The following is a 121,896-nucleotide window of genomic DNA, read 5'->3' as shown; positions in this document are numbered from 1 at the left end:
CAATATAGATTAACCGACCAATCTATCGGTTAGCCGAGTGTCGGCCGTGTCATAGGAGAATCAATTATATATTAAATGACGTCTTTGTATAAATTTTGATATAAATGCAAACTCCCCAATATACACATAATCACAACCGGACATTTTGTCAGTTGTATATAACTATTATATGCATATACAATGTCCCTTGATGTGGTGTAAATTACAAGTGAAAATAGTTTGTGTTTGTTTTACAATGCATGTGAAATTACTTAAAAGTTCTAGTTTATTAAACAAGCCCTCTTTTATCTCGTTTAACTGTTGTTCGGTTACTTTCGCTGATACTTCAACAACCCCACCGAAACCCACAAAGTATAAAAAACTGTAAATGCTGCCGATATAACGCAATGTCAGTAACAATTTAAACAAGGAAAATATCAGGTACATCATTATTTATGTCCAAACATTAACCGAAAAACAATTGTGATAGATAACAACTGAAGAAACACAACACAACCACATCTTATTTTTATACAACATAATCAAAGTTCTTGTGATCACTCTAACGGCATTCATTTTGATGTGGGAACTAAGTGTATTGATCATTGTTACAGTAGTAAATCAATACTATATATGGGTTGGTTCATCTACAATTAAGGACAAAGGAAGATAACTCCATTTTCAAATATTGCAATGACTTTTATTTTAAAACTGATTGCAGATTCCTAAATCATGGCCAATTTATATAATTTTTAAACAGATACGTGCATTACACTTCATTTCGTAACTTGAATATATGACTATATATTATATTGTTAACTTGTGAAATGTACATTGGTAGGATGCATATAGAATGTCGTACTCAAAACACTGATTTGTTTATACTGTCTGGAAAATTGATAAATATCAAGCCATTCACATAATGGTTCTGATTGCACAAAACATATTACCCTGTTAAGTTGGAAACGGCTTGACTCGTCAGGTAAGAAGGAAGCACAGAAACAACTACTGTAAAAACAAACGACTTCTATTCCGATATTTAAGAATACTCGCCACTAGTTAACAGAATTGGTGAGCCTAAGAAAGAATTTACTAAACAACGATTGAAAGATACACATACCGTCAAAAGGTATAAAAAGTACTTCTGCTTTAAAATAAAATTTCAAAAAAACAAAACCCGGAAAATGAACAAAAAGGAAATTGAATATCAACCTTTTGGTTCCAAATTTTTGTTTCAGATTTCAGTGTGAACTTTCAAAATATCCAAATGTCTGTTTTTTAACAGATCTGCGAGATACCTCAATATTCAAGTTTTATGACCCATTTAAGCACCAGTTTGATACAAATGCAGACGTACTGCTAGTTCTCGATTAAAAATCTAATAATAAATCAAAAATGTACAAATCAATGTATAAAGCTAAAAACTGAGAGATATAAATGAACTCAAAAACGCGCGAGACTATATGCTTCGACAGTGTGAGTATCCCTTGTTATGTTTGAATTACTTGAGAATCCAAACATTTTTTAAATTTTAGTTTCTTGTGTACAATTTGGAAATTAGTATGGCGTTCATTATCACTGAACTAGTATATATTTGTTTAGGGGCCAGCTGAAGGACGCCTCCGGGTGCGGGAATTTCTCGCAACATTGAAGACCTGTTGGTGACCTTCTGCTGTTGTTTTTTCTATGGTCGGGTTGTTGTCTCTTTGACACATTCCCCATTTTCATTCTCAATTTTATTATGACAGAATGTCGCGATCTAGAATAAAACACAACTGGTAAATTTTTCAGATGATATTTCTGAAATTCATAGATGTTCTACAGTGCAACAAACCGCTAGTCAGTTAATAGAATAACATAGTTTATCGATTGACAACTGATAATGGTACCTCAATACGAAGACAGTGTCATTTTCAGTCGTTTTCACAAATGTCTGTATTGGCAGTTTTTGTGACACGAATACGTGGAGAATGCATAGTTTCTCATGTATGAGCACAACTTGATATTATGGCCCCGCAACAAAGTTATCGTGGCCATTTTCACCCTAGTCCCTCATTTCGTCATTCCACAGCAAAACGCCTCCAGATATTGGGCCGTTTATCCGACGCAGTCGGTATAGTTTCGGTTTGTGCCCTTTGAACTTAAGGACGCTTAACTATGGCAACAGAATACGCATGCTCGAAAATCCTTTCTGTGATTGGACAAAATGCTGTCATGGTGGGTGATTTGGTTGTGTTTGGAACAACGTCTCGTTAATCATATCGTGATGGAAAGCAAGTGAAAAACTATAAATATTTGAACTAGATCTTACAAAGATTTATATTTTTATTAAAATAATTGTTTCTCCAATAGTTCTTTGCATCCTTGACAGCTGTTTATTCGGAACAATTATATAATTTTCAATGTAAACTTTGTTGTACGAACGTACATGACTTTTAGAACGCACCTACGCATGTGAGATTTCCGCGGGGTTTTGGTTAATGTAAACAGAAAGATAAGAGGACCGAAAATACTGAACACAAATAGAGAAAACGTTATTTAAATGGTAAATCGAAATGATAGTTTTAAACATATACTGAAATTTAAATACGTCGGATATCTTTTTTAAAGATAGTTCTTGTTTTTTTTGTATGTAAGTTAACCATGATGAGTTACAAATCAAGTGAAATTACGTGCTTTGAAATGTGATAAATATTATATACGCGTTCAGATATTGGTCTGCTTTATAGTATGTGAGTTAACCATGAAGCTTACAGATATAGTTCTAAAGTTTCGTTCTGCTCTCCTGCTTTTTAGCGAATGTCGGGCAAAATTTGTTAAGGCATTCAAATGGATAAAACCAGAGGATTCCGAAAATCTGACAAAAATTCCAAAAACATGACAAGCCAGCTTCCGAAAAAAATATGGAAAACTGATAATTTGCCTGAAGTTGCTAAGTCCAAGGATCATAACTCTGCAACATAAATTTTATTAGAACCGAACAAAATTAATCATAACTAAGCATAGTAAAACTATATTCCAACAATATCTGAAATGCGTTTTGACTGTCCCTCTGGTATCTTTCGTCCCTCCTTTTAAAGCATTTACAAAAATGTGCGGAAAACTTGATGTGTGAATTTTTACAAGACTGAGGACCAAACAAAGCTCGAACATAATCTGTAAATTTGTCGTTGTGAGGCTATATACCAAATATAGAAACAATATCTTCCAGCACTTAGAAAAAAAAGTGTCGCAAACTGATTTGTTGGACTGACAGACGGACAGGCAGACGGACAGAGTGCAAACGTAAAATCCCCTTTGACTTAAATAACTGGGAATTAAAAACAAAATGATATCTCCTGATGGATGTTTCAATCTCATTGCACTATATCCATTTATCGTGGGTAAAACCATCATATTTGAAACAACAACATATACATGACACTTTTATTCACATAACAATATTTGCTGAATGAATTCAATTTTAAAAATAGTATAAAATAGAACGTCTCAATACTTGTCCACTATTTCACCATGGCCATGTTATTATATGAGCTGCGTCGGATAGAAATCGACTTTATGCAGGTGCACGTATATATATATATATATATATATATATATATATATATATATATATATATATATATATATATATATATATATATATATATACACGTATAAGCTTAGATTGATTTTTGAACATTCAAATACGAAATAAAAGATGCATGGTGCTCTGTTTTGTATAAAGGTTTTTAAAACAACTCAATTTTCAAATAATTGCAGACTTTCAGTAGAGATTCTTTCAACCTACAATCGGTTAACAGAGCGACGTAATGATAAGATCGATTTCTATATATGAAAACATTAGAGTGTTTTTTTTGCAGCATCACGTAGTGTTTCTGTCACAAATAGAAACTGGGTGTATCTGTGACTGGGAAATGTGTTGGCCTGGAACCACACACACACAATAAACAGTACGACAAGTCTGCACGGACTATAACTCTGGGACTAGCTCTTGTAACAAAAGACGACTCTGGTTATAGCGCGATGTATAATCTAATAAGTTCAGCATGGAATACAATTGTACAGAGTTGGAACTGCTCAGTGTAATACTAAATCCAATCTGCTACATTAAAATAATAACATAGTTTGTATAACAAACCAAAAACTACTTGAATGGACTTGACAAATATTTCTCTAAATGAGTGAGAAAAGTCAATTAAGGGATTACAGAAAAATTAGCACATAGATAATGACTAACAATAGAACATACAGACTTATTTATGGAATTAAAGTCTTGACCTGTCATATACGAATAATAGATCATTTGAAGTAAAATGTCGCTAATTGAAAAACAAATTAAAACATGAAATTCGATTAGCTTAATCTTCTAAACTTGACTTAAATCTTGCACAATAAAAATAACAAAATCCCTTAGTGAAATATTGCAATTATAACAAAACAGTGATTTTACCAAATCTTTTACAAAATGTCCGAAAAGTCTCAAATTAATTTTAGCCCATTTTTCCACTGTGACATTTGTATCAAAACATGCTAACTTTTGTGTTAGGATTGATCATCTGCAAATCTGATTCTATCTCCTGTATTTGATTTACATTCAATTTACGTATGTAATTCACGGTACAACTTAAACAAATTATGAAGATGATGATTTTCTTCTCCTGCGTGGTGGAACGTATGTTGGTTGTTCAATATCAACTTCAAGAGCTATTTCTGAAAACAGAATAAAACATCAGTACACTGAGATATTATATAATGACTTTAAATATCTCATGTATGCATTAATTATTTAGATAATGGATCAAACGGTACTTGAATAATCTGATAGGGGATTTTTTCTTAAGCGCTCAGCACTTAAATACTTGATTAACAAGAGAAAAAAATGATAGTTACATTTAATTTGTAAACCACTTGGCAACCGACAGTAATATTTCCTATTGGAACCGAGATGGGATCCGACGGTCCCGTCTTCTTGTGGACTTGTTTCTTGATAATTGATATGCAAGCAAGACATTTGTTTCTCAAGAATTCTAATTCGTATGGGGTTCGTGTTGTTTATTCTTTAGTTTTCTATGTTGTGTCATGTGTACTATTGTTTTTCTGTTTGTCTTTTTCATTTTTAGCCATGGCGTTGTCAGTTTGTTTTAGATTTATGAGTTTGACTGTCCCTTTGGTATCTTTCGTCCCTCTTTTAACATTATCAGTATTTTAGCTATAGCTGGTTGTTAAATAACAGGGTCATTGACAAAAAATATCCTATGCTGGATTCCTTTTTGACCATTTTTTTTTAATATAACAACATACTGCAATATTTTCGAAAGACAGAATAACGCAACGCATTGCTCAATCTTAAATTCTTGCAATTTGGACAAGAAGCTAAAGCTGCAATAAAAATAATAATAAGTTTGAAGCATTTACCTAATCTTGCATCAGTTTCACTTTCAACTAATTTAACATCCTCCATTGAAACAGTTTTAGCCAAAATGTCATTTAGCTGATCTGTATACAGTCTCGAAGTTTTATTATGTTTATCAAATCTTTTCAAAAGATCAACTATAACATTAATTAACTCATTAAAACGTGTATCAAGGAGATTAACTGTTTTAGAGTGCTGTAGTTCATTTCTCGTAAGTCTAATGCGTTCGATATCATCTCCAATAGATATGTCTGTATTCTGAATATCTTGCCATTCACCACCCCATCTATTACTTGGGATATTTTTATTAAGGGCCCTGATATTACGGTACAAGTACGTTATATTACATTCACTCCTAATAGGCAGGTGTGGTTTATCTGGCCTCAACAGATCATATAAAACACCAGCAAGAATATTCAACACAATCATTCCCATCTTTGTGAATTTTTTCTCTTCTTCAGTCAACTGAAAAAAGACATAAAAATAAAAGTATAACTAGAATATTTCTATTAGCTATCATATGCAATTTGTATTTTATTTTTTGGGGGGATGGTTAAATATTAATCTCATAAAAAAAAAATGATAAAAAAATCAATGTTTTGTTTGAATACACGCAAATGATATTTAAAAAAAAATACTAGTGTCGATGTCAATTGTTTTAACGGCACTGATGAGTCTTATGGTGTGGTTCGTGTTGCTTAGTCTTTAGATTACTATGTTGTGTCTTGCGTACTATCATTTGTCTGTTTGTCTTTTCATTTTTAGCCATGGCTTGTCAGTTTATTCTCAATCTATGAGTTTGATTATCCCTCTGGTATCTTTCGTCCTTCTTTTCTAACAATCTGGCATATTGGAAAAACGGAAGAGGCTGTAATGATACATACCCCTCTCAAACCTTCAGTAATTGAGGACTGAGATACATTTGATAACGATCTTAAATCACTTTTGACACGTAAACGCACCTGCAAAAGGCAAAAAAAAATCTATTATAATGCATGTAAAATAATTTGTCAACGTAAACGAGATTGTTAGTTTAGTTAAAAAAGCTTCAGACATCAGAGATAATTGAATAATACATGTCCAGTCCTATCATTGGCCTTAATAAAATCCCTGCAACAACTTATGAATTTGCAGTCAATTAACATAATAAAAGTATAGGACCTAATATTTTTCAATACCAATTTAACGAAAAAAAAACAATGTTTTTTTAATCAAAACTGCAGTTGTAAGGTAGAATATAATTCTGTGTCAAAGACTTTATTTAGTATCATTTATTATGCTTCAAACTATATACAAGTTTGATTTGGGATACTTTTACAAAATCAATATTTTTTCTAAATGTTAAATCAAAATCAAAATACAGTGATTATACATCTTGTAAAAGAGATTATGCTATTGGTTTTATTACTGGCATGTTTCTTTTTATTCCTAGATAAAGACAACAGTAGTACTCCGCTATTTGAAAGTCGTAAATCGATTGAGAGAAAACAAATCTGGATTACAAACTAAAACCGAAGGAACTACATCAACTATATGAAGAAAACAACGAACCAACAAAACACTGAAGTGAACCAAAAAACAAACAACAATACAACACTCATAGAATCGAACTATTAGGTAACAACTGCCATATACCTGACTTGATACAGGAATTTTAAGAAAACAAAATGGTGGGTTAAATCTGGTATTGTTGCTAACCAAACCTCCGTACTTAATGGATTTATTAGATTATCCTTTTGTGTCTTTTTCCTTTTGAACATGTTGGAAGTTAAACAATTTGTGTGTATTAAAAATAGATATTAGTATATATCCGAGTTATTTCTTGTTATGTAGTTATCATCACTGCAACAAGTGTGTTACGATATTTCTCCACTCGAGATAGTCAAATTTTAATATTAAAGCGCGAGACTTTTTTAAATAATCAATACGCGCGAGTTTTAGTTGTGGAATCTGTTTCTCTAGGGTTTTTTATCCTTCCTTTTTAAAGATTTGTGTTCTTTATATGTGACGTCATCAGACATGGTTGCCTCTTTCAGGATATTACAATGGGAAGAAATCAAGAAAATTTAACGACATCATTTGTTGAGAACAGATATAACACTTGCAATGATAATATTTTTTCACACTGCTCAAGAAATGTGAAAATAACACTTAAAGTAGAGAAACCCATAACACCGGCAATGATTATCATTATCAAAATTTAGAATGAATCTGTTTTATTGTAATTTCCAAGACATTACCCAAGAATCTAAAACAAAACAAACCCAGATTTTTATAAGGGGGGGGGGGGCAAGGGTTTAGCTGTTTTGCTGTTATGGGACATTTTAATTCTTTGTTATCTGTTATTCTGAAAATCTATTTGCTGTTAGCTGTTATTGTCTTATTCTTTGTTAGCTGTTATTGGGCTTTTAGTTTTTTTGTTATCTGTTATTGTGATAATGTATTTGATGTTAACTGTTATTGAAAATTGGAATGTTAGCATTTTTTGACAGCCAAAATTCAGTAGAAATTGAAGATCATTGGACATTGGGGTCTACCACTACTAATATGTTGGTCCTGTATTCAGAGAAGGATTCCATTAACATATACCCATCACAGAAGTGAGGTCCAGGACAATTCCAGTATATCTTATGATTATCCTTTGTAATACATTCCCTTTTTTTGGGAACATTTATTTAGAATTATCTTATTTTTTTGTATGAGGATAATGTTCCTTGTTTCCGTACAAACATATTAAATTATACTATGATAATTCTTAATATGACAAAAAGGAAAACATATGGCCAGGAATATCTGACAAGGATCTCAATTAAGGACTAGGTCCTTACAACCAGTTAACCTTTTATATTGTATGGTACAAAGACTCAGCTCTTTTCAAAGCAGATCCAAATACATTGTACAATGAAAATTCCCACCATGTACTGGGTTCCGAAGCTGCACATAACTCATTACAAACAAAAATTTATTTCGTCTTCAAGCCATTGTTCCCCTACTAAACTATGTATTCTACTTACTAGTAGACTTGATACAATAAAAAAAACCTGATAAAAAATTGTACAAATAAAGCCTTTAAAGAGAGTGGAATAAATTATTTTTGGAGTGTCAAAATTGGTTCGAGGTACTTGATAAATTGCATGCTTATAATTGTTACTTTTGATTTTTATTACCCTATATACAACTTTGTCCCATAGTCTTATTCAGGAAAATTCAAACACCTCATTTAATCGGCATTTAAAAAAGTCAGAATGCGAATTTATATATTCACACTCTTTTAGGTAATTTTTTAGTAGCAACAACCACAAGAACTATGTCAATTTGACCTACTTTGATACCATAACTACCCTTGAATTTTTACTAGATATCATTTTTGTCTCTTTGACATATTTCTCATTTCCATTCTCAATATTATTACACACTATTTAAATTACAAGCATGTGTGAGTTTCTGATTTCACTCCCAGTTTTAGTGGAGTACGTGTTGTTTGTTATTTCTTATTTATTACTGTTGATGTAAATGTCCTTTGGTTTTATGAGCTCATGTCAATAGATATAAACAATTCACAAAAATTCCCTGCAAACTTGTGAAAGGATTTTTGAGATATTATCAGAAAACTGAAATAAAAACATCATTTTTATTGAATAAAACCCCAATTAAAAATTTGTCATATACGAATAAGAGATCATTTGAAGTTAAATGTCTCTAATTGAAAAACAAATTAAAACATAAAATTAGATTAGCTTAACTTGACTTAAATCTTGCACAATAAAAATAACAAAATCCCTTAGTGAAATATTGCAGTTATAACAAAACAGTGATTTTACAAAATCTTTTACAAAATGTCCGAAAAGTCTCAAATCAATTTTTGTCCATTTTTCCACTGTGACAACATGCCTCTTCTCCAACTGAAGCACGACCCCGTGCTTCGAATAGATTTAACGAAAATGTCCAAATTGTGGTAGAAAAGGTCTGGGTTGGTTATGGTACATGTATACGTCCCTTTGGTTTAGCGTGGATCGCAATTGTTCTTTTTCACTTTCGGATTCTTTTAATTTAATATTCAATTCTCCTATTTGTTTGTAATACTCGTCCACTTCGAAATGTAAAATGGATTTTTCATTAAAGAACTGTCTCTTGTCGGTGGATATTTCTTCGTATTTTTGTTGGATGTCGAAAATAAAATCACTTTTTTTTGTAGGTATACTTCCAAATCATTAATGCGTTTTACGTAAATCTGACAATTGTCCTCATTAATGGATTGTCTTTGCTGGTTGTCTCGTAAACTAAGAACATCTGCACGTAACTTTTCATTTTCAACTGAAACACTTTGAAAATGAAGTAGTTAACTGTTCGCGTAACTTCAAAATTTCGGCTGTCTGACTTTCACCCTTTTTCTGTACTGTTGAAAGTTTCTCTTTTACACTTGTTAATTTACGTTTGATAATGCTAGAGGAGTCCAAACAACTTCTGAATGCTGAATCACGAAGATTAGCAAATGGCAAACTACGGGTAAATGATTTTGAATCGAAATATTCCTGTATCCGTCTGGAATCTCTATCCTTTTGTGATTTCGATTTTGTTTTTATCTGCGGCACATCTTTGCACTTTGGAATTTCCTGATGAGGACGGGAGACACACATTCGGGCGTAGTGTCCTACGTGATGACACTTAAAACATTTCTTACTTGCTGCATAACAAAATGTTTGTCTAATATGCTGATTTCCACATCTGGCGCACGCTGGAATCTGACGCATCTGGAAAAACCATGGTCTCCACTGTGGCCTGAAGTTGTATTCCATCACTGCAACTCTACTACATGTATATGTACGTCTCTGGGGGAACTGGTAACTCGCTTGCTGCTTTGAGGTATCAGGAAAGCGTGTTGAGCTGAAAAGTCAACACGACCCGGACCTGGCACCGAATGTCACAAATAGATTCTGGGTGTATCTGTGACTGGGAAATGTGTTGGCCTTGAACCACACACACACAATAAACAGTATTACAAGTTTGCACGGACTCTAACTCTGGGACTAGCTCTTGTAACAAAAGACGACTCTGGTTAGCGCGATGTATAATTCAATAAGTTTAGCATGGAATACAATTGTAGAGTTGTAACTGCTCAGTGTAATACTAAATCCAATCTGCCCCATCAAAATAATAACATAGTTTATATAACAAACCAAAAACTACTTGAATAGACTTGACAAATATTTCTCTAAATGGGTGAGAAAAGTCAATTAAGGGATTACAGAAAAATAAGCACATAGATAATGATTAACAATAGAACATACAGACTTATTTATGGAATTAAAGTCTTAGCCTATCATATACGAATAATAGATCATTTGAAGTAAAATGTCGCTAATTGAAAAACAAATTAAAACATGAAATTAGATTAGCTTAATCTTCTAAACTTGACTTAAATCTTGCACAATAAAAATAACAAAATCCCTTAGTGAAATACTGCAGTTATAACAAAGTGATTTTACAAAATCTTTTACAAAATGTCCGAAAAGTCTCAAATCAATTTTTGTCCATTTTTCCACTGTGACAAGCCGATAAATTGCCAGGAAAAAAACATCAAACGAAAGGATAACAACTGTCATATACCTGACATTTTTTGCATTGTGTATCTTACTGATTGTTCATATGCATTCAACCTCTCGATGTATAAATGTGCATTTCTGTAATAAATAAACATAAGAAATAATGTTTTTTGGACGCGACGCATGTACATGTTTGGCACTGTTTAACATTTACAGTTCGTTAGATTAATGCAAACTTTTTTTTTACAGAAATCAGTCCACAGTCACAATTTGTTGCACGTGAACCAAAGACGATTTAAAACCATATTAGACTAATTAATAAGTTTTAAACGAATAAATATATGCATCTTACAACCAAGTTTCAGAGCCCCCACGTAAGATTCACACCGGTAAAAAATATTTTTGAAAATATGTTAATTATTTCAGTTATGATGTATCAATTAGTTGTTGCTTAACGGCCAGTGACAATTATTTCATACATATTTAGAACGAGAAACCATTCCCAAATAGGGGAAATTTTGGATCATTGCAGTTCTTCCCCCGCGGAATTGCCAATACGTATACATATAGTCACTTTCCCCCATATGATAGCTTTCATTATATTTATATAGTCTGAAAATTAAATCCAACAGAGTTAGAATTAGATTTTCATGCTGACAATTATTTATTTGTCAATTTACATTTAAATTACACAATTCAGGGGCGGATCCAGCCATTCTAAAGGGGGGGGGTGGGTGTTCCCAACCCAGAGTAAAGGGGGGTTTCAACTATATGCTTCCTTTCAAATGCATTGATCGGCCAAAAAAAGGGGGTTCCAACCCCTGGAACCCTCTCCCCCTTGATCCGCCAATGCAATTCTTCGTCAGTCTGTCTATGTGTCCACTAGTCTGTCTTTATTTTCACCAGTCTTTCTAATAGTCCCCTAGTTTGTCTACATTCTCCACAGTCTGGCTACGTGTCCACAAGTATGTCTACATGGTTACCAGTCTGTCAATGTCCACTAGTCCGTATACATCTTCAACGGTCTGTCTATATATATATTAGTCTTTCTTCATGTTTAATAGTCTACTATATATTCTGTTCACATGTCCACCAGTTCTTCTCCGTGTTCAATAGTCTATCTACATGTTTACCAGTCAGTGTACATTTCCAACAGTCTGACAACATATTTCTACCATACTGTGCCTACATGTCCATCAGTCCGTCTAAATTTGTACCCGTCAGTAATTGCTTTTAGTATAATTGATTTAGGGAAAAATTTGGCCTGGTCCTGGTTCCCCACCCCTCAACATGCTGAGGGGGAAAAGTTGGATCAAGCCAATTTTTCCTGGGGAAAAAATTGAATCAATCCAGTCCCCCCCCCCCCGGAAAAATTGGCATAGGGGAAGAATGGCTATAGGACACCGGAACGGGAGAAGTCCAGGTGACCATATTTCCATGCCCCAGTCAATATTGTCAACCTTTGAGATGTTCATAGTTATGACTCAGCATTATTTGCCGAAAATTGTAAGAATGCATGTTTTTCATCGGTTACCGCAGAATCCCCCCCTCTTTTTGAAATTAATAGCTATGGGACTTGCTAGAATCAGAGACATGTCTTTGCTAAAATATATTATATATAATCTCCTTTTCTTTTATGAATGAAATATTGTAATATCATCTGGTGCATGCATGTTTAATAATTTAAAATCACTTAACGGCATTTTTAAGTGGTTTAAATAAATATATATTTGTATATTGTATTGCATTGAATGGTATTGTATCACTATGACATTCTAGATACCCGTATGTAAAAATGACTTTGCGACAGTCGATTATGTCTATGTGTTTACATATGAAACGAAAGTGGAAATTTATTTTAACCAAGTGGACAATCGTTTTTTAAAGGTAATTTTAATTATTTCTGATAATATATGTATTGATTATTTAGACAATAATTTAAGTATCTTGTAATCTATATTTGTGTGTTACATGATTTAATCTTTTTACAAGAATATCATAGGCTCTGATTGTACTGATTAATTAAACTGGGCTTTTTACTGTCGGGTCCCCTGTTTTTTTTTAATGTGCCCCTCTGGCCCCCTCCATTTTTGAAAGTCCTGGATCCGCCACTTGTAAAAAGTATCATATGTTACACATATAGGCCTACCCTTTGGGACCTCATTCGGAAATTATAAAAAAATATTGTATTGGTATATGGCACTTGAAACAAGTTAGCGTACTCTTATGGTCAACTTTCTTTTAGTAATTAAACATTGCTACATGTATCTGGTCGTAAGAGCCATACTTCCTTGCAATGCTCAGCGGATCCAGGGAGAGTTCCGGGGGTTGTAACCCCCTTTTTTGGACGGTCAATGCATTTGAATGGGGACATATAGGTTTGAACCCCTCCCCCCTTTGTCCTGGGTTGGGACCCCCCTTTTAAAATGGCTGGATCCGCCCCTGTATCTGGTCGTGAGGGAGTACTTCCTTGTACTGGCCCCATATCTGTTTCCTTGGTATACAAAAATAAATATGTAATAGTATCAAAGACTATTGCCAAGATTAATTTGCCATTAGGACAACGTTTCAAGTAATTAGTTTATTAACTCAATTCGTAGTAAACCAAATAAAAAGATGGACTTCTTAATACAAACTTTTGGTGTAAGATGCTTCAATCGTCTTTGGTTACCGTCCCGTAAAATGATTTGTAATAGCTTTAAATATTCTTTCAATAGGAAGCTAATAAAGCTATTTAAAGGTCCCTCTAACAAAGAAGTAAACATAACTTCCTTATTTATTGGACACGCACAGGTATCATTGACTATAACATTTAAAACTGATCCAGTCAGGTGAACCAGACACAGATTATTGAATTCTAGTCAAATTGAAACTTAGTACATATGTTCCCTATGGTATAATCTTTCTACTGTTAATGCCAAATTAGATTATTACCCAATTTCACAGTCCATGGAACATGGAAAAGGATAGTACTGCGAGTGGGGCATCCGTGTACTTTGGACACATTCTTGTTATAAAATAAAGAACATTTGTTTTTTTATTGTTTAAAATAAAATAGTGACATTCTAGAAACGTAAACAGGTTTTCTTTTGTGAATTATTTAGACAAAATTAATAATAAATATTGTCATGATGATCAAAAAGTGGCGGATCCAGAAATTTTCATAAAGGGGGGTGCCCACTGACTGACTAAGAGGGGCCCGCTCCAGTCATGCTTCAGTGATTCCCTAAATAATCAACCAAATTTTTCCCACAAAAAGCCCTGAAAAACCCTGTAAATCAGCCTCTGTCAAAAACTAAGTCATTCGTCTATTAGACTTGTTAAAGTAGGGCAGAAGAATCCAAATGGCTATCAAACTCGTCACAAACTGCTATAAATAGTTATCTTTCATTTTATTTATTAAAAGTCTTCATTGTTTTACTTATACCAAGCTAACTACTTGTATTTTACTTTACACCAATCACATAACAATAATACCAAGTTATCTTTGTTAATATCAATTTAAAACAGTATCATAATTAATATATCAGTCAGGGATACTACATGTACTTGTACAAGTTATTCTTATTTACTGGAAGAAGTTAAAAAAATATATACACATTTAAGTTAATTATAATGTTTAAATAATCTCCCCTTAATTTTCAGAAAAATTCACTTGTATAAGAAAATGTTTCTTACAATCCCACAAAAATTCTCAAGTTTTGCGATGTAAAATCATGCCTTTAATGATTTTCCCAGGTTAGCTCATATTTTTCAATGTTTCATATGAGTTCAATGTTTCATCTCATTAATTCAACAAAGAAACTGATTGCCCAAAAATCTTAAGTATTTGCTCAAGGCCTTCAAAAATATCCCCCTGGGGACTTGTAAATGAGCAGTGTTCTAAAGATAACCGACAAATGGGATTTTCATTGTCCATGCAATTACACTTTAATGATAAGTTAAGACATCTGCAAAGGGCAGACAATTTAAAATTCTATTTCATTAACACTATAAACAGAATAGCTTTTGAATTGAATTTAATTGCCTGTTTAATATAAAAAGAAAATTTAGTGCTAGATTTTTAGCTAGTACTTTCTTACAAGAGGAAAAATATAATTGTCTAACTATAAATAATGGAACATTGTAGTGCCACGAGCGATCAAACACTTTCTTTTCAAGTCTCACCGCTTCTTTCATTTTCAATTTCAGTTTTAAAAATAGAAGTCACTTCTCCCTATGATTCTAAAGTAGTATGAGTCCTGCAACTACAAAGTGTGTGGTTTTTCTCCAGATTGATCAACCAATATGGCCTCCTAGTCTAAAATAGAAGTCACTTCTCCCTATGATTCTAAAGTAGTGTGCGCCCTGCAACTGCAAAATTTGTGGTTTTTCTCCAGATTGATCAACCAATATGACCTCCTTGTCTAAAATAGAAGTCACTTCTCCCTATGATTCTAAAGTAGTATGAGTCCTGCAACTACAAAGTGTGTGGTTTTTCTCCAGATTGATCAACCAATATGGCCTCCTAGTCTAAAATAGAAGTCACTTCTCCCTATGATTCTAAAGTAGTATGAGCCCTGCAACTACAAAGTGTGTGGTTTTTCTCCAGATTGATCAACCAATATGGCCTCCTTGTCTAAAATAGAACATAGAGCATGTAAAGGTCAAACTAATATTTCTAAAATGATAACATGCCGCACCGGTAGCAAATGAGGGGGATGCAAAGTTCCCCTTTTGTGGAGACCAAAAATATAATTAAAAGACTTATAAAGGTGAGATTCAGATTTAAAAGGTTGACTATTAACATTATAGTGACACAAAAATAACTCCAATTAGACAGCCTGTCTAATAATAGAGTGATGTGACACAAAAATAACTCTCATTAGACAGCCTGGCTTATAATACAGTGACATGACACACAAATAACTTCCTTTAAAACAGCCTGGCTTATAATACAGTGAACGTGACACAAAAATAATTCCCATTAGACAGTCTGGCTTATAATACAGTGACATGACACAACAATAACTCTCATTTAACAGCCTGGCTTATAATACAGTGACATGACACAAAAATAACTCCCATTAGACAGCCTGGCTAATAATACAGTGACGTAACACAAAAAAAACTCCCATTAGACAGCCTGGCTAATAACACAGTGATGTGACACAAAATACCTCCCATTAGACACCTTGCTAATAATACAGTGACATGACATTAAAATAACTCCCATTAGACAGCCTGTCTAATAATACAGTGACATGACACAAAAATAACTCCCATTAGACAGCCTGGCTAATAATACAGTGACGTGACACAAAAATAACTCCCATTAGACAGCCTGTCTAATAATACAGTGACTTGACACAACAATAACTCCCATTAGACAGCCTGTCGAATAATGCAGTGACGTGACACAAAAATAACTCCCATTAGACAGTCTGGCTAATAATACAATGACGTGACACAAAAACAACTCCCATTAGACAGCCTGGCTAATAATACAGTGACGTGACACAAAAAAAAACTCCCATTAGACAGCCTGTCTAATAATACAGTGACATGACACTCAAAAACTCCCATTAGACAGCCTGTCTAATAAAACAGTGACATGACACTAAAATAGCCCCCAGTAGACAGCCTGTCTAATAATACAGTGACGTGACACAAAAATAACTCCCATTAGACAGCCTGTCTAATAATACAGTGACATGACATAAAAATTACTCCCATTAGACAGCCTGTCTAATAATACAGTGACGTGACACAAAAATAACTCCCATTAGACAGCCTGTCGAATAATACAGTTAGCTCATAATTTTTTTATTAGAGTTCAATATTTCATCTCATTAATTCAACAAAGAAACTGATTGCCCAAAAATCTGAAGTATTTGCTCAAGGCCTTCAAAAATAGCCCCCTGGGGACTTGTAAATGAGCAGTGTTCTAAAGAGAACAGACAAATGGGATTTTTATTGTCCATGCAATTACACTTTAATGATAAGTTAAGAAATCTGCAAAGGGCAGACAATTTGAAATTCTATTTCATTAACACTATAAACAGAATAGTTTTTGAATTGAATTTAATTTCCTGTTTAATATAAAAAGAAAATTTAGTGCTAGATTTTTAGCTAGTACTTTCTTACAAGAGGAAAAATACAATTGTCTAACTATAAATAATGGAACATTGTAGTGCCACGAGCGATCAAACACTTTTTTTTCAAGTCTCACCGCTTCTTTCATTTTCAATTTCAGTTTTAAAAATAGAAGTCACTTCTCCCTATGATTGTAAAGTAGTATGAGCCCTGCAACTACAAAGTGTGTGGTTTTTCTCCAGATTGATCAACCAATATGGCCTCCTAGTCTAAAATAGAAGTCACTTCTCCCTATGATTCTAAAGTAGTGTGCGCCCTGCAACTACAAAATTTGTAGTTTTTCTCCAGATTGATCAACCAATATGGCCTCCTTGTCTAAAATAGAACATAGAGCATGTAAAGGTCAAACTAATATTTCTAAAATGATAACATGCCGCACCGGTAGCAAATGAGGGGGATGCAAAGTTCCCCTTTTGTGGAGATCAAAAATATAAATAAAAGACGTATAAAGGTGAGATTCAGATTAAAAAGGTTGACTATTAACATTACAGTGACATGACACAAAAATAACTCCAATTAGACAGCCTGTCTAATAATACAGTGACATGACACAAAAATAACTTCCTTTAAAACAGCCTGGCTTATAATACAGTGACGTGACACAAAAATAATTCCCATTAGACAGCCTGGGTTATAATACAGTGACATGACACAAAAATAACTCCCATTTAACAGCCTGGCTTATAATACAGTGACGTGACACCAAAAAAACTTCCATTAGACAGCCTGGCCAATAATACAGTGACGTAACACAAAAATAACTCCCATTAGACAGCCTGGCTAATAACACATTGATGTGACACAAAAATACCTCCCATTAGACACCTTGCTAATAGTACAGTGACATGACACTAAAATAACTCCCATTAGACAGCCTGTTTAATAATACAGTGACTTGACACAAAAATAACTCCCATTAGACAGCCTGGCTAAAAATACAGTGACGTGACACAAAAATAACTCCCATTAGACAGCCTGTCTAATAAAACAGTGACATGACACTAAAATAACTCCCATTAGACAGCCTGTCTAATAATACAGAGACGTGACACAAACATAACTCCCATTCGACAGCCTGTCTAATAATACAGTGACGTGACACAAAAAAAACTCCCATTAGACAGCCTGGCTAATAATACAGTGACGTGACACAAAAATTACTCCAATTAGACAGCTTGGCTAATAACACAGTGATGTGACACAAAAAAACTCCTATTAGACACCTTGCTAATTATACAGTGACATGACACTAAAATAACCCCCATTAGACAGCCTGTCTAATAATACAGTGACTTGACACAAGAATAACTCCCATTAGACAGCCTATCTAATAATACAGTGACGTGACACAAAAATAACTCCCATTAGACAGCCTGTCTAATAATACAGTGACGTGACACAAAAATTACTCCAATTAGACAGCCTGTCTTATAATACAGTGACATGACACAAATATAACTCCCATTAGACAGCCTGTCTTATAATACAGTGACATGACACAAATATAACTCCCATTAGACAGCCTGTCTAATAATACAGTGATGTGACACAAAAATAACTCTTATTAGACAGCCTTGCTATTAACAGGCCTTCATGCTATTATGAATTTGTCCTAAAACTCTTACACTGAGCTATTTATGGTACTATGGTAGGTTATACCCCTTCTTTTTAATTCATGACAAGTTACTTGTCACAATGTTTACATATTCAGAAATAGTTCAACTGATATTTATATAAATGTGGAGAACTGAAATTGAGCTATTTTTATATTTTCAGTTTAAAGATCTACTGGTCGTTTTTATTTGATTCGAGTCCAGTCAATATGTTACTTAGTAAAGGTAATTTAATATTATAGTCAAATTGTATTGGATCGTTTAGTTATTTATTTTTATCAAATGAATTTCAGAAATATATTTCAATTGTAAATGTTAAAATGAGCTAGCTGGTTCATTCTAAGTAGCATTACACCAGTGCTTTTTATTTTTAATTCTTTTTAAACAGGATTAACATTTTGCACTCATCGACTTTTGTTAATAAATTGGTAACAAAAAACACGTGACATAATTACAAATTAATTGCATTTGGGAGTCAAAACTAAACAAAACATTGCAATCATTACATTGTGAGTTGCTTAAAGAGTAAGAGTTTTAAAGGAGTCACTTGTGGTGTATGAATGAAAGATTGAATGTTAATGTCAATGAGACAGCAACCATTCAATGAAAGAGGTCAACATTGTATTCAACCAATGAAAACTTTGTACTTATTAATGAGCAACACAAGTGCCACATGTGGAGCACCTGAGATAACCTCTAACTTTTGATGGGTTTTCTGTTGCTCAGAAAATAATCTATTATCTTTATTTATTAGATCCTTGTACATGTCCAGTCAATGCGATCCTTGTACAGTCAAGCTGTTATTATAGTCAATGTGATCCTTGTCCAGCCAAGTTGTTATTATAGGTAAGTGTACATTATATGTGAACTATATAGGATCATTTACTATTGAAATTTGTTTCAAATGTAAAATGTTCAAACTCTATAAGGGGAGATAATGTAAAATGTTCAAACTCTACAAGCATGGTAAGGGGAGATAATGTAAAATGTTCAAACTCTATAGGGGAGATAATGTATAATATTCAAAGGGGAGATAATGTTAAATGTTCAAACTCTATAGGGGAGATAAGGTAAAATGTTTAAACCCTATAAGGGGAGATAATGTAAAATATTCAAACTCTATAAGGGGAGATAATCAACATATAGTTTTTACATTCAAAATACAATAACACCAATGTTTTTATAGTAAACAAGACTCGAAGAATGTGATGTATGAATGAAAGATTGGATGCTAATGTCAATGAGACAGCAACCATTCAATGAAAGAGGTCAACATTGTTTTCAACCATTGAAAACTATCTTTAAATTATTACTATCACTGAGTGTGTCCAGAGCTCCAGATAAGAATTCACAAATTGGGGTTTTTACCCACTATTTTCTTATGTAATTGGGTGATAAGTTTTTTTAATGGCATTATCAATTCCGATTCACCCCTCAAGTTAATATCAAATTGGGTTTTTCACCACCAAGCTCTTTAATATATTGGGTGTTTTCATCCACACAATATTGAATATTTAGGCAATGTCAACCCCAGATGTTTTTCCATCTTATATATGTTTCTTTCTTTGTAAATGTGCTAGCTGTTTTATTTGGTTTATTCACTGACCAGCAATTGTAGGTTTAATTTGTGTCCTGTTTCAAACGTCTGCCAGTTTTGGATTTTCTCACAACTTATATAAACTGTAAAAAAACCCGGATATGTGTATTCACAAGCATGGTGACCCCTATGGATCCGTATGGGGTTAGTAAATTTTATATGGGTTCATGACTTCCGTCTATTGTTAATGGTGACGTCATCTATTGATGTTGTTGTATTTCATTGTTTATTTTTATACAAAATGCAACAGGAAAAGTCCCATGTGCGATAAATTTGTTATATCGGATTTGATATATATGGATTTGATCCGTAGGGGTTCAATAGCGAACCATATAACTTATAATTGTAAGTTTATTTTATTGAAACAGGGAGATAACACACACACATTGATATGTTTATAAGAAACATTCATAACAAGTACGAATGAAGTATTTTTAATTGATACTTAAACTTTACATATATGTCGTGCTTAAAAAAGTATTCAGATTTATAGTTCTTATTCATATTTCGCCTTCGGTCTCAAGTAATAAATTAGCTTAACTTCTCTATGAGGAGTGAAGCTTACATGTAATATCTCTGTTTAAAGAAACAAACTATAACCACCAGACCATAGCTGGCCAGTGACCTTGACCCTAGTATATAAGCACCTGTTCCATAATAACTTGTCATTATTTTTCTAGAGGGTGTGAAGTGAACACTTCACTTGAATTCTTTTTAGTTATTTTATTTTTATCTAAGATTTAGGGGAAAGTTACTAAAGTTACATTTAACTTGTCTACGATGTACAAGTTCTAATGTTATTTTGTTAATTAGAAATAATAATTCCTCAATTGTCTACGATGTATGACAAGTGTTGATGAAAATGAATTTAAAAATTTCTTGTCTACGATGTATGACAAGTGTCGATGGAAATTGATTAAAATTTTTATTGTCTACGATGTATGACAATTTTATATTATTCATTAAGTTTTTGCCTTAGTACGATGTACAGCACATTTGTTACTTAATTCATACTCCTGTTTGTTAAACAGGTAGATATTTAAAAGTATTTCTATTCACCTGAAGGTCTAGAGTACTCTTCAGAATTTACACGTGTTTTACCTGCACAGGTACACATTATTTTATTACAATGGCTGAATTTGATTATGCAAATGTATTGCTTTTGCAAGATGTTTAGAATTATGTTTACACTTACAAGGGTGATGGTTATGATTTTCATCACCTCTGAGTTGTTTTAGAAATTAAAGATGATAAATTTAATAGGAAAACAAGAGGTATTTTGAATAAATCCTCTTCTTAAACAGTTATAAAACCTAGTAGTTTTATAAAAGATCATAATGGCATTGCAATTTGAAATAATTGACAAAGCAACAGAACGAGTCAAAAGTAAGTTTTTAAAATCTAGTGCTACTTGTATAGCTTCAAAATCTCCTTGATTTGTGATTTTTTTTCAAGACAGTGCTGTTGAGATTTAAGATAGGCATGTATACATATTGATGCATTGACTCATTATTATTAATGTAGTAAAGAACATGTATGAATCATGAGGTTTGAGACAGTTTCTCTGCCTTCAACTCAAGCAGAGTTTGTAGAGAAACCTGCTGCTTTATTCGAATTTTGCCATTAGAGGCTTACTTTAATGAAGATTTAGTTCTAATTTTGATCTGAACTACTGTAATGATACTGTTCATGTACCTCCTTTTGGAGTTTGTGCCATGGCTGATGATAGTCCAGCCAGAACTGAATTTTGATACGTCTTTTGATCCTGCATTAAGCTTTTCAGAAGCCTTTAAGGCTTCTCTTAGTGAGATTAATGGTCCATTATCTCATCCTGTTTGTTGAACAGTTAAATCATGATTTTGCTTGGAAAATCCCAAAATTGTTTAAAAGGCAGAAAACTGTGTCTAAGTTTTCTTCTGGACTTTCTGTGACTGTTAATAATACTACCATGTCAGAAAATATCAAATCAGGAAAATATCAAGTTCATAGAGGAGTAATACTATCACCCTGAGAACTGTGAGAATCCTAGTGTGTCTAGGATAAATAACAAGATTGAAATGGCACTGCCTAGAAAGGCCCACTATGTGGTTTCAAAGATGCAGGAAACCCAGAGATACTTTATTAAGGGGTTGATCATCACCCCTATTGTTGAGGATTTTATTGTAAAATTCTATTTGTTTGTTTGACCATGGGTTTCTATTTAAACGCATAGGAGATCCTCAGAAATATCTAGATGATAAAACTTATTTGTAATTCTGATGTGATAGTTGATTTATTACGTTTTTAGTTATGATTGCATGAAGCAAACCTGGTGATTATACAAAGATTCTAAAGCAAATTCTAGATTCCTTGGAAGAGGTTCCAGGTCTAGCAATTATTTTACTCCCAGTTGTTATGGAAAAGGCAATATCAGTCTTTTAACTGTGGAGGCTCTGTTGGTCAACAGGGCATATACTAGTAGGCAATTCCCTTCATTGAGAGTGAGAGGTTTCCCAAAAGGGAACAGAGAATCTCAAAGAGGTCACATTTCTCAACCAGTTGCTATATACAGTAGATAACTTAAATATTATGATTCGGAAAATGTTACTAATAATCTATTGATATTAGATTTAATAAGAAATGGTTATAAAATTATTTTTAATGATGTACCACATATTTTAATAAAATACATTTCACCTTTCATAAGGATGAAATAATTTCAGGAGTCCAAAAATTGATAGCTGTGGCTAATCAGCATTTGGAGCAGGACCATTTATCTTTTGTTTTGATGTAATTCTTAGGGATTATTATCTATATATAAATAGAGAGAGAGCTAACATCTATAAATCTCACAGATGCATATTTAAGTATCATTTATGATTATATCACAATTTGCTGATTCATGTGGAAAGGACATTGATATGATATTTATGTTCTTTGTTTTGGATTGGCTTCTGCATCAAGAGTTTTTACTAAGGTTTTAAAACCTGTCTATGTATTTTTATGAAATAATGTCACTTGAAGTATATACATGCTATAGTTTATACATTGATGATTCTTTTATTATGGATCAGAATTTAGATGGTTGTATTGTGAATACAGAAGAAGTGGTGCAAATGCTTGATAAGCTGTGCTTCGGAATAAATTTTGAGAAGTTGGTACTCATTCCTTGGAAGCACATTGTCTCACTATTGATACTGAGCTATTTAAGTTTTTTCTGACAGATGAGAAATGGTAAAATTATCTCCCTTGGGAAATTCTTCTTAAATAGAATTGTGTAACTGTATTATTGATGATTTGCATCATATATTGGTCTTGTGGCACATGCTTTTAATGCAGTACTTTTGTGTATCTGTGGGAATGTTGCAGAAACATGGCGAGAAATAATGTTGAAACACTGTATAGTTGTTACAGTGTTTATTATCATCAATTTATAGGTGAAATTTTTAACAATTTAAATCAGAAATTAAGAATTGATTTTTAGACCCATCCAAATAAGTTTTTGGATTTGACCAGATGCCTCATTAGAAGGATTTGGGATCCAAATTTGAAGAAAATTTTTCTTTTGGTAGATGGAGCTTCTTTAAGAACATGCGCTCATTTCATATAGATTTCTTAGAATTGTTGGCTATATTTTTTTTTTTGGAGAGAAATTTTTAGTCACAGAGAGTTATACAATCAGAAAATACAATTTCAGTAGCATTTATTGTGCAATAGGAGGTATAACCTCTTTGTCATTTTTAAAAACATGCTTACTACAAATATTTCATAATTTCGGCTTGGTGTTCAAGAAAGAACATTTTTATCACAGCTCTTTATATTCCTGGTAAGAAAATGTTGATGCTGTTATCATATGTCTAAAAAATTTACAGATTCAACAGGATGGCAATTGAAAGAAGATATATTTGTTTTGTTGTCATCACGTTTTCATTTTCAAATCTATAGATAATTGATTTGTTGTCTTTTGACCAACAAGCTCCTTTCAGAGATGTTTGTACTTTTCATGGTCAGATTTAAGACCTTATATTTTCCCATCTTTTTCATTGTTGTGGATAATTATAAAGAAAATTATTAGTGATAAAGTTCAGAAGGCTCTTTTGATTATTCCTTTTGGTCTGCTCAGAGTTGGTTTTCTTTGCTTAGACCAATTTTAATTTATTTGACAGTTAAAAGTTCTGCTAAACATAATAGTTCTGCTAAACATAAAAGTTAGTAACAATGTTACATACTGAAGAATGCCTTTCTGTAAGGAAGAGATTTGATTTAACTGTGTATTGTAAAAAATATAAGTGAGCCAACACCTGAAGGGTTGATTGTGCGGTAGGGTAAAAACGTGTGTATTATATTCAGAAATCACTTTAATATAAACAGGAGATTTCAGAATCATTTGTAAAATATACTCACTTCATTTTGGAGAACATGCATCTATGATCAAGCATTATCAAAATTTTTTAGAAATTTCATTATTTGGTGTGTTCAAAGAGAACCAACTTCTTATCACCATCTAAAAAGGATGTTATTGATTATTGAAATTTTTTGTAAAACACAAGCTTTTCATATTCAGCATGTTTAATGTGAATTTTACTTGTTTTATGTTGAAACAGACTTGATCCTTTAAGAAGTAGATGTTACTAAATTTGTTTGTTTACTACATGCATATGTGAAAGGTTGCTTAAGCCTGAATCTGCAATTGAAGAGTTAGATACTCTTTCACTGTGGAGATGAATTTAGTGCTATCTTTTTAAATTCTTTATATTCATTAGAGGATTTAACATTGAAGACTGTCTTTTATACTTGTGTCTTTATTTGCCTTGACTACAACTGCCAAAGTACAATCTTTATCAGCTGTAGATTTACATTCTATGTTTTTCATTCAGAGACATGGCACTTTATTTTTTCATATACATGAGTTTTTGAAAAATACTAGATCTGTTAGTTAGTCTACCTAATGCATGTAATGAGGTGATCAAGGGTTTTGATAAACCAAAACTTTGTGTTGTTAAGACAATGATTTATCATGTTTTGTGTACAAAATATGTGAGAGAATTCATCTAAGTCTTTTTTGAAAGTTTAGATAGTTAGAGAGAGTTCTAATTTTAGCCGAGGTTTTAAGGTTTACTCATTTAGAGGAACCTCTTCATAAGTGCATTTAGCTTCAGGATGTTCTATTAAAGACATTATGGCAACAGCTTAGTCTGGACATATGGTAAAACTTTTATAAGTTCTATAAAAGGGAAAGTGAATAATATCAGTACTAAAACACTTTTCTTCAGTTGTAGTTACTGGATGATCTTGTGATTTCTATACTTTATTAAATGTTGGCATTTATAAAAATTGTTTTTAGTTTGTGTCTACACTTTAAACAAGCTAATTTATTACTTGAGACCGAAGGCCGAAATATGAATAAGAATGTTCCTTCATCCAAGCATATCTTGGATGTGCAGGATGAAGGTCATTCTTAGAATATGAGCCTGAGGCTCGAAAGTAATCAATTCCCACCCTAGGGATTATCAGGTCACTGGCCAGCTATGGTCTGGTGGTTATAGTTTGTTTCTTTAAACAGAGATATTACATGTAAGGTTCACCCCTCATAGAGAAGTTAAGCTAATTTATTACTTTCGAGCCTCAGGCTCATATTCTAAGAATGACCTTCATCCTGCACATCCAAGATATGCTTGGATGAAGGAACATTATTTTTTATACGACCGCAAAAATTGAAAAATGTTTGGTCGTATATTGGTATCACGTTGGCGTCAGTTTTGTCGTCGTCGTCGTCGTCGTCGTCGTCCGAATACTTTTAGTTTTCGCACTATAACGTTAGTTTAAGTAAATAGAAATCTATGAAACTTAAATACAAGGTTTATGACCACAAAAGGAAGGTTGGGATTGAGTTTGGAAGTTTTGGTCCCAACAATTAAGGAATTAGGGGCCAAAAAGGGCCCAAATAAGCATTTTCTTGGTTTTCGCACTATAACTTTAGTTTAAGTAAATAGAAATCTATGAAATTTTGACACAAGGTTTATGACCACAAAAGGAAGGTTAGGATTGATTTTTTGAGTTTTGGCTCCAACTGTTTAGAAATTAAGGGCCACAAAAAGGGCCCAAATAAGCATTATTCTTGTTTTTCGCGCAATAACTTTAGTATAAGTTAATAGAAATCAATGAAATTTAAACACAAGGTTTATGACCACAAAAGAAAGGTTGGGATTGATTTTGAGTGTTGAGATCCCAACAGTTTAGGAAATAGGGGCCAAAAAGGGGCTCAAATAAGCATTTTTCTTGGTTTTCGCACCATAACTTTAGTATAAGTGAATAGAAATCTATGAAATTTAAACACAAGGTTTATGACCATAAAAGGAAAGTTCGGATTAATTTTGGGAGTTTTGGTCCCAACAGTTTAGGAATAAGGGGCCCCAAAGGGTCCAACATTAAACTTTGTTTGATTTCATCAAAAATTGAATAATTGGGGTTCTTTGATATGCCAAATCTAACTGTGTATGTAGATTCTTAATTTTTGGTCCCGTTTTCAAATTGGTATACATTAAGGTCCAAAGGGTTCAAAATTAAACTTAGTTTGATTTTAACAAAAATTGAATCCTTGGGGTTCTTTGATATGCTGAATCTAAAAATGTACTTAGATTTTTGATTATTGGCCCAGTTTTCAAGTTGGTCCAAATCGGGGTCCAAAATTAAACTTTGTTTTATTTCATAAAAAAATGAATAATTGGGGTTCTTTGATATGCCAAATCTAACTGTGTATGTAGATTCTTATTTTTTGGTCCCGTTTTCAAATTGGTCTACATTAAAGTTCAAAGAGTCCAAAATTAAAATAAGTTTGATTTTAACAAAATTGAATTCTTTGATATGCTGAATCTAAACATGTACTTAGTTTTTTGATAATGAGCCCAGTTTTCAAGTTGGTCCAAGTCAGGATCCAAAATTAATATATTAAGTATTGTGCAATAGCAAGAAATTTTCAATTGCACAGTATTCAGCAAAAGCAAGAAATCTTCAATTGCACAGTATTGTGCAATAGCAAGTATTTTCAATTGCACAGTATTGCACAATAGCAAGAAATATCTAATTGCACAATATTGCGCAATAGCAAGAAATTGTCAATTGGAGTTATCTTTCTTTGTCCAGAATAGTAGTTGAATCAACTTAAATCATTGTTTTATACAATGTATATCACTTTTACTACCAACTGATAAATTAAAACAATCTTTACCATTCAGTGATAACAATCACTTTTTTTACATTTTAATATTTTATGATGTATTTAAATGAGAAGTTATTATTGCAAACTCCAATAAAAATTTGAATTGAGATCAGGTTTGGAATAAGGGAAAGGTGGATGTGAAAAAAAAATTTGGGGGGGGGGGGGTTAAATTTTTCTCAATAAACAAATTTTAAGTTTATTAGACCACATCCATTCTGTGTCAGAAACCTATGCTGTGTCAACTATTTAATCACAATCCAAATTTAGAGCTGAATCCAGCTTGAATGTTGTGTCCATACTTGCCCCAACCGTTCAGGGTGCAACCTCTGCGGTCGTATAAAGCTGCGCCCTGCGTAGCATCTGGTTTACAGATGCTTTAGATGACGACACAACCTTACTTATAAATTAGGCTGACCACAGAGGTACATAAGTAATTATCTTTTATTATGTATTGTATAATATATGTTTTTTAAAAGGACAAAATAAATCAATCAATAAAGACTGCCTCTTTGATCTTCATGGTGTTGTAGTATTGTGTTCAACTTTAGTGTGAGAGGTGGTGGGTTTGAACCCTGGACAGTTCAACTAAAGACTTAAAAATTAATATTTGCTGCTTCTCCAAAATGAGTTAAATCAATACAGAGTAAGTAGTTTTCACATATGCCATACAGCCACTTCCTGTTTTCACTTCCATACAGCCACTTTCTGTTTTCACATTTGCCAGACAGCCACTTCCTGTTTTCACATCTGTCATACATCCACTTCCTGTTTTCACATCTCTCATACAGCCACTTCCTGTTTTCACATCTGTCATACAGCCACTTCCTGTTTTCACATCTGCCATACAGCCACTTCCTGTTTTCACATCTGCCATACAGCCACTTCCTGTTTTCACATCTGCCTTACATCCACTTCCTATTGGTTGACTAGTTTGAAATTATACAACACTCATTGTACAATGAAAATATCTTTTTCTTGGCTTCTATGGAAGGTTAATAGCTTGAAAATGTTGATTTGTAGAATGTTAGCAATTTTTGTTTCTGCTGTGCAACTTCTTTCTGTTAACCAGTAGTTTGAAATTATACAACATTCATTGTACAAAGGAAATGTTCATGAAAGTTCTTGTTATGATTAACAATGATACAAGTATCTCTAGACCAAAAAACAAAGATATAAACAATTACAGGTCGTCCAACAACCTTCAACAATGAGCAAAACCCATACCATATAAAAATAAGGAGATGTGGTATGATTGACAATGATACAATTATTTCTAGACCATAGGACAAAGATATAAACAATTACAGGTCCTCCAACAGTCTTTAGGTTGCACTTCTGTAAATATAGACAATGCAGTTTCACAGAGGAACTCCCTTTGCGGCTAAAGCTGTGCCACTATCACTATGAAGTTTAGTGAAAAATTATATCCTAGAATGGAAAGTTGATATGCAGTACTTTTTTATTCAAAGGTCAAAACATAGGGCCGTGTGGTATATTTTCAACATTTATATGCCCAGAACTTCTACGAGTTTAAACTTAAACTAAAACTCTGTACTACCCCTCCCTTCACTTTGAGTCTCCCTCAGAAATCAATTTCCCCAACTACTATGTGTTTTTAAATGGTAAGATTCCCAAGTTATTTCTCCATGAGATGAAACATAGAGATCATATCTGGGAACCAGTATGTAACCACAACAAAATATCTATGAATATTATATATATCTCCCCAAAAGAGGCTTGGCTTGTGAAACAGCTGTATTTACAAAGTGCATCCTATAATAACATTTATTCAAAAAAAAATTCTTGAAAAAACAATACTTATTTATCAGAATTATAGCCTTAAAGAAATCACTGCATATACTCTAAACTTTTCTTTACAGTACATTTTATAACCTCAACCCTGTTTCAATTTTTAAAGAATTTAATTATTGTCAGCTTAACCTATATGCATGTTTGCTGACATAAAATGGCTAGAACCTGTTTGAAACTATTCTCATAACAAATTGAAAGCATTTCAGAATACTATAAATGTAAAGTTTAATAGTTAATCATTCCAACATTAAAGTTTATATAAAGTATCCAATCCTGCCGCTGTCTCCAGTCCACTTCTTACTGTATGACTATTAGTCAATGAAAGTTCACAAATTCTGCCTCAAATGGTCAGTTTAGAAATCTTGTCACAACAATATCATCTCTAACCATATATCTAACATAATTTAGCTAATATATGATCGAGAAGTGTTAAACAAAGCCATATTTGCAAAAATTGTATGTATGAAGTTACCAGTCTGATGTATGAATTCACTAAAAGTTTTATAGAACTGACTGCTAACATCTGTTTTTTGCATAACTTCCTAGCACAGTTATTTTTTTATGACCCAGGGGGTAGGCATTTTTTTCTGTTTATTGCCACTGGGGCCTAAAATTAGCTAACTTTTTCTGCTGTTTCCTTGAATATGGAAAATTTAGAACATATTTATGATAGAACATACTATTGTTAGTTTTGTTAAGGTATTATTGTATTCTAACTTGTATTTTTTTGTTGCGGTCACAAAAAAAAAGCAAATTCAGGTGTTACGGCTTACTTTTGGGTTAACGACATGGCAAAAACACCCAGCGACAATATTCATAAGAATCTATGAGTTTCAATGACTGCGAAGAGTGAAAAAAAGCAACAATTTAGATTACAAATATACATATATTATGAATTAATTTTGCATTCAGGGCCTTAAGAGCATATCCAACAGTTTATTTCTGACGGTGAGAATTTTCCCCTCTAAGATATATAGGCTATTTTTTACCTGCTTAAATCAAATATGTAATAAAAATATAACTTCGTGCGCTACTTTTTGAGTAAAATGAGGTCGAAATTAGAGATATTTCCTCAAAATTCGGATTTATGGACGTATTTTTCCTCCAAACAGAAATGCATAACTTTTTTGTTTTAAAAGATAAACACAAACTGTTTTTTGTTAAATTGTTCTCCTTTATATTAGTATCTTATAAATATATGAAATATTTTGTTTAGAAATAACTTAAATTTACCAAATGTTGATGAATATAGAAAAAAACGTCATTTTTTGCTGCATATTTATCAAATTTAAAAAAAATTGCATCATTGGCTTTTTCATGAAATTTGGTACAACTAATCTTCATCCGTAATCAAACCAAATTAAAAAAGAGGGGCCCATGAACTCGTGTTAAAGTAAAATCAGTTTGAATGAGGAAAATCAGTCGAAAACTGCATCTTTTCCAAAAATGTCAAAGATTGACGTTGCGAAAATAACATTTTACGTTAGTAACGTCATTACCTCCCCTGTAACTGCAACATATGCCCTTAAGCAAACTATGAATACTGTAAACTGTCATCATAATTAAGGCCCAGGATTTTCTCAATCTTCATGAAATATTTATAAAACTAAATATATTTGAGTTGATTTCATTAAAATCTCTTGAGATAAACCTGATTTGGTGAAATTCTATATGTTCTCTTTTGTTCATCCAAGACAGGCAAATATACAAAATTAAGAAACAATATTAAATTTAATCTGACTGGTCTAGTTGATTATAGACAGTGTTTCAAGAAGCTGCAATATGATATTTAATATTGTTCTTTATGTGTGTCTGAATGCTGGTAAATAAAACTTTTGAAATTCTTAGGTTTGGGAAAATGCAATAGATGTTCTGGTTTTTGATGGAAAGAGTCACACCCTGCTTTTAGAATACCTTTGTACCTCATTTAGGTATGTAAGTGATCAGATCTTCAAGGTTTTGAGTTCAGTTCATTCACTTCAAATAGCGCAGAAAAGTTGAGATAAATAAAGGCAACAGTAGTATACCGCTGTTCAAAACTCATAAATCTATGGACAAAAAAACCCAACAAAATCGGGGAAACAAACTAAAACTGATGGAAACGACTGTTTCATGACTGTTTCAATGCTATTATTATTTGAATGAAATTAGTATCTGAAAATATAAGGTCAGTTTTTTCATCCAATAAATACATTTGGCAGTAACAAAAATACCTCAATAATAACTCAACTGTTACAGTATATATTGAATATCCTTTTTCTTATCTATTTTTAGGATATAATGGAGGATTGGAATAAGGTAAGATTTACTTAATAGTTCCCTTGTCATGTGTGGTTTTGTTCCCCTTTATTGTACAATTAGATACAAGTATGTGATAATTTGAGATAAAAACTAGTAGAATTCTAGGTGAACTACAAAACTTATTATTCCAAGAACACAGATCAAACAAACAAAAAATACAAAACTAGGACAAAGGCAGGTGCATTCAAAACATTTGAGTTCTCTTCTCATTACACGGGTGACACTTGCACACATGCAGATTTCCTAGTAACTTGATATATATCCTCTGAGGTTAGGGTGTCAGTAACTTAAATGGGAGTGCTCTGCTTATTATAATACAATACTGAGTGGCAGTTTAGTTCCACAAAAAACATTTGAATCAGTTTTTTCAGTAAGACATTTATCAAATAATTTTTATGCCCCACCTACGATAGTAGAGGGGCATAATGTTTTTTTATATGTGCGTCCGTCGTCTGTACGCTCGTCTGTCTGTCCGTTCGTTCCGGTTCAGGTTAAAGTTTTTGGTCAAGGTAGTTTTTGATGAAGCTGAAGTCCAATCAACTTGAAACTTAGTACACATGTTCCTTATGATATGATCTTTCTGATTTAAAGCCAAATTAGACTTTTGACCCCAATTCCACAGTCCATTGAGCATAGAAAATGAAAGTGCAAGTTTCAGGTAAAAGTTTTTGGTCAAGGTAGTTTTGATGAAGTTAAAGTCCAATCAACTTGAAACTTAGTACACACGTTCCCTATTGTATGATGTTTCTACTTTTAATGCCAAATTAGATTTATTACCCAATTTCATGGTCCATTGAACTTGGAAAATGATAATGCAAGTGGGGCATCCGTGTACTTTTGACACATTCTTGTTTAAGTATGAGTGTACACTCTGAAATTTTTTCATAGTAAACAGTATATTATTTTTGTAGTACCTTCAGAATCCTTGTTTACAATGTCAAATATGCAACCCTCAAGTCTATAGAAGTATTAGTAAAAATTTTGGACAATTTTTCTAAATAAGAAAAATGTAATACAGTAGTTCTTTTCCTTGGCTCTGTAAAGTACATGTAAGTTAAATAAAAACATTTCTATTTTATGGTATCAAGTGCTAACTGATACAACACACCATTTGAATCCAATCGTGTTTTTTTATGCCCCACCTACGATAGTAGAGGGCATTATGTTTTCTAGTCTGTGCTCCGTTCGTGCGTCCGTCCGTTCGTCTGTGCGTTTGTCCGTCCGTCCGTTCAGGTTAAAGTTTTTGGTCAAGATAGTTTTTGATGAAGCTGAAGTTCAATCAACTTAGTACACTTGTTGCTTATGATATGATCTTTTTAATTTTTGAAGCCAAATTAGACTTTTGACCCCAATTTCACGGCCCACTGAACGTAGAAAATGAAAGTGGGAGTTTCAGGTTAAAGTTTTTGGTCAAGGTAGTTTTTAATGAATTTGAAGTCCAATCAACTTGAAACTTAGTACATATGTTCTCTATAGTATAATCGTTCTAATTTTAATGCCAAATTAGATTATTACCCAATTTCACGGTCCATGGAACATAGAAAAGGATAGTGCGAGTGGGGCATCTGTGTACTTTGGACACATTATTGTTTCTGGTTAAGTTACAGTCTCATTACTTTATTATAACCCACATCTACATTTATTCAGTCTATAAACATTTATAGAATTTTCTCCTTTAGAAAGTTAATAGAGAGATTTTTACTATCTGATATAAGAAAGGAGGAGAAAGTACCTAGGGGCAATTAAAGGACTAAGTGAATGAAAAACAACTGTCTTCAAAAGGACAAAAGTCAAAGTTCCCAAAAGCACTACCAGAAATAAATATCAGGGATATGCCAAATCTAGTCCATTATTCTATTAAAAAATATTTTTTAAAGGTTAACAATTTTTGTTTATCTTGATAATTTGAAATGCATAAATTCCATTTAGCTTTTCTTTCTCTCTAAATGTTATATGAAGGAAGGATGCTACTTATTTATGTAGTCATTGCTATAAAGAAGAAGACATAATTATTATATAAATTAACAGCAATTATTTTATACAATTTATTAAATGTAAAATCTATGTTTTACTTACAGAAACTTATTTCAACTGTTTGGGATGGAGATATCGAAGCCTTAAAATGATGTCTCAAGTAGCGCAGACATTGATTATCAAAATTAAATGTACTATCTATGTTTTACTTATAGAAACTTACAACAGCTGCTAGGGATGGAGATATAGCAGCCTTACAATTAAGCCTACAGAATGGCGCAGACATTGATTTTCAAGATTAAATGTAATATCTATGTTTTACTTACAGAAACTTACTACAGCTGCTAGGGATGGAGATATAGAAGCCTTACAATTAAGCCTACAGAATGGCGCAGACATTGATTAACAAGATTTAATGTACTATCTATGTTTACTTACAGAAACTTACTTCAGCTGCTTGGAAGGGAGATATAGAAGCCTTAAAATTATGTCTACAGAATGATGCAGGAATTGATTAACAAGATTTAATGTACTATCTATGTTTACTTACAGAAACTTACTTCAGCTGCTTGGAAGGGAGATATAGAAGCCTTAAAACTATGTCTACATAATGGTGCAGACATTGATTAACACGATTTAATGTTCTATCTATGTTTTACTTACAGAAACTTACTACAGCTGCTAGGGATGGAGATATAGAAGCCTTAAAACTATGTCTACAGAATGGTGCAGACATTGATTAACAAAATTTAATGTTCTATCCATGTTTTACTTACAGAAACTTACTACAGCTGCTAGGGATGGAGATATAGAAGCCCTTAAATTAAGCCTGCAGAATGGTGCATACGTTAATTATCAAGGTGTAAGTGAATTGGTCACATTAAAAACTGCCTTAATTTAATACTTCATAGAAAAATCAAAATATGGCAGATTGTTCGTAAATTACTTCAAAAAGTTAAACAGGATAAAACTACGAAATGCTTTCAAATAAAGCACAGTAAAACAGTATAAAACTACAAGTGACTTCTAAATAAAGCACAGTGAAACAGTATAAAACTACAAATTACTTCAAAATAAAACACAGTGAAACAGTATAAAATTACAAGCTATTTCAAAATAAAGCACAGTAAAACAGTACAAAACTACAAGTTACTTCTAAATAAAGCACAGTGAAACAGTATATACTACAAGTTACTTCTAAATGAAGCACAGTGAAACAGTATAAAACTGCAAGTTACATTAAAATAAAACACAGTAAAACAGTCAAAAACTACAAGTTACTTCTAAATAAAGAAATAAATCACAGTCAAACAGTATAAAATTTAAACTGCAGGTTACATCAAAATAAAGCACAGTAAAATAGTATTAAACTACAAGTGACTTCAAAATAAAGCATAATGTAAAACACACAACTAAAAGTAACTTCAGAACATAACAGATTGTACATAAGCAATATAAAACACACAACTACAAGTTACTTCAGAACATAACAGATTGTACACAGGCAATATAAAACACACAACTTCAAATTACTTCAGAACATAACATTTTGTTTATAAGTAGTATAAAACACACAACCACAAGTTACTTCAGAACATAACATATTGTTTATAAGCAGTATAAAACACACAACTACAAGTTACTTCATAACATAACAGATTGTACATCAGCAGTATAAAACACACAACTGCAAGTTACTTCAGAACATAACAGATTGTACACAAGCAATATAAAACACATAATTACAAGTTACTTCAGAACATAACATATTGTTTATAAGTAGTATAAAACACAAAGTTACTTCAGAACATAACAGATTGTACATAAGCAGTATAAAACACACAACTACAAGTTACTTCATAACATAACAGATTGTTCATAAGCAGTATAAAACACACAACTACAAGTTACTTCATAACATAACATATTGTTTATAAGCAGTATAGAACACACAACTACAAGTTACTTCGTAACATAACAGATTGTACATTAGCAGTTTAAAACTTACAACTACAAGTTACTTCAGAACATAACAGATGGTTCATAAGCAGAATAAAACACACAACCACAAGTTACTTCATAACTGAACAGATTGTACACAGGCAATATAAAACACACAACTTCAAGTTACTTCATAACATAACAAATTGTACATTAGTAGTATAAAATACACAACTACAAGTTACTTCATAACATAACAGATTGTATATGACTAGTATAAAAAACATAACTACAAGTTACTTCATAACATAACAGATTGTACATTAGAAGTATAAAATACATAACTACAAGTTACTTCATAACATAACAGATTGTACATTAGCAATATCAAATACATAACTACAAGTTACTTCATAACATAACAGATTGTTTATAAGCAGTATTAAACACACAACTGCAAGTTACTTCATAACATAACAGATTGTTCATAAGCAGTATAAAACACACAACCCCAAGTTACTTCAGAACAGAATAAATTTTTCATTAGCAGTATAAAATACATAAATTTAAGTTACTTCATATCATAACAGATTGTACATTAGCAGTATAAAATACATAACTACAAGTTGCTTCATAACATAACAGATTGTACATTAGCAGTAAAAAATACATAACTACAAGTTACTTCATAACATTACAGATTGTTCATACGCAGTACAAAACACACAACCACAAGTTACTTCAGAAGATAACAGATTTTTTATTAGCAGTATAAATACATAACTACAAGTTACTTCATAACATAACAGATTGTACATTAGCAATATAAAATACACAACTACAAGTTACTTCAGAACAGAACAGATTGTTCATTAGTAGCATAAAACACACAACCACAAGTTAGTTCATAACATAACAGATGGTATATAAGTAAAACAAGTAAAAGTTACTTTAGAATATAATATAATAATATACCTGTATGGAAACTGAATTAGATATTAAATTAAAATCTGTTTTTAATTTCACAGTTTAAGTGACAGAAAAAAATGCATAAATGTATTTTTTTTAAATAATTATTTTTGTTTGTTTTGAATAAAAGTGGAGAAAGTTCTTACTTTGAATATTTACAAGAACATTTTTTACACCAAAGTTTTACAGCAGTTGTAACACAAATATCACACATGTTTGTTATTGCTTCACTTTGACCACATTCCTTCATCTATTCAAAATCATGTTGTTAATAATTAGACAGGGTTAATGGACAACAAATATTTGTAAGAATTATATAAAGTGGGGTCCCATTTTGTTTGTCTCCTCCTACAAAATCAGGAAATGTAACAATTTTTCATATTTCTTTGAAAAAGTTACCTTTTAAAATATTGATCATTATTCTGAATCCTGTTAATCAGACAGTTTTAATCATTATATCAACAAAGACATGTTAGGATTATATAAAGTGAGATGGCATTTTACTCAGAGAGTTGTAATGAATCCATTGATGTAAATATTTTATTCATATCTTCTTCTTCAAAAAAAAATTAATATAACAGTTTTGATGAAAGTGTCGACATCTCACAAAAAACCAGCTGTTTATTTGTTGTTTATGTACAATATAAATACAAGTGTGACTGGTCATTTTATTCAGTTTTGACCACTGATTCATGTGATATAGATTTTGTTTATATTTATTGCACAACATTGTCCAGTTTATCAGACAAGTTTTGATGTCAGTTGTATTATTCCAGGAGTATGGAATGACAGCATTAATGTGGGCTGCCAGGGGAGGACACCTGGAGGATACCCAATTACTCCTGGACAGCCGGTGTAACACAGATATCACAATGGTATGTTATCACTTTACTCTCTGATCACATTCCTATATCTTCACAAAATTATGTTGTTAATTAGAAAGGTTTAATGGACAACAAATATTTGTAAGAATCATATAAAGTGGGGTCTCATTTTGTTTGTCTCCTCGAACTAAATCAGGAAATGTAACTATTTTTCATATTTCTTTGAAAAAGTTACTTTTTAAAAAATTAATCATTATTCTGAATCATGTTAATCAGACAAATTTATTCATTATATCAACAAATACTTGTTAGGATTATATAAAGTGAGATGTCATTTTACTCAGAGATTTAATCATTATATCAACAATTCTTGTTAGGATTATATAAAGTGAAACGTCATTTTGCTCAGAGATTTAATCATTAAATTAACAAATACTTGTTAGGATTATACAAAGTGAGATGTCATTTTACTCAGAGAATTGTAATGAATCCATTGATGTAAATATTTTACTCATTTCTTCCAAAAATTTGTTTTTTAACATGACAGTTCTGATGGAAGAATTGACATCTCACACAAAATGTTTTGTTTATTTGTTGTTAATGTACAATATAAATACAAGTGTGTCTGGGCATGTTATTCAGTTTTGACCACTGATTCATGTGATATATATTATGTTGATATTTATTACACAACATTGTCCAGTGTATCAAACAAGTTTTGATGTCAGTTGTATTATTCCAGAGAGATGGACGGACAGCATTAATGTGGGCTGCCATGGGAGGACAATTGGAGGTTACCCGATTACTCCTGGACAGCCGGTGTAACACAGATATCACAAACGTATGTAATCACTTCACTCTGATCACATTACTTAATCTACACAAAATTATGTTGTTAATTAGACAGGTTTAATGGACAACACAATTTAATATTTGTCAGAATCATATAAAGTGGGGTCTCATTATACTCAGAGAGTTGTAATGAATTCATTGATGTTAATATTTTATTAATTTCTTCCAAATTTTTTTTAACGTGACAGTTCTGGTGGAAGTTTTGACATCTCACAAAAACATGTTGTTTATCTGTTGTTTATGTACAATATAAATACAGGTGTGACTGGTCATTTTATTCAGTTTTGACCACTGATTCATGTGATATATATTTTGTTGATATTTATTACACAACATTGTCAAGTGTATCAGACAAGTTTTGATGTCAGTTGTATTATTCCAGAGAGATGGACGGACAGCATTGATGTGGGCTGCCATGGGAGGACACCTGGAGGTTACCCGATTACTCCTGGACAGCCGGTGTAACACAGATATCACAAACGTATGTTATCACTTCACTCTGATCACATTTCTTAATCTACACAAAATTATGTTTTTCATAAGACAGGTTTAATGAACAACAAATATTTGTTAGAATTTTATAAAGTGGGTTCTCATTTTGTTTGTCTCCTTGTACTAAATCAGGAAATGCAACTTTTTTTTTATATTTCTTTGAAAAAGTTACTTTCTAAAAATTTATCATTATTCTGAATCATGTTAATCAGACAAATGTAACCACTTCATCAACAAATACTTGTTAGGATTATATAAAGTGAGATGTCATTTTACTCAGAGATTTAATCATTATATCAACAAATACTTCATTAATTGTTAGGATTATATAAAGTGAGATGTCATTTTTCTCAGAGATTTGATAATTATATTAACAAATACTTTTTAGGATTATAAAAAGTGAGATGTCATTTTACTTAAGAGATTTAATCATTATATCAACAAATACCTGTTAGGATTATATAAAGTGATATGTCATTTTACTCAGATATTTAATCCTTATATCAACAAACACTTGTTAGGATTATATAAAGTGAGAAGTCATTTTACTCAGATATTTAATCCTTATATCAACAAACACTTGTTAGGATTATATAAAGTGAGATGTCATTTTTCTCAAAGATTTAATCATTATATCATCAAATACTTGTTAGGATTATATAAAGTGAGATGTCATTTTTCTCAGAGATTTAATCATTATATCATCAAATACTTGTTAGGATTATATAAAGTGAGATGTCATTTTTCTCAGAGATTTAATCATTATATCAACAAATTATTCTTGCTAGATTATATAAAGTGAGATGTCATTTTACCCAGAGATTTAATCATTATATCAACAAATACTTGTTTGGATTATATAATGTGAGATGTTATTTTACTCAGAGATTTAATCTTTATATCAACAAATAAAGGCTGTTCTTTGACCTATAATGGATTACATTTATAAATTGTTACTTGGATGGAGAGTTGTCTCATTTGCACTCATACCACATCTTCCTATATCTAAATACTTGTTAGAATATTTTTTTTAACACGACAGCTCTGATGGAAGTTCTAACATCTAACAAAAACCATCTTGTTTATGTACAATATAAATACAAGTGTGATTTGTCATTTTATTGAGTTTTGACCACTGAATCATGTTGTATATTATTGATATTGATAACAAAGTTTTGTCCATAATATTTACATGTTATTTGTTTATATTCAAGATTGGTGGATACACAGCTTTACATATAGCTGCTGAGGAGGGACATCTACAGATCACAAGATGTCTGGTAGAACAAGGTGACAGTCCCTTGATTAAAACACGCGAGGTAATATTTTATAGCATATGCCAAGTGTTCAACTATTAAGTAATGAATAAAATGATGTATAACATATGGTTGGTCAAATGGATTCTATTAAAAGGCTATAGTTAAAAGTCATATCTATACTATTAAACGAGAAGACCTCATTTTTGGTGTCGCTTCTCCTCCTTTCACAAGAAATTAATCATCATGCCTCTGTGTCCTATAGGTAACATGTATAGTCGCATTTGTCATCCATTCTTATGATCATTAAGTTTGGGTTATTTTGGGATAAAAAACGAAAAAGAATACGTCCGGATATTTTCCCGTCATTGGACAAAACTTTAAGTCAGATTAGACTTCCGGTTTGTGTTTTTCTGTACTTCGAACATACAAAGACTATGAAATAAAGTATATGAATTTGCTTTCTGCTATCATTTTGAGTTCTAGCATGTATCATCCTTGCTGAACGTGTTTCAGTTTGGGTTATTTTTGGAAGAAAACGAAAATGAATAATATTTGCTATTTACTATCAATTAGTTTACAGTGGCGGATCCAGACCTTTTCATAAGGGAGGGGGGCGTTGACTGAGGGGGGGGGGGGTACTCTCATGCTTCCCCATATAATCAACAATCTTTTTTCAACGAAATGGGGGGCAGCCCCCCCCCCCCCCCCCCCCCCCCAGCCCCGCCTGGGATCCGCCTATGGTTTACTATTAACGGCGGTCACTGCGGATATATTTCTATACACTTACATACATTTACTATGAATTACTGTATTTGTTATAATTTACTATAAATTCCAATGGTTATCTTGGGGGGGGGGGACTCTTTACTATTCATGTCGTTCACTGATGTATATATATAAGTACCTTTGACTTTTGATACCTGAAATTCTCTGTATTGAGTAATTAAAATATATATGCATGTTCATAGAGTACAGAAAAACAGAAGGTATAAAAATCTGTATTTGGAAAATAGGAGGAGGGCAAAAAATGTGCCCAGTCCCTAAGTACCTTTGAATTTTGATACCTCTCCTGAAATTCTCCAGTCAGTATATTTTGTTTTACACTTTACATACGCTCTATTTCCCCGCGATTTCGCGGTTGTGTTCTAGTGATTATTTAAATTGAACTTAAGCTATGAAAATGTTTTATAGACTTGAATGGCTAAATGTTATAATAAACCACATGAACATAGACTATCGTACAAGTTTGCTGTAATTAAAATCTATGTAAACAAACAAACTGTCAAACAAAACTTACACCTGTCTGTTGTCATGACAATTATAACAAAGTTATGTGATAATATCAAAACAGTCTAAGCAATGCATTGACGACATTTGTTCACCAAGTGTTTATATTCAAACAGATGCGAGGTGGACAATGCCAGATAATCTTTATGATGGGTGAAACAAACTTTATATACAGGAATAAACACTACTAGACAATATTTATATGGATTCAATAAGGGGGAAATAAAAATTGCTTAAGGATTATGTACCCTTGTGTTGATTCAATGCTAAGTATATGGATATTTTATAGAAAATCCACAGCCTTTATCCTTGTACTCTCATATTTGGCAATTTGATGGCTGATAAAAAAAAAATTTAATGTAGTTATGGGTTAAAACAAATAAAAATGTTTTAAAATCAAGTACACCTTTTAAGGTGCGCTCGACTTTAGTGACTCAGCACGAGGTATTTTGGAATTTACAGGTTGGTTAGAACTTTTTGTAAAACATAAACACTAGCACATCATAGAAAAGCAAGTGAGTAATTTATGTTTCAAATCGTAGAACAAAAATCTCTGTCTTAAAGGCTTTGGATTTTCTATAAAAATCTTGGTTTATTTGCCACAAAGTACTTTTTTTCTGTTAAATGTAATGAAGCAGTAAATAATAATGCTTTGCATCAAGTTTACCCTTGGTATATGTTCAAGATGGCCTATCTCTATTATTCATTATATCTGTAGTTTTGATACAATTGAAGTTTGAAAAGTTCGTACAAAAATGGCTACAGAAGGGGTCATAAACCTTAATCATTTCATATTGTTGGCAGTATGAAAATATTTAATGCAATAATTTGAAAAAGATGATCCTATGGAAACTTCAATTTTCTACAAGCTGTCTAGTGTCAAAAGATAAATGTCATCTTGTCATAATTTTTTTATTTCCTTATAACAGTCACTAAAAACTATGAAATGCTGTAAAATAAAGATATACAGATATAGGTGTACATGGGGTATTCAGATATGGGAGGATGTGGATAGGGTATACAGATATATTGTTTGTTGGTTGCTTAACGTCCAGTGGCAAATATTTCATGCATATTCAGGACGAGAACAAGTTCACAATAAATACTAAAGGTAGGTCTTGAAATAATAGAGGCCATCTGGGATGATGGTCGGGGAAATTTGGACTGCCACTGGAAAATGAGGGTATATTGGATAGGGACAGGAATTTTGCTTTGCAACAGGTCACCTACGGACCCATCAAAGAGTTGTTGCAAGGGTTCTTAACGTGCAAAGAGCGTGGCACTCTCTTTACACGAGGCATCGGACTTAACGTCCTCAATCTGACCGGACGTGACTGCGAACTTAATACATCCCGCACAGCCAAACGGACGCCTCACTTCGGCAAGCGTTTTACTGCCGGTCGGAAGAAGACCAAGTGACCATATTTCTATTCCCCAGTCACCCTTGGGGTTATACAGATATAGGAGAGTGTGGATGGGGTATACAGATAGAGGATGATATGGATGGGGTATACAAATATAGGAGGGTGTGGATGGGGTATACAGATAAAGGAGGATGTGAATGGGATATACAGATATAGGAGGATGTGGATGGGGTATACATATATCGGAGGGTGTGGATGGGGTATACAGATATAGGAGGGTGTGGATGGGGAATACAGATATAGGAGGCTGTGAATGATGTATACAGATATAGGAGAGTGTGGATGGGGTATACAGATAAAGGAGGGTATGAATGGGATATACAGATATAGGAGGATGATGACGGGGTATACATATATAGGAGGGTGTGGATGGCGTATACAGATATATGATGACATGGATGGGGTATACAGATATAGGAGGATGTGGATGGAGTACACAGATATAGGAGAGTGTGGATGGGGTATACAGATATAGGATGATATGGATGGGGTATGCAGATATAGGAGGGTGTGGATGGGGTATACAGATAAAGGAGGGTGTAAATGGGATATACATATATAGGAGGATGTGGCTGGGGTATACATATATAGGAGGGTGTGGATGGCGTATACAGATATATGATGATGTGGATGGGGTATACATATATAGGAGGATGTGGATGGGTATACAGATATAGGGGTGTGTGGATGGGGTATACAGATATTGGAGGATGTGAATGGAATATACAGATATAGAAGGATGTGAATGGAATATACAGATATAGTAGGATGTGGATATGGTATACATATATAGAAGGGAGTGGATCGGGTATACAGATATTGGAGGGTGTGGAGGGGGTATACAGATATAGGAGGCTGTGAATGGTGTATACAATACAAATATGGGAGGATGTGGATAGGGTATACATATATATGAGGGTGTGGATGGGGTATACATATATAGGAGTGTACGGATAGGGGTATACAGATATAGGAGGGTGTGGATGGGGTATACAGATCAAGGAGGGTGTGGACGGTGTATACAAATCTAGGAGCGTGTGGATGGGGTAAAATGATCTAGGAGGGTGTGGATAGGGTATACAGATATAGGAGGGTGTGGATGGGCCATCAAGATATAGGAGGGTGTGAATGTCGCATACAATACAGATATAGGAGGTTGTGGATAGGGTATACATATAAAGGAGGGTACGGATAGGGTATACAGATATAGGAAGGTGTTGATGGGGTATACATATATAAGAGTGTCTGGATGGGATATACAGATATAGAGGGTATGGACAGGAAATACAGATATTTGAAGGTGTGGATGGGTATACAGATCTAGGAGGGTGTGGATGGGGTATACAGATCTAGAAGGGTGTGGATTTGGTATACAGATATAGGAGGATATGTATGGGGTATACATATATAGGAGGGTACGGATGGGGTATACAGAAATAGGACGGTGTGGATGGGGTTTACAGATATAGGAGGGTGTTGATTGGGTATACAGAAATAGGAAGGTGTGAATAGTGTATACAATACATATATAGGAGGCAGTGGATAGGTAATACAGATATAGGAGAGTATGGATGGGGTATACATGGTATACAGATATAAGATGGTGTGGATAAGGTGTTGATGGGGTATACAGATATAGGAAGGTGTGGATGGGGTGTACAGAAATAGGAGAGTGTAAATAATGAATACAATACAGATATAGGAGGATGTGGATAGGGTATACATATATAGGAGGGTGTGGAAGGGTAAGACAGCTATAGTAGAGAGTGGATGGGGTATACAGTTATAAGATGGTGTGGATGTGGTATACAGATATAGAAGGGTGTGGATGGGCTATACATATATAGGAGGGTGTGGATGTGGTATACAGATACAGAAGGGTGTGGATGGGGTATACAGATAAAGGAGGGTGTGAATGGGGTATACAGACAAAGGAGGATGTGGATGGGGTATACAGATATAGGAGGGTGCAGATGGGGTATATAGATATAGGAGGATGTGGATCGGGTATACAGATATAGGATGGTGAGGATTGGGCATACAGCTATAAGAGGGTGTCGATTGGTAAAACAAATATAGAAGGGTGTGGATGGGGTATACAGATATAGAAGTGTGTCGATGGGTAATACATATATAGGAGGGTGTGGATGGGGTTTACAGATATAGGAGGGTGTGGATTGGTAATAGAGATATTGGAAGGTGTGGATTGGTAATACATATAGAAGAATGTGTGGATGGGGTATACAGATATAGGAGGGTGTGGATGGGGTATACAGATATAGTGGGCGTTTATGTGGTATACAGATATAGGAGGGTGTGGATTGGGAATACAGGTATTAGAGGTTTTGGAGACAGTATATATATATATATATATATATATAGGAGAGTGTATATAGGGTACACAGATGTAGGGGCTTTGATTAGGTATGCAGGTATAGGAATGTGTATATGGGATTTACAGATATAGGAGGGTGTGGATGGGGTAAACAGATATATGAGGAATGTGGATGGGGTATACAGATATAGGAGGGTGTGGATGGGGTATACAGATATAGATGGGTGTATATGGGGTTTACAGATATAGGATGGCATACTTTAAGTTTCTTGTGTACAATTTGGAGTTTAGTATGGTGTTCATTATCACTGAACCAGTATATGTTTGTTTAGGGCCAGCTGAAGGACGCCTCCGGGTGCCAGAATTTCTCGTTGCATTGAAGACCTGTTGTAGCCTTCTGCTGTTGTCTGCTCTATGGTCGGGTTGTTGTCTCTTTGGCACATTCCCCATTTCCATTCTCAATTTTAGATATATGAGGGTGTGGATAGGGTATACAGATATAGATGGGTGTATATGTGGTATACAGATATAGGAGGTGGGTAGATGTGGTATACCGATATAGGAGGGTGTGGATTGGGTATACAGATATAGGTGGATGTGAATGGGTATACAGATATAGGAGGGTGTGGATGGGGTATACAGATATAGGAGTGTGTTTAAGGGGTATACAGATATAGGAGGATTTGGATGGGGTTTACAGATATAGGAGGGTGTGGATCGGGTATACAGATATATGAGGGTGTGGATTGAGTATACAGATATAGGTGGATGTGAATGGGTATACAGATATAGGAGGGTGTGGATGGGGTATACAGATATAGGAGGGTGTTTAAGGGGTATACAGATATAGGAGGATTTGGATGGGGTTTACAGATATAGGAGGGTGTGGATCGGGTATACAGATATATGAGGGTGTGGATTGGGCATACAGATATAGGAGGGTATAGATGGGGTATTCAGATATAGAAGGGTGTGGATGAGATATAGGAGGGTCTTTATGGGGTATACAGATATAGGAGGGTGTGGATTGGGAATACAGGTATTGGAGGGTTTAAATGAGGTATACCTATATAGGATGGTGTATATGGGGTATACAGGTATAGGAGGGTGTGGATGGGGTATTCAGGTATAGGAGTGTATATATGGGGTTTACAGATATAGGGTGTGTGGATGGGGTAACAGATATAGAAGAAATGTAGATGAGGTATACATATATAGGTTGGTGTGGATGGGTATACAGATATAAGGGGGTGCAGATTTGGTATACAGATATAGGAGGGTGTATATTGGGTAAACAGATATAGGAAGGTGTAGATGGGGTTGACAGATATAGGAAGGTGTAGATGGGGTTGACAGATATAGGCAGGTAAGGATGGGGTATACAGATATAGAAGGGCGTATATGTTGTATACAGATATAGGAGGGGGTAGATGTGATATACAGATATAGGAGGGTGTGGATTGGGTATACAGATATAGGTGGGTGTGGATGGGTATACAGATATTGGAGGGTGTGGATAGGGTATACAGATATATGAGGAATGTGGTTGGGGTATACAGATATAGGTTGGTGTGGATGGGTTAACAGATAAAAGGAGGGTGTATATGGGGTATACAGCTATAACGGAGGATGCAGATTGGGTATACCCTCCTATATCTGTATACCTCATATACACCCTCCTATCCTCACATTACGCGAAATTCATACATGTACCTATAAGCGTTAGCGCTCTCTATATGTAACGTCATGGTTGCTATGTCTTAACGTGATTGTATTCCAGCATTAAATCATCCATTTGTATAGACGTCTTTTTTCTCTATTCATAACACAACGCAAACTACAATTATACGATCACGAGATTGTTACCGAGACCGAGGTAAAAGATGGATTCGTCGAGAATCAAGTCTATTCGAGCTGAAAATAGAGCAGCTGTCACGAAATTTTTCAAGAAACTAGATGGGCTGAACACTGATTCGAAGATAGATATGGACATTGCAGGTCCAATTATTGACGTTATAGTGAAAAAATAAAGTGTAATTCTTAAACTGGATGAACAGATTTTGGAAAATACATAGAAGTTGAAATCACAGATGCAGATGAGTATAATTTAGATCTTGAAACGCATTTACGCTGTTATAAGAAATTAGCACAAACAGTTATACGTACATGTACAGAATTATCTCACGAAAGTATCCCAAACACACAACCCGTCATGAACATGCATGAAGTCAATTCCGAAACCCGTCCTGTAATGAACACAGAATTCATCTCAAGATTTTCTTAACAAACTTGTTCCAATTCTTGAGTGACAATACTTTTGGGAGTCGTTTGAAAACACCCTTCACAGCAATCATACACTTACTGATGTCCAGAAATTCACGTACCTACAGTCACTTCTTGATGCAGACACTGTTAATGTCATAAATGGTTTAAACCTGTCCAGCGCAAACTATCACAAAGCCGTGGAGTTATTAGTAAATCTCTTTGGGAAAACACACAAAATTGTGAACGCTTATATGAAAACTCTTTTAGATTTGTCAGCACCCTCATACACATTAGATAGTATCCGTAATTTTTCGGATAAGTCAGAAGTTAATATCCGCGGATTAGAATCTTTAGGACAGTGCCAAGATACGTATGGTTCCCTCTTAATTCCAGTTATGCTTGGCAAGAAACAAGTAAAACAGAAAATGGCACGCCAATCATGCATACATCTGCTAAACAGGAAAATTCTACCGTCTTCTTAAAAACGGCAATCGCGCCAATATGGTAACAGAATCCGTGCGCCGACGCTCGCGTCCTTTTCGACGAAGGAGCGCAACGATCATTTATGACGCAGGAAATAGCCGACAAGTTGAACGTCAAGCCAGACGCTCAGGAAACCCTCAACATATCCGCCTTCGGAAATTCTGACAAGAATGTTCGTCACATGAATAAAGCCACAATGTATTTAGAAACAGACTCGGGAGAGAAAATACCTTTATAGGTATTGATTGTACCTACCATAGCAGCGCCGATTCAGAATAACCGCAGGTACATTTCGCAGCAACTACATTATTTGAAAGGACTAAAACTAGCCCACCCGTTATCAGATGATAATAGCTTTAAAATTTCGTTACTCATTGGAGCAGACCACTACTGGGATGTAATCAAGGATGATATTGTTCGAGGCAACGGACCGACAGCGATGAGCTCAAAAATAGGATATTTGTTATCTGGAGCACTTACATGTACAAGAGGACAACGCAATTCACACATGATGCACATATTATTTAGTCACACAAAAGAGGACTATGATATTGAGAGGTTTTGGAAATTGGAGTCCATTGGTATACAAGAAAACGACAAACGTATAAATGTAACACGGAGAAACAGAACATCAAAGAATTTTCATCGACATCGATGACATATGAGAAAGGAAAGTACGTTGCAAAACTTCCATGGATTGAAGAATGTCATGAATTACCGACAAACGAGATGATTGCAAGAGTAAAGACCCACAGAGACGTTAACCCCTTAAACCAGGAACCAAACTTATTTAAAATATATGGCTACATAATTAAAAGCAGGAAAAACGTGGTTTTATCAAAAGGTAGAAGAGAAGGAGCACGAGCCAAAGCGCATACACTACATAACGCACCAACCCGTTAAAAAAGACTCTACAACTACTCCGATTAGAATTGTGTATGATTGCAGTTGTAAAGAGAACGCAAAAAGTCCGAGTTTGAATGACTGTCTTCACTCATATCCGCCAATTTCAAATGACATGACAGAGCTACTTACCAGATTTCGTACTCAAAAGTTTGCAGTGACAACAGATATCAAAAAGGCATTTCTGCAAGTTAGACTTCATAAATCTGACCGCGATGTAACTCGCTTCTTTTGGTTAAGTGACCCAACTGATTCAGCCAGTCAATTTACAACTTATCGTTTCAAGTCAGTCTTATTCGAAGCTACATGCTCACCATTTATAATAAATGCAACTTTATTAAAACACTTTGAAGAGAATCCTAGTCCAACAGCTTCAAGAATTACACAAGACTTGTTTATTTATTTACTCACATGAAACAAACCGGGGTGTGGTATTCAGTACGTAGGAGAAACTGGACGATATTTATCTAAACGCACTCAAGAACATCTGTATCGTTTTAAAAGACCCAATAAATTCAAAAGTATCATTTACCAACACCTTAGGAAGCACAACCATCCTTTTAAATATTTAGCAGTTCAACCTTTAGAAGTAGTTAATAAGCAGCCTGGTGAATCGCATTCATAGTTTGTACGATCACGGAAAATAATTGAATTAAATTGGATTAAAAAATTACAGACAGTTTATCCTCTCGGTCTAAATGATAATATCATGGGAATTGGTAATATATCTAGAACCAATTCCGTTAACATTTTGGATATAGTTTCTAAAACTGTTCGTAAAAAACGTTCTCACGGTCGTAGAACAAATCGCAATCAAAGAAAATTTCGGGCCAATCATACCAATATTTCGGACCTAATTTCTATTTCAAAAAACAACGGCAGACATTATCTGTTAACAAAACTCTGTTCGTTACCGGTTAATAAGTTAAAGAAAATTTTGGAGGATTGCAACACAATTTCATATAGCAGTCCTAAGTATGAAATTTTTCAAATTATTATGGCATATTGTTATTCTAAATTATTTCCCAAAATTGATCGCCCTGAAGATCATAAAAAACATTTTATTAAAATTAAAATATGTCAATAAAGGCTTTGATTTTGTAAATATTTCCGGTATATTTAACAACCATTCTGTTAAAGAACAAATTCCTGGATATTTTGACAATACTGAGCTACCTCTTATTTGTTATATTTACAAGAAATCTACCCGGAAATTTGTGTTTAATTATAGTCAATTGTGTAAAGATGTTAATATCAGTGAAAATACACCTACTTCATGTAATTGCAGCAATTCCGAATATATTTATGGACCCATTTCCCATGTTATAACAGGAGATCTTAACATCGTTCAAGACAGAGAGTTAAAATCATTCCTCAGTAAAGGACCTAAATATCGTCCCCCGTCAATTATTAATTGGAATGAGTGTCGTAATATCATCCACGACTCACTCCATACTTAGTGTATGAAATGGATAAAACGGGAAAAAGCTGACAAAAAATCTTTGGACTCTTTTTTTAATTCAGTAATGAAGATAGTTGATATACGTATTCAACATTTTAAAGAACATTTTACTATTAACAATAATCACAATAAACCTATTTCTCGTATCAAACATAAACTAAAAGAACTAGCCAAGGAATTTGTTTTTGTCCCGGCCGATAAAGCTGCTAATAATATTATTATTGTTTGACGTAAATTTTACATTGAGGTTCTGAAAAAGAAAATCACCAATTCACCAACATTCCAACTAACTCCATTTTCAGAAAACGAAATCTGTAACAAACATAAACTTTTAGCCACCGCTTTACAAGCAGAGCCAAATACAATGTAAGTCCCAACTATGTATTGGCTTCCGAAGCTACACAAAATCCCTTACAAATATAGATTTATTTCGTCTTCAAGCCATTGTTCAACTACTTAATTGTCTATTCTTCTTACCAGCACACTTGGTACAATTAAAAACCTGATAATAAATTGTTCAAATAAGGCCTTCGAAAATAGTGGAATAAATTACTTTTGGAGTGTCGTTGGAAGTACTTGATAAATTGCATGCTTATATTGGTGATTTTGAATCTGTTCAAAGTTTTGATTTTTCTACCCTGTATACCACATTGCCTCACATTCTCATTAAGAAAAAATTCACACACCTAATTCAATGGGCATTCAAAAAATCAGAATGTGAATATATATTTTCAAACTCTTTTAGGTCATTTTTTAGTAGCAATAAACAAAAAAACTATGTTAATTGCACATGCTTTGATACTATATATGCCCTCGAATTTTTACTAGATAACATTTTTGTTGGCTTTGCGGATTCCGTATATCGTCAGATTATCGGAATTCCAATGGGGACTAACTGTGCACCACTTATTGCGGACCTGTTTTTGTATTGTTATGAGTTACAATTGATGACAAAAATAAGCAAAGACCCATCGAAACAACATCTGATAAACAAATTTAATAATACTTTTAGATATTTGGATGATATTTTGGCTCTCAATAATGACGACTTCAGTATGTATATTAATGAAATTTATCCTGTTGAACTTACTTTAAATAAAGCTAATACTAACAATGACCACTGCCCGTTTCTCGATCTTGATATCTATATAACTAATGGAAAGCTGAATACTAAAATTTATGATAAAAGGGATAATTTTTCATTTCCTATCGTTAATTATCCGTTTTTAGATGGTGACGTTCCCCTGTCACCATCTTACGGTGTTTATATATCTCAACTTGTACGATTCGCTCGTGTATGTAACAATGTTTTAGATTTTAACGAGAGAAATTAAGTATTACTGAAAAATTATTACACCAGGGTTTTCGATATCACAAACTAGTCAAAACATTTACTAAATTTTATCATCGGTATAAAGACATCATTCGTAAATATAGCTCAACATGCAGACTTCTAATACGTTCAGGTATTTCACATCCAATTTTTTATGGAAATATTCTTTATAAAGCACAAAGGTGTCAGTATTCACCTCAAAAACTAACAAAACCTTTGAATAGACTTATTAAGAAGGGATATAGTTACGATACTGTTGTCAGGTCATTAAAGATTGCATATTTTGGCGTTGATAATGAGTCACTGATAAGGTCTTTGCATCGGAACTAAACACATTTATTCTAAAAACAGTTGTTGGCATGACACGGGTTATGTTCTTCTCATATATGTTATGATGGTATGATACTAAACCCCTAACGGGAAGGATTGTGCCTAATGTTCATATGATGAAATCATAATCTTTCAGACAGTTTAATTGAAGTCTGGAGCTGGCATGTCAGTTAACTGCTAGTAGTCTGTTGTTATTTATGTATTATTGTCATTTTGTTTATTTTCTTTGGTTACATCTTCTGACATCAGACTCGGACTTCTCTTGAACTGAATTTTCATGTGCGTATTGTTATGCGTTTACTTTTCTACATTGGTTAGAGGTATAGGGGGAGGGTTGAGATCTCACAAACATGTTTAACCCCGCCGCATTTTTGCGTCTGTCCCAAGTCAGGAGCCTCTGGCCTTTGTTAGTCTTGTATTATTTTAATTTTAGTTTCTTGTGTACAATTTGGAAATTAGTATGGCGTTCATTATCACTAGACTAGTATATATTTGTTTAGGGGCCAGCTGAAGGACGCCTCCGGGTGCGGGAATTTCTCGCTACATTGAAGACCTGTTGGTGACCCTCTGCTGTTGTTTTTTATTTGGTCGGGTTGTTGTCTCTTTGACACATTCCCCATTTCCATTCTCAATTTTATGTAGACAATGTTTAACTAGTTTTACTGATGAAGACGAATTAATGCAATTTTATCGTGATTCAAGGTGTTTATTACAGAAAGGAGGCTTTAACCTCAGATCATGGAACTCTAATTCTAACAGACTACGAGAACTTGCTGAAACAGAAAACGTACTAGATTCCAGTAACAAGGTCAACATACTTGGAATGCGCTGGAATGTTGCGGACGACAACCTTTTATTTGCAGAAGTAGACATAGATTCAACCATGACAGATGTAGCCAAAAGAGAAATATTACGACAGTCGTCTAAAATCTTTGATCCGCTTGGCATACTTAGTCCCGTGACAGTGAAAGCTAAGATACTAATGCAGTCACTATGGAAACGTAATTTTGGATGGGACGAACGCTTACCTGAAGATGTAACTACGCAATGGACTATTTTATCTACAGATCTTAAAGATACAAAATCAGTTGAACTTTCCAGACTACTTAACAACGATGGATTATCGCCACAAACAGCAAGAATACACATTTTTACCGATGCTAGCAAACAGGTTTATGGAGCATGCGCCTACTTTGTACAAGGAAAACAATCGCAATTAGTTCTGGCTAAAAACAGAGTTGCATCGCTTAAAGTAATTACTTTGCCGCGATTGGAGTTGATGGGCGCTGTAGTTGGAGCGAAATTAGCTAAACATGTGTCAAATATTTTAGGAATTACAGAAATTACATTTTGGTGTGATAGCCAAATCGTTCTGAATTGGTTATATTCGTCGAAATACAAAAAAAAAACATTTATAGCTAATAGAATTACAGAAATCCGACAACTTGTGGAAAATAAAACTTGGAGGTATTGTCCAACTTACTTTGGCTATACTTTATGGACCTTTTGGATTATAGCTCTTCATCTTTTATATAAGCTTTGGATTTCAAATATTTTGGCCACGAGCATCACTGAAGAGACATGTATTGTCGAAATGCGCATCTGGTGCAAGAAAATTGGTACCGTTAATTTTATTACTGTAACCCCGCCGACTATCTTATGCGCGGCATGTCTTCATCTAAGTTTTTGAATAATGATACTTGTTTCAACGAACAGAAGAAATGGCTTGCACATGAAGAACAATGGCCGCATTGGGATCGAAATTCCGTTGCTATGACAACAATTACAGACAATGAAAGTAAAGACATAGACCGGCAAATTCAACAAAATGATGACAGATTCACAGTAGTAAAGGAAGTCATCAATATAGAGAAATTCAGCAGTTTTCCGAAACTGCTTCGTATAATGTCTTACGTATCGCGCTTTATAGCGAATTGCAGAACAATGTCACAAAACAGGAAAGACCAACATTTAGAGGCAGACGAGATTTAAAATGCTTCACTCGTGCTGATACGGAATGTACAGCAAACTATTTTTATGAATGAAATCCGCAATATTGTTTCAAAGGATACTAACCGACTACCTATTGTACATCCGTTACGGTTATATATCGACGAAAAAGGACTACTACGTTCCGGCGGAAGAATTGACAATGCGCTCGTTAGCGAAACAGTGAAATACCCTTATTTACTTCCGACAAAACACCCATTGACAACATTAAGTATTTTGGACGCACACAAATTACAAAATCTCAGTGGAATAAATGGGACAATTACATTAATTCAACAGACATATTGGATACCGAAAATCCGACAGAGAGTGAAAACCGCATTACGGAATTGTATTCCCTGTAGGAAGATAATTAGTCGATCGTATGTGGTGTCTGACCCACCACCGCTTTAAAAGGATCGTCTTGGAGAAGACCCGCCATTCAGCGTCACGGGAGTTGATTTTACAGGAGCGTTACATGTACGACAAAATAGTAACAAGGAAACAAAAGCGTACATAATTCTATTTACGTGTGCTTCAACCAGAGATGTTCAGAGTTAGTTCAGGATTTAACGACACATTCATTTTTATTAGCTTTTCGCAGATTTGTTAGTCGTCGATCTTTACCGAACATTGTGATATCTGACAATGCTTCTACGTATAAATCTGCAGCGATAGAGATTTCTAAAATATTCAAATCAGAACTGTGCACAGAAAACTTATAGAATTTGGGACAGTGTGGAAGTTTATACCAAGCAGAGCTCCTTGGTACGGAGGATGGTAGGAGCCCCTTATTTGACTCACAAAAACTTCGCTCAAGAAAACATTAGGACGTGCCTGTATCGACTTAGATAAGCTACACACAGTTGTTACAGAAATCGAGTGCACACTGAATGACCGACCGTTAACGTACATCTCTACTGATGAAAAGGATCCAGAACCACTAACGCCGTCTCATCTTTTGTATGGCAGAAGATTAAAGACACTTCCGTATCCTTCAAATGACCACAGCGAATTCAAAGACACTAGAAAAACACTAACTTGCGCTCATATGCTAAAACGTAACAAACAACAACAAGTTTTACTACAACACTTTCGGACGAGATGGAAGAAGGAGTACCTAACATCACTACGGGAATTTCAAAGAGCCAGTAGAAATAATCTACAGAGGATAAAGACCGGGGATATAGTAAAGATTCATGATGACTCGTCTAGAACTGTATGGAACATTGGTATCATCGAGGACCATGTGCGTGGTGGAGATGGTTTGGTGAGATCAGCTTTAGTGCTTACAAAATTTAGACTTACGAATAGACCAATCGTCAAACTCTACCCACTAGAGATAAATTCAAATGACAATGATGAATCGCAAATACTTAGAAGGAGTGCTCGTTTACAAAACCGCAATCCGAGACTGTAATTATAATTGAGAACATACAGAGATAGTTTTACATGTGATTCATAGACTTTAAAGTTTCTAATATTTCATTTCTTTTCATTTATAGATTATTTTATTAATTTAGATAAATCGCTTATTGAGACTTTAATTGCACTACTCGCGGCCCCGAGTAAGTCGCGGATAAATAGAGACAATCACATTACACGGGATTCATACATGTACTTATACGCGTTAGCGCTCTCTATATGTAACGTCATGGTTGCTATGTTTGAACGTCATTGTATTCCAGCATTAAATCATCCATTTGTATAGACGTCTTATATATACAAATATATACAAGAAGGGTATATATGGGGTATACAGATATCGGAGGTTGTGGATTGGGTATACAAATATTACAGGGTGTTGATGGGGTATACAGATATAGGAGGGTGTGTATGGGGTATACAGATATAGGAGGGTGTAGATGGGGTATACAGATATAGGAGGGTGTGTATAGGGTATACATATATAGGATGGTGTGGATTGTATATACAGATATAGGAGGGTATGGATTGGGTTCATAGATATCGGAGGTTGTGGATGGGGTTTACAGATATAGGAGGATGTGGAGAGGGTGTACAGATATATGAGGGTGTGTTGTAGTTATACAGATATAGGAGGGTATGGATGGGTTTACAGATTAGAAAATCATGAATGGAAGAAGAAAAAAATGAAAATGGAGAGAAATCGGTAAAAAAATAATGAATAGAAAAGAATTGGGTGCAAAAATATAAAAAAAATTATAATGAAATTCGGGTGTTAAAAATATAAAGAACTGTCAATAATGTGTCCACCAAATTAGAAAAGATAGTTAAAAATGAAGACCCCAAAGGTCCTCCACACCTTCATGTAGACAATCTTCAAACTGCAAAGAAAATTATAGGACAAAAAAGAGTTAAAAGCCTATTTAAAGTCTTCACAAAATTGTGAAAAAATGATCTAAATGTCGTCTCATGAGTTATATATATATGGTTAGCATCTGTTAAGATAAAATAAATCACCACTCAGCTGCTACTTGTCTAACTAATTGTAAGATATGTATTACAGAAGCCTTTCTTGTAACAGGTGAAAGCAATATAACGATGTATCTGTATTTCAGGGTAAGACTCCTTACGATCTAGCAGCAGAACATAAATTAGGGCAGTATGAAGATGTGATGAAATACTTACAGGTACTTATTGTGATAGATATGATGGTGTTGAATTATAAATGCTTAAACTTCAATGAATCAATTAGAAAATAAGTTACAAAAGATAAAAAAAAAATATAAAACTCAGAAATCAGATATCACAAAACCAAGATACTTCAGGAGAAAAATCTTAAAACAATAGTTTGAACAAACAATTTAAAATTCTAATGCAATTTATTTGTTATCACCATTTTGATTAGACATCATATATTTGAGGCGCTAGATCCGCAATTAACAAGCTTTTAACTTGGCTTAGTTGCCATTTTTCAATTCAGGAATTTATTATTATCTGATTTCTTCAATATTCAACAAAATTAGCACATGTCTTTTATTTCATATTCTAGAGCGAACAAGACAATAGCAAGTTTTCTTGATTTTTGATATTTAATTGTTTCTGGTTATTTATTTAAGGATGTACAGCGGCTGCCAAACACTGTCAGTTCATTAACATGAAAAAGCTTTGACGAAATCTTTTCAAATTAAGATATGTTGTTTCCTGTGACAAGTTCAATTTTCACGATTTGAGCTGTTTTCGTTGTTGATTTGTTGGCCTTTCAGTAAAAAAAGTGATTTTTACCATATGGATTTGAGTTATTTCCCTTTGAACAGAAATGGTGTAATTAATACTTTATTTCTATGTCATTTGGTCTCTTGTTTATTTTGAGTTATTTCTCTTTGAACAGAAATGGTGTAATTAATGATTAATTTCTATGTCATTTGGTCTCTTGTTTATTTTGAGTTATTTCCCTTTGAACAGAAATGGTATAATTAATAATTAATTTCTATGTCATTTGGTCTCTTGTTTATTTTGAGTTATTTCCCTTTGAACAGAAATGGTATAATTAATAATTAATTTCTATGCCATTTGGTCTCTTGTTTATTTTGAGTTATTTCCCTTTGAACAGAAATGGTATAATTAATAATTAATTTCTATGTCATTTGGCCTCTTGTTTTTGTGAATTATTTCCCTTTGAACAGGAATGTTTTAATTATAAGTATCTCATCAAAAATAGATTTCTTGGGTTTCTTTAATATGCTTATTCTAACAAGGTACTTAGATTTTGGATATTGGACCATAATAGGTAAATGTCCAATTTCAAAATTTTCAGTTCTTTTACCACATTCATTTGTGTGTCATAAACCTATGCTTTGTCAAATATTCATTTTTTTTTATTTTGTATAGAATGCATAGAAATTGAGATAACTGTATTGTATTTTTATCTTGGCCAACAATTAACTTTGTCCTACCTTAGCAAATATCCTGTACGTAGCTAACAAATTTTTCACTAGCCTTTTTACATACAGGTTATGAGTTTGAGTCCCTCACATGGCAGGTCCTTTGACTTCTTAAATTCACGCAAGTAATCAGTTTCCACACTTTTTGTCGTCATGCTTACAGATGTTGATTTGTTATTTGGTATCATTTATGGTTTACTGTGACAAATTATAGAACAATTTCGAATTTTGTTCTGGTCTGAAGTTTTGTGCAGAGTTATGGTCCTTTGACTTAAACAATAAAGAAAAGTAATCAGTTTTCAGCATTTTTATACGTTCATATTTATAATGCTATGATGTCGTAGGTGTTGTCGTCAGCAGCGTCATCGTCCGAAGACACATTTGGTTTCCAGACAATAAATTTAGTTTAATTGATGTCTCTCTATGAAATTTCACCAGAAGGTTCAATACCACAAAAGGAAGGTGGGGATTGATTTTCGGGGTTATGGTACCAACAGTTTAGGGGCCAAAAGCAAGCATTTTTGTAGTTTCCGGACAATAACTTGTGTTTTAGTGTATAGATTTTTCTATCTAATTGTACTACAAAGTTCCATACCACTAAGAGAAGGCTTGGAATGAGTTTGGGGGGATTTTTTTTCAATTTTTTTTTTTTGGGGGGGGGGGGGGGGTTCATATTTTTTTTCTTAAATTTTTTTGAAAAATTTAAAGAAGAAATCTTCAATAGCACTGTATTGTAAAAAAGCTCAGTATTGCGCAATAGCAAGAAATCTTCCATTGCGCAGTAGCACAGTATTGCGCAACTGCACAGTATTGCGTAATGGCACAGTATTGGGCAATATCACAGTATTGTACAAATGCACAGTATTGTACAATAGCACAGTATTTTGGCAATAGCAAGAAATCTTTAATTGCACAGTATTGCACATGAGCAGGAAAACTTCAATTGAAAATAGAGAAAAATCTTTTAACAAATTTTAATGGGATTAATTCAAAGTCTATTTTTTGTTAAGGAGAAATCTTCAATTGCACAGTATTGCAAAAAGCACAGTATTGCACAATAGCATTGTATTGGGCAATATCACAGTATTGCACAATACCAAAAATCTTCAATTATACAGTATTGTACAATAGCACAGTATTGGGCAATAGAAAGAAATCTTTAATTGCACAGTTTTGTGCAAAAGCACAGTATTGGCAGTAGCAAGAAATCTTCAATTGCACAGTTTTGTGCAAAAGCACAGTATTGGCAGTAGCAAGAAATCTTCAATTGCACAGTATTGACAAATAGCATAGTATTGCACAATAGCACAGTATTGCACAAAAGCACAGTTTTGTGCAATAACAAGAAGTCTTTAAGTGCACAGTATTGTGCAATAGCAAGAAATCTTATACAGTATTGCACAATAGCATAATATTGCACAATAGCATAGTATTGCACAATAGCACAATATTGCACAATAACACAGTATTGCACTATAGCAGGAAATCTTCAATTGAAAATAAAGACATTCTTTTAACTAATTTCAATTGGATTAATTAAAAGTCTTTAATTTTTGGGGTTATAACCTTGTATTACTATTTTGAATATTGGGCCCCATTTTTAACTTGGTCTACATTGAGGTCAAAAGGGTCCTAAATTAAACTTAGTTTGATTCCATCAAAAACTGACTTATTGCGGCTGTATGATATGCTGAATCTTATTGTGCATTTAGATTTTGTATTTTGGGCCCTATTTTCAAATTAGTCCATATTAAGGTTAAAAGGGTCCAATATTAAACAGAGTTTGATTTCAACTAAAATTAAGATTTTGGTGTGTTTTTATATGCTGAATCTCACCATGTGGTTAGATTTTGGATATCAGACATTCAAGGAATTTAAATGTCCCATTTCAAATTTTTAAGATCTTTAACCACATTTATTTGTGTCAGAAACCTATGTTATGTCAAAAATTTGATCACAATCCAAATTCAGACAGTATCAACCTTGATTAGACTTGACCAAACTTACCCAAACTGATCAGGGTTCGAACTCCGCGGTTGTATCAGGCTGCACTCAGCCAAGCATTTTATTTTATCTTGCTTTAAGATGTTGATTTGATATTTGGTATATAGTTGTACCATGACAAGTTACAGATCAAGTTCAGAGTTTGTTCTGGTCTGTTGATTTTGTGCAGAGTTCTGGGACTTGGACTTAAGAAATTTGGGACTATTGATTTTATTTGTAACTTTATAACTTAAACAATTTTCCTATAATGTTCTTTTCATAATCTTCATGTTTGATTATTCCATTGACTTATATATGAGTGTTTTTAACAACACGGAAATCAGAATTAAGCAGTATTTATATTTAGTGTTTTTATAAATTTAGAAACACGTCAGAGGGAATTCCCCAGTTTTGATAAAAATGCGAGAGTTCTCTGAATTCCGATGAATCTATTTCTGTCATATAATAACTGAAGTGGAGTTTTTCTTATTTGTTACCGTTATAAAACTGATATTTGAGATTGTACTTCCATAAATATATAGAGAACCATCTAGGTTGTTTAATAAACATTTTTGATATACGTTCCTGTTCATGAGGGTTTGCTTTGGTAATTATGCGCATGCGTATAGTTTTCTTGACTTCAAGGGGTATTGGATTGCATGGTTGCTCTGGATTCCCCACTCAATTAATTAATTTATAACTCATGGGATCTTTTCTATGTATGTCTGCTTTTGAGAGTTATTGTTGTTGCATAATTTTAAATCATATGCATCATTTGAATTAAGGTAAATGTAGACCACATCGTCAAGTTGTAACGAGAACACCCCTTTAGGCAAAATGGAGTCTTCCATATTTTGGTTTCGAGTTGTCTCCCTTCCGGAAGTCACTTCCGTGAATTCTGAATCAAAACACGTTGAGTATTAGCTCGCTCTGTCAATAAACGTCGTATTATATTTAAAACGATCGCATTTTGAACCGAGGAATGTGTACGAAAAGGAGTCATGATCGCTGACCCAAACGAAATTAAATATTTTAAAGAGCTAGGAATGGGGTCTCTCCTAGAATTAACGTTATACGAAGTGAAATAACTTCTCTCATTCTGAGTCCAGAGTCTTAGTGACTGCTGTGGAAAGTAAATTTAGAATTGATAGTACAAAAATAAAACACAATAGGCCTAAGTACATTGTTCATACACTTTTATGAATTGGCTATTTTGTAACTATTCAGATTACGCAAATTACATTTTACATGTACAGTTGACTTAGTTTTAAAATAACATTATCCAGCTAGATGTATACATGTGTCAATGGAACAATGACAATCGTATCCCTGAGAGCAATCTGCTCTTTGATTGTATATTATTTTTGGGGGTAAATATTTTAGAAATTTAATAATTCTACGAGTGACATGAATGAAGATATATTAACATTGCATATTCCTCATTTTTTTCAGACTGTCATATCAGAGAAATCTTCAGGTGTGACTGCTGGACAAGGGATAGAAGGTAATTAATTGTGAAGTTTGCGACGTTTGTCACAGAAAGCTCGACATAGGTATAGTGATCCGGCGGCGGCAGCGTTAGCTAACTTCTTAAAAGCTTAATATTTTAGAAGCAAGAAGACCTGGATGCTTCATACTTTGTACATAGATGTCTTATGTGACGAATTTTTCGTCTGTCATATGTCCATTGTCCTTGACCTCATTTTCATGGTTCAGTGACTACTTGAAAAAAGAGTCAACATTTTCTTACTTATTATGAGTAATAGGATAACTATATTTAGGAGGTGCGTACCTTGCAAGGTCCTCATACCCGTCAGACAATTTTCATTTGACCCTGACCTCATTTTATGGATCAGTGAACAAGGTTAAGTTTTCGTGGTCAAGACCATATATTAGATACTATAGGCAGTAGGTCTACTATATTTGGTATATGGAATGATTGTAAGGTGAACATGTCAAACCTGTAGGTGTCATCTGATCTTGATCTCATTTTCATGGTTCAGTGGTCAAAGTTAAGTTTTTGAGTTAGGGTTAGGGTTAGGGTTAGGGTTAGGGTTAGGGTTTTTCTAATACTATATACAATAGGTCAACTATTAGTATATTTGGTGTATGGAAATATTGTATGATGTTCGTGTCAGTCTCACAGGTTTTATTTGACCTTGCCCTCATATTCACGGTTCATTTCTCAGTGTTAAGTTTTTGTGTTTTGGTCTGTTTTTCTTCAACTATAAGCAATAGATCAACTATATTTGTTGTATGGAAGGATTGTAAGGTGTATATGTCTCATTTCTACTTTGCTAGAATTATTTTCCCAAGAAAATTTTAAAAGGTAGGTATTGTATAGACAACATACTGACACTGAACTACAGGTTTCTGACTTGGGACAGGCACATAAAGAATTTGACGCAGTTAATATAAAAAAGAAGATGTGGTATGATTGCCAATGAGACAACTCTCCACAAGAGACCAAATGACACAGAAATTAACAACTATAGGTCACCGTACATCCTTCAACAATGAGCAAAGCCCATACCGCATATTCAGCTAAAAAAGGCCCCTTAATGACATTTGCTAAAAAATTAAACGAGAAAACTAACGGTCTAGTTTAGGTACAAAAAAATTAAATGGAAAGAGACTTTTTGCCATCAGCATAATTTTGTATTTAACTGGATTTTAAGGAAAACAATTTTTTAACAATATTAAAAACAAAAGATTTTATCTATATGTTTTACCAAGGACATGTTTTAGATACTTGTGTTATATCATATGCTAAAAAAAAAGGAAATACATACTAAAGTTAGATATATATCTAAAGAGCTTTTGTCTCGCCTGCAACGAAAGTCACCGAAAGCAGGACGTAGGGACTGTTTTTCCGGCAACGTTTCTGGCTCCAGCATCAACAATTAATCAGTTTTCTGCTTAAGTAAGTTTGATAGGAACTATGCTGACCGACTTTAGAAACACAACACTAGATGATTCTTTTTAATTCTAATTTGATCAATTTGATCAAATATTTATAAAGAGTTTTCAAGACGCAAAACAGACATTGGTTTTAATTACACAAATAAAAGATGTGCAACTTGGTGTACATTAATGGAACTCAGTTATTACATTACTTAAGATCTAATAGAACTATACAGCTTTTTAGGTCTCAACACCACTGTCATGCAAATTGTAATTTGATATTACTACATATTTTGTGAGGTATTTAGACTGAAAGCATTGTTTCTTGAACAGGACGTCGTATAAGAGGTTATACAAGTATCCAGTTGTTCTATTTTCAGAAAAGCAAGTTGCTGTACTGTTAATTGTTAATTAGTTTACACTTGGTCTCAGTCTTTTTAATCGATATTCTTTTCCTGACATCTTTTTGCTAGAGAATTTGATAAGAAATGGTGGATTTTAAAAGGATTATAATTTAATTCTTTAACTATCGTTACGTTTGATCTATGCTACATAAAATCATTCTCTAAATTAAACCATGTGGCAAAAGTAAATGATTAAGAATTAATAAGATGTATTTTTTTTCAAAGAATTAACTGAAGATAAAATCTAAAAGGGATCCATTGTGCTACTCGTGCTGACTCAATCTGTTTTCTGTTTGGTAAAGCGATATGTATTACTGCGAAAAAACTGTGTGACTTGTAGAATTGTGTAAGAAGAGCCTGACTGAATGGCCTCTTGTTACTGAAATTGGGTGATGCACCTGATCACACAATGAAAAAATTCACTGATTGACAATGATAACTCTGGGTTTTAAACTCTGGTACAAACTAGCGCTTAAGACTCTAGAACTCACGACGAATAATTCAGTAATTCAGCATGGAATACTTTTATTTCCGATGGACAGCGGTCAGTGTAAAGTCCTGAGTCCAATCTTATTTATTAGAATAATAAACAAGTATTTATACACAATTGAAATGACAAGTATAAACATAACAAATAACAATCATTATAAACAAGTATTTATACACCATTGAATTGACAAGTATAAGCATAACAAAATAATCAATCTGAGTGATATTTTTCACTCTCAAAGTTTATACTATTTATAAAACTTGGAAGAATGCATGTGAATTAATAGTGTGATTATGACAATCAACTCCAGTTTTTTGATTGGTTTGTGTTGCTCAGTCTTTAGGTTTCTGTGTTGTGTTTTGTGTGCTATTGTTTGTCCTTTGGTCTTCTTTGTTTTAGTAATGGCGTTGTCAGTTTATTTTTGACTTTTGAGTTTGAATGTCTCTTTGGTATCTTTCGCCTCTCTTTAGGAACATGCATTTATGAATATTGTAAATGTTCACTGATTAGGTAACAAATTAAAATATGTCACTCAATCTACAAAATAAGGATTTCAAATTAACACATCAAAACATGTTGATTAAAAGTAATGGATAAGAAATGTAAATAGAAACCAAAATATAGAATAAATAATTAAACAACACAATGAATTTTACACCAAAATGTCAGAATTGAAAGTAAAAGTCAAAATTAATTAGAGAAGCATCTTTTTTGTCGGCCATATATGTAAAGATCAACAAACAAATGTGTTTGTTTGTGCAAGAGTTATTAATACACATATATGTACATGACGTAAGTTTGGAGGCATTGACTTCATAGATACATCATTAAATGGAATTGTGATTACTGTCATACAAGTTTGAGGCTTGACACACTTGACACCTGGTTCCCTCCACTTCTTGTATTCAACTGTGATTACTGTCAATCAAGTTTGAGGCTTGATACACTTGACAACTGGTTCCCTCCACTTCTTGTATTCAACTGTGATTACTGTCATACAAGTTTGAGGCTTGACACACTTGGCACCTGGTTCCCTCCACTTCTTGTATTCAATTGTGACTACTGTCATACAAGTTTAAGGCTTGACACACTTGATACCTGGTTCCCTCCACTTTTTGTATTCAATTGTGATTACTGTAATACAAGTTTGAGGCTTGACACACTTGACACCTGGTTCCCTCCACTTCTTGTATTCAATTGTGATTAGTGTCATACAAGTTTGAGGCTTGACACACTTGACACCTGGTTCCCTCTACTTCTTGTATTCAATTGTGATTACTGTCATACAACAAGTTTTAGGCTTGACACACCTGACACCTGGTTCCCTCCACTTCTTTTATTCAATTGTGATTACTGTCATACAAGTTTGAGGCTTTACACACTTGATACCTGGTTTCCTCTATTTCTTCTATTCAATTGTGATTAGTGTCATACACGTTTGAGGCTTGACACACTTGACACCTGAGTCCCTCCACTTGTATTCACTTGTAATTACTGTTTTACAAGTTTGAGGATTGACACACTTAACACCTGGTTCCCCCCACTTCTTGTATTCAATTGCGATTACTGTCATACAATTTGAGGCTTGACACACTTGACACCTGGTTCCCTCCACTTCTTCTATGCAATTTAGATTACTGTCATATAAGTTTGAAGCTTGACACACTTGACACCTAGTTGCTTCCACTTCTTGTATTCAATTGTCATTACTGTCATATAGGTTTAATGCTTGACACACTTGACACCTGGTTCCCTCCACTTCTTGTATTCAGTTATGATTACTGTCATACAAGTTTGAGGCTTGACACACTTGACTCCTGGTTCCCTTCACTTCTTGTATTTAGTTGTGATTACTGTCATATAAGTTTGAGGCTTGACACACTTGACACCTGGTTCCCTCCACTTCTTATATTCAATTGTGATTACTGTCATACAAGTTTGTGGAATGACACACTTGACACCTGGTTCCCCAACTTTTTGTATTCAATTGTGATAACTGTCATACAAGTTTGAGGCTTGAAACACTGGACACCTGGTTCCCTCCACTTTTTGTATTCAATTGTGATTACTGTCATACAAGTTTGAGGCTTGACACACTTGACACCTGGTTCCCTCCACTTCTTGTATTCAATTGTGATTACTGTCATACAAGTTTGAGGCTTGACACACTTGACACCTGGTTCCCTCCACTTCTTGTATTCAATTGTAATGACTGTCATACATTTGTTTAAGGCTTCACACACTTGACACCTGGTTCCCTCTATTTCTTGTATTCAACTGTGATTACTGTCATACAAGTCTGAGGCTTGACACATTTGACACCTGGTTCCCTCCACTTCTCGTATTCGATTGTGATTACTGTCATACAAGTTTAAGGTTTGACACACTTGACACCTGGTTCCCTCCACTTCTTTTATTCAATTGTGATTACTGTCATACAAGTTTTAGGCTTGACACACTTGACACCTGGTTCCCTCCACTTCTTGTATTCAACTGTGATTACTGTCATACAAGTTTGAGGCTTCACACACTTGACACCTGGTTCCTTCCCCTTCTCGTATTCGATTGTGATTACTGTCATACAAGTCTGAAGCTTGAAACACTTGACACCTGGCTCCCTTCTATTATTGTATTCAATTGTGATTACTGTCATATAAGTTTGAGGCGTGACACACTTGACACCTGGTTCCCTTCACTTCTTGTATTCAATTGTGATTACTGTCATACAAGTTTGAGGCTTGACACACTTGACACCTGGTTCCTGTAGTGTTTGCTATATATGCTTTAGTATATCGGTATAGAAAGAGGGATAACTCAGTTGTATGTTAGAACAATTTATGTAAACTGCTGATCTCCTTTTGTACTGTGTTAACATACAATAGACGGAGTTTCCGGTTATGTAATAAATGATGTACCTTCAATGGTGATTGTTTGTGTGCCAGTATCAGGTTTAATCTGAGTGTTCTTTGTGACAGACACTATAGTTCCCTCTAATTCTTGTATTCCATTGTGATTACTGTCATACAAATTTGAGGCTTGACACACTTGACACCTGGTTCCATCCACTTCTTGTATTCAATTGTGCATATACAAAGTCATGTTAATACAAGTCAATCGTCAATAGTTTGAAGAGTTTTCACAGAATAGTTCCAGTATATATTAACATTGATTATTAGAATTGACTATACAAGTTAATATTGATAAGGTCTATGCTTTTCCAAAAGGGAAATACCTTACTGTATTTCTTCTTATTGTTAACATTCTGCTGCCAAACTTTGACACAATTTCCCTCTGTAAGACATCACAATCAGGTTCATACTTAATAATGTTATCACAAATACCTATCTGGATCTCACCCTGTGTCAGTCCTGAGTTATCTGCTCAAAACCCAAACCAAAATCTTGTTAGTAAATAAATGCCTTAACTGTCATAGGAAGACCAAAACCGATGAGTGAAATTTGTTCAAGAACTCACCCTGTGACTTTGATTTATTTAAACCGAAAAAGATTCAAAGACTCCTTGGTTGGGTTATGCCCCTTTGAAAATTAAACAAAGTCGGTTGGCCACTCTAAATCAGAAACCGTAAGTCGTAGACACTTGGGATTTTCACCAATGATTATTCATTCATGTGACCTTATAGATAACTGGACGTTACACAAACAACAATCAATCCATGTTTGACATAGACTTTTAATGATTTTTTAATGAAAAATATTGAAAAAAACTTTTAAATTGGTTAACAAATCTATATTAAACTTAGACTTTATGATATTTTTATAGAAAAAGTTATAATTACAGATCCAATCCACACACAGACAAAGTCTGCTATGTTAAACAGGTTACTTGGTAGTGGAACGTATGTTTCCTATGACATGCGCTGTATGGTAACAGGCCAGTTCGCGGTCGGAAAATCAAGTCTTGTCAAGATCTTAGCTGGTGATGTTGTCCCAGAAGGAAGACATCCTACCGATGGGATTTCCCTAGTAGAAGGTCGCTGTGGTCTTGATGTTGAGACTAGAAGCTGGATTTATATTGATCCAGGTAAGAATATCTACAACATTAAAACTTTTCATTTATATTTGAATACCTCTTTGGTACCTTCCACCTCTCTATAAGCTTCAGAATCAGGTAATCTTTATAACTTGAAAAGACAAAGCCATAGAAAAAACCTGCGGCTTATTGAACGAATTTAACCGTAATGTAGTTTTTCTTGTGATTTAAACATAATTCTAGTCTGATATTCAGAGATATTGTCCTTTTATCATATTAATGGTCATATTTTTGGAAATTTGATATGCCTCAACCGGCGTAAATAGTTATCAAAAGTACCAGGGTTATAATTTTATACGCCAGACGCGCATTTCGTCTACATAAGACTCATCAGTGACGCTCAGATCGAAATAGTTAAAAAGCCAAACAAATACAAAGTTGAAGAGCATTGAGGACCCAAAGATATTGTTGTGTATTTTGTTTTGTACAGGGCCATTATACTGACTTCTGATAAAAAAAATAAAAACTTCTGCATATTATATTTGATTCTTACAGCAAGTTCAAAAGTATATACTATAATGAACTCATTGCATAGCTCTTTGTTAGTCCCCTACCAGGGGAGTCGAAGAGAAATTTAGGTTGCACTCTGTTCGTCTGTCTGTCTATCTGTCAGTCCGGCAAATCAGTTTTCCACAATTTTTATTCCCCCGCCGTAGTGGAGGGGGCATTAAGTTTTAACCTTGTCCGTCTGTACATACGTCCAAAAATAGTTTATGTTCTCTAAATTTAACTGGCCTTAACCAAATGTTATGAAACTAATACATAATGCTTATTACCACAAAACACAGATCAAGTTTGAATTTTGGTGGCCTCACTTTTACTGTTCTAGAGTTATGCCCATTTACAAATTAAATTGAAAAATTGCTGAATTTTTCGTTTCCGTTCTCTAACTTTAGTTTGCCTCAACCAAATGTTATGAAACTTATACACAATGCTTATTACCACAAAACACAGATCAAGTTTAATTTTGGTAGTGTCACTTTTACTGTTCTAGAGTTATGCCCCTTTTAGGTGTAATACCACCAAATCATGATACGTCACATCCGGTTGCATACGAAAGTAGGTCTAAAAAAATATTCCCTTGAATTTGACGGTTGTAGAAAATTAACCCTGCATTTCAATGCATTTAAATTTTTCTGAGTCATAAACATGTATGTTGGGTGTCTGAAAGCATCATTCTTTTTTTATTTGATGGTCTTATAAAATATTTTGAAAAGTTAAGGTTACATAGTTACCAAAGCAGGTAACCAGTAAATAATAGTGTAAAAATTGGGTTGTTTACTTCCGGTGCTGGTTACTTTCTTATATGCAATGAAATGTAGTGTGAAATTTTCACTGTAGCACTGGAAATGATAAAACTTTATTCATGCAAAGTATTTCTTTGGTTGAAATAAAGTTAAATACTGTACAATTTTTTCAAAAGTGCCAATTTAACAAAGACTAATAGGGGAAAATCAATGGTGGTATTACACCTTTACAAATGGAAAATTTCCTGAAATACATGTTTCTGTTCTCTAACCTTAGTTTGCCTCAACCAAATGATATGAAACTTGTCCACAATGCTTTTTACCACAAAACTCAGATCAAGTACAAATTTAGGTAGTGTCACTTTTACAGTTCTTAAGTTATATCCCTGTTTAAAGTAATATGCAAACAGGGGTATGATCTGTGTCCCATGGACACATTCCCCATTTATAAACTTCATGCTTGAATATATTGATTTGATATTTGGTGTATAGTTTTATCATGACAAGTTACAGATCAATTGAATTTTGTTCCGGTCTGAAGATTTTTTGCAGAGTTATGGTCCTTTGACTTAAAAAATTCAGTAAAATTATCATTTTTCCGCACTTTTTTTGTCATTCATGACGATATTGATTTATTATTTGGTATATAGTTTTATCATGACAAGTTACAGTTCAAGTTTGAATTTTTTTCCGGTCAGATGTTTTGTGCAGAGTTATGGTCCTTGAACTTTGAAAATTTACTCAAATAATCAGTTTTTGCTTGAAGGTATTGATTTGTTAATTGGTATATAGAAGGACCACTTTGTAAACGACCACTCTGATTCAAACAAAAAATTCTTTGAAACTGATTTTATCAAGATGCTTGATTTCTTGATTGACAGCATATCTGTTACGCTCGGAGGAGGTGTTTTTCAACAGACTGTCGGCATTCTAATGGGAACAAACTGTGCCCCTCTACTTGCCGACTTGTTTCTTTATTATTATGAGGCTGTCTTCATGCAGGAACATTTTAGGAAGAAAGATAAGAAGTTAGCAATATCCTTTAACTCTACTTTCCGCTATATAGATGATGTTCTTTCACTAAATAGTTCAAAATATTGTGACTATGTGGAACGCATCTTTCCCATCGAGCTAGAGATAAAGGAAACCACAGAAACAGTTAAGTCGGCCTCATATCTCGACTTACATCTAGAAATTGACAATGAAGCTCGGTTGAAAACAAAACTTTACGACAAAAGAGATGATTTCAGCTTTCCAATTGTGAACTTTCTATTTCTGAGTAGCAACATTCCATCAACACCTGCATACGGGGTACATATCTCACAATTGATACGATATTCCCGTGCTTGCATCTCCTATCATGATTTTCTTGATAGAGGGTTGCTGCTCACAAGGAAGCTTTTAAACCAAGAGTTCCAAATGGTGAAGTTGGAATCATCCCTTCGTAAATTTTACGGACGCCATTACGAGTTGGTTGACCGTTATGGAATAACCGTTTCACAAATGATATCGGATATGTTTCTTACGTCGTAACTACAATACCCTTCCCTTTCATGTATGTGACCTACCGAATTAGACTATTTACCGGATTTGTTTTTACATAAGCAACACGACGGGTGCCATATGTGGAGCAGGATCTGCTTACCCTTCCGGAGCACCTGAGATCACCCCTAGGTTTTTTGGGGGGTTCGTGTTGTTTATTCTCTAGTTTTCTATGTTGTGTCATGTGTGCTGTTTTTGCTTGTCTTTTTCATTTTTAGCCATGGCGTTGTCAGTTTGTTTTAGATTTATGAGTTTGACTGTCCCTTTGGTATCTTTCGTCCTTCTTTTATCATGACAAGTTACAGATCAAGTTTAATTTGTTTTCCAGTCTAATGATTGAGTGCAGATTTATGGTCCTTGGACTTACAAAAATCACTGAAACACTTTGAAGATATTGACTTGATATTTGTTAAATACTTTACAATATGACAAGTTATAGATCAAGTTAGAATTTTGTTTCAATACAATGCATTTTTAACTGGTAGGGGACTATGTATTGCCATGCAATACTCACAGAATGCTTGTTAGCTATAAACTTGGAGTTTATCGTCTCTTTATCTACTTCCGTTCTGTCTGTAATTTTTTTTAAATATTTATTCTTCTTAAACTGAACTTAAATCATGTCTGAAGCTTCTAGCTTTGAATTCATTCCTGAATTTACTGCTTAAAGTTAAAACACAGAAATAAAACAAACAAAATAGTAGTTTTTGTCTTTTCTAAAAAGACAGTACGACATATACATATAGGGACCTTATTTATTCTGTTGAGGCATATGTTACGGTTTTGTTAACAATTATTCAATGCTTTCGGCCTTGAGCATGTCTTTTGATGATTATTTAAAAAGATGGTATCAGTATAACAACAGCACATTATTAAACCAAAATATATTTTTTTTAATATTATCTATTCAAGTGATATATATTATTTTACAGAAACGTATGACGCTTTAGATGTGGTTTACAATAAGGTGTTGATGACTTCAGTAGAAGAGGATGAAAGAAAAGAAGACAAAACACCAAAGAAACCACATTTACCAGATTCACCCCTTGTTAGAAGTGATGGTAAAGTGATGACCGCTGGTCCCTCCCAACATCCTCTAGCAGCCAAAGCTTTGTCACCTCAAATATCTGACAGTGTGTCCAAGAGAATACCAGAGTTAAAAACAAACATGAAATCGAAAATGACAAAAGAAGAAATAAGAAAGAGAATGGAAAAAGTCCTTAAAAGTGGGAACTACAAGATGAAAGTTGGAAGACTGATTTTTTGGGACTTTGGTGGACAGTATGTTTACTATACCACACACCAAACCTTCATGACGTTCAGAGCTTTGTTTCTGGTGGTATTCGACGGAAGCAAAGGATTACATGAAGTAGTCCCAGATGTTCTGTGTTTTCCAGGACAGCACATGACACCAACCCCAGCAGGTACTGTATGTTAGTTACAATACAAAGACTCATTTTGAACATCATTTATTGTTTATTAGGTTAAAAAAACATCTACTTTATCATCAGTAAAGGCTTCCAGGTTACTGTGCCAATACTTACTTTAATATTGTGAAGACAATGAAAGCTTTTCCAATAATCAGTTGGAATTTAACCTGTGATTTAAATTGATGCAAAGTGTACTGTCCCATTGAATAGTTACCATAGCTTTGTTATCTGTGTTGTACATGTTTATGTTGTCCCATTGAATAGTTACCATAAATTTGTTATCTGTGTTGTTCATGATTATGTTGTCCCATTGAATAGTTACCATAGCTTTGTTATCTGTGTTGTTCATGTTTATATTGTCCCATTGAATAGTTACCATAGCTTTGTTATCTGTGTTGTTCATGTTTATGTTGTTCCATTGAATAGTTACAATAGATTTGTTATCTGTGTTGTTCATGTTATGTTGTTCCATTGAATATTTACCATAGATTTGTAATCTGTGTTGTGCATGTTATGTTGTTCCATTGAATAGTTACCATAGCTTTGTTTTCTGTGTTGTTCATGTTTATGTTGTCCCATTGAATAGTTACCATAGATTTGTTATCTGCGTTGTTCATGTTTATGTTGTCCCATTGAATAGTTACCATAGCTTTGTTATCTGTGTTGTTCATGTTTATGTTGTCCCATTGAATAGTTACCATAGCTTTGTTATCTGTGTTCTTCATGTTTATGTTGTCCCATTGAATAGTTACTATAGCTTTGTTATCTGTGTTGTTCATGTTTATGTTGTCCCATTGAATAGTTACCATAACTTTGTTATCTGTGTTGTTCATGTTTATGTGGTCCCATTGAATAGTTACCATAATTGTGTTATCTGTGTTGTTCATGTTTATGTTGTCCCATTGAATAGTTACCATAGCTTTGTTATCTGTGTTGTTCATGTTATGTTGTTCCATTGAAGAGTTACCATAGATTTGCTATGTGTGTTGTTCATGTTTATGTTGTCCCATTGAATAGTTACCATAGCGTTGTTATCTGTGTTGTTCATGTTATGTTGTCCCATTGAATAGTTACCATAACTTTGTTATCTGTGTTGTTCATGTTATGTTGTTAAAAGAAAACTTGGAATTTCAGATTTTCATGAAAAAAATCATTCATTGATTATAACATGTATAAATAGGGCTGTACCAATTCAATACTAGTGATAAAAAAATCATTAAACTGAATAATTTAATTTTGGACGTAATACATCTTCTGATTGGCTGACGTTATTTTGTTATGAGCACATAGACATAATTTAGACATGTGACCGTGACGTCATCAACGTTTTTTCATGGTTTTCTACGGTTTAAAATGGAATTTAGAATTAAGTTATAAAAAATGACTGGTAATATTTTTTCTGTCTATTCGAAATAACATAAAAAATGTGGTGCACACTGTTAAATAACCCGCTACGCGCGTTATTCAGTGTGCACCAAATCGTTTATGTTATTTCTTCATAGACAGAAAAAATATTACAGTCATTCCTTAAATAAATGACATATATTACAAAATTATATTAATAACAGACTAGAAATGAGTGCCGATTAGTTATTTTCAAAACATTTATTGTTAGTTATCTCATGTGTTCAATTCTTGCCAGATTTTTTATGCCGATTTATTATTTTTAAGCATTCATGCCCTTTTGAAATATGAAATATATTTAAAATAGCTTTACATTTGCAGTCAAGTATGTGTTTTCTAATTTTTTTTGTAGAGTAAAAAGAACAAAAAAAAAGCTATTTTTTTTAAGAAACTGCCACTGGACCTTGTCAATTTGATCCCCAATAAAATGTTTTTTTTTGGTTTTTATCACTATCAATTATGTCATATCAGTTTCTATGTGTATTAAACTTTTATTTCATTTTTGCGGTTGTTTTTATATTTCAGTATTCCTTCAACATTGGGTTAACTCTATCCTAACGTATTGTAAGGTGGTATATGTAGGCATTCCAAAGATCTTGTTTGTTGCCACCCATAAAGACAAAATACCAGTGGTGAGTAAATTAGTTAAAAAAGGAGGCTGATCAAGTCAATTTTGTCCCGTGTCCACTTATTTATTTAAAGTTATTAACTAAAGATTTAGATTGTCTTTTCGTAAGATATATGACATAGTAAATTTGAACTCATGACAAAAGTCTTGTGCAATGGGTCATAATTTATTCATTCTATTGATTCGTATGAATAAAAGCAGATATTTGTGTTGGTATTAATTAAGTATGACAGCAGCCTAACATCATCAAAAACAAAAGAACATTAGTAGTCAACAGTTATAAATCAACAATATACAAATGATTTACAATTATCAAGCACTAAATCATTTGACTGAAACAAAATTGTTTGAATTAAAGATCTGCTATTACGCTAATGTAGCGTTAGAAAACCATCTGCTCTATGGTCGGGTTGTAGTCTCGTTGACGCATTCCCCATTTCCATTCTCAATGTTATTTAACTTTATTGAGAGTAGATAACACCAACATAGAATATTATGTACAGCAAATTTGCCAGGTTAGTGTACTCTACCATGTACGATTAAGGCCACACACAACAAATAGTATGTTAATTGTCTGCAGGCTACACACAACAAATAGTATGTTAATTGTCTGCAGGTCACACACATCAAATAGTATGTTAATTGTCTGCAGGCCACACACAACAAATAGTATGTTAATTGTCTGCAGGCCAAACACACCAAATAGTATGTTAATTGTCTGCAGGCCACACACAACAAAAAGTATGTTAATTGTCTGCAGGCCACACACAACAAATAGTTTGTTCATTGTCTGCAGGCCACACACAACAAATAGTATGTTCATTGTCTGCAGGCCACACACACCAAATAGTATGTTCATTGTCTGCAGGCAGGTATGGACATTTTAAGTACGTAATTGTGAACTGAACTCCCGGTCCCTGTTCCTGTACAACCTACGCATGTATTTATGATAATTATATATGCCTACAGCCCATATCAGTTAAGTTTACATGCAAGAATGACGTCATGGCCAAAAATAGAACACAAGGGAAAGTTTTCTCGTGTATCTTGTAAACCTGTGTATTATATAAAAAAGTAAATAATTACTCTGAAAACACAACTGCTTATTATATAAAAAAGTAAATAAGTACTCTGAAAACATGTATTGTTGTCAAGTCCTAGGTATTTTCAATATCATCATTTAGAAAAAATAAAAATTTAAAAAAGAAGTTAACGTCATATCTATAATTATCATTTTTAAGGATGATGTGGAGTCCAGACGTGAGGAATTGTACAATGGAGTAGATGAATTGTTCAAGGACCATGAGGGACGAAACCACCTAGTCCTAACACATCGGATATTTGTCGACGCAAGGGATAACACAGATACAGAAATTGAAATCCTGAAGAAAGCCATCACAGAACTTACGTTTGAACATCCTTGTTGGGGGGAGAAGATGCCCAACGCTTGTGTCCCCCTTGAACTCGAGATTGCAGAGCTTGTGGCAGAGGGAAAACAAATCTTGTCATTGAAGGATGTAGAAGAATTGAACGTTATAAGCAAGGTGTCTGTACTGTCCCCTGACCAACTTAAAGATTTCCTTAATTTCCACCACTCCTTGGGGAAAATTGTTTACTTTGATACTCCACAACTTAAAGATTTCGTAATCATCAACCCCTTACTCATGGTGGAGGTTATGAGGTCCTTTGTGACAGGTAGATATGTCAATACTTATTATAAAAGCTTCGATATTGTGTGACAGGTACCGTAAAGCGGGTTATTTTCACGGGGTGTAAATCTTCACTTATTTTCGAGGATAGAACTAAATCGCCAAAATAAATTTCGCCAAGTTATAAGTGTACATGCAAAGGTATTGATAAAAGTTTACAATCCGCAAAATTATTAACCGCAAAAAATAATTCATGTACTGTTTTCATTTATTTTCGTGGGCATCAATTTTCGTGGATTGATGAAAACTTTTCGTGTGTATTTGATTTTCTAGTTTTGCCACTCTCTGCTTTCAGAGTCTATAGAAAGTTGTTAATCTCTGCTTACAGAGTCTATAGAAAGTTGTTAATTTCTGCCTTCAGAGTCTAAAGAAAGTTGTTAATCTCTGCCTTCAGAGTCTATAGAAAGTTGTTAATCTCTGCTTTCAGAGTCTATAGAAAGTTGTTAATCTCTGCTCACAGAGTCTATAGAAAGTTGTTAATCTCTGCTTTCAGAGTCTATAGAAAGTTGTTAATCTCTGCTTACAGAGTCTATAGAAAGTTGTTAATCTCTGCTTAAAGAGTCTATCGAAAGTTGTTAATTTCTGCTCTCAGAGTCTATCGAAAGTTGTTAATATCTGCTTTCAGAGTCTATAGAAAGTTGGTAATCTCTGTTTTCAGAGTCTATAGAAAGTTGTTAATCTCTGCTTTCAGAGTCTATAGAAAGTTGTTAATCTCTGCTTTCAGAGTCTATAGAAAGTTGTTAATCTCTGCTTTCAGAGTCTATAGAAAATTGTTAATCTCTGCTTTCAGAGTCTATAGAAAGTTGTGAATCTCTGCTTTCAGAGTCTATAGAAAATTGTTAATCTCTGCTTTCAGAGTCTATAGAAAGTTGTTAATCTCTGCTTTCAGAGTCTATAGAAAATTGTTAATCTCTGCTTACACAGTCTATAGAAAGTTGTTAATCTCTGCCTTCAGAGTCTATAGAAAATTGTTAATCTCTGCTTACAGAGTCTATAGAAAGTTGTTAATCTTTGCTTCAGAGTCTATAGAAAGTTGTTAATCTCTGCTTTCAGAGTCTTTAGAAAGTTGTTAATCTCTGCTTTCAGAGTCTTTAGAAAGTTGTTAATCTCTGCTTTCAGAGTCTATAGAAAGTTGTTAATCTCTGCTTTCAGAGTCTATAGAAAGTTGTTAATCTCTGCTTACAGAGTCTATAGAAAGTTGTTAATCTCTGCTTACAGAGTCTATAGAAAGTTGTTAATCTCTGCTTTCAGAGTCTATAGAAAGTTGTTAATCTCTGCTTTTAGAGTCTATAGAAAGTTGTGAATCTCTGCTTTCAGAGTCTATAGAAAGTTGTTAATCTCTGCTTTTAGAGTCTATAGAAAATTGTGAATCTCTGCTTTCAGAGTCTATAGAAAGTTGTTAATCTCTGCTTTTAGAGTCTATAGAAAGTTGTGAATCTCTGCTTTCAGAGTCTATAGAAAGTTGTTAATCTCTGCTTTCAGCGTCTATTGAAAGTTGTTAATCTCTGCTTTCAGAGTCTATAGAAAGTTGTTAATCTCTGCTTTCAGAGTCTGTTGAAAGTTGTTAATCTCTGCTTACACAGTCTATAGAAAGTTGTTAATCGTTAAACATTTTTATTCGTGGTTCATCTGTTCGTATGAAAACCACGAAACATATGTATCCATCGAATAATATTGAATCCACAGTACCTTCTTCCGTAAAAATTGCGAAATTTTACACCCGCGAAATGACACGCTATACGGTATTTATGTCAATACTCATTATGGAAGTGACAGTTATTCATGTCGATACTTATAATGGAGGTTATGAGATCTTTTGTGACAGTCATTTGTTTGTACTTAGTATAATTTATGTCAATACTTTAAATAGTATAAAGTTTATTAAGTCTTTTGTGACAGGTACTTATGGCAAAACTTATTATGGAGGTTATGAAATCCTTTGTGATAGATTTTTATGTCAAGACTTGTCCTGGGGGTTGTGGGGTCTTTTTTGACAGGTGATTATATCCAAACTTATTATAGAGGTTCTAAGGTCCTTACTGACAGGTGTTTCTGTCAATGTCGCAATGTTTCTCAATTGCAAAATTTATAAAATCTGTAGTTTTCTCAAGAGACTTTCAATGCCTTTTAGCTTACAGTTGCACATATACCATGAACTTAGGATATATTTTGAGAAGGGCAAGGTGTCCTTTTGATACAAATTCTAGCAAACCTTCAAGATTTGCTTAAGATAAGATGACAATTTGTTCAAGTGAACTTTGATTAATTTCATGTTAAATATCAGATGACTTACATTCAAATAAGTTTGTCTGTGGTGAATAGTTGTAACATTGGCAATCATACCACAGGATCTCCTTTTTAAATAGTTTTTTGTATTATTTATCTTATATTTTGCAGATAAAGTATTTTGGCCAGAGGAAATGAGAATTCAGGAAACCTTCAAACGAATGTCAACATATGGGACCATAAGACGGGAAGACCTTTACTTGATTTGGGAGCAAACATATTTCAGTGCAATTTTACCATACAAAGAGTTTATATTTAACATCCTGATTTATCTAGATATCTTGGCAGAGCAAAGGAGATATGATACAACTACAGGAAGTCGGTTACCAGTGAAAAACTTCTTTGTTCCCTGTATGGTTACAGAGAGAAACACCACCTGCTTCATGGACAAAGAATGCACACCAGAGAGAGCTATATGTTTAGCGTTTCTATTTAAAGGGACTGTTATACCACCAGCCCTACCAAATCGTCTGATCAGTGCATGTCTTAGCATGTGGACCGTCAAGCAGTATGAAGGGAGACAACTCCTGTTCTCGGGATTTATTGGTTTATCATTTGACAAGTCACATGATATTGTTGTATGTGTTGAGGGCAACAAGATTCTCCTTTATATCATTCACAGAACCTCCTCCGGGTTAATCGTGTCTGATATAGCTACAGGTGTTAAGGAATGCCTGGTTGTTACAATGGAAAGAATCTCAGATTTCTATCAGTCCACAATCCATGCAAAACACAGCCAACAATCGCCATTTCACATTGAGTATACATGTTCAAGTTTGAAATGCTTCATCAGTGAAGACGAGGCCAAACAGACTAATGAATGGATTTGTGACAAACATAACCAAATACAAAAAGCAGGAGACTGGCGTGTTTGGAATCAAGATCAGGTGTGTTTTATATATCTGTCTAAAAGTAAATAAACAAATGAATAACATAATCAAATCAAAATCACGTTAATCATAGAATATAATATTGCACACAATCAAATCAAAAACTCGTTAATCATATAATATAATAAAGAACATAATTAAACCAACACACATTAATAAATGAATATAACAAGCATCCAAGAGTCGTTAGTGGCAACATGATTAAGCAAGTACGCATCCAATACTCTAGCAAGTAATTGTACAAACATCAGTTTCAATAGTTAAACTGTTAACCAACTTATTTGAGGCCTATCTGTCAGACTTTAAATCAATTTATATTCTTGATTGTCTAATTAAGCTCTCTGAAAAAACTTTTGTTATATAATCTCTTTCTTTGTCAAACAGTTTGTGTATGAGTTCTTCCATTTCTCTCCGGGTATCAAATGTTTTTCACATGATAACTTGAGTATAACCTTGCTTGATCGAAACACAGATAAAAATTATACATATAAGGACGAAAAATATAATTGATTTTTGTGTCAAAAGGACTGTTGTTTAATACCAGTTAAATAACATATAATGTGCATTTAAAACATACATTTCCAATACATTTGATTCACAATAATAATTGGAACTTTAAAAACCTCCTTATAATATATTATTAGAATCTGCCATACATTTGATTTAGAATGATAATTTGCATATTCATTTTCTGCAGACAAAAGAACAGTGTGAAGAGGACTGTCAAGGTAAATATTGTAAAAAATAATTCTAATCTGTAAATCTGTTTGTGTTCACGAGTCCCTCTGTATACATTAAATGATGGATTTTTGTGAGATCTTGAAAAAGAATATATATATAAGAGTTATCTGTATAAGAAGATCTATACCACCTTATTAATTGCTGGTGATCAAGTATCTATGATAAAATATCTAAAATTATAATAATAATGTGTGAGAGATAGAATCAAAAGAAAATATGAGACAACTTTTTAAGCACAGGGTTAATGTTGTAACTTTAATATCTTTGTGGTACACATTACATACTTTCATGATTATTTATCAGAAAACTGTACTTTTTTCAAGCACTTTTCTCATGTTTTGCTTGTTGAGTGAATATCCTGAAATTCTCACCTTTAATTAGGATTAGTTCTGTTTTAATGATGGTTATGCAGGCAAAGATCATGTTTGCAATGTTTATTTCAGGTTTAAATGATGATGCTTTGAGCAAGACACCAAGTGATATTGAGCTGTTGCGTTTTTCAAACCACTGCAAATTAAATCAAATGCATGAATTGGTTACACATCTTGGAATGCTCAGGAAATGGGAAAATATTAAATACAATCATCGTATGAATATAGAAGTTGCAAAATTTCTGATTTTATCAAAGTGGAAAGAGATGAAAGTTAAATGCAATTTTAAAACTTTGTCAGAAGCTCTGATCAGCATGGATACATCAACACATGTCTTGTGTCAAGTAAGTTTCTGTATGGTTTTAAGGATAATATTTTAACCATTGAATGAACAATTTGAGAGTTAAAGAATCCTTTGAATTCCAATATATTGAAATTGTTGAATATAAATAAGAATACACCAAGGTTGCAATCAATGTAAAGAAATACTAACATGGACAAAGGGGAAAAAAATTCAAACAACAGTGCTTAACACAAGTAACACAGATTTTACAAGCAACAGCATGAACACAGAAATCAATCACATAGGGTTACCTGTGGTCCAATCTAGTTGTTCGACTGTCCCTTTCTTCTTTTAGTATTTGTTCTCTTACTCAAAAAGAGTAAAACTCTGATGAAAAGTTTTTTATTCTATGTCATGAATTTGGAATAGACTGGAGTACAGAATGTTTGCTTTAACAAATTCAACATGTCAATACTATTCTTTTACAGAGATGATACTTATCAGTCAACCAAATTATAGTGGGTTTTAGAAAATTTCAAGAAGATGTTGTTTGACATTTAGAATTTCAAACCTTTTATAAGTACTAACCCTTTATTAAAATCCTGATGTAAAACAATCCCTCAAATATTATATTAAATGGCAGATATATACTCCCTGTGGAATTGCTGCTGGAAGTTTGCTATAGTGAAAAGCTATCGTGTTTTATTGGTTGTCAGTTTGACTCGATGCCAAGATAGTTGTATCTTAGCAAATCGGTTTTCACTGTTTTCCTTGCCAACAAGTTAACAAATTATCCGGTTCATAATAACACAGTCAAAGGGTAAAACATAGAGAATAAATATACTTTTACCGTTGGTGTCAGTTAATATATAAAACTAAATCATTTTTAAATATTGTTATCAATGTGGTTTAAATTTTGGTTTCCAGGTTAGAAGAGTCATGAAAGTAGAAACAGGTATGTAATACATATAGATTATAACATGGCATTTTTCATATCAGGTCCCTTATCAGCCCAAGAGTTGACGGGCTCAAGGGATGATTTTGACCATGGGCTAATAACAGATCTGATATGAAAAATGACATGTTATGTTCTTTTATCATAAACTGTAGCAGAAACCATACAGACAAGAAAAGTTTTTTTAAACTTTATAAAATTCATTTATTGTATTTTTTGTTTTGCTTTTTATAATAATGTATTTTCATGTTTTGTAATATTCGTTCTTTTATTCTGCCTATTAATGTATCACTAAAATATACCACTGAGATTTATTTTCCAGAATTTTCAGAATGACATGCTTTGCTATAACGTAAAACAAATGCATGCAAAACTAACTGGAAGCAGTTGATATATGTTTTGTTTTCATAAAATGTTTTTATTTCATCTATATCTTTTTTCAGATATATCTGCCGATTACTTGGATTTTATTCCAACGGATGAGATTCTAGATACATTAGCTCCACTAATTGGTCAAGTGTTTTTCCAACTTGGCACTGAGATTGGACTTTCAATTCCTACCCTGGAAAATATACAGAGCAACAATCCTTCTGACTTAGCAGAACAGAATAGGGTCGTATTGTTCAAGTGGAGAGAAGACCAACTAGTCAAACCTACAATACGGGTCCTTATTCAGGCTTTGTACAACATTGGGAGAGGTGTGCGTTGTTTAGAAGAAGTTTTAAAGAATATTGATCTGAACACCCTTATAGTTTCACAACAGTCGACAGTTAAAGAGGCAATTCCGAAGAAACCCAAAATAAGTTCAAAACTGGAATCACAGAGTCAAGGAAAGTCACAGAATGTTGATAGAGACACACTAATAGGTTCACAACAATGGACAAGTAAAGATGCAATTCCAAAGAATGCAATAATAGAATCAGATCAGGAATCACAGAGCCAAGGAAAATCGAAGAATGTTGATCAAGACACACTAATAGGTTCACATCAATCAGAAGACAAAGGTGCAATTCCAAAGATACCAAAAATAAAATCAGAACAGGAACCACAGAATCGAGGAAAATCACAGAAAGTTGATCACGACACAGAAATAGTTTCACAACAGTCGAGAGGTGAAGGTGCAATTCTAAAGAAACCAAAAATAAAATCAGACCAGGAATCACAGAATCAGCGAAAGTCACAGATTGATCTCAACCTATTGACAGGTTCACAACAATCGAGAAGTAAAGGTGCAACTCCGAAGACACCACAAATAGAATCAGAACAGAAACCTCAGAGTCGGGGAAAGTCACAGAATGACGATTGGGATACAGAAATAGTTTCACAAAAATCAACAAGTAAAGGTGTAGTTCAAAAGAAACCAAAAATAAAATCAGAACAAAAGCCACAGAGTCGTCGAAAGTTGTCAAAGAAATGTTCAATAGGATGAATAAGGCACACCAAGTGAATGATAAAAACAAAGTGCATTTGAATAGGGAAAATATATTATAGGCAAAATAAGTGTAAAATATTGTGCATAATTTAGCTTCATTGTTTGAAAGAAAAGATATGCTGTTACTTTTGTATTTCATTTGTTCCATGATCATTCAACATATCCATCCCCTGTTATCAAAATGTATTATACCTCCGCTTTAAGAAAGTGAGGGTTTACTGTTTTACCTCTATATGTCCATTAGACCATCCATCAGTCCATCTGTTAGTCCGTTAGTCTGATCATTCCATGAATATGTTTTGTCCCATCTTTCTCAGGAACTACATTTAATGCAAGGATTTCTGAAATTTGGTTTCAGGGTTTATATTACATGTATAAGTCAGCTATACTGTTTGATGCGAGTTTTGATTCGTCTATCAACAAACTCCTGCTTACCAAACACTTATATAATTTTACAAATGTCATCCAAGTTGGACTTTTTCTTCACATTTTTCTTATGAACTACATTACAAGGATTTTGGTTTTAGGGTTGAGTTAGATATACCGTGTGCACTGTTTTCAGATTCATCATCCAACATCTTCCTGTTTACCTTCGAGTAATTGGTCGGGAGTATCATCAGGGAGCAGTAGCTCACAGTTTCACTTGTTTTTTGTAAGGTTGAACAAAATTAGTTGTCTTTTTCTTTGAAAATATCTGAATGACTAGGCAAAACAATATAATATAAAGTAGGGAATATCAAAGTTGTTTTTCATGTGCATGATGTGTTCGATGTGTTTTAGCTTTTGATTTTGACATACACTTCGGGACCTTTTTATTTTAAATTTTCTTTGGAGTACAGTATTTTTGTGAGTTTCTGGTGTATGTCCTGCTTTGTTGGCCTTTGTTGTCCTTTTTCTATTTATTTGCTTCTTTCTTATCCTTTTTAGATCACATGGCCAATAGGGCCAAGTGAGCTTTTCTCATCACTTGACCTTCGTCTTCCGTCGACGTCGTCCGTCGTATAACTTTAAAAAAACTTTTCTCCTCTATAATTAATGGGCCAAATTTGATCAAACTTGTCCACGATCATCATTGGGGTGTCTAGTGTAACAAATGTGTCCGATGACCCGGTAAACAAACCAAGATGGGCGCCATGGCTTACATAGAACATAGGGTTAAATGTAGATTTTTGGCTTGTATCTCTAAAACCAAAGCATATATAGCAAATCTGATGACGTATAATTGTTCATCAGGTTAAGATATATTTGTCCTTAAATTTTCAGACGAATCAGACAAACTGTTGTTAGGTTTCTATCCCTGAATTAGTAATTTTAAGAAAAATTTGATATTTTTGAATATTATTATATATACAGATATAATTTGTTAACAGGATTATTTTCAGCAAAGTTAGATCTACATATAAATCAAAATGACCAAAATGATCAATTGACCGCATAAGGAGTTAATGCCATTTAAAGTCAAATAACAATAATTCGTAATTTTTTGTAATCTAACTTTCACAAAAGTGTTGTCCTGAAACAGCTGAGACAAATTTAACCACAAATAAACATTCAGGTATTTAATTTTAGTTTTTATAAATGTGTCCGATAACTCTGCCTGCAAACCAACATTGCAGACATGGCTAAACATAAAATATAGGGGGGAAATGCCGTTTTTGACTTGTATCTCTGAAACTATAGCTAAAGTATAACGATTGGCTTATGTCATGCATCAATTGTAAATAAAAATATCATAAGAGCCTCTAGTTTGTGTATGTACTCCTTTGTGGTGTATTGTGCTTTTTTATGTGGTGGATGTGTGTTCTGTGGTGCATTGTGGTCCTTTGAGGTGTATTGTTTTTTTGTGGTGGATGTGTTCTTTGTGGTGTATTCTTCCTATGAGGTGTATTGTTCCTTTGTGGTGTATTCTTCCTATGAGGTGTATTGTTCCTTTGTGGTGTATTCTTCCTATGAGGTGTATTGTTCCTTTGTGGTGTATTCTTCATTTGGGTAGGAAGTGGTCCGTTTTGGTGCATTATATCGTTTTTGCACAAGTTATTTTCGCGATAATGTCAGCATTTTTTGATATAATGTTATTTTTGCCATATAACGGTCAACCAATTCGTGATGGCGTCCGTTAAATTTACGAAGAGATGATTTCAACTTCACCATTTGGAACTCTTGATTTAATAGCTTCCTTGTGAGCAACAACCCTCTATCATGAAAATCATGATAGGAAATGCAAGCAGGATAAATTATTTAACCAAATAAATGTGTTTATATATGATGTTTACTATAGGATTATTTTAATAATTGATTTTCAACATATGTTACACATTACAGGATCCGATTGCGGATGTGGTATGTGCTTTGCTTATTGTTGAAAGCCGTATGGTGATCTATAGCTGTTAATATCTGTGTCATTTTGGTCTCTTGTAGAGAGTTGTCTCATAGGCAATCATACCACATCTTCTTTTCTTATACTCACATTGGAAGAGGACTCGTTGGTTAGTCGAACTGTTGAAGGGCAGCAATGTTCTGTTTCATGTGGTTCTACTGCACTATTTTTAGCTCACCTGGCCTAAAAGGCCATGTGAGCTTTTCTCATCACTTGGCGTCTGTCGTCGTCTGTCGTCGTTAACAATTTTTCAAACATCTTCTCCTCTGAAACTACTAAATGGATTTGAATGAAACTTAGCAGGATTGTTCCTTAGAGTATCCTGCACAAAGTGTGTGCTTCGATTTTTGATCCGTCAAAAAACATGGCCGCCGTTACTTAAAATAGAACATAGGGGTCAAATGCAGTTTTTGGCTAATATCTCAAAAACGAAAGCATTTAGAGCAAATCTGACATGGGTAAAAATGTTCATTATGTCAAGATCTATCAGCCCTGAAATTTTCAGATGAATCAAACAAACCATTGTTGGGTTGCTGCCACTTAATTGGTAATTTTAAGGAAATTTTGCAGTTTTCGGTCATTATCTTGAATATTATTATAGATAAAGATAAACTGTAAACAGCAAAAATGATCAGCAGAGTAAGATCTACAAATAAGTTAATATGACCAAAATTGTCAATTGACCCCTTAAGGGGTTATTGTCCTTTAATGACAATTTTTCACAATTTGTTCATCATATTTGCTAACTTTAAAAAATCTTCTCCTCTGAAACTGCTGAATGGATTTGGATGAAACTTAACATGATTGTTCCTTAGATTATCCTGCACAAAGTGTGTGCTTCGATTTTTGATCCGTCAAAAAACATGGCCGCCGTTACTGAAAATAGAACATAGGGGTCAAATGCAGTTTTTTGGCTTATATCTCAAAAACAAAAGCATTTAGAGCAAATCTGACATGGGTAAAAATGTTCATTAGGTCAAGATCTATCAGCCCTGAAATTTTCAGATGAATCAAACAAACCATTGTTGGGTTGCTGCCACTTAATTGGTAATTTTAAGGAAATTTTGCAGTTTTTGGTCATTATCTTGAATATTATTATAGATACAGATAAACTGTTAATAGCAAAAATGTTAAGCAAAGTAAGATCTACAAATAAGTCAATTTGACCAAAATTGTCAATTGACCTCTTAAGGAGTTATTGCCCTTTAAAGACTTTTTTATAATTTGTTCATCATGTTGACTTACTTTAAAAAATCTTCTCCTTTGAAACTGCTGTATCAATTTCAGCCAAACTTAGGCTAAATGAGTTTTAGAGTTTCAGAGTATCTAGTATAAATTTTATATTTCATTTCCTTGTATGTCAAGAAACATAGCTCCTATGGCTAAAATAGAACATAGGAGAAAATGATTTTTTTTTTGCTTTTGAAGAAAATAGGACGATTCAATGAACATTTAAATAAATTGAAAAGCCAAAATAATCATTGATGAGAGATTAAACCAAAAAAATTCAGGTGAGCGATTCAGGCTCTTGAGAGCCTCTTGTTTTTAAGGAAAAGTGAGTTCTTTCGCTTGTTTATTTTGTAGTCTGCCAATGTAAATGATCTGCTGTTTCGGGTTTCTTGTCTTTTTATCATGTGCTTGTATTGCTTTTTTTCTGTTTTATACTTAGGTAGTTAAATGGTTTAGAAACCAGCACCAATACCCCAAACACGTTATAGAACACAACCAGCCTCTGATGTTTCCTTTGTTCTTATAGATGTTGTATTCCCAGCTTTAAAGGCATATATGTATCGCAACTTGTTTCTCTTGTAGTCGTGCAGGATGAAACGTGCACCTCTTTTCTTTATGCTTTTTATTCAAGTCACAATTTGAAAAAGTACATATACATGTACATTTTATAATATCACTTTATATATGAGTGTTACCATATAATTATGTTTATATATGATTGTTATCATATTTTATGTTTATATATGATTGCTACCGTATTTTTATGTTTAAACAGATGATTGCTACCGTATTTTATGTTTAAATAGATGATTGCTACCGTATTTTATGTTTAAATAGATGATTGCTACCGTATTTTATGTTTAAATGGATGATTGCTACCGTATTTTCATATTTATATATGATTTCTGCTATGTGATAGGTACCATTTAATAATATTTATGGATGAGTTTTACAATGGAATTGTGTTTATATATGAACAGTATAATAAAAACATCTATAAATAATGTTGATAACTTTACATTAACATTAATAACCCGTACCACTTGTGGAGCAGGATTTGTTTGTCTTTCCAGAGCACATCATATAAAAAAGAAGATGTGGTATGATTGCCAATGAGACAACTATCCACAACAGACCAAAATGAAACAGACATTAACAACTATAGGTCACCGTACGGCCTTCAACAATGAGAAAAGCCATACCGCATAGTCAGTTCAGCTTTGTTCCTCAATTGGCGTCCGTTATGTCGTCGTCTGAGAAAATGTACTTATTTTAGATCATCCATTATTTCTGGGGCACCACATTTCAGCTATTCTCATCAATAGAAGTTTGTAATTTGGGGTACTTTCCTTATTTGAATAGCGGACATATTGTCTTATCATGACTACAGACATTACAATAGGATAAAGTCTTCAGATCACAACTAATTCCCTTTGTTCCTGGTCTAGGAAAATAGTTCTCAATTATCATATGGGGCATTTTAATTTTCTACTGTTTTCTTTGAAATTTTTACTATTTAAGTGGTTCTATCGGTTGCATATGATATATATTATATAGAAATAAGTAAAACATATGGAAAAAATATTGTTGAAAGTGAAAGTAGTGATTCAGCCAGCATAGGGTAGAAATTAACCTACGTCATTTATTCAAGATTCAAATCCTACCATTGGCATGTTAATATGGCTCTTAAAAGAAGCTGATGGATTGTCCTTGACAATTTTATGTTTGATGCAGTGCAAACTTTTTAATTCAATTTGACTTTTACACAAAAAAATGTATTACATCAAATGGAAAAAATAATTGTGGTCTGAGGCTTTTAAAATGCCTGTTTAATATAAATGCAAGTGTGTCAATCCCTAAGTCGAATCAACAATTTGTCCGCACATAGGTGAATTGCACAGCTTTTTTAGTGTAAAATAAACTGCTCGTCCATATAGGGGATCTCAGATCAGCTATATGCATCACTTTGTGTCTGTTGTGTCTTCGTTTGTTAACATTTTACTTATTTTCTATAAAGATAGTGCCACTAGTGGAACAGGAGCTGCTCGTCCTGATAGGCGACCTCAGGTAGGGACGACATCAAAAGTTTAATGAAGGATAAAAAACTTAATTCACATAGTTTTTTCACTGACCCCCACACCACCCTCTTAACTTAATTTGGGAAAAATTGATTGACCAACAGTGATATATGTAAAATCGATTTTAGATTAACAAAACTTGCAGCCCCCTCCCCACCCCCAAACTATTTGATTTAAGTTTTTTTTTATCCTACATCGATCTTTCGATGTCGTCCCTTAATTGTAATAGTATCATCTGGTGGCGTCCGTTGGGTCTTTGTCTGTTAACATTTTACTTATTTTACATAATATAGTGCCACTAGTGGCACAGGGGTTGCTAGTCCTTCTAGAGCACCTCAGTTGGGCATTTTTCATCGGCTATTAACATTTTACTGATTGTACACAATATTATGCCACTAGTGAAGCAGGAGATGCTCATTATACCAGGGAACCGGGTACTTACCACTTTACATCAGTTGTTTCGTCGTCTGTTTACCATTTACTTATTTTGCATAATGTAGTGCAACTAGTTGTACAGGATTTGATCGTTCAGAAAGGGCACCTCAATAGTGCTATTCTCATCACCTCAGTTAACTGTACTAGTCTCATCACTTGGCGTCTGTTGTGTCGTCGGCTGTTAACATTTTACTTATTTTACACAAGATAGTGTCACTAGTGGATCAGGCACTGCTTATCCTTCCAGGACACCTCAGTTTAGCTTTTCTCATCACATCACGTCCGTTGTATCATCGTATATTATCATTTTACTTATTTTACATGAGCTAGTACCACAGGTTGAGCAGGAGTTTATCGTCCTTCTATGGCATTGCAGTTCAGTTATTATCATAATTTGGCGTTCGTTTTGTCGTCATTCATTGACTTTTTCAAAAGTCCCCTCCTATGAAACTACTTAACCTGAGGGTACGGACATTGCACCTATTTTGACATTTTGTTCACCTATTTTTATTTATAATACAGAAAGAAGTTACCGTTCTGAGTTTATTTAGTGGATGTATCATTATTCAATATATGTTTTCACCTATTTAATTATGAATCTATACCATGTATACTGAATCATAAAAAATTAGTGTGATCAGACCTCCATGCGATCCATGATTCTACAATGAGGAAAAACTTAATTGCATCCATTCTTCAATTCACATCCTTAAAAATCGAATTACGTATGATTTGTTATATTTCTACAAATATTTGATACAATTTGACATTAATCTATGCTTACTATTCATTTTTCAAGAAATGGAGTCTTGTAACATATTTTATTTGCTCATTTTTAAAGTATGACCTTTTTGTTTACGTCGCATGCAACGTTTCTGTACATTTGACTTTTTCCAGTGATACTTCATCTGTTGATTTATAAATGTAAACGTTTTGTGTATATTTAGATATGTTTACCTATGCTGAAAGACTTATATAATGTCAAATAATCAAAACACAAATTGTTTAGTCTCCGAGAAAACATGTAATATTTTCACTGCTTCTTTTGCAAATTAGGTGCAATTTGGGTGCCAAATTAACCAAAAGTTGACAACAATCACCATCCATGTATGTAGTTGACAAACTTTGTCCGATCACTTCACTTGCCAACCATCATGGCTGATGTGGCTAAAAATAGAATATTATGGTAAAACGCAAACTTTACTATTATCTAGAAGAAAAAACAATAGATAAACAGACTTGGCAGGATTGTTCAGAATGTTGAGATTGACCGACATTTCATTTACATTCAAGTTGTTAAAAGATTTCTGTGGGAGTTATTGCCCTTAAAATAAATATTTTGTTTGTCTACTGTTGGCTTAATATATTGAATAATGCAATAGATGGTGAGAAACTTTGATACCTGAAATCGAGACTACATAGAGTAAAGGCTTGGCGCCGTCAAGCCAGTTTATTCCCCTCACATTCTGTACGTGACTGTTTCAAGTAATTCAGTCGTAGTCGTTTGTTGCTGTGTCACATATTTGTTTTTGTATGTACTTTGTACATAACTAAGGTTGTCAGTTTTCTCGTTTGAATTGTTTTACATTTGTCATTTCGGGGCCTTTTATAACTGACTATTCGGTAAGGGCTTTTCTCATTGTTGACGACTGTACGGCAACTGACCTATATTTTTTTTATTATTTCTGTGTCATTTGGTCTCTTGGGGAGTGGTCTCATTTGCAACCATACTAATATTTTTTTTTTTAAATTAATGAATTAGACACCTTAGCCGAAATGTTTGTCTTTTCATAAATATCATTACCATTTGTTCCGTTTTTGCATTATATCTTGAATGCTATATAAGAGAGATCGAAACTTTCTATGAAAAATTATCAGCAAGAGCAGATATACCCCAAAAAGGGAGTCCAATGTTGAAGATATGACGTCTACTCCTTATATCCTCTAGTTTGTGTCTCGCCGGACACGAAAGTAGCGAAAAGCTAGACTTAAAAATTGCTTGTCCGGTGTTGCGACAGCGTCAGCAATTGTTACGTTTTCTGCTAAAGTTAATTAGTTTGAACTTTGAATCGATCTACTTGTGATATAACTGACATTGAAGTTAGTAGCGACATCACGTACAGAACTGGAGCTTTATCTTTTATCTTTTATATCATATTAATCATGTTAAATATTGTACTGGATTAACTGACATTGAAGTTGGTACCGACATTACGTACAGAACTGAAGCTTTATCCTAATATTTTTTATCATTAAATCACCGCGCTGAGTTACGTCCATTCTTCTTCTTTAGTTACGGAATACCATAAACTTTTTTAGGATTACTTTCCGGTGCATGCCTGTATGAGTTCGTTTTAAGTTAGTTTCATTTTTTTTTTAGTTTATTTATGAAATTTACAATTTTTAAAGTTTCAATTTTTACATTTTTTATATATATTTTTTTATAACTATAAGATAAAAACAATAGGCACAATGAGTTTAGATGAGAATATGTTTTGCACCTGTCCTAAGTCAGGAATCTGATGTACAGTAGTTGTCGTTTGTTTATGTAATATATACGTGTTTCTCGTTTCTCGTTTTGTTTATATATATTAGACCGTTGGTTTTCCCGTTTGCATGGTTTTACACTAGTAATTTTGGGGCCCTTTATAGCTTGTTGTTCGGTGTGAGCTAAGGCTCCGTGTTGAAGGCCGTACTTTAACCTATAATGGTTTACTTTTTAAATTGTTATTTGTATGGAGAGTTGTCTCATTGGCACTCACACCACATCTTCCTATATCTAAGAAGCACCTCATGAATGAGTGCATTCTTAAAGTTGTCTGTAGAGGTTTGGTTTGAGATATTGGGTGGTAATTTGTTCCAATCTTTGATTGTTTGGCTGAAAAAAGGAAATATAAAGGTGTCTTTATTACACTGAAGTTGTCTGTATGTCTGTTGATGAGTAGTTCTTGGTCTAGACTGGCTTTTTATGATGGTATTGCAATTTCATTGTTTATGCCTTTGTGCAACATTTGGAGTCTAGATTTTAGTCTGCGTTCTTGTAAGGATTGCCATTTTAGATGTTCTATCATTTCAGATACACTGCTGGTATTGTGGTATCTGTTGCAAGTTTATCTTGTAGCTCTTCTTTGTACTTGTTCCAATTTATATATATTTTCTGAGGTGTGTGGATCCCAAACTGTACAGCAGTATTCTAGGTTTGGTCTAACTATTGTTTGTTGAATTTGGATATTTTTTTCAACAAATTGTCGGCATTCCTTTAGGAACGAACTGCGCGCCTCTCCTTGCTGACCTCTTCTTATTTTCATATGAATCGGAGTTCCTTCAGACACTTATCAAAAACAAGAAGATCAAAGAAGCCAGGTTATTTAATTTACTTTCAGATATATTGATGATGTTCTTTCCATTAACAATCCGAACTTTTCTGATTGGGTTCCATTAATATATCCACCAGAACTAGTAATTAAAGAGATAACAGACACGGCTTCCTCCGCCTCATTTTTAGACTTATACCTCGAATTTGACATACACCGTCATCTCAGTACCAGAATCTATGACAAACGAGACGATTTTGATTTTCCACCACCTTAGTAGCAATATACCAACTTCACCTGCATATGGAATATACATTTCCCAACGTATTCGGTATTCAAGAGCTTGCAGCTCCTACTCAGACTTTGTAAAACGTCACCAGTGTCTGAGCAGAAAGCATACCTGCCAACTTTTGAAAATGGCCATGGGAGTTTTTGTGCGCGGCACAATTTTTTAGGGTAAAATTTTTCGCGGCATTTTTTCGTGTGATGATTTGGCTCCTAAAAATGGCTGACATACTTCTTTTTTGGGGGATGATAGTTGAAGATGCTGTTGTAACCTATCTTTTTTTAAATTGTTTGATTGTTGTATTCTTTTTGTTGAGATAAACACCAGTAAGATGACTTTATGTTTGTCAGATACATTGTAAAGAAATAAAAAAAAGTAATAATTTTAATAATTTAATAACAAACAAACAACAATATATTATATAGATCAATATCACAAGTTGTAATGTCAATCACAAAAGGTATGTTCTGTGCGTTGAATGACTTCTAGTGAAGAGCCGTACTAGAATGTTTGGAGACATGATTAAGGCCACCGTTGTCAACTTTAAAGTCTCTGTTGCAAATTTACAAAAGGCATGTGACAATCGTAACGTTGATTTAGACAAGCAGCCCTGTACTTGACATCATTCTCCCACTTCTCTAAGTATTTGCACGAAGCAACACGCTTTTTCTTCTTAGGCGGTGACAGAACCATTTTGCAAGTGACACATTTTTTCAAAATTGAAATACTCTACGTACAATGTAGTCTTTCTTTTTTTAAATTTTCACTGGACCTTTGCTATTCTTTATCCTTTAATAAATTATAAATAAAACAAGTCAATTGTGCCGCAATGACCATTAGAGGGATTACGGAGGACCTAAATGCCAAAATACGCGTGAAAATAAAGAAATAGCCAATTTGGAATAATGAAATAGATATTTTGAATAATGGAATGGAATGATACGACCCTTTAGTCCCTAATTATAGTTAAACCTTATACCTCATTCGAAAGCTTGTTACGAGAGGAACAAATGTATATAGTTAACATGTTCCGCAACGCATATTAGAGGAGTAACGAAGGACCTAAATATCGAAATAAGCTTGAACATTAAGAAATAGCTTATTTTGAATAATGGAATGGACTGCTGCAACCCTTCAGTCCCTAATCAAGGCAAACTTTATAAACCAAATTAAAGCTTATTGATAGGGGAATAAACTGAGTATAAACCATATGTGCCGCAATGACCATTAGAGGGGTTACAGAGGACCTAAATGCCAACATTCGCGTAAATATTAAGAAATAGCCAATTTTGAATAATGAAATATATATTTTGAATAATAGAATGGAATGATACATCCCTTGAGCCCCTAATTATAGATAAACCTTATACCTCATTCGAAAGCTTATTACGAGAGGAACAAAATGTATATAGTCAACATGTTCCGAAACGCATATTAGAAGAGTAACGAATGACCTTAATATCGAAATACGCTTCAACATTAAGAAATATCTTATTTTGAATAATGGAATGGACTGCTGCAACCATTCAGTCCCTAATCAAGGCAAAATTTATAAACCAAATTAACGCTTATTGATACGGGAATAAACTGAGTAGTAACCATATGTGCCGCAATGACCATTATAGGGGTTACAGGGGACTTAAATGCCAAAATACGCGTGAAAATTAAGAAATAGCCAATTTTGAATAATGAAATAGATATTTTGAATAATGGAATGGAATGATACGACCTTTTAGCCCCTAATTATAGATAAGCCCTATACCTCATTTGAAAGCTTATTACGAGAGGAACAAAATGTATAGTATCAACATGTTCCGCAACGCATATTAGAGGAGTAACGAAGGACCTAAATATCGAAATACGCTTGAACATTAAGAAATTGCTTATTTTGAATAATGGAATGAACTACTGCAACCCTTCAATCCCTAATCAAGGCAAAATTTATAAACCAAATTAAGGCTTATTGACAGGGGAATAAACTGAGTATAAACCATATGTGCCGCAATGACCATTAGAGGGGCTTAGGAGGACCTAAATGCCAACATACGCGTAAAAATTAAGAAATAGCCAATTTTGAATAATGAAGTAGATATTTTGAATAATAGAATGGAATGATACGACCCTTTAGTCCCTAATTATAGATAAACCTTATATCTCATTTGAAAGCTTATTACGAGAGGAACAAAATGTGTATAGTCAACATGTTCTTCAACGCCTATTAGAGGAGTAACGAAGGACCTTAATATCGAAATACGCTTGAACATTAAGAAATAGCTTATTTTGAATAATGGAATGGACTGCTGCAACCCTTCAGTCCCTAATCAAGGCAAAATTTATAAACCAAATTAAAGCTTATTGATAGGGAAATAAACTGACTATAACGATATGTGCCGCAATGACCATTAGAGGGGTTACGGAGGAACTACATGCCACAATACGCGTGTAAATTAAGAAATAACCAATTTTGAATAATGAAATAGATATTTTGAATAATGGAATGGAATGATATGACCATTTAGCCCCTCATTATAGATAAACCTTATACCCCATTCGAAAGCTTATTACGAGAGGAACAAAATGTATACAGTCAACATGTTCCACAACGCATATTAGAGGAGTAACGAAGGACCTAAATATCGAAATACGCTTTAACATTAAGAAATAGCTTATTTTGAATAATGGAATGGACTGCTGCAACCCCTCAGTCCCTAATCAAGGCAAAATTTATAAACCAAATTAAAGCTTATTGATAGGGAATAAACTGAGTTTTAACGATATGTGCCGCAATGACCATTGGAGGGGTTACGGAGGACCTAAATGCCAAAATACGCGTGAAAATTAAGAAATAGCCAATTTTGAATAAAGAAATAGATATTTTGAATAATGGAATTGAATGATACGACCCTTTAGTTCCTAATTAGAAATAAACCTTATACCTCATTCGAAAGCTTATTACGAGAGGAACAAAATGTATATGATGGCGGGAGCAAGGAAATCCTTTTGATAAAGTAGGCAAATCCTAATTCTTTATAGCCTTAAAAACAACAAATAGCAGGACAAAAGTGAATAAACTCTATCTGTGGAGTTGTAAGTTTATTATATTACAATCCACACATCATTTTCGCAACAGTTTCATTTACGCCAAATGCAAAACACGTGTGATAAAACAGACAAAATGGCGGGTCTTGATCAAAACATTGTTAAAGAAGGCCCCGAACTACTAGATTTAAAAGACTTTAGTATGGACAAAGTTTATAAAAATTACCTAGTAAAAATGTTTCCAAAGATCCTTCACAAACAAACGGGTAAAGCAATAAAGTGCTTATTTGAAGATATAGATATTTTAAACCTTTATGAAAAAGAAGCCAGAATGATCACCTTCTTCACAAATGTAGAACGCATTCATCCATGGATTAAAACCCTTGATTTATTCTATTATGATCACATGGGAAATAATGATAAATTTGACATTTAATGGTATGATGTACCGACAACTTGGTCCAACCCTAACAATAAAAATAATTCAGTAGTCATTGAAATATTGGATAAGGAACAAGCATTGCAGTTCAACATAACATTCTTCGTTACAACCGGGACAATCAGGGTCCAGGGATCAGGGGTGTGGAAATATTTGTTGTGAGCACTTGTCCCCGGGCAAGTGAAACCTAAAATTTTACTTGTCCGGAAAAAAATTTACTTGCCCTGATGATCCCAATAAAAGTTGAAGTATTTCTTTTTAGCTAATATATGATTCTTACTTAGCACTGTTGTGCATCACAAACAAATGAAGTCTATTTGTTTATATGTGTAAAAAATTAGGAAAGTAGGAAATGGGTTATCCAACTTAACATCAATGGGACAGAAACCTAACAGCAAACCAACCAATGAAATGACATGTAAAGGACAATTTTGAAGCAGTTTTTAAATAAAAATTGTAGCCAGTAGGTACATATACTAAATTTGAGGACAGTGATTGAAGAAATGTAAACTAAATAATAGATAAATTATTGATTTTGTGGTGTTTCTCTCAACTGACACACTTGTTTTTTTTCTTGATTATTTATTATTGTCTTTATGGGCAATTAAAGCGTCCCTTTTATTTTCCACTTTGACAACAAATAATGTTGACTTTTCATCTATAAATAAGACTTCATCTATAATTAAGACAAAAACTTAATTAATTTTCCGAATTTCCATAGATAGCCAGCCAGGGGCATTCTGATATCCACGATGTCTGAAATTCTCGCTTCCGTTTTTTTTTAATACTCTGTGTCCTCCATTTGCATTTAAGGTTTTCTACTCGACTCATGACTCTTTTTTTCTTGCTTGCCCACCTTTTTATTAGTATTTTAAATACCAATATCAATCTGAATCTCGATACAAAATTTAAAGAAATGACACTTCCGGTAAATGATGGATAAGACCTATTCGACGATCTCGGGTCAATGGACAAAGCCAATGCAATGTTATGCGACTCGGGTTCGCATAATTATTTTTATTTATTTTGGTAATCGATCTATTTCCGGTATCATGTAATATTTATCGTCATGAACATTGATGTATTAACTTGCTGAACATTGGTTTCTTTTACATAAATTAAACATCTTTATATGTTTTGAAATTAATTCAATGTTTTTGTTGGATTTGAACTTTGTCTTGTATATTTTTTTACTTGTCCACGGGCAACCAAGACAAGAATAATTACTTGTCCGGTTGTTCAAATGTACGAGTCGGGCGAGTCGGACATAGCATTTCCACACCCCTGGGGATCTAAGTTCATGACCTTTGTTCATTCTCACTTTCCTGTCCTGACACAAATTTTAGCCAATCTGATTGATAATGCTACACATGCTACAGTAGAGGAACAGTTTGACCAAGATCAAACCTTAAAAGATGTTAACGACAACACAATTTCATCTAAGCTTGATGATTCCCTAACGTCCATCAAATCCACCATACACCAAGATGTGCATGAGCGTACAAATACACCTACCATTACATGTTGCACGTTAGAAAACACAAATGTAGTGGACCACTTTTCTCGTATTGAAAAAAAAACAATAACTGAGGCTATCATACAAACAGCAAGCCAACAATCTAATGATTATACCAAACTGATCACAGCAATCACCACTTCTTGTGAAACTCTAACTACCATAATAAAAGCTAACCCGAGAGCTAAAGACCAGTCTTAGGTTACTTCCCTTCAAAAGACAATATCAACACTTCGAGATAGGCTTTTACATGTAGAGAACCAATTAAAAATTCAGGATGGTAACATTCAAATAGAAATATCAAATAATTTGGTTGTATTGCACTCGTTAACAAATGACCTGAAACATCTTACTCCACAGCAATGTATTGATGAACTTGATCAATTAATATCTTTAATTCATGATAAATGGTCACTTGCTAACATTATCATTTCTTTAACTACCCCAAGAAAAGATGAAGATTGTTTTTTTTTTACAAATGGTCAAATCATAAATGCCTTAGTTAAGCAGTCAATTATTGGTAATGAAGTCACGAGTGTGACATATTGTGAACATAGTCATATGCTGTTACAGGGAAATCCCATCAATGATTTATTAACAGATCATAAATTCCACTTATCTACAAAAGAGGTGTCTATTTTGGCCAGTAATATAAAAAAATCAATAAATTGGGCCCTTGATATTCCTATGCCTACCCAGCAAAGAGGGCGGTCTCAATCCAAGGGGACCAAGAGCTTATGGTAGGGACACAAGAAGACGTTAGACTGGGGATAAGCTGTGTTTAAAATATCAGTCAGTAAGTTTGTTTGCTTTTTTTTTTGTTGTTTCTCGCATTATTTTGATATAAAAAATATTCACAGGGGGACTATCAGAGTTTGTTTCTTCTTGTTTATTTGAGAGGGCATTTACATATAAATGCACAACAGCAAGCTCACATGCACATAAATTCTAAATATTGAATTATATATCAGGGTAATGTTGTTTTTTTTTTTTTTACTATTTAATTTTGTATTTGTTTTGTTCTGTCGTTATCTTACATTTTACATTGCTACAACTATATAACATTTAGCTATGGACCGATACATGTGTGTGTGTGTATGAAGTATGCTAGCTACAACTCATACATATATACATTATATTATATGTATAAATATCTGTGTGTTTATGATTAAACATTGTTCTATCAATTGTGAAAATATTTACAGTATTATTACTCTCATATCACAATCACATGTACATGTAACTAAAACCCTAAAATTTTGTTGTATAAAGATATTGAGTTAGGATAGCCAGTATCTCATATTCAAATTCTTTTATTAATATCTAAAATCATTAAAACAAGTTATTCAATAATATACTATTCAAAAAAATTATAAGATAGAATTAAAGACACTCTTTTATTTTGTCAGCGTATTCATTAAGAACCGATTGCCGATTGAAATGGTCGTTTATAATCAATTTACCATCGGTTGTTTTTCTGAAGTCAAAAAAATATAAATCGTACTTTTAGTTTTAGATCGTCGGTCACTATCTAGGACAATCTAGAGAGATATATAACGGCATTTCTGATTGGTTTATAAAATTGAATTTCCGGTAAAATAGATCCTGGTTGTTGATTTCGCTGCAAAGTACTATACGATTTTGTACTGAAACCAGGAAAAGTATGCATTCATAGTAATAACGAGATTTTGTAACCAGTCAATAGCATAGTCTGAGAAATGAAAAGAATTTCAGATTTTTTTCAATCAACAACAAAGTGAAAAAAGGTTTCTTCTATGACATTTTCATTCAAATAATTGAGACACCCTCCTTGGTCATGTTCATGAAAGTGCATGATCGTGGTCCTACCATGAAATGAAACAAGAGGCTCTCAAGAGCCTGAATCGCTCACCTGAATTTTTTTGGTTTAATCTCTCATCAATGATTATTTTGGCTTTTCAATTTATTTAAATGTTCTTTGAATCGTCCTATTTTCTTCAAAAGCAAAAAAAAATCATTTTCTCCTATGTTCTATTTTAGCCATAGGAGCTATGTTTCTTGACATACAAGGAAATGAAATATAAAATTTATACTAGATACTCTGAAACTCTGAAACTCATTTAGCCTAAGTTTGGCTGAAATTGATACAGCAGTTTCAAAAGAGAAGATTTTTTAAAGTAAGTCAACATGATGAACAAATTGTGAAAAAAGTCTTTAAAGGGCAATAACTCCTAAAGAGGTCAATTGACAATTTTGGTCAAATTTGGTCTTATTTGTAGATCTTACTTTGCTGATCATTTTTGCTGCTTACAGTTTATCTTTATCTATAATAATATTCAAGATAATGACCAAAAACTGCAAAATTTCCTTAAAATTACCAATTAAGTGGCAGCAACCCAACAATTGGATGTTTGATTCATCTGAAAATTTCAGGGCTGATAGATATTGACCTAATGAACATTTTTTCTCCATGTCAGATTTGCTCTTAATGCTTTCGTTTTTGAGATATAAGCCAAAAACTGCATTTGACCCCTATGTTCTATTTTAAGTAACGGCGGCCATGTTTTTTGACGGATCAAAAATCAAAGCACAAACTTTGTGCAGGATATTCTAAGGAACAACCATGCTAAGTTTTAACCAAATCCATTCAGTAGTTTCAGAGGAGAAGATTTTTTAAAGTTAGCAAATATGATGAACAAATTGTGAAAAATTGTCATTAAAGGACAATAACCCCTTAAGGGGTCAATTGACAATTTTGGTCATATAAACTTATTTGTAGATCTTACTATGCTGATCTTTTTTGCTGTTTACAGTTTATCTTTATCTATAATAATATTCAAGATAATGACCAAAAACTGCAAAATTTCCTTAAATTTACCAATTAAGTGGCAGCAACCCAACAATGGTTTGTTTGATTCATCTGAAAATTTCAGGGCTGATAGATCTTGACCTAATGAACATTTTTACCCCTGTCAGATTTGCTCTAAATGCTTTCGTTTTTGAGATATAAGCCAAAAACTGCATTTGACCCCTATGTTCTATTTTAAGTAACGGCGGCCATGTTTTTTGACGGATCAAAAATCAAAGCACACACTTTGTGCAGGATAATCTAAGGAACAATCATGCTAAGTTTTAACCAAATCCATTCAGTAGTTTCAGTGGAGAAGATTTTTTAAAGTTAGCAAATATGATGAACAAATTGTGAAAAATTGTCATTAAAGGACAATAACCCCTTAAGGGGTCAATTGACAATTTTGGTCATATTAACTTATTTGTAGATCTTACTTTGCTGATCTTTTTTGCTGTTTACAGTTTATCTTTATCTATAATAATATTCAAGATAATGACCAAAAACTGCAAAATTTCCTTAAAATTACCAATTAAGTGGCAGCAACCCAACAAAGGTTTGTTTGATTCATCTGAAAATTTCAGGGCTGATAGATCTTGACCTAATGAACATTTTTACCCCCTGTCAGATTTGCTCTAAATGCTTTCGTTTTTGAGATATAAGCCAAAAACTGCATTTGACCCCTATGTTCTATTTTAAGTAACGGCGGCCATGTTTTTTGACGGATCAAAAATCAAAGCGCACATTTTGTGCAGGATATACTAAGGAACAATCATGTTAAGTTTCATTCAAATCCATTCAGTAGTTTCAGAGGAGAAGATGTTTGAAAAATTGTTAACGACGACAGACGACGACGACGACGGACGCCAAGTGATGAGAAAAGCTCACATGGCCTTTTAGGCCAGGTGAGCTAAAAAAAGACCAATGTCTTGTCTAGTAAAAGCAGACATCACATTATTTTCATTAAGTGATTTTCACTTTCTTGTTTTCAAGTGATAGAGCCTCTTAACAGCAGACTCTTTATTTTTACCATAACATGGCCTTTCTTTTGAAATGAAAGAAAAAAATGTAGAGATAGCTCGTCTGCATGTCATTGTGTAGCTTCAAATAGTCATAAATACTAGGACTAGGAGCATGCCACCACCTGACACCAAGAGATATATTGTGTAAAGGAGGATATACTATTATCACACATGACAGGTCTTGCTTAACATTCCCCAAACAAACATGACACAATGCTATTAAAAAAGAAATCTCACACAATCATGCCCTGACTAACCTGATCCAAGTAATAATAATAAAAAGTGAGGATGAGGATGATGTCTCCCTATGATTATAAAGAAGTGTGAGTCTTGCATTATGCATTCAAGGATGTACTTTGGCCAGGTTCTGGAATTTCTGTCAGATGTTTAATCTCTGGGTTTTTTCCTATGATACAGGGTAAAATATTTTGACCCATGACCATGATGATCCCATTTTTCCTTTCTTAAATAAAAGACTTCAATTATTAACTCACATAAGTCATTTTAATACCAAAATTTAAGCAGATCTTAGATTTCTTTCTTTCCTTTTGTTTGCTTCTTAACTAATGCTCTTCTGAATTATGGTATCAATTTTAAATTCTAGATTATTGTAATTTCACCAAAGTGCATCCTTTTTGCCTTTAAACAACAGTCCATTGAATTCATCATTTGATTTATTGTGATAAGTATTTGAGATTATTAGTACTGAAAAATGTTTTCTATGGGTTTAGAACTATTTGAATAATTGCATGTCTACAGTTAAATTAAAAATATTTTCAACTAATAAAATCAAATTTAAATCTTTTCCTGAATGATCACCATGTCTTACAGAATCATGCCTTCATTATTTTCCTCAAAAATCCGCAAACAACTTCAATAACTTGTTAGCTGAAAGTCTTGATGATATGTGATCAACTTTATAGAAAATATGACCATCTTGCTGCTCATTTACCTTATCATCATTAAAAAAAGGGTGTTTGCGAAGAACAAAATTAGAGTTCAGGAGCCCCCGAGGGTGCAGGATTTTGCACCATTTTTAAAAGACCCCTAAAGACCTTTAAAGACCCCTCGCCGTGAAGGGCAACGAGCAAGCTCGTCGCGCCGAACGGCTACGCCGTCCGCCGGTGTTGCCTGCTACTTTTATTATTTAACCTCCTACTTTAAATCTTATTGACAACCCTGTTTGTAAAATGACTTGTGATAATTTATCTTCCATTAAAATGGGCTTCTGGAACGTGTGTGGTCTAAAAAAAAAAAGACAAAACAACAAGATTCAAGACCCCCTTTTTTGAAACATATAGAAAATCTAGATCTAGTGTTTCTCGCTGAAAACCACTTGAGGTATGATTCTTATATAACTAATATAGGGTCGTTCCATTGTCATCTAATTTGTAGACCTGTAACTAAATATAACAACTGGCATTTTGGAGGACTTGCAATACTACGCAAGCCCTCACTAAAACAACATGTGAAAATTCTAAAATCATCTATCCCAGATTTTCAGTTGGTGAAATTAGAAAAACATTTCTTTGGATTTGACAAAGATCTTTTTATATGTGTTGTATATAACCCACCAGAAGGGTCGTCATACTCTAAAGAACTTGACCATGATATTCTTACATGTTTAGAAAAGGATATTGCTTCCTACCAAAAACAGGGTAATATATTATTGTGTGGGGACTTTAATGCCAGAGTGGCTTCTGATACAGATTTTATCATAGATGACAGTAATAATCTTTCTCCATTATATCAGTCCTATTTCAGCGATAAACAAATTCTTGAAAGAATTAGCAAAGATGATAAACTTGACTCAAGGGACAGGGACCTGTTTGACTTGTGTATTAGTAACCAAATAAGGATTCTAAATGGTCGAGTTCTTGGTGACACCTTTGGTGGGCTAACATGTTTACTCCTAATGGAGCTAGTACAGTTGATTATGTTTTAGTGTCGGAGAATATCCTAAATCAAATTTTGTACATGAGAATATGTAATTTTATACCAACACTATCAGACTGCCATTGTTTGTTGGAATGGACATTGTCTGCTAAATATTGTTTAAAAACTGATTGTGATAGTGTTAAAAATCATAAAATGTCACAAGGTTTCATATGGTCAGATGACTCACCAGCTCTTTTTCAAGATGCCCTTTTTACTGTAGAAATTCAGCAACGACTTGACAAATTCCTTACACTTGAGCCCATAGATTCCCAAAATGCAATTGATAGTGCATCTCTAGAATTGACCGACATTATCATAACTGCTGCCAATATTTCTCTAAAACGGTGTAAAGCCCAAACGGGTCAGGGGGTTAAACACCAAAAGTGGTTTGACTGTAATCTTGCATATTTGCGAAAAAACCTATTTAGTTATGGGAAAATTTATTCTCGATTTCCCAGAGATCCTGCTGTTAAAGGTCACTTTTATAAACTACAGCGCTTATATACTAAGGCACGGAAACACAAATACAGGGAGTACAAGCAGTCTTTGTTGAGGAAAATAGAAACACTGCATGAGGAAAACCCTAAGCAGTACTGGCAATTGATTGATGAACTGAAGGGTAAGGAAAAGGATGATAAGAGTGCATTAGTTGCACCATTTAATTGGTTGAATCATTTTAAAAATTTGACTGAACCAAAAGATGAGTTTAAAGAACGACTGCAATTTTTGGAGGAAAAGCTTAACATTCTTGAAAAAAGAAAGTGCTTTAATGAACTTGATAGTAGGATCTCTGAAACCGAAATATCTACTGCCTTGTCATCTTTAAAAATTAATAAAGCAGCAGGGTTGGATAAAATCTCTAACAGTGTGCTAAAATATGGTCAAACCTCTTTGTTACCTTGTTTACTAAATTTTTTTAATAATTGCCTCTCTTATGGAAAATACCCAGAACCCTGGACTACTGGTTACATATTCCAAATTCATAAAGGGAATGATGCATCTGACCCTAATAGTTATAGAGGAATAACTATTACTGATGCTTTGGGGAAGCTTTTTAATAAAATTCTTGACACCCGTCTTTGCAAATTTTTAGATAAATATCAGATCATTAAAGATAGCCAAATTGGTTTCACAAGAAAAGCACGACCATCTGACCATATGTTCATACTTAAGACCATTATTTAGTACTGTCATACTAAAGAAGGTAGAGTGTTTGCCTGTTTTGTTGATTTCCAAAAGGCCTTTGACACAGTCATTCACCCAGGTATAAAACTCAAGTTATTAAACATTGGGCTAGGTACAAATTTTTATAATATAATTAAGAGTATGTATGCCCAGAGTAAATCGTGTATTCGATTAAAGAATAGAGTTACAGACCTTTTTCGAACTAAGATGGGAGTGAAACAGGGAGATCATTTGAGTCCAAATTTGTTTAAAATTTTCATAAATGATCTCCCTGATTATCTAGAAAAGTCACCTGATCCAGTCTTGGTTAACTCCAAGCCAGTTCATTGTTTATTACATGCTGACGATATTTATCATTTTTTATATTGTATATATATATAAATATTTTATATTTTTTCTTCCTCGGAAAAGGGGCTTCAGTGTAACATTGATCAATTAAATAAGTATTGTATAGATTGGTGTATGAAAATTAATCTAAATAAAACTAAGGTGATGTTATTCAACAAAGCAGGCAGGCATATAAAACATAATTTTTATTTTGATGACATGTTGATAGATTGTGTTCAATATTGTAAATATTTAGGTATAACATTTAGTGCATCAGGATCTTTTTCCCTTGCTCAGAAAAAATTGTACAATAAGGCATTGAAAGCATACTACAAGCTACGAAAGGACTTCTTGTCACTGAATCCAAATATTAAAAACAGCCTCCACGTATTTGATCATACAATTAAACTCATTCTTTTGTATAGTTCGGAAATTTGGGGCTTTTTTAATTCCTTCAAAAAAAAAATTCTCAGACTTCTACAGTTGATGAAGCCTATCCTAAACTTCTTTCAGAAAGATTACATATGAAATTTTGTAAATTGTTACTAGGTGTGGGGAAAAGAGCTACTAACCTTGCCACTCTTTCAGAACTTGGGAGATTTCCTTTACATTTTGATATCACCAAATCTATGATCAGATACTGGCACAGGCTTGAAAATTTGGGTTCATCCTTTCCCTTGCTAAAAGAGGGACGAAAGATACCAAAGGGACGGTCAAACTCATAAATCTAAAACAAACTGACAACACCATGGCTAAAAATAAAAAAAGACAAACAAACAACAGCACACATGACACAACATAGAAAACTAAAGAATAAACAACACGAACCCCAGATGCATATTTAGAGTCAAAGCTATTATTTGAATCAAAAATTCCCTCTTGGTATGGATCATTAAACTATTTGCCAAAAAATAATTAATGGGGTTGACAGTTTAGCCTTTGCAAGAAATTTAATTAAAAAGTTTTTGTATCAGCACTATGAAATACAGTGGAGAAACCAAATGCACGATTGTGCTGATGGGAAGCTTTGTAGCTACAGCAATTTTAAAACTCATTTTGGTCTTGAAAGATATCTTACGATATTACAATCGCCTGAGCAGAGGAGAAATTTCACTCGATTGCGTATTTCTTCTCACAGACTAAGAATTGAACAAGGTCGCTATCAGGATACTCTCCGACAAGACAGGATATGTCTCAGGTGCACCTCAAATGAAGTTGATGAAAAACATTTTTTATTCTCGTGCACATCATCTCCAGATAAGAGAAATTGTTTAAATTCCACTATTAACTCACTATGCTCTAAATTTATGCATTTGATTCCTAGCCAAAAACTGAATGTAGAGAATCTTAATATCTGTCTGTGAGTTAGTTGATGAAGACAAAATATAACTTGAAAGATAAATATTTAAATCAGGCTTTCTGCACTAGGCACGAGGTTGGCATGGTGGGGTATAGGACACATCGTATAAGTTCTATTACCTTTCTGTTTGTGATATTTTTTATTAAACTGGTAATATTTTATCCTTTTAGTAATATGTGCACTTTGGCATGTCAATTAGCATTGTCCCTTGGTGCCTCTTGCAGTTGTGTCACTTTAAATAGTACTGACTCCTCTGCACCAGGCACGAGGATGACATACCAGTTATGTGCAACCTCTTTCAATATCTTACCATATCATTAGTGTCCCCATACACATTTCAATATGCAACACCCCCCCCCCCCCCCCCCCCCCACCTTATGCGAAACACCACCGTCCCTTGGTGCCTCCTGCAGTTCAGCTTGATATACTCAGCCTTCTCACAGTATTCTTTTTTGTTACTTTCTAGAGGTGTGCCTGAGACGAAGGTTTTATGTATACTCCTATACATGCTTTATATATATATATTCTTCCCTCGCCGGGATTCGAACCCATGCTACTGTGATATCGTGACACCAAATCGCCTGCACTGCAGCCGTCCCGCTAGACCACACGACCACCTGGGCTCTCAAAATAAATAACTTTCGCTGGCCATGTGTTACCTTTCCACGTCAGTTTTTAATCTAGCGGCGTACTACAGTACATGATATATAAGGCATGAGATGTTTTTGTTACTGATCAGCTAAATTATCTATAGTAAAGGATCCTACAAATTAATGTAAGATACAGTCACAGAAAATAATTATATTCATAAGTACGTCTGAGTCAGTGACAACCCTACAACAGATGTATCCATCGGATCGCCATTAATGATGGTGATACATGGCTGTGTACATAATGTATATACAACTCGTCTAAACATCAACCCAACAATGTTAGATCTGTAAATTTGCTTTCGCAAATTTTTGGTTCTTCCCTCGCCGGGATTCGAACCCATGCTACTGTGATATCGTGACACCAAATCGCCTGCACTGCAGCCGTCCCGCTAGACCACACGACTATATAGATAGATAATACATGAAGACTGTTTTTTATTTGTGTTTGTAACTATGTATACTGTATACTATGTATACTGTATTGTTTATTATATTTGTAAAATAATAATATTGTAATGATATTATATTATGCTCCTTGTGAGCCCGTTTTATCGAAATAAAGCTTCTTCTTCTTCTCTTCTTCTTCTTCTTCTTCTTCTTCTTCTTCTTCTTCTTCTTCTTCTTCTTCTTCTTCTTCTTCTTCTTCTTCTTCTTCTTCTTCTTCTTCTTCTTCTTCTTCTTCTTCTTCTTCTTCTTCTTCTTCTTCTTCTTCTTCTTCTTCTTCTTCTTCTTCTTCTTCTTCTTCTTCTTCTCTTCTTCTTCTTCTTCTTCTTCTTCTTCTTCTTCTCTTCTTCTTCTTCTTCTTCTTCTTCTTCTTCTTCTTCTTCTTCTTCTTCTTCTTCTTCTTCTTCTTCTTCTTCTTCTTCTTCTTCTTCTTCTTCTTCTTCTTCTTCTTCTTCTTCTTCTTCTTCTTCTTCTTCTTCTCTTCTTCTTCTTCTTCTCTTCTTCTTCTTCTTCTTCTTCTTCTTCTTCTTCTTCTTCTTCTTAAAATAGCTTATTTAGAGCTAAACTGGAAAAGGCTAAGGAACCAGAGGCATCATCCAGTAATTCCAAGCCTGCCCTGAAAAAGAGTAACCCACCATCCACCAGGAGAAGGGACGCCAAGCGTTACGACCAGTGGGTGCAGGCCAAAAGCTCTGCTGCAACATCAGCTGAGGTCATACCACCAACCACCAGGGTAGACCAGAATCAGCAGACATAAACTACAACAACACTAGAGGGCAGCAGGGAGATAATATTTACAAAATACCCAAGGGAAACCTGAGGGGATCAGTCATCAGTCTGTTCAACCCCAGGAAGGCATGCCATCACCAATAGTATCTCCAACCAACCAGCGACAGAGGCAAACGATGCCGGATTGATTATGACGACGGATTTGACCTAGATGATCCCGAGTTACTCCGGACACCACCACATACATCGCCACTATAATTGCCATCTCCAGAGGCAGTAGCAACAACACTTACGATCTTGAAACGGCCAGATACACCATACCATACTCCTCGATGCAAAGTAAAAGCTAAAAGGTCATCAGAAGTAGAACCACATAATATAGGTAGAAGATAGTCCGCAATATCCAGACAGGATAGCCGGACGGTAAAATCCACTTATCATCAGATAACAAGCCACAACCATAAGAGATTTACCATGCCGTCACATCAAATTTTAATTTCATTATACACGTCTTAACATGTGACAACTTTATGACAGATCGCATTCTCCATCGGACAGCAACTGGTTATACAGGGCTGACATGCTAATATATATAATTGTCTCAAATTTAGCCGAACATTGTTGGATCTTCAAATTTCCGTTAGTACCAAGACCTAATAAAATAATATGCAGTGTTTACTTTTCAAATAATACAGGATGGTCTTGAGTTATAGATTCTAGGTGCTGACTAAGCATTTTATCTACTTAACAGTGTATACCTTTATTTGTCTTTGTGCTATTATGTTCCATTTGATCGTGGTTTGGTAAATGTGCATTCAGCTTTCAGGTTTTTGCCTTTTGGCGTTCCTTATGTGGGTATGTTCAGAGATGCGATTCGGACACATGCCGTTTTTATAGTGTTGCTTCATTGTGTATACCCTTGTATTTATATTTTACTTTTTATGTCATTATACACGGTAAGGATCCCCCTTAGGTAGCAATACACAGTTAGGAAAAAAACTTAAAATTGACACTCATAATTTTTAAACACCCTCTTTCCCCGCCTGTCTAACAAAGAAGGCTTTATATTTGTGTTATGCATGTATATACTTATAGAAAGAGAATCTTCCATAGATTTGATTTCTAATGGTCATAAGGGTGAAATATAATCCCTCTTGGGTGTAACCATGGCAACAATCTGCATTTCTTAGATACAAAATATAGTAAAAAAGGGGGGTGAACATGTCACAAAAGTCTCCAAAATTTGGTCTAAAGGAAAATTTCAATCAATTACAGTAATACCTTTCCTGAATCCATAGGATTATATCTATCAAGTAGTCCCAAAAAAATCATATCTGCTCGTTTTTCCATAAAATTGAATTGAAAAGATCGAGCGCAAAATCTTTGTTGATAAACACTACAATAATGTATGGGCCTATGAACGGTACGGATAGGAAAATACGGACTGTCAATCATATAAATGGCCTATAAAACATGTTAAAAACAATCTTAATGTTCATATAAACCCACTAAGAAGGCTATATTATTCTTCAATTATCTAAAAATCAATTTTATTGTACAAAAATTTTCATATTTAAAAAATTCACAGGGGCCATAATGCGAAACTAAACTTCTAACTGTGTATTGCTACCTTAAGTGCCAAGTAAAAAGAAATATTTTCGTTTGCCGGAGATTTAATCTGGTGCGCACTAGCTTGCAAAATCGTGGGCACGACATTTGAAAACTGGTGCGCACAACTTTCAAAAACTGGTGTTCTAGGCTTTCAACCTAGTGCTCCTGCTATTCCCACTTTTTAAAATTGCTATTCCTTCTATTCCAACTTGAAAATAACAATAGATATTTTGATAAATAATTTGTTTTATAACAATCAAGGTTAATTAGAATTTCACCTAAGATTTAAAAATAAATTTTGTAAATAAATACGAAATTTTGTTTTCATGTGGAACTTGGTTACTAGAAAATAATATAATAAAAATAGAAGGTTTTGTAAAATATTATGTTTCAATAGAAATGTTAAAACAGGTACCCGACATGAAGGTGAATTAGCTATTTTTTGTAAAACACAACCCGACATGAAGGTGAATTAGCTATATTTTGTAAAACACAACCCGACTTGAAGGTGAATTAGCTATTTTTTGTAAAACACAACCCGACTTGAAAATGAATTAGCTATTTTTTGTAAAACACAACCCGACTTGAAGGTGAATTAGCTATTTTTTGTAAAACACAACCCGACTTGAAGGTGAATTAGCTATTTTTGTAAAACACAATCCGACATGAAGGTGAATTAGCTATTTTTTGTGAAACACAACCCGACTTGAAGGTGAATTAGCTATTTTTTGAAAAACACAACCCGACTCGACATGAAGGTGAATTAACTATTTTTTTGTAAAACACAACCTGACTCGACATAAAGGTGAATTAGCTATTTTTTGTAAAATTCTACCCGACATGAAGTTGAAGTAGCTATTATTTGTAAAACAAAACCCGACTTGAAGGTGAATTAGCTATTTTTTTGTAAAACACAACTCGACTTGAAGGTGAATTAGCTATTTTTTGTAAAACACAACCCGACTCGACATGAGGGTGAATTAGCTATGTTTTGTAAAACACAACCCGACTTGAAGGCGAATTAGCCATTTTTTGTAAAACACAACCCGACATGAAGGTGAATTAGCTATTTTTTGTAAAACACAACCCGACTCGACATGAAGGTGAATTAGCTATGTTTTGTAAAACACAACCGGACTTGAAGGCGAATTAGCCATTTTTTGTAAAACACAACCCGACTCGACATGGACGTGAATTAGCTATTTTTTGTAAAACACAACCCGACTCGACTTGGAGGTGAATTAGCTATTTTTGTAAAACACAACCCGAAACAACCCGACCCGACTTGAAGGTGAATTAGCTCTTTTTGTAAAACACAACCCGACATGAAGGTGAATTAGCTATTTTTTGTGAAACACAAACCGACATGAAGGTGAGTTTGCTATTTTTTGTAAAACACAACCCTACTCGACATGAAGGTGAATTAGATATTCCTTGTAAAACACAACCCGACTCGACATGAAGGTGAATTAGATATTCCTTGTAAAACACAACCCGACTCGACATGAAGGTGAATTAGATATTTTTGTAAAACACAACCCGAAACAACCCGACCCGACTTGAAGGTGAATTAGCTATTTTTGTAAAACACAACCCGACATGAAGGTGAATTTGCTATTTTTTGTAAAACACAACCCGACTCGACATGAAGGTGAATTAGCTTTTTTTTGTAAAACACAACCCGACTTGAAGGTGAATTAGCTATTTTTTGTAAAACACTACCCGACATGAAGGTGAATTAGCTATTTTTTGTAAAACACAACCCGACTCGACATGAAGGTGAATTAGATATTGCTTGTAAAACACAACCCGACTCGACATGAAGGTGAATTAGCTTTTTTTTGTAAAACACAACCCGACTTGAAGGTGAATTAGCTATTTTTTGTAAAACACTACCCAACATGAAGGTGAATTAGCTATTATTTGTAAAACACTACCCGACATGAAGGTGAATTAGCTATTTTTTGTAAAACACAACCCGACTCGACATGAAGGTGAATTAGATATTGCTTGTAAAACACAACCCGACTTGAAGGTAAATTAGCTATTTTTTGTAAAACACTACCCAACATAAAGGTGAATTAGCTATTTTTTGTGAAACACAAACCGACATGAAGGTGAATTTGCTATTTTTTGTAAAACACAACCCGACTCGACATGAAGGTGAATTAGTTATTTTTTGTAAAACACAACCCGACTCGACATGAAGGTGAAATAGATATTCCTTGTAAAACACAACCCGACTTGAAGGTAAATTAGCTATTTTTTGTAAAACACAACCCGATTCGACATGAAGGTGAATTAGATATTCCTTGTAAAACACAACCCGACTTGAAGGTGAATTAGCTATTTTTTGTAAAACACAACCCGACTCGACATGAAGGTGAATTAGATATTCCTTGTAAAACACAACCCGACTCGACATTAAGGTGAATTAGATATTTTTTGTAAAACACAACCCGACTCGACATGAAGGTGAATTAGATATTGCTTGTAAAACACAACCCGACTTGAAGGTAAATTAGCTATTTTTTGTAAAACACTACCCAACATAAAGGTGAATTAGCTATTTTTTGTAAAACACAACCTGACTCGACATGAAGGTGAATTAGATATTGCTTGTAAAACACAACCCGACTTGAAGGTAAATTAGCTATTTTTTGTAAAACACTACCCAACATAAAGGTGAATTAGCTATTTTTTGTGAAACACAAACCGACATGAAGGTGAATTTGCTATTTTTTGTAAAACACAACCCGACTCGACATGAAGGTGAATTAGTTATTTTTTGTAAAACACAACCCGACTCGACATGAAGGTGAAATAGATATTCCTTGTAAAACACAACCCGACTTGAAGGTAAATTAGCTATTTTTTGTAAAACACAACCCGATTCGACATGAAGGTGAATTAGATATTCCTTGTAAAACACAACCCGACTTGAAGGTGAATTAGCTATTTTTTGTAAAACACAACCCGACTTGAAGGTGAATTAGCTATTTTTTGTAAAACACAACCCGACTTGAAGGTGAATTAGCTATTTTTGTAAAACACAATCCGACATGAAGGTGAATTAGCTATTTTTTGTGAAACACAACCCGACTTGAAGGTGAATTAGCTATTTTTTGAAAAACACAACCCGACTCGACATGAAGGTGAATTAACTATTTTTTTGTAAAACACAACCTGACTCGACATAAAGGTGAATTAGCTATTTTTTGTAAAACACTACCCGACATGAAGTTGAAGTAGCTATTATTTGTAAAACAAAACCCGACTTGAAGGTGAATTAGCTATTTTTTTGTAAAACACAACTCGACTTGAAGGTGAATTAGCTATTTTTTGTAAAACACAACCCGACTCGACATGAGGGTGAATTAGCTATGTTTTGTAAAACACAACCCGACTTGAAGGCGAATTAGCCATTTTTTGTAAAACACAACCCGACATGAAGGTGAATTAGCTATTTTTTGTAAAACACAACCCGACTCGACATGAAGGTGAATTAGCTATGTTTTGTAAAACACAACCGGACTTGAAGGCGAATTAGCCATTTTTTGTAAAACACAACCCGACTCGACATGGAGGTGAATTAGCTATTTTTTGTAAAACACAACCCGACTCGACTTGGAGGTGAATTAGCTATTTTTGTAAAACACAACCCGAAACAACCCGACCCGACTTGAAGGTGAATTAGCTCTTTTTGTAAAACACAACCCGACATGAAGGTGAATTAGCTATTTTTTGTGAAACACAAACCGACATGAAGGTGAGTTTGCTATTTTTTGTAAAACACAACCCGACTCGACATGAAGGTGAATTAGATATTCCTTGTAAAACACAACCCGACTCGACATGAAGGTGAATTAGATATTCCTTGTAAAACACAACCCGACTCGACATGAAGGTGAATTAGATATTTTTGTAAAACACAACCCGAAACAACCCGACCCGACTTGAAGGTGAATTAGCTATTTTTGTAAAACACAACCCGACATGAAGGTGAATTTGCTATTTTTTGTAAAACACAACCCGACTCGACATGAAGGTGAATTAGCTTTTTTTTGTAAAACACAACCCGACTTGAAGGTGAATTAGCTATTTTTTGTAAAACACTACCCGACATGAAGGTGAATTAGCTATTTTTTGTAAAACACAACCCGACTTGACATGAAGGTGAATTAGATATTGCTTGTAAAACACAACCCGACTCGACATGAAGGTGAATTAGCTTTTTTTTGTAAAACACAACCCGACTTGAAGGTGAATTAGCTATTTTTTGTAAAACACTACCCAACATGAAGGTGAATTAGCTATTATTTGTAAAACACTACCCGACATGAAGGTGAATTAGCTATTTTTTGTAAAACACAACCCGACTCGACATGAAGGTGAATTAGATATTGCTTGTAAAACACAACCCGACTTGAAGGTAAATTAGCTATTTTTTGTAAAACACTACCCAACATAAAGGTGAATTAGCTATTTTTTGTGAAACACAAACCGACATGAAGGTGAATTTGCTATTTTTTGTAAAACACAACCCGACTCGACATGAAGGTGAATTAGTTATTTTTTGTAAAACACAACCCGACTCGACATGAAGGTGAAATAGATATTCCTTGTAAAACACAACCCGACTTGAAGGTAAATTAGCTATTTTTTGTAAAACACAACCCGATTCGACATGAAGGTGAATTAGATATTCCTTGTAAAACACAACCCGACTTGAAGGTGAATTAGCTATTTTTTGTAAAACACAACCCGACTCGACATGAAGGTGAATTAGATATTCCTTGTAAAACACAACCCGACTCGACATGAAGGTGAATTAGATATTCCTTGTAAAACACAACCCGACTCGACATTAAGGTGAATTAGATATTTTTTGTAAAACACAACCCGACTCGACATGAAGGTGAATTAGATATTGCTTGTAAAACACAACCCGACTTGAAGGTAAATTAGCTATTTTTTGTAAAACACTACCCAACATAAAGGTGAATTAGCTATTTTTTGTAAAACACAACCTGACTCGACATGAAGGTGAATTAGATATTGCTTGTAAAACACAACCCGACTTGAAGGTAAATTAGCTATTTTTTGTAAAACACTACCCAACATAAAGGTGAATTAGCTATTTTTTGTGAAACACAAACCGACATGAAGGTGAATTTGCTATTTTTTGTAAAACACAACCCGACTCGACATGAAGGTGAATTAGTTATTTTTTGTAAAACACAACCCGACTCGACATGAAGGTGAAATAGATATTCCTTGTAAAACACAACCCGACTTGAAGGTAAATTAGCTATTTTTTGTAAAACACAACCCGATTCGACATGAAGGTGAATTAGATATTCCTTGTAAAACACAACCCGACTTGAAGGTGAATTAGCTATTTTTTGTAAAACACAACCCGACTTGAAGGTGAATTAGCTATTTTTTGTAAAACACAACCCGACTTGAAGGTGAATTAGCTATTTTTGTAAAACACAATCCGACATGAAGGTGAATTAGCTATTTTTTGTGAAACACAACCCGACTTGAAGGTGAATTAGCTATTTTTTGAAAAACACAACCCGACTCGACATGAAGGTGAATTAACTATTTTTTTGTAAAACACAACCTGACTCGACATAAAGGTGAATTAGCTATTTTTTGTAAAACACTACCCGACATGAAGTTGAAGTAGCTATTATTTGTAAAACAAAACCCGACTTGAAGGTGAATTAGCTATTTTTTTGTAAAACACAACTCGACTTGAAGGTGAATTAGCTATTTTTTGTAAAACACAACCCGACTCGACATGAGGGTGAATTAGCTATGTTTTGTAAAACACAACCCGACTTGAAGGCGAATTAGCCATTTTTTGTAAAACACAACCCGACATGAAGGTGAATTAGCTATTTTTTGTAAAACACAACCCGACTCGACATGAAGGTGAATTAGCTATGTTTTGTAAAACACAACCGGACTTGAAGGCGAATTAGCCATTTTTTGTAAAACACAACCCGACTCGACATGGAGGTGAATTAGCTATTTTTTGTAAAACACAACCCGACTCGACTTGGAGGTGAATTAGCTATTTTTGTAAAACACAACCCGAAACAACCCGACCCGACTTGAAGGTGAATTAGCTCTTTTTGTAAAACACAACCCGACATGAAGGTGAATTAGCTATTTTTTGTGAAACACAAACCGACATGAAGGTGAGTTTGCTATTTTTTGTAAAACACAACCCGACTCGACATGAAGGTGAATTAGATATTCCTTGTAAAACACAACCCGACTCGACATGAAGGTGAATTAGATATTCCTTGTAAAACACAACCCGACTCGACATGAAGGTGAATTAGATATTTTTGTAAAACACAACCCGAAACAACCCGACCCGACTTGAAGGTGAATTAGCTATTTTTGTAAAACACAACCCGACATGAAGTTGAATTTGCTATTTTTTGTAAAACACAACCCGACTCGACATGAAGGTGAATTAGCTTTTTTTTGTAAAACACAACCCGACTTGAAGGTGAATTAGCTATTTTTTGTAAAACACTACCCGACATGAAGGTGAATTAGCTATTTTTTGTAAAACACAACCCGACTCGACATGAAGGTGAATTAGATATTGCTTGTAAAACACAACCCGACTCGACATGAAGGTGAATTAGCTTTTTTTTGTAAAACACAACCCGACTTGAAGGTGAATTAGCTATTTTTTGTAAAACACTACCCAACATGAAGGTGAATTAGCTATTATTTGTAAAACACTACCCGACATGAAGGTGAATTAGCTATTTTTTGTAAAACACAACCCGACTCGACATGATGGTGAATTAGATATTGCTTGTAAAACACAACCCGACTTGAAGGTAAATTAGCTATTTTTTGTAAAACACTACCCAACATAAAGGTGAATTAGCTATTTTTTTTGAAACACAAACCGACATGAAGGTGAATTTGCTATTTTTTGTAAAACACAACCCGACTCGACATGAAGGTGAATTAGTTATTTTTTGTAAAACACAACCCGACTCGACATGAAGGTGAAATAGATATTCCTTGTAAAACACAACCCGACTTGAAGGTAAATTAGATATTTTTTGTAAAACACAACCCGATTCGACATGAAGGTGAATTAGATATTCCTTGTAAAACACAACCCGACTTGAAGGTGAATTAGCTATTTTTTGTAAAACACAACCCGACTCGACATGAAGGTGAATTAGATATTCCTTGTAAAACACAACCCGACTCGACATTCAGGTGAATTAGATATTTTTACAAACACAACCCGAAACAACCCGACCCGACTTGAAGGTGAATTTGCTATTTTTGTAAAACACAACCCGACATGAAGGTGAATTTGCTATTTTTTGTAAAACACAACCCGACTCGACATGAAGGTGAATTAGCTATTTTTTTGTAAAACACAACCCGACTTGAAGGTGAATTAGCTATTTTTTGTAAAACACTACCCGACATGAAGGTGAATTAGCTATTATTTGTAAAACACTACCCGACATGAAGGTGAATTAGCTATTATTTGTAAAACACTACCCGACATGAAGGTGAATTAGCTATTATTTGTAAAACACTACCCGACATGAAGGTGAATTAGCTATTATTTGTAAAACACTACCCGACATGAAGGTGAATTAGCTATTATTTGTAAAACAAAACCCGACTTGAAGGTGAATTAGCTATTTTTTTGTAAAACACAACTCGACTTGAAGGTGAATTAGCTCTTTTTTGTAAAACACAACCCGACTCGACATGAAGGTGAATTAGCTATGTTTTGTAAAACACAACCCGACTTGAAGGTGAATTAGCCATTTTTTGTAAAACACAACCTGACTCGACATGAAGGTGAATTAGCTATTTTTTGTAAAACACAACCCGACTCGACTTGAAGGTGAATTAGCTATTTTTGTAAAACACAACCCGAAACAACCCGACCCGACTTGAAGGTGAATTAGCTCTTTTTGTAAAACACAACCCGACATGAAGGTGAATTAGCTATTTTTTGTGAAACACAAACCGACATGAAGGTGAATTTGCTATTTTTTGTAAAACACAACCCGACTCGACATGAAGGTGAATTAGTTATTTTTTGTAAAACACAACCCGACTCGACATGAAGGTGAATTAGATATTCCTTGTAAAACACAACCCGACTCGACATGAAGGTGAATTAGATATTCCTTGTAAAACACAACCCGACTTGAAGGTAAATTAGCTATTTTTTGTAAAACACGACCCGATTCGACATGAAGGTGAATTAGATATTCCCTGTAAAACACAACCCGACTTGAAGGTGAATTAGCTATTTTTTGTAAAACACAACCAGACTCGACATGAAGGTGAATTAGATATTCCTTGTAAAACACAACCAGACTCGACATAAGGGTGAATTAGATATTTTTGTAAAACACTACCCGACATGAAGGTGAATTAGTTATTTTTTGTAAAACACAACCCGACTCGACATGAAGGTGAATTAGATATTCCTTGTAAAACACAACCCGACTTGAAGGTAAATTAGCTATTTTTTGTAAAACACAACCCGACTCGACATGAAGGTGAATTAGATATTCCTTGTAAAACACAACCCGACTCGACATGAAGGTGAATTAGATATTTTTGTAAAACACAACCCGAAACAACCCGACCCGACTTGAAGGTGAATTAGCTATTTTTGTAAAACACAACCCGACATGAAGTTGAATTTGTTGTTTTTGTAAAACACAACCCGACTCGACATGAAGGTGAATTAGCTATTTTTTGTAAAACACAACCCGACTTGAAGGTGAATTAGCTATTTTTTGTAAAACACTACCCGACATGAAGGTGAATTAGCTATTATTTGTAAAACACTACCCGACATGAAGGTGAATTAGCTATTATTTGTAAAACACTACCCGACATGAAGGTGAATTAGCTATTATTTGTAAAACACTACCCGACATGAAGGTGAATTAGCTATTATTTGTAAAACAAAACCCGACTTGAAGGTGAATTAGCTATTTTTTTGTAAAACACAACTCGACTTGAAGGTGAATTAGCTATTTTTTGTAAAACACAACCCGACTCGACATGAAGGTGAATTAGCTATGTTTTGTAAAACACAACCCGACCTGAAGGTGAATTAGCCATTTTTTGTAAAACACAACCTGACTCGACATGAAGGTGAATTAGCTATTTTTTGTAAAACACAACCATACTCGACTTGAAGGTGAATTAGCTATTTTTGTAAAACACAACCCGAAACAACCCGACCCGACTTGAAGGTGAATTAGCTCTTTTTGTAAAACACAACCCGACATGAAGGTGAATTAGCTATTTTTTGTGAAACACAAACCGACATGAAGGTGAATTTGCTATTTTTTGTAAAACACAACCAGACTCGACATGAAGGTGAATTAGTTATTTTTTGTAAAACACAACCCGACTCGACATGAAGGTGAATTAGATATTCCTTGTAAAACACAACCCGACTTGAAGGTAAATTAGCTATTTTTTGTAAAACACAACCCGACTCGACATGAAGGTGAATTAGATATTCCTTGTAAAACACAACCCGATTCGACATGAAGGTGAATTAGATATTCCTTGTAAAACACAACCCGACTCGACATGAAGGTGAATTAGATATTCCTTGTAAAACACAACCCGACTTGAAGGTAAATTAGCTATTTTTTGTAAAACACAACCCGATTCGACATGAAGGTGAATTAGATATTCCTTGTAAAACACAACCCGACTTGAAGGTGAATTAGCTATTTTTTGTAAAACACAACCCGACTCGACATGAAGGTGAATTAGATATTCCTTGTAAAACACAACCCGACTCGACATGAAGGTGAATTAGATATTCCTTGTAAAACACAACCCGACTTGAAGGTAAATTAGCTATTTTTTGTAAAACACAACCCGATTCGACATGAAGGTGAATTAGATATTCCTTGTAAAACACAACCCGACTTGAAGGTGAATTAGCTATTTTTTGTAAAACACAACCCGACTCGACATGAAGGTGAATTAGATATTCCTTGTAAAACACAACCCGACTTGAAGGTAAATTAGCTATTTTTTGTAAAACACAACCCGACTTGAAGGTGAATTAGCTATTTTTTGTAAAACACAACCCGACTTGAAGGTGAATTAGCTATTTTTTGTAAAACACAACCCGATTCGACATGAAGGTGAATTAGATATTCCTTGTAAAACACAACCCGACTTGAAGGTGAATTAACTATTTTTTGTAAAACACAACCCGACTCGACATGAAGGTGAATAAGTTATTCCTTGTAAAACACAATCCGACTTAAAGGTGAATTAGCTATTTTTTTGTAAAACACATAATTAAAATAAAAAAAAGCACCTTCATATATTTATTTTATTAGTTGTTATTGGCTTTAAACTAGCTGTCAGTTACTGCGAACACTCTCAGAAACAGATCTGTACTGTGTTTTTTTTTTATTATGAGGGATGTACAAATACCCTGCCACATCCCGGCTATCTTTTTGTTTGTAGGTTTTGTGTTTTGTATCGATCTTATTAGTTTAGCCTTTTCCAACTGATTTTTATAGCTGGTTGTTATGTAATACTGTTACAACACTGTCCCAGGTTGGTGTCTTCAAACATGTATAACTCAGCCACATTCTTGATGTGCCTGTCCCAAGTCAGGAGTCTGTAGTTCAATGTTTGTCGTTGGTTCATGTCTGTCATATTTGTTTTTCCTAACTCAGCCACATTCTTGATGTGCCTGTCCCAAGTCAGGAGTCTGTAGTACAATGTTTGTCGTTGGTTCATGTCTGTCATATTTGTTTTTCCTAACTCAGCCACATTCTTGATGTGCCTGTCCCAAGTCAGGAGTCTGTAGTTCAATGTTTGTCGTTGGTTCATGTCTGTCATATTTGTTTTTCCTAACTCAGCCACATTCTTGATGTGCCTGTCCCAAGTCAGGAGTCTGTAGTTCAATGTTTGTCGTTGGTTCATGTCTGTCATATTTGTTTTTCCTAACTCAGCCACATTCTTGATGTGCCTGTCCCAAGTCAGGAGTCTGTAGTTCAATGTTTGTCGTTGGTTCATGTCTGTCATATTTTTTTTCCTAACTCAGCCACATTCTTGATGTGCCTGTCCCAAGTCAGGAGTCTGTAGTTCAATGTTTGTCGTTGGTTCATGTCTGTCATATTTGTTTTTTCTAACTCAGCCACATTCTTGATGTGCCTGTCCCAAGTCAGGAGTCTGTAGTTCAATGTTTGTCGTTGGTTCATGTCTGTCATATTTGTTTTTCCTAACTCAGCCACATTCTTGATGTGCCTGTGCCAAGTCAGGAGTCTGTAGTTCAATGTTTGTCGTTGGTTCATGTCTGTCATATTTGTTTTTCCTAACTCAGCCACATTCTTGATGTGCCTGTCCCAGGTCAGGAGTCTGTAGTACAATGTTTGTCGTTGGTTCATGTCTGTCATATTTGTTTTTCCTAACTCAGCCACATTCTTGATGTGCCTGTCCCAGGTCAGGAGTCTGTAGTACAATGTTTGTCGTTGGTTCATGTCTGTCATATTTGTTTTTCCTAACTCAGCCACATTCTTGATGTGCCTGTCCCAAGTCAGGAGTCTGAAGTTCAATGTTTGTCGTTGGTTCATGTCTGTCATATTTGTTTTTCCTAACTCAGCCACATTCTTGATGTGCCTGTCCCAAGTCAGGAGTCTGTAGTTCAATGTTTGTCGTTGGTTCATGTCTGTCATATTTGTTTTTCCTAACTCAGCCACATTCTTGATGTGCCTGTCCCAAGTCAGGAGTCTGTAGTTCAATGTTTGTCGTTGGTTCATGTCTGTCATATTTTTTTTTCCTAACTCAGCCACATTCTTGATGTACCTGTCCCAAGTCAGGAGTCTGTAGTTCAATGTTTGTCGTTGGTTCATGTCTGTCATATTTGTTTTTCCTAACTCAGCCACATCCTTGATGTGCCTGTCCCAGGTCAGGAGTCTGTAGTACAATGTTTGTCGTTGGTTCATGTCTATCATATTTGTTTTTCCTAACTCAGCCACATTCTTGATGTGCCTGTCCCAAGTCAGGAGTCTGTAGTTCAATGTTTGTCGTTGGTTCATGTCTGTCATATTTGTTTTTCCTAACTCAGCCACATTCTTGATGTACCTGTCCCAAGTCAGGAGTCTGTAGTTCAATGTTTGTCGTTGGTTCATGTCTGTCATATTTGGTTTTCCTAACTCAGCCACATTCTTGATGTGCCTGTCCCAGGTCAGGAGTCTGTAGTACAATGTTTGTCGTTGGTTCATGTCTATCATATTTGTTTTTCCTAACTCAGCCACATTCTTGATGTGCCTGTCCCAAGTCAGGAGTCTGTAGTTCAATGTTTGTCGTTGGTTCATGTCTGTCATATTTGATTTTCCTAACTCAGCCACATTCTTGATGTGCCTGTCCCAGGTCAGGAGTCTGTAGTACAATGTTTGTCGTTGGTTCATGTCTGTCATATTTGTTTTTCCTAACTCAGCCACATTCTTGATGTGCCTGTCCCAAGTCAGGAGTCTGTAGTTCAATGTTTGTCGTTGGTTCATGTCTGTCATATTTGTTTTTCCTAACTCAGCCACATTCTTGATGTGCCTGTCCCAAGTCAGGAGTCTGTAGTTCAATGTTTGTCGTTGGTTCATGTCTGTCATATTTGTTTTTCCTAACTCAGCCGCATTCTTGATGTGCCTGTCCCAGGTCAGGAGTCTGTAGTACAATGT

At 34.0% G+C, this 121,896-nt stretch overlaps 2 protein-coding genes across 2 annotated transcripts; one reads left to right on the top strand and one right to left on the bottom strand.

Annotated features, from left to right (window-relative positions):
* Positions 1-3,651: 3,651 nt before the first annotated feature.
* LOC139498119 (uncharacterized) lies at positions 3,652-5,846 on the bottom strand. The gene is made up of 2 exons (XM_071286456.1): positions 5,398-5,846; positions 3,652-4,692 (listed from the first exon to the last, which is right to left on the bottom strand). The coding sequence occupies exons 1-2, from the start codon at positions 5,828-5,830 to the stop codon at positions 4,616-4,618; spliced, it is 510 nt and encodes a 169-aa protein (XP_071142557.1). The 5' UTR covers positions 5,831-5,846; the 3' UTR covers positions 3,652-4,615.
* A 3,989-nt stretch (positions 5,847-9,835) lies between these two features.
* On the top strand, positions 9,836-83,837 carry LOC139497855 (uncharacterized). Its single transcript, XM_071286095.1, has 18 exons — positions 9,836-9,901; positions 31,568-31,591; positions 34,347-34,430; positions 37,255-37,353; positions 38,045-38,143; positions 38,537-38,635; positions 39,861-39,965; positions 56,257-56,328; positions 61,018-61,069; positions 67,162-67,404; positions 71,135-71,626; positions 73,562-73,668; positions 74,906-75,359; positions 77,771-78,546; positions 79,247-79,277; positions 79,734-80,005; positions 80,872-80,899; positions 81,343-83,837. The coding sequence occupies exons 1-18, from the start codon at positions 9,836-9,838 to the stop codon at positions 82,326-82,328; spliced, it is 4,089 nt and encodes a 1,362-aa protein (XP_071142196.1). The 3' UTR covers positions 82,329-83,837.
* The last annotated feature ends 38,059 nt before the right edge of the window (positions 83,838-121,896 follow it).

The sequence above is a fragment of the Mytilus edulis genome, chromosome 12, assembly GCF_963676685.1.
Source record: "Mytilus edulis chromosome 12, xbMytEdul2.2, whole genome shotgun sequence".
Lineage (NCBI taxonomy): Eukaryota > Metazoa > Mollusca > Bivalvia > Mytilida > Mytilidae > Mytilus > Mytilus edulis.
The sequence above is the reverse complement of the archived record's forward strand: the minus strand, read 5'-3'. Positions and strand labels throughout refer to the sequence as shown.

What these genes read in the sequence shown, in the direction of transcription:
- LOC139498119 (XM_071286456.1), bottom strand. Translation starts at nt 5,830, where the DNA reads ATGGGAATGATTGTGTTGAATATTCTTGCTGGTGTTTTATATGATCTG. An exon ending in TGAAACTGATGCAAGATTAG is followed by an intron (nt 4,693 to 5,397) that starts GTAAATGCTTCA and finishes TTCTGTTTTCAG; the next exon opens with AAATAGCTCTTGAAGTTGAT.
- LOC139497855 (XM_071286095.1), top strand. Translation starts at nt 9,836, where the DNA reads ATGCTAGAGGAGTCCAAACAACTTCTGAATGCTGAATCACGAAGATTA. An exon ending in ATGTGATGAAATACTTACAG is followed by an intron (nt 56,329 to 61,017) that starts GTACTTATTGTG and finishes CATTTTTTTCAG; the next exon opens with ACTGTCATATCAGAGAAATC. An exon ending in AGTCATGAAAGTAGAAACAG is followed by an intron (nt 80,900 to 81,342) that starts GTATGTAATACA and finishes ATCTTTTTTCAG; the next exon opens with ATATATCTGCCGATTACTTG.